This window comes from Haliotis rufescens, unplaced genomic scaffold, assembly GCF_023055435.1.
Source record: "Haliotis rufescens isolate VD_foot unplaced genomic scaffold, xgHalRufe1.0.p SCAF_17, whole genome shotgun sequence".
In the NCBI taxonomy this organism is placed as follows: Eukaryota; Metazoa; Mollusca; class Gastropoda; order Lepetellida; family Haliotidae; genus Haliotis; species Haliotis rufescens.
The window spans coordinates 31,631,741-31,741,783 of record NW_025963857.1 but is presented as its reverse complement, the minus strand read 5'-3'; the positions used below and the strand labels follow the sequence as shown (position 1 = coordinate 31,741,783).

General features: G+C 37.8%; 4 protein-coding genes across 6 annotated transcripts; 3 read left to right on the top strand and 1 right to left on the bottom strand.

Annotated features, from left to right (window-relative positions):
* The first annotated feature begins 680 nt into the window (after window positions 1-680).
* LOC124142595 (lysophosphatidylcholine acyltransferase 2-like) lies at window positions 681-51,295 on the top strand. Of its 3 annotated transcripts, XM_048397882.1 has the most exons (14): window positions 681-904; window positions 9,661-9,803; window positions 26,828-27,048; window positions 29,475-29,648; window positions 33,122-33,180; window positions 33,526-33,560; window positions 34,015-34,069; window positions 35,069-35,151; window positions 35,723-35,848; window positions 36,235-36,379; window positions 37,231-37,329; window positions 37,848-37,989; window positions 43,068-43,224; window positions 46,159-51,295. In XM_048397882.1, the coding sequence occupies exons 1-13, from the start codon at window positions 800-802 to the stop codon at window positions 43,193-43,195; spliced, it is 1,515 nt and encodes a 504-aa protein (XP_048253839.1). In that variant the 5' UTR covers window positions 681-799; the 3' UTR covers window positions 43,196-43,224; window positions 46,159-51,295. The 3 variants fall into 3 exon arrangements, with proteins under 3 accessions (XP_048253839.1, XP_048253838.1, XP_048253840.1); XM_048397881.1 differs by having other exon boundaries at window positions 43,068-51,295; XM_048397883.1 differs by lacking the exon at window positions 26,828-27,048 and adding an exon at window positions 16,478-16,695 and having other exon boundaries at window positions 43,068-51,295.
* A 13,112-nt stretch (window positions 51,296-64,407) lies between these two features.
* LOC124142534 (transmembrane protein with metallophosphoesterase domain-like) lies at window positions 64,408-72,686 on the top strand. The gene is made up of 5 exons (XM_046511075.2): window positions 64,408-65,149; window positions 65,691-65,801; window positions 68,312-68,480; window positions 69,089-69,228; window positions 69,921-72,686. Exons 1-5 carry the CDS (start codon window positions 64,414-64,416, stop codon window positions 70,112-70,114), a joined length of 1,350 nt encoding a protein of 449 aa, XP_046367031.2. The 5' UTR covers window positions 64,408-64,413; the 3' UTR covers window positions 70,115-72,686.
* A 6,061-nt stretch (window positions 72,687-78,747) lies between these two features.
* LOC124142533 (transmembrane protein with metallophosphoesterase domain-like) lies at window positions 78,748-90,188 on the bottom strand. Its single transcript, XM_046511074.2, has 5 exons — window positions 89,452-90,188; window positions 88,782-88,892; window positions 86,210-86,378; window positions 85,134-85,273; window positions 78,748-83,935 (listed from the first exon to the last, which is right to left on the bottom strand). The coding sequence occupies exons 1-5, from the start codon at window positions 90,185-90,187 to the stop codon at window positions 83,742-83,744; spliced, it is 1,350 nt and encodes a 449-aa protein (XP_046367030.2). The 5' UTR covers window position 90,188; the 3' UTR covers window positions 78,748-83,741.
* Window positions 90,189-98,744: 8,556 nt separating this feature from the next.
* On the top strand, window positions 98,745-107,025 carry LOC124142532 (charged multivesicular body protein 4b-like). Its single transcript, XM_046511073.2, has 5 exons — window positions 98,745-99,024; window positions 100,801-100,978; window positions 101,281-101,395; window positions 102,469-102,607; window positions 103,022-107,025. Exons 1-5 carry the CDS (start codon window positions 98,847-98,849, stop codon window positions 103,090-103,092), a joined length of 681 nt encoding a protein of 226 aa, XP_046367029.1. The 5' UTR covers window positions 98,745-98,846; the 3' UTR covers window positions 103,093-107,025.
* Window positions 107,026-110,043: the final 3,018 nt, after the last annotated feature.

Below are 110,043 nucleotides of genomic sequence, written 5' to 3'. Positions count from 1 at the left end.
GCCAAGTTTCCTGAGTATTGTCAATACAAGGCACATTAATGTGTGAGTGAGTGAATACTATTTTAGTTACAGGTATATTCTCTTGGTGATTGTATAAACCAGCAGTCACAAGCTCATTTCATTTTCAAACTTTCATTGTTCTGACTTTTTTAATGACAAATATAAAGTGTTTAATGTCTGAGATGTGATATTTTTAAATAAATTCAAAAGGTCAGTTTCCTTTTTTATTTGAAGGAAATGTTTAAGAATTAGAAATGTTTTGTACAAATTTAGTTCATAAAAAGCTTAAATTTGTGTACCATGGATGATGTGTTATTGTGTATATTTCATCATATTCTCTTAATGTTTATAGGATCAGCATAAAACATTTTATTAACACTATTAATTCTGGTAAATTCCTCACTGAGCACATTTAGTCACAGATATTGGTGACTGTCATTCCAACTTTATGTTGCATCATGAAATTATTATTTTTTGTTTCCATTTAAATTATTTATTCTGAACGATAACACTATCAACAGTTATCAAACGTGTGTTTGGAGGAAGTTTAAAATATTTTTGATATAACGTAATAACTGATTTGACCCATGACAGTTAGTTGCTCGTCATACAACAGAGACACGCACTGTCAGATCGAAAGCGCGATGTGTTGAACGGTTAATAGTACATGCTAAAAATAAACTCGTACAACACCTCAAAGCCGTGATAAACGGCACAAAAGATAACGCAATGTCCGAGTTGTATATTCCAATGTGATACCGATGTGACAAGTGTCTGCTGATCAACCAAACTAGAGAAAATGAAGAGAAACGTGCCCATTGCGCGACAAGAATCACTTGTTGTACCGGACGTTCAGAACCCGTTTGTGCACCGGTTGCATTTCGGAATCTTGGACAAAATTCAGGTCTGATTTACTTCCCACCATAACATTACGGATCGATCAACATTGGGTATTTAGAAAATATATGTGTACAATGATTTATTTATTATTTAATAATTGTGAACATTTTATATGTGTACCTGTATATGCATGCATAGTCATTGCAATTGTGACAGTAGGTCTAGTTGCGGAACAGGCGTTGTCATAACTTACATTGACCACCCTTCTTCAAGATCTTTACTGTTTTATAGAAACATGTCACACATTGGAAGTTATAATATTTGTGTTACGAGTACTTAACTTAGATAGTCATTTCAACCACAGTGAGTGGGAACAAATGCTCTATTCGTTTCCAGTGTGTTTATAAATAGAAGATATGTATAACCTTTCAACAGTGTTCTGTGACATCCAACAAATCTTAAATATTCCTTCAATACTTTTACAATTTCGTCATCTCATATCTCATGTACCCAATACGAATTTATTTTTTTTATTTTTAATGTCATTTTGATATTTTCCCAAACATTTCCAAAGTTTAACCATGTCATTGCTTGCTATCACCAGGTCACAGAGGCCCTTTTTTAAAGTTATGTACCATTGCCCTTGACTCAAGTACATATGGAGGAAAATTCCAGTCCGTAAAACTTTAAAAAAGCAGGGTTTTTTTCAGTTTTAATGAATATATTTTTCAAACTCACAGTCATGCCAAAGTAATATGAACATGCTTCTGACTCAAGGTAACATTTATGTACATGAATATAGATCTACATGTACAGTAACTGAAACGTGTCTGACAGAACACTTTCCCAAAAAGGTTAATTAGACATTCTGTTTGTTTTTTATACACAGACTTAACCCTCATAGTGCCTGGCCGTCAACTGGCTTTGCATACTGCTTAGTGCCGCACTATGATGTCGCAGATTCAAAAATGTATACATTGTATCAAAAGTGTTATTTCTTCACACAGTATTACCAAATTGTATAACAGGTAACTTGAGTTGATTGTCTTTCCATCAGTATCTAAAGTCACCAAATCCAAAAGATCTATGCACTGCCTAGCCATTGATAAAAGTGCTGGTATTGTATGTTTCCTACTTTTCTACATTACTCGTAATATGGAAGCACCCGAATATGGCAAGTAAAGTCAAGTAAGCGCTCATGTTTGAAATCTAAATGTCCAATAATTCATATCATTGGCAAGTACATATCATAACAGTGATAGACATATGACATTGATGTTGCAGTACACATTCACTGAGAGTTTTCCGTGAGTTATATTTACTGATAAAAAATCCCGAAGAAATTGTCTGTGTTTTTGACGGCAAAACAAAATTGACAGAAGTGGTCGTGATTAGTTCATATGCAGACTGTTTCAACGATTATGTCACACTACCCTGTTACGTCCATGTATGTTTCATTGACCATGCCCTTTTATTAATGATAAAAACAACTTCGGGGTAATTGACATCATACATTTTCAAAGGACAAACTGTGAAAGATCGCTAAACAGCCCTAACAATACTCTAATTGACACCGCTCAATATCGGACTTCAGTATTATTTCTTAATAATGAACAAGTTCATACTAATGTAATACCACCCAAGAGTAAGTACATGTAGATTCAATCAAGATCATTGAAACATTTTCATGGGCAGCAAATCTATTAAAAAAAACTATTTTCGATCACTCGCAACTCGGAAGCCATATGTCATTGCTTCGCTGTGCAATCACACAGACCGCTTATTGATACTTCGGGTGTCATGATGTGCTGTAATTAATTATAAAAACTTGAAACAAGATGTAATTGGACAATTTTAATTTTAAAAGTAGGCTATATTTAATACAAGGAAATGATAACTTGCACAGTACAGGTGAAGGAAGGCAATATTATTGTTTTACGGTACAATTATAAATAATATCTAGATCAAGTGAAAGAGAAAATAATGAAAATATGAATTACTTCGATTAAAGTAGTGTTCAATGTATATACAGTTCATGTTTCACTATGCCCACTAGAAAACATACATCCTCGTCTCAGCTAGTATTTCGCACTTGACTGCCTTACTTAGACCTTTGCTCAAAATATACTTGTATGGATAGTCCATATAAATACAACTTTTTCTTTCATATTGTTTTATAAATACGACTTAAGAAGTGTCTTTACACCTAGGTATGTACATGTACATTTAAGGACATACCTGATAGTTTATTTCCAGTGGTTTCCCATTCCATCCCATTCTACTAAAGGAAAAGTTTGAAATAGATAATAATCGTAAGTCAATGAAAGTAATGGAATTATTTGTCATAAATGGATAAATATATTCTTGGTATTGAACTTCGAAAATTAACCAGCAAAATCTGAAAGATAAATGGTTTTCAGTTAGTAAATATGTCTTTCCTATTTTTCTTTTGGTCTAGCTAAACTACAGCTTTGAGGAAAGATATACAAATTAAAATGGTAAAAAAAGAACCACAAGAAGGCTTTGATTTTGAGAAATATTTATTTTGTTAAAATCTATTTCATACTAAGGATACAAAACATGGTAATTAGTACTATGTCACTGATCGAAGTATTTGATAATTAAGATAATGCAGAGTGAAAAAAAAAACATAAATAAAACTATGTAAAACATCAAAACGAAATCACATTTACACTGAAACCATTGTCTTTCAGAAATCTATTATCTATATATTGTCAGCAAATCTAATTACTTTTTACTGTTGATGTTATAAATTGAACCATTTGAGATTCTTATAGATGAAGCTAAAATATTAAAAGTCTAGGTTGTTTAATATTGGATCCATTTGGACAGCTTTCTCACTGTAAAACATTCCTTTCTGAGTTCAAATCACGTGAACCTGTCCAGACGATAAATTCAAAGAGGCGGGAAATCACTGACTGTCTATTAGCCTATTTGAATAAAATTGCAGATTGTAACGGAAAAAAATAAAGTTTTCTCATTGCTGACATTTCAGATAACATATCAAATAAGAGTTGAAGACTTGGAATAGATTATCATACGTTAATTGAGAGTACAGTGTACATCAATAATTTGTAAATGTAATATTAATTAGATCTAATGTCTATGGCAGAATGTTTGAAATACAAGCTGTTGTGTTATGATAATATATTCTATTTTCTGAGGAGATTAATAATGTGAATTTGATTATATATATGCATACACAATTGGAGTAGTATAGGCAATGACAGTTCTTCCGCGCTTCCACTGGATTCACCACCCAATAATGTTACTACAGAGGTCATTTTTTATGCAATACCCATGATACGATTCAACGATGTCATGAATTGTTTTAAAAGAAAGATTAATCTTTATCAAAAATGGAAAAAATTTACTATAGCCCGGGAGGATATTGGAAATGAAAGCAGGTGAGCCTATTCTATATTATCTTAAAGATGGGCTGGGCAGGGGATTTGTACGAGAAGAGTTGCTCATTGTTCCCAACGATACATTATTACCGCCCTAAGTAACCATAAGCATAGGTAGTTACACCATCCTCATCAATCCACCTTTTTCTAAGAGGGATAATGATGTCTTGTTCATTCTTAACCCATATATCCTGTGATTATCACTTCTTAAAGTGTTCATCTCGTGTTTGAATGTTCTGCCATTGAAGGATGCTTCTTTATACTGGTCGTGTTTGAACACCCTTAGCTTTTCGTATCTCCCCATTATCAGCCTTCTTTATAGAATACATCTTAGACTTAGGTCTTTATCCGACATACTCCACTGTGCAATGGATTATCTATTGGGTAATCACTCGTGTCATACATATCTATTTTTTCTGCCATATCTTTATGCACATCCTCGGTTTGTATTTCCATCAACAAAGAATCAGTATCGGTATATAACACCTCGCATCTATCACTGTAATGCTTCTTATGTTCATTGTAATAAAAGACACACATTAAGTGTTTTGACAAGTCAAGTATGCTCATACCAACGTACACTGGTCTGTTGAAATTTATATTATTTTTTTGCATATGCAGCGCTGGTAAGTCGTTATCAGATATCTTGCTTCTATTAAAAGCCAGGCTGGCTATAAGTTTCCTAAGTCTTTCTTCCTCATTAGATCTGACTAATTTAACATCAACATGATCAACACGCTTCCCTAGATTTTCCATAGTATTTCCAAATACTGAGTTATTCTTGAGCTTATATAGGTACTTTTCGAAATTGCTTGTAGCCATCTTTCTTAAATCTGTGTTCAGCCTTGTAAGTTATATAGGGCTCCATCCAAGGTCTTTGATCAAACTTAAGCATGTTAAGAACTCTGTGCATTTTCTTTATTTTCATGCCTAGTGATAAATATAACTGGAGATTTCTGTAGTGAACTATATATTTTGTCTTATCCATCAAATTTGGTACGAGTTTTTCTACGTTAGCTAACCTAGTATTACCCATCAAGGAGTGTTGATATGCCGACATCCAATCTCTATTAACCATTAATCTTTTGAGAGCTAGCAGATAACTGTTATGGTCTTTGTGTAACTCGGCTGGATATTCTAAGTCAACTTCTAGTATGTACCCTTTATCGGAATCTGTGGGGATATCATTCACATCAACCCACTCAAACCCACCTGTGGGTAAAGGTTGACTCATAGCCCATCCGTACAAATTGTTGGAATCGAGATATAATATGTGCGTATCAGGTTTACTCGAATCATATCCTTCCACTAATTCATTATTAGCTTTAGAATACCTTTTCGCCATCATCGATATGCCACCTCTTAATCTTTGCTCAACAAACAAGTGCATTTCATAATCGGTGAGTAATTTTAGTTCTACACCGGTCTTCTTCAACAATGCATCCCACGATAGTCCGGGACTGGAATAGTACCATGCCGTATCCAAACCGTATTGTTTTAAACATGTTTTTCTAAATATCTCGAATATATCGGCGAGTAACAGTACATCGTTTTTAAAGTACAGATCGTGATAATCGCCTAAATTCTTACAACCTAATTTATCCCACACCATCAGATCATGTTCATAATCGGCATTTGTACACAATTTAGCAAACCAATCTAGCGCCATTATCACAGTTTCAATGAAAGGGAAAAAAAATCAAAATCAAACTTTACAGCACATCGTATCCATAAGCGGTTAACCCAAATGCAAAAAGGTATTGCTGTCATCATTGTAGAAGTTATGTTGATGTTTTCTATAATTTCAGTAGTTGGATGATGTTTGTATCACGTGTACCATCAACAGAAACGGGGGCCGAGCTACCACATGTGAAACCGACCTTGGTACAATTTGTTTACAATATGGCGTTGTCTCACGTTAGGTGATCATGGCCACACTTTTGAAATGTCCTTTTGCGACAAAATGTGAAACAGTTAGGGCAAGTCATTCACACGATCAGGTAGTTTCAGCAATTACCAATGACTCTTAGTCAATTCATATAAAAAAAGTAGCAGTTATTTGTCTAAACGAGCGAGCATGTAGGACAACCGGTAGACAAGAAATCGTGGCACAGATATGATGCCAACGTGCCCTGTCAATCACTTCGGGCTTGGCCATTCAATAAAAATACACTATACCACCTTAATATTAACGGTCATAGCTATTTTTCCATGTCTTTGATTTGGATATTTTCTGTAAATCAGCATCATAAACAGAAAGACAATCCGCACTGTCATTTCATCTCTAGCGCCGTGTTTAATCGCCATGACACACAGTCGATAAACTTATGCAATACTTGAACAAAAAACTTCCGTTATGGACTAAACGTTTGTACTCTTACGCCAATAACTGTACAGTGGGGACAAGTAAAGCTTTCTGACCACTCTGATCAGATTTCTTTTTCAAATTGGTTGTCTGATGTTATAATAGTTACAAGAATGTGAAATTGGTGCATAATAAAAATATTGCCGTCATTCGCATGAAGTTCAATGTGGCAGAAAAGGTCGAGAAGCTCAGTAACTACTTTATTAATCTCACCATATTTCACAATCCGTAGTACTGTTTAAACTATGACTTACATGATGTTGAAGCTGAGATGATTAGGGTGATGATTGTTATAATTTTAAGTTTGCGCACTCAGTGTTTGACATCTTAATTCACAGTTGAAAAGGGACATTTTCATGGGACCATATATGGTCCCCTGGCACTATATAGGTATGAAAAGTGGGGGACCATATATTATATGGTCCCATGGCACCAAGAGATCTTGCAAAGATAATAATTTGAGTTTGTTCACATAAGAAAATATAACTGGATTGTCTGGTCCAGACTCAATTATTTACAGACCGCCGTCATATAGCTGGAATATTGCTGAGTGCGGCGTTAAACAACAAACCAACCAACCAACCAATTGCAAGACATTGACTGTCTCTTACTTCAATGGGGTAAACATTGGAAATAGAAGACTTTTCATAGCCCGTGAGAAGTACTGCCATACAATCTCAGTTATTTATTAAACATTCCAGAATTTTCTCTTGTTCAGTTTTCAAATTTTGAATCAAGAACTTCATCAAAATATTGTTCAAAGTGTAGTCTGGAATTGAAATTGCTGTGTTTAGAATAGCGGCATAACACTTGAGAAAGCTGCTTTCTGATTGGCTAATATGGACTTCCTGTTAGTCATTTCATTGGTCGGTCAAAGTTCATCAGAGGTAGTTCTGACATAACCTGTAATGGGACATCCTCAGATCTTTTGTGTAGCATTAGTGAGCACTAAGATCTGACGTTAGTGAGATTGGACTTGTTTTCAGAATGCTTAACAACATAAACCAGTAGTCATAACTGAGATGTTGATACTTGGATTAATTAATAGTGTCTACCCATGACCAGGAAACTGTATTATTATGTTAATTGTATTGGACACTACCAATGTTATACAACAATGGACAATGCAGAAAGCTTTTTCTTTATTCACTGTTTCAATAGTGTTTTCAACCCAAAGTAGTCACAGATAAAAAAGGTAACTGATAGTCATGCTGTGTTAGAGTCTAGGACCAGTATATGAATACCATCCATGTCATGAAGAGCCCTCAATACGAGGTCTGAAATACATGTCAGTAGATATTACCATCAACCATGCTATTATAGTAATAACTAATGTTATTGCTAGCAGAGGTGACTTGCATTTTACTGACAAGACCAATAAACAAAAAGATGTTTTAGTTTTACGCTTTTGCATTGGAAAAAAAAGACATTTTAACACACTTAAAATATCCCTGAATTTACAAATACATCTATATACATGATACAGATATTCATAATAATCACAGTTATGAACCAAATTATGTTTTCCCCAATTTGTTTGCCAATGGCACTTATTTCGGAATCCTAGATTAAATGTTTTTACAGTAGGTACAGTGTGTTTTCAGTGGGACAAGTTACATAGAGTTGTCAGAAAGGAAACTGAATCTACCCAGGTATTTCAAATCAATATTAGCACTGATAACTAGGAGCTTAAACTGCCTTGCCCAGCATTACTGCATTATTGGTAGAGCTGTTTTCACTGCTTGAATTGATAAGCCATTAAGATCTTTTGGCAACTGGTGCCGAGCAGTTTAAAAATGATCATTGACTCATTATTTAATCATCATTCATGTCATAAACTTTTCCTTTTTTTTGTGGCTCAGTTGATCAAGATGTATCAAAAACAATGTTGAGATTTGTAAGCTATCAAAACCATGGCAACATGTATCGTATCCATGTAAAAAATCTGATTTGAATGAGATTGACCTCAGAGTCAGTTCTATAAGGTTGCCGATTTATAGTGCTAGCTCACTGAGATACCATGCCGCAGTTTAACATGAATACCCCACTCAGACACAGTATACTGACTCCGAGCCGACCAGTCCTTGTTTTAGCCCCTTAATGCCGAGCGCAAGACAGGGTAACAACAAATACCATCTTTTAACGTCTTTTGGTATAATGCGGCCAGGGATCAAACCCCGGACCTTCCACTCTCCGGGCGGACACTCTACCACTAGACCACAGTGGCAGTTTAGTTCTATGAATTAACCACAGGGTCACCAATGCAACTTTACATTATCAACATGTTTTCATAGCTGAATCTTTACCACACAGGTAATGCAGTGTTCAAAACTAAGGTGGCCAACAGGTTCAGCAAGGTCTTCTTCCTAAAGTATTTTGAAATAAAGTATCTTTTTAGCTGACCTGTTCTTCAACATTTGTCATTTGGCCCATTGCTCAACCATTTGTGTGTACTATTATGAAATGTGATATGTCTGCAACTTAAGCCACAGAGTCAAGTCAAATTTCTTTCTGTCTGGAAAACATAAGCAGATCATAAAAACTAAACTTCAATTATTCTTGTTGCTGACAAAAAGTAGCTACTTTAGTGACTTTCAAATGATAATTGTGTTGATACAGGCAGATGGAGGTATAGGTTTGTCATAAAGCACCAACTGACATTGAAGCAGTTTGTGCCAAAACTGTTTGCATCAACTTGCCCCAACTTGTCTCTCAGCATCATTTTCAGTAAATTTAGGGTTAGAATACTACTCCAAAGAAGTTAAGGAACATCTGATTCGTTTATATGACTATAGATAATCTGTCATGCCTAATAGATTAACTATGGTAATATGAAAGAATAAGCTGGCCCAGTCCTTAACATCTTTGGAGTAGTATATATTGATAGGTATTAGCCAAGCTGACAGGATCAACAAAATTTGACTAGCCTTGGGCATCAGACAAGTGGCTAAAGTCACAGACTGCTTGGGAATCTGAACAATCATGGTTGTGTTTTCCGTGACATTAATTCTTCTCATTTTGTTTCAGATTGTGATTATGTCAGTGACGGTTGCCCCACTCCGACTTCTGATGTCAGGAATGTGTTTGGTTCTAGCATGGCCATTAGCAGCACTGTCACTCGCATTTCGAACAGAAGAAGAAAAACGTAAACCTTTGACAGGATGGCGCAAGTATGTACTCCAATGAACATGATGTAAAACATTGAATTATGTTATCATCTATTATTTACAATACTTACCTTTGTAATAATGTTATTGTAGTGCTGTAAAAGTTTGAAATACAACATATTTAAGTGTTGAATATTGGGTACTCACATACTGTAAAAATGTTTTGTGAACTGAACTTTTTATTTCTTTTAATTGGCATCAATTTCTAGTGTCTGAGATGTCAAATGATTTAAAATGTTTTATTCAGTTTTTACCTAAGTATATCAATTCAGCAGGTGTGTGCTAATGTCAACCACTTGGGTATTCAAAGAATGGGTTTTTATTGAAATATTCTCAATTGAGTATTGCTTATTGATGTTTTTTCCCTAGAATCTTTTATAATCTTGCTAAAAAGTTATAATATTTCCATAGTTCTTGAATCTTTGACCAAATACTTGAAAAAGTTGATCAATGACGACAGATTACAAATTTATTTATTTGCGTTACTGATAATGTCCAATTATTAATAAGGAATGTATTTTGAAATTGAATATGAAGGTTATCATTTTGGTTATCTGAAACATGACTATCAGCTGAATACAGTATTTGTTAACAAGTTGCTCTCCATTTGGGAGCCGCCAGGAGCATTTATGCATACTGCAATTTCACCATAGTGCTGACTTCATTTCTTTATGTATAAGGAAATCTTGGAAGTATCTTTGTTATTTCAATTGCATATCTATTGATATTTTGAATACAAGTAAAATAATTGCAGTTGTTTATTAACCAGTCTTTGAGGTCAGAGTATTGAATGTTCAAGGAACTAAACTTTTGTCAGCTTGTTCTCTTTTTCAAGCTTGGTAACCTAAACACAACATGTTATGAGCTTTTAACCATGATTATATAGCAATATTCCATCAAATAACTGCACAGCATTACATAACCATGAGAGCAACACCCTTGATTATCCAGTGTATCATATCTAATCATCTCCATTGTCAGTGGTAGAAACTAACATTTTTATCTACTAGTCCTTATAATGATAATATATATCAAAATCCCCAAAATGGCAAATTTCTACTATTCCTTATGATACCTTAACTATTGGGCAGTTTAGCAAGGACTGCAGGACTAGTGCCAATTTCTAACGCAGATTGTGTTATGATAGATATCTGGACCCAATCGCCATCAAAGCTTCGTTTTGAGTAGGGTTGAAATGAACTTAACCATCCGATCAAATTATGTTTATAACAAGTCTAACCATTAGATAAAATATATCAAGGGCTTGCTCATATGAAGCTTCAACTTAGATCTGTATTGAACTTGTGTTTAGAAGAGGCATTTTAAATGAGTGTTGATTTCAAGCTTATGAGAGAGAGAAATTCTGTGCCAAGTTTGTAATAGGAGGGAGGGAGATGGGGACGTTGCTTCTGAAATGAAGCAATGATGGTGAATGGGTTCAGGGTATTTTTTTTATAATACAATGATGACGTGATTCATTGTTTAATGGAGGATGTGATAACTATAGCTGATTCAGTGTTTGCAATGACTTGCTCAGTGTTTAGTTGGAGACTTCAAACAAAACATAATTGCTGTTAGTTTTACTATGTTACTAAGGAGTCTTATTTGAGTGCCTGTTTTCAGAAATTTCTTTAGATCATTGGTGTACAGTGACACTGACTCAAAAACATGTTAATTCACCCCATCAGGATTCTGGGTTAAAATAGGTCCACAGCAAGCTATGCTTCTTGTAAGAAGGTCAGATTGGGAGGTCATGCTCAGTGACTTGGTTGATTGCATGTCATTGTACCATGACTATCATGGACTATGTGTATTGTTGTTCATGATATCTATCACTGGATTGTCTGGTCCAGACTCTAGATTATTTCCAGGCTGCCCTTATTTTGATGGAATATTGCATAGTGGTGTTAAACAACAGACAAACACACAGACATGTAAATTTGTAATATGTTTGATTAACTATTGTAACAGTAGTGGTTTTACAGATATATTATTTTTAATGTTAAAGGACTTTGCTACTAGGGGAGGATTGAAAGAACTTCTTAAGCATACATTGTTTTAAGTCTCCACATGCCCTACACATGATTTGTGATAATAGTATTTGTGAATTATAATTTAGATGCCTCCAAGTACCAAATGTTTACATGAAAATATGTACAGGGTATGTGAAGGCTTTTTGTTCGAGAAAAGATGTCATGTGAAATTATTTTTTGAAGACCTATGAAAACAACAATTGTAAAAGTGAACCATGTTTTTCCGTCTTTGATAATGATCAAACTTTTATCTTTTGACTTTGGTGTTTGGATTTCCATATCTTTTACATATTTATTCTTTGATTCTGACCTGTATTGAATTTATTTGCGAGCCATTTCAAATGTACTGGCAGTAGAGCTTACTTCCCTATATTCTTCATTGTTCCCTTATTCGATTCCATCAGTATATTACCAAAATGGGTATTACAGGCCTGGATTATTGATTTGCTTTTTTTGGCGTGAACTGCTGACTAATTGATTCTTTCAGCCATACTTGCAAAATACAAAATGTTGGATTTATTTCATCAATAACTGCGATTTATGGACAAATTTCAGTTTATGCCAAAAACTTTTGACTGCTTAAATGAACTTTGCTCTTTTCCTCATTTTCAGTAGATTTTCGAGTTATTATGTGAACAATTATTACCTGGGTTTTTTAGACCAATGTCATTGGACCAGTCTGCGACACTAGTCTGAAGCTACTACTCCAAGTGTAGGAAATGTATGTTTGGTCTCGTATGCTCAGCTTATAATAGTACATATTAACACTGCAATCTATAGAAAATTATGCCAAGAGACAATTGTTCAGGCTAGTGGACTCAGAAGTTGTTGGCACAGACTGCTGAACTCAGGGCTTCGGACCAGTAGCATAAGTTGTCCACTGTTTTTTTCATCGATCTATCACTTAAAAGGAGTATTTTATTTAACTTATTGATAGGGAAATGTAGTTTTCAGATACCTAAACTCAATGTCATTCACAAAATGTGATCACCAATGGTGCTTAGTCACCACAGTAGACAAATTCATTTATTTAATGCTGACTACAATCAAGTTAACGCAGTCAGTGTTTGGAATAATGGATTAACCATCTTTCAGCGTAGTCTTGAAGATATGTTCTCGTATACTGCTGATGTCATTTTACGTGTTATGTCAGATTTCCATTATTAACAGGGCTCAACAAATAATCTGGCCGGCCAGACAAGTGCTAGCCATATCTTTTATATTCTCCTGACCAAGATGGCTAGTGCAATAAATAGGGACCGACCATAGAAACTGTAGACCTAACTGATAAGTACCTTTACAAATTCATTGGTTTAATTCATAGCTGAAATAACTACACAGCCATTTGATCGTTAGTTATCAACAATAAACAAATAACATTGTCTAATTAATTTTCTTATGATTTGGAATATGTTCTGCAAAGAATATTTAAACAAGATAAATTCACTTTGAACAATGCCAATCAGGGGTAATGTTTTGCACAGTGGGCTAGAGGCATTGGTACTTTGCTAGTATTCTTGTCTTTTCTAGACACATGAGCTGGTGTCTATTTTCTATTTTTTATTTTTGAGTGTCAAACCCTGATAAATGTCAGCTTATTCATTAATACACATCTCTGAAAAGGCAGAATATGCATAGTATGATTAACAGTAATTCTGTCCTATACCGTATTCTCCATAATAAGCACCTTTTGAACTTGGATAATTGACAAAGTAAAACATACTCAAGTAAAATTTGTTGTCAGTGATCGAGCGGTAGTGAACAAACTATTTTCAAACATCGATGAAAGTAATAAAAATTCTATAATAGTTGCAAGGCTGTTATATATCTGTGCTGCTGTTTCTGTAAACAACCTATATTCACAGAAACTATGGACTGTCATGTAAATTTTCGGTCTCACATGGGGTGCTTGAGAAATTACTTACAAACCTGTGAGGATCCGGGTTATAATAGGTCTTCAGCAGCCCATGCTTGCCGTAAAAGGCGACTATGTTTGTCGTAAGAGGCAACTAAGAGGATCGGGTGGTCAGGCTCTCTGACTTGGTTGATGCATGTCATCGTATCCCAAGTGTGTAGATCGATGCTCATGATGTCAATCACTGGATTGTCTGGTCCAGAGTTGATTATTTACAGACCACCATCATATTGCTGGAATATTGCTGAGTGCAGCATAAACAACAAACAATCAAACTTACAGATTGTTCTAGTTGGTCAGGGGGCACTCACTTTAGCAGGGCCAAAATATGGTGAATACAGTGTTCACTTATAGTTCTTACCTTGGCTCCAAGGATGATTTTTTAATCCTAAACCCCCCAAATAATAATTGATGAAAGATACATACGAATATATGATAACCTGACATATATGTAAAAATAACTAGTCTTTCGAGCATTGACCTATGAGTATTATAGTAACTTAGAACTGAGAACTGATAAATTCTTGTGTTGTCCATGTACTGGATAGAGATGAAAATCAATATCTAGAGAAAAGATGAACAGATCTCTTTCATCAATTGCAAATAATTTGGACAATGTGGAAACCCAAATGCAGTAAATGTGTCAGTGCATGTTCATCATAGGTGTAAATGACAGTGAAGTGATCCTGTAAATTAAACGCTAATTTTAATATAACACAGCTTTGTCAAGAAACCAGACCAGTACATCATAAAGTTCAGTTATTGTGACATACTTATTAATCATGAAAAAAAATATTTTTATCTTGTGTTTGCTTTGGAAGTTCTGTATTATTTGAGTAAGGCCACCTGTGTGTCTTTTTATTCTCTCACAAGATCTAAACAATACCCACTCCAAAGGGTCAAAAAAGGATATTTTCATTTTCCCACCCGTTTTGCCCACATGGATATATATGATTACAGAAATCAGAAATACAAAAGTTATATGGATGGCCTAATCAATCTGAATATTTTATTTCAATATCTAATGTAAGATGATTCATCAACACACCTGTTGCATAATTAATGCTGTTACAGTGATTGCTAACATTTCCGCATTTTCTGTATATCTGAATGTAGTCTGCGCCCATGAACTGTAGACATAAGAACTTCAAATGTATGAAGATCATTACTGAGAATTTTATTTGGTTTTGCCTTACGTTGTGTAACGTATTGTTTTTCGGATTTCATTCCGTTCTGAACTTCCATGAAAGCAAAGTCTTTGAGCTTGTTTATTGTTCATGGTGTATCATATTACAGTGAGAATAATAAGCATTAAATCAGTTACTGATTTCAAAGTGTGATGTATGTTTCCACACTTATTTTTAACCCTTTGACTATTTAACATTTCAGAATAACTTATATTCTAATTCCAGATATCAAAAAATAATTGTGGGAAACAGACCTGTCTTTTTCTGAATTTTCACTAAATATACCCATGTGTGTGTATGAAGGGCAAATGTGTGATCAAGACCAGATTGAACAAAAGATGCTATGACTATGGGTAACTATGTCAGTCAACGGAACCGTGTTTGGCCTGAATTCCTTTCAGGAAATGTCACTTCACAATTCAAGAATTAGACGATGCAGGGGTTATAGCAGGGCGAGTACACAAGGTTTATGTAGACCATATAGACATGTAAGATTTATACAAGATTTATTCAGATTAATATAAACTGCCTTTCAAAATGAATGTCCCACCAAAGTGCCTGTCATACATGTTCATGAAGAGATTATTAACAGTAGATCTCTTGCAGACAACATGCCCAGATTTGTCAAGATGCATGAAAGTTGCGGTCATGGCACTGACCATTGTAACTCAAGATCATCTAACGAGGTTGACAATTTAGGTCACAAGCAGCTAGGCCAGGGTAATTTAGACTTGGCCAATAACTGATTCACATCAGATGTTTTGTCTACCAGTAATTAAAAAGTTGTGCCCCCACCCAAAAAAGTTTTAATTTTTTTTTTAAAAATTCGGATGTTGCTGCTAAAACCCTTTGAGCTTGAACTTTTTGGCGAGATTCTTCTGACAAATAGACAATCAGGGATTTATCTAGACCTGCTCAAAGGCCGATATTCGACCCTAAGTCAACATCAGATGTCAGTAAAAGAAATATTATAGTTATTACTAATATTATGGCTTTGTAGGGCTAACTTGTATGTCACTGACAATGGGTCCAATCAAGTGGAAGAGGCATTAATGCTTTGTTTAACATTATTGCACTGAGTGCAGTGTTAAAATACCTACAAATTTAGGAAAATACAAACTGAACAAACCAAGATTTCTTCCCAGTTTACCAACCAAGGGCACTTATTTTAGAATCCTAGATAAATGCCTGACTATGGAAACTCCAAACATCAACATGGACTTACAACAGTCATTGAGCTGCAATTACTTTGTACATTATTCGAAATTAAGGGGTCCTGGGATGTTTTGGGTTTGATATGATATTGAATCTGGGAATCCCTAAATCCTTACAATTTATAATTAGGGCTATGGCAAGGATCCCTTGACTTTCAGGGTTAACTCCAGCAATGCACGTGGAAGCTGTTGGACTAGTAACAAAACTGCAACAAAGATTATTCATTTTGATTGAACTGAAGACAGGCCTGTTTCTGTTGTACATCCTCTATAATATACACTGTCCTATATAATATACACTGTTCTATCCCCTACTATTTCTCTGTAGCGTGCTGCGCCCCCTGATTGTGGTGCTGTGTCGAGGAGTGTTCTTCATGGGGGGGTTCCACTGGATCCGTGTGCGGGGGCAACGTGCCACTGCCAAGGATGCCCCTATCATTGCCCTTGCACCACATTCCACTTTTTTCGACGCGTTAACAGACGTTTTCCTCGACCTCACTACTGTTGTTGCCAAAGCAGAATCAGAAAAAGTTCCAATATTTGGAAGTACGAATCTTTCCTAACTCTTTATTTGGGACATACTTTTTGGACATAAATTAAGACATACCCTCTATTTGCCCTGTAAGGCAAAACTCATACGTATATTGAGGTGAAAGTAGATATATTCAGTAACATCATTCCACTATTTTCTTTTGATGCTTCATACAAAACAACAAAAATCTTTTACAGTACTCATTGAAACTTGAGGTGTATACACCTTTGGTCATATCCAACTTGTCCACAGCTCATTTTAGACAAGTGGTTTATGTAAAAAATTAGATTTGGGGAAGAAAATGTTGGTCCCTCCAGATTTTCACTGGCCTTGAACTTAACAGACCAGTGGCTATGTCAACCCCAGAACTTGGCTTGATTTACACCAGAAAGTATGTCCTGTATCGTGTAACAGTTTGTTGTGGTCACTTAGCCTTCTTCAAAATCAGCTCATTTAAGTGTTGTGAAATCATTATGCAGACTGTTTTATCAGAGATGATCATTGATGCCTAGTCTTGTTCCTGTTCCATTTTTGTAAATTATCTAATTATCAGTGTCATAATAACACTGTTGTTTCATGGTCAGATTTGGCTATGCTTTTTGCTTTGTTATAAGCTGAAACATGAGTTTTCCATTTACTTATTCAGTTGACTTTGTCGCCATATTTCAATTATTCATGTTAATTACATATGGTGAATTAAGTTCTTAGCATCACATTCTAAGGAGGAGACACCAGGATTTCTTGTCTGTTATTGACCTATATGTTGTATAGTCAAAGCCAGGACATCAGGTTTTACCATAGCTTCATCATAATTGTAGCATTACTTTCCTGAAATGACACAAGAAACAATGTGCCCACGACTAATGTTTTCTGGTATAAGTGTATCACATCAGTTCATACAGGCTATAGTCAGCATTTTGTCCTTGAACAGCGAATAGAATTAATGCTTGACTTAACCCACTACTGAATGACATAGATTGACTTCACATATATCATACAACTGCAACAACTATACATTGTGAGGCTTGCAGGATGCAAAACAGTATTGCTGTTTGAATCATTTAAACTAATCAAAATTGTACTTTGTAGTTTTGCTGACTTTTTTGTTGTGGTAAGAAATACAAAACTTCAGAGTGGAAATTGTTGGGTTTCTACTGTGTACCCGGTAACATTGAAATCCCAATTTGAATATGCTTAAGACTTCTGAGCATGTGCAAAGATATGAGGTCAATACAATTCTTGGAAATCAACTTAAGGGTGCCACATGCATGTCCCCAACCTTGGACCCCCATGTTCATGCCATGCCTCATGCTCAAATGTCGATAGACCCAACCCCTGTAAATCCCTGATACTGACATAAGCATCAATAAAAAGGTTTCACATCATAGGCAATACACATTCTACATACTTCCAGTTCAACAACTGTTTCATCACAGCCACTTGCCAACAGCTGTTACTGTCCTAATGTGCCTTTTCTACTAAATCAAATGATATTGTCTCAGAGATAATCATTGTGTGAATATGTTATATGATGCAGTGGTGATCTTGTAGTTAATAACATAGGGTAATGTTGCAAAATGATACTCATCCCAGGCATTATTGTAATATAATCATCATAAGGGTTGCCTGAAGTAGGTTGACCACTGAGTTCATGCATTATTGGTTTGCTTCTGTGACATAGCATTTGAATAGAATGATTATAAAAAGCATTGTAAATCATGATATTTTTGTACACATTTTGTAAAGGACAGTTTTGCCTGAGAAATAAACATGAACAAGGTTCGAATACATCTTCGCCTTCGACCCTAGATGTTTTTCTAAGGACCCGAAAATAATTACAATGCAAAGCATTGCAAACATAAGTAGAAGAATTCACCTGGGGGCGTAATTCGCTGTGCATAGTTGCATCCCTAGGGTGTGCCAGAAACCTTTGCTTGAGGTTCGAATCCCCATTCGCCTCGATTAGGCTTCTAGGTTTGTCAGCACCATATCGGTACTCGTTGGTTTCACCAAAGTGATAAATTTCTGAGACCTGCATCAATTAAGGCTTTCCTCCCACATGTAGCTGACATGCAGTGATATAACTGAATACTGTTCAAAGTGGTGTTACAATTCCCTGAGAGGAAACCCGACAAAGATATTTTTAGCAAAATCCTCATCCACCTCTAAAATACTGATTTTATCTCGTTTGATTTAACGTTCTACATGAGCCATCAGCCATTCCTGTTAATACCAATGTGACTGCATGAATACCAGTTTTCTTGAACTGTCTCCGGTAAATATTGATGTATTTCTGCAACTCCTATTCTTATGAACATTGAGGATTTAGTTCAATGATAATAACTGTGAACAACAATAACTGTAATGTGAAAAACAAAGGCCTTGTGTAAGTAAACACATTCCCAGGAACAGAACTTAGCACTAGCCCGCTAGCCTGAGCCACTTTCACTGATGTTAAAGGTATGTTGTGAAATTCTTGACTAACTGAAGGTACAGCTAGTCAGTTGTTGTGGGTGCTACAGCTCATTCAGTAGTATGTCCTTATCACTTTCAGCTTGTTAGCTTTGCATGGTCTTGTTTGTACTGTACTTTCTTTTCTATTCACTGATGGTGGTGGGAACTTCCTTAAACATATTTGTTATCACATAATTATTCTTTTGGGTGGTTAAACATGTTAAAAATGATTACCGGGATGCATTTTTAGTTTTTTTACAGTTTTAGTTTTAAGATGTGTTTTCTCCTGCCTCACTGTAGGCTGAAGGAAATTTGTCACTGTATAAGCTGTATAATTTATAGTGTTTGTTTTCATGAGTTTGTTTTATTTCAGGATTATTTGAGATTTAGAATAACCTTGCAAATTTAGCAGTATTGATGTATGCTGTTTCGGTGCTTGACAATGTGAGTTTTTGATGCCATAGAAACATGGTTTCAAATGCATTGATACATTTTAACCTGAATTTTCTGAATAAGATATATTGATTAATTGTTTGAATGTTTTCATGAATGGGCATGAGTGTTGCTGCTACCCTCTAAACCTCCAAGTACCCCTTTCATCCTTTGTATTACTGTAGTGATGACACTCAAAGGCTCCCCCACCGTTACCTTGTCCCCACCCCTATCTTGTCCCCACCCCTACCTTGTCCCCACCCCTACCTTATCCCCACCACCTGCCTGTCTGCCCCTGGCCAGTGAACATTACTGAAATCTTGCAGCATGAATCACATCAGTGGTTTTGCTGGAAACAAATGGCATGAGGACATATTCATGCTTTTTATCGACTTTTGATGTGACAATCTTTTCTGACATTACAGAATTTGAAAAGATCAAACTGAAAAGATGTTTATGATGACAATGTCCTGGGAAGTGAATCTGAAACTGTTTTTGCTGTCGAAATAATTCCAGGCAATTTATGGGGCATTGTTTTTATTGATCAGTGTGTTCTCTATGATATGACATGGGACAGAGGTGGCCCAGTCATCTAAGGTGCCGCAATTTGCTGTGCAGAGTTGCGTCCTTTGGGCACTCCAGAAACCTATGATTGTGGGTTCAAATCCCGGTTCGCCCGATTATGTTTCTAGGTTTATGAGGAACATATTGGTGCTCATGGGTTTCAACGAAGTGGTAAACGTCTAAGACCTGCGTCACTTCGGGCTTTCCTCCCACATTAAGCTGACATGTAGTGATATAACTGGAATACTGTTAAATGATATGACTTTATATAATTCCAAATGAATTAGTTTTCAGAAACAACTTTAAATAATTAAATCCATTAATCACATCCTTTTATATTATACTATTCATGTTAGCATAGGTTGCAAAATGATACCATAAATTTGTCATTTCTGCTTGTACAATTTTTCAACCATTAAAATAATACTGTAAACCATTGACTGATTCATCTCAATCTTGACAACCAAAAAAACAAAAAGCAACTTACAGAATAATTGGGTGTGGGAAACTGAGAGTATCTATATTATTCTTATGCAAGACTTAACCTTTCATGTAATGTTTCAATAAAGTGCAAAAAGATTTTTAGATTATAATCCTGTATTCGAAGTAGAAATAAATTGGCTGAAACGAGGACAGTAAGGTAGTGTTCCTAACAATGGCTCAACATGAAACCTCACCCTCGTAAGTGATGTGACACGACAAGGAAGCAAAATGAACTGAATCGGAAACAACAACTCAGCAATGTCATTTAATACGTCCCTGGTTTCAAATGATAGGGATCAAAATTTGGACAGACAAGCTGGTCAACAATAAACTTCCTTCTATTCACAGTGGATATTATGTACCCTTACACATTCCAGTTCTAAGGGTTAGAAACCCACAACACATGAGATGATGCCACTTATTATTTACTTCTTAAAGATGATTTAATTTTGACAGATTTGACAGAATTAGATAAACATGTAATTTGGTAATTGGTGGAATTTAGTGAGACATGGGTTAAATTTGACTGAATATACCATACAGTGGCTGATTGCTATCCAGTGAAACTGCAGTGACCAGTGTACACCCCAAGCATTTCCCATGTGATGAGATCGATGGAGATCTCTTCATCTCCCCACTGGCACTTGGTGTAATTTGTTAATTGATCTTCTCATGGGATTGTGGATATAGAATAGCTGGTGAGACCAAAATTACCGAGCGTGTTTGATTTTCTGGCTGGCCTATTAATAGGATTATCTGCCTCTCTTCTCATCCACATGTAATTTCTCCTTATCATGCTTATAGCTACATCCTATTCTTAGTATTGAATAAGAACATTCTTTGTATCTCCGGTTGGTATCACAGCACTTTTTATTGACAAGGATTCAACTATGTTCATTATGCAAGCTATATAGGTATTATTAAGAAGTATAAATGCCCAGTAACCAGTAATTGTATAACAATATGGCAAGACTATATGGTATCCGTAAGTACAGCTAGGAGGACATGGGTAACCAGTATCGCTGTGCAGAATTGCTTCCCTTAAGTTCTAGGGTCATGTGATCATTGGTTGAAAAACCCAGCTTCAATTATAGCAATGTGTTCAATAGCTTTATGATGCAACACTTTTGTGATCACACTCCTAGAATTCCATGTCAGTTTCATTGTGAAGATCTGAAGACACCTACAAAGAAGTTCTTAATGTGACCTTTGTGTCATCACACTTCCGGTATCACATTATGTCCATAATGCAACATTTGTGCCATCACACTCACAGTATGACATGTCCTTAATGTGACCATTGTGTCATCACAATCCCGGTATCACATTATGTGTAAAATGTGACCTTTGTGTCATCACAATCCCGGTATCACATTATGTGTAAAATGTGACCTTTGTGTCATCAAACTCCCAGTGTCACATTATGTGTAAAATGTGACCTTTGTGTCATCACACTCCCAGCATCACATTATGTGTAAAATGTGACCTTTGTGTCACCACTCTTCCAGTATTACATGTGCTTAATGTGACCTTTGTGTCATCACCCTCCTAGTATCACATTATGTATAAAATGTGACCTTTGTGTCATCACTCTTCCAGTATCACATTATGTGTAAAATGTGACCTTTGTGTCATCACTCTTCCAGTATTACATGTGCTTAATGTGACCTTTGAGTCATCACACTCCCAGTATCACATTATGTGTAAAATGTGACCTTTGAGTCATCACACTCCCAGTGTCACATTATGTGTAAAATGTGACCTTTGAGTCATCACACTCCCAGTGTCACATTATGTGTAAAATGTGACCTTTGAGTCATCACACTCCCAGTGTCACATTATGTGTTAAATGTGACCTTTGAGTCATCACACTCCCAGTGTCACATTATGTGTTAAATGTGACCTTTGAGTCATCACACTCCCAGTGTCACATTATGTGTAAAATGTGACCTTTTGTGTCATCCTTCTTCCAGTATGACATGTCCTTAATGTGACCTTTGTGCCATCACCCTCACAGTATGACATGCTTAATGTGACCTTTGTGTCACATTATGTGTTAAATGTGACCTTTGTGTCATCACACGCCCAGTGTCACATTATGTGTAAAATGTGACCTTTGTGTCATCACACTCACACTATTACATGTGCTTAATGTGACCTTTGTGTCATCACACGCCCAGTGTCACATTATGTGTAAAATGTGACCTCTGTGTCATCACACTCACAGGATTACATGTGCTTAATGTGACCTTTGAGTCATCACACGCCCAGTGTCACATTATGTGTAAAATGTAACTTTTGTGTCATCACTCTTCCAGTATGACATGTCCTTAATGTGACCTTTGTGCCATCACACTCACAGTATGACATGCTTAATGTGAACTTTGTGTCATCACACTCCCAGTGTCACATTATGTGTAAAATGTGACCTTTGTGCCATCACACTCACAGTATAACATGCTTAATGTGACCTTTGTGTCATCACACTCCCAGTGTCACATTATGTGTTAAATGTGACCTTTGTGTCATCACACGCCCAGTGTCACATTATGTGTAAAATGTGACTTTTGTGTCATCATTCTTCCAGTATGACATGTCCTTAATGTGACCTCTGTGCCATCACCCTCACAGTATGACATGCTTAACTCTTTCATCACTGGCTGCCCCAGAGTTATGTCCCTTGAGACCCTGCAGTCCCTGACACTGACAAGGCCTGTACACTGGCCTCCCTGGCAGTATTATTGGAAAATCACCCTATCAATTTTGATGCACTTTTTCTACCAGAAACTTGCTTTTAATATACATTTATCATACACCATTGTAAAGAGGATTAAGTATACTTTAATATTCTTTGTTGTTATTGTCTCTAACCTTTGTTATTTTCTAATTACAGGTGTTTACAAGTGAAATAAAACTTGAAAACACTGAAAAAATGAAAACAGACAATGAATTTTGGCTCAAATTGTATTACAAATCACAAAAATAAATCACAGATACAAGGTAAACATAACACAGTGGTCTCGTCATCTTGGACGGCACAGGTAATCCCAGGTGTTACAGGTAAATTCTCTTCATGCAAATCTGTAAACAAATAAACAAGTTTACAACTCTTGGTACTGACTTTGTTTTCTATACTGATGTCACATATTACTTATGATACACTTACAGCCTCTTAGGTAAACTCGTTAACACAGGTAAACTTGTTAACGCAGGTAAACTCGTTAACACAGGTAAAAACACAAATATTTGATTTATTTTGTTCTTTTTCAGGATTTGAAACAAAAATTAAGTATTTAAGTTTTTAAAAAGTTATTTATCACATTATCTGAACATTGAACCACAGCTACTATAAGAATGACATCACAGGGAAGATAACACAGATTGATCTGAAGAGGGAAAGATTGTAAAAGGACGGAAAGATCGTAAATTCAAGTTCTGCAAATATACAAGTTGTGATAACATATTTACAATACACTGCTATTTACAATTGCATAATAAATTAAATCAGTACTTTATTAAATCAATTAATAAATAAATAATCATTACAGTTACTCAAATTTAAATTAAGATGTAAAAAACAAGAAAACAAACATGAATATGGAAATTAATTTTATTCAAATTGAGCTAAATATAAGGACATACGACAAACCGGCAAACTACAATTCGGATTGCGATCAGAAAAATAAATTAAAAAAAAAAAGAAACAGATACGTCATGCCACTCACCTTTGTTGTTGTTGTGATCGCTCAATCACGTGTCGGTAGCTGGATTCTCATTCGTCGCACTGATAATCTGTTCAAACACATAATCATTGTAAAACAGTTGGAAAAAATCAATAGCACGACTCTTCACTCACCGTGTCAATATATATTCTTGAGTCCGGTCGCCTCTTCAAAATCCCTCATGTCTCCACTATTGTGGTCCCTCTGCCACTCCCATTCTCGAAAGTTGGCGGGGGGGACACCTCGTCGAAACCGTCAAAATCTTCACGAAAATATTCGCGAAATTCCCTCTCCCCTTCGCGTAAATTATTCAATTCAAACACATTATTATTCCCGATATAGTCGTTGTTAATCATCTGATCGCTATCCGAATCGTAGTTGGCCGCCATTACGCTTGATTTACGATTCAAGCGAGAAAAATACCTGTCGCGAAAACAGGTGACATACCCGCGATTTTCGCGCCAAAAAGACGGGGAAATTCCATAGAATGACGTGTCAATCACGTGTAAATCTCGTTTCCATATTTACAACGAGATTACACACGAGAAAGGAAGTAGAAAGAGCGATTTTGTAAACACGCTCGCGCCGCCCGATTTATCGGGCAGCCGGGTTCTGGGACACGGCTTATGCTGCCCGATTTTTCGGGCAGCCGGGTCCTGGGACACGGTTTATCCTGCCCGATAAATCGGGCAGTCGGGGCGAAAGGGTTAATGTGACCTTTGTGTCATCACACTCCAGGTGTCACATTATGTGTTAAATGTGACCTTTGTGTCAACACACGCCCAGTGTCACATTATGTGTAAAATGTGACCTTTGTGTCATCACACTCACACTATTACATGTGCTTAATGTGACCTTTGTGTCATCACATGCCCAGTGTCACATTATGTGTAAAATGTGACTTTTGTGTCATCATTCTTCCAGTATGACATGTCCTTAATGTGACCTCTGTGCCATCACCCTCACAGTATGACATGCTTAATGTGACCTTTGTGTCATCACACTCCAGGTGTCACATTATGTGTTAAATGTGACCTTTGTGTCAACACTCGCCCAGTGTCACATTATGTGTAAAATGTGACCTTTGTGTCATCACACTCACACTATTACATGTGCTTAATGTGACCTTTGTGTCATCACATGCCCAGTGTCACATTATGTGTAAAATGTGACCTTTGTGTCATCACACGCCCAGTGTCACATTATGTGTAAAATGTGACCTTTGTGTCATCACACTCACACTATTACATGTGCTTAATGTGACCTTTGTGTCATCACACGCCCAGTGTCACATTATGTGTAAAATGTGACCTTTGTCTCATCACACTCCAAGTATCACATTATGCCTTTAATGCAATTTTGTATGCCATCAGAAATGATGTTTATGTTTTATCATGAACTGTCTGATGCTAAGATAGTCAAGCAGGACATGGTTAGCCATTGGTAGAGTGCCATCTTAATCACAACTACTCAAATGATAATTTTTTACCATCCGAAATTTAATGATTTCTAACTTTTCTATTAACACCTTTCTAATGGATATTGTGGTTATGTTTGTATAAGACTAGTACCAGGTTCTGAACCTGTTGATCTTTGGACTAATAACAATCTGAACCATTGCTTGGGGTTCAGCCAAGGAAGTTGTTACTGAGGCGTGACAGGCAATATTATACATGAACAAACGCACACAACCTCTTGTATACAAACCAAGCACATTAGAAAGGCTGTTTCTGTTATGGCAACATATCTACATACAACCACATGTACATGTCTTTGTGTACACTACATCTAGCAACACATACTGACATTGGTATAGCAGTGACCCATTGAATTTGTTTCTCAAAAGCAAAAGCCTGTCCCTTATCTGATTGTCTATAAAGTTCCCTGTTAGTTTTTGATTTTTATCATGTTTGTAGTTGTCAAATAAGTCAGAAAAATTTGTTTTCCATGAATAATAATAATTATTGTTTTGGAAAGCTAGACTTTACCTATTATATTTAACATGACATCTTGGTTTGTCAGGGTGCATGATGTAGTCGGTATCCTTAAATAATTTTGCATTACATATATTATTGCTTATCTTCATAATCAAACCAGAAAAGTTGAAATGACCTTGCATGTCCTTTTGATCCTTAGCCTGTGTGCCAGCTGATAAAAATATCAAACATAGGATTTCAAAGAACTAACAGTATCATCTACAAATCTGGGTGAGCTACAGTGCCAAGGCACTCATTTCTTTTATTTGAGTATGAAATGCTTAGTGAAAGCAATCTGATGGCACACACTTTCCCATAAGCTTCACAGGCAAATCTATCCCTGTTTCCCTCCACATCTCCCTCTTTCTCCTCTTCCTCCATTTCTTCCCCTCCACCCCACATACCCCATCCCCCATTCCCTCCTCTTCCACCTCCAGCCCCTCCTCCTCATAGCATGTTTGGAGCACCAGCAGTCATGCTGCAGCTAGTAACTGCATGTTTTGTTCCTTTGATAGGGCTTTCAGTGGACTTCTCCTGTGGCTTGGGAGGTGTGTAATCTTTATAGCAGGATTTCACAAAATCAAGTTCAGAGGGAAACCTGCTAGTGCCCAGGACGCACCTGTCCTTTGTGCTGCACCCCACTCAACATTTTTTGATACCATTGTATGTTTTCTGGGGCAAGAACTAAAAAGTCCTGTTGCAAAGATAGAAAGCAGCTCACTACCCTTTTTGGGAAGTAGGTATTAACAGGCACTGCATTTTCCCAGTCATATCTCCCATCATTAGCTTGTATCAATAATGAAAGGCCTTAAATAATTTTGATCTCAATATGGGAATTGATTTATTTGAATTTCAGTACTGATTTTGTGAATTTCATTGCTTCGTGTAGAAGACATGATTTGATATTGAGGAATATCATGCTAAACCAATGGGAAAGTTGATAGGGGAAAATGCAACAGCCTTTCCACTGTTGTTGATGTTTGATATGCTTGATTGTTGCTGTAGTTGCTTGTGTGTCGCTGTGTGATCACTGTGTTTGCCTTTTCCATGTGTGCTGTAGAACTCACTTGAATGGATTTACAAATTTCACCTTTGACTCATTGATTGCTGTCGGAAGATGTATGGTGAATGAAATCAATGACCTTTCAGTACAATACACTTAAAGAACATCTGTTACCATTCCCAAGCTTCAGTTCTTCTGGCATATACCAACAGCCGTACAAAGAGTTGGAAAAAATGGTATCAATAGTTTATGGCAGTGCCGATGCCAAGTAAATCATGGTGTCAATCCAGGGATGTCATTAACCATTTTTTTTCTTCTTGATTTACGGATCTGCCAACCCTTAAGGTTTCCACATGTGGAATAAAGTTAAAAGCGTAAGAACAGTCTTCTTTTTTTTTTATTCTGACAAATTTCAGTAATAAAAAAAGCTCTGTCTGGGAAAGCAAGTAGTTCCATTTCTGGTGATTCTGAAAACCACCCCAAGTATCATTCTTTTCATTCCATTTCCCCCTCCTTCTAACAATTCTTTTAAGGAGAGAAAACTTTAAACAGATATTTTTTTCAAAAAGAAGCATGTATACCAAGTATATTGTAAAAAGGCTTTAGTGCCACAATGGCTGAGAAGCACCTAGTTGTCATTGCCAATTTTTCAGTTCACTTAAGTGATATGAGTATGTGATATGATATAATATTAGTGACTATTGTGTGAATAAATGTGATAATCCTTTCAGGTAGTATTTACACGCTGTCATGTTGTGTCAAATTTTGCCCTTGTTTCCCAACTCACTTGATGATGCCAGTCTTCAGTGTTCAGGTTATTTCTTCAGGATCTACAATGATCCTCATTAAATTACATAAGGTCCAAACTTGTGACTGATCTAATCATGCCAAAAATGTCCATCCTTATCTGTATATCTATGCTTTAATATGGACTATTTATACTTTGTCTTCATTGATATTGGTTATGAAATTTGATTTTAACATTGAATGACATCAGAATACTGAAGAATGTCCATTCCCACTAACCTATCAGCTTCACTGACAAGAATCAGTCCAAATGGATCTCTTTCATATGACCTTAATGTTGGGTTATGCCTGCTAAGTTGCCTGAAAAGGCTCCTGAGGTAACTAACCTGTAACTTTTGAGTCATGTCACTTGACATTCTTTTCCGGTAGACCTAAGTGTTGATTTATGGATTTTGAAATGGCTTGCTTGACCAAAGGATGATTTACCAGACTCAGGCTTCGGACTAGTGGTTAAGGCCACAAACTGGTAAACTGGTAAAAGTGGTTGTCCTAGGGAAATGTTAGTTACACTTCCTGAATTTTACTTGTCTTGGACTATTGACTTATGTTAATGTCCAATCTTGCCATACCATGTGTCATATTGGATTGATTGAATTGAAAATGTTTGTAGTGAAGATGTTGTTAGATCAATAATAAAATTATCATTAGTTTTTCTAACCTGGGAAAGTATGTGCAAAATATGCAGGCATTGATATTAGTTCCTTGTCAACAGGAAATCAGCAACTTGAGTGACGGAAATAAAAAGCATCCATGCATCAGATAAATCAGTCAGAATTTATTAGGAAGGCGTCATTGTGGCAGTACACACTTCCATTAATATCTGAGACAGGAATTGTAAACTTGAAATTAAGGCAGAGATCTATGAAATAAACTCAGCCCATGGGCCTTTAAGTCAAGGTAGAACAATACGATGGACCAAGTGGACTCTATGATACATGGGAGATTTGCAGCCTCCTGACTCATATTAACTTTGTGAAGTGCTTCCTATTTTGAAGTTGAAGAATGTGTGAAATGATGAGTGGTCGTGGTTCTTAGTTTGCATTTCTGAGTTTTCATTCCAATTCTGTTTACACATAACAACAACATGTCCCAAGATAATGAATAAGCTTTCATGATGCAACATTAACTGATTAGCTATGGTGTCTGTAGTGTCATATCAACACAAATCATTGAGGTCTAGACAGAAATCCTGGTTGTTTATAATGCTTACCAACATTAGAGTCTATTTCTTTTATTGTCAAGATATATTGCTATGTTTATTAACCAGAAATGATATTTGAATTTGTGAATCAACTGTACTTGTCATGTGCATTATCTCAGGAATTAATCTTATTCTATGCTATTTTTGTCAGCATTAATTCAGTTCACACAGCCTGTATTTGTGCGACGAGAGGATCCCAACTCTCGCGCTGTTACCATCCAGCAGATACGGGAGAGGGGACAGTCCGGGGGAGCATGGCCTCAAGTCCTTATCTTTCCTGAGGGCACCTGCACCAACAGGTCTTGTCTCATCACATTTAAACCAGGTGAGAACAGGTGCCTTACAATGAGGTTGATTGAAGGCTATCAATGAAGTGAAAGTGACATTTGTTTTGTTGAAAAGTGAAACATGACCTGATGAGGTTATATCCTGATATCTTATGAAACAGACACCAGGGTCTTCCCAAACACTACTTATTGTTCACACCAGGGTCTTCCCAAACACTACTTATTGTTCACACCAGGGTCTTCCCAAACACTACTTATTGTTCACATCAGGGTCTTCCCAAACACTACTTATTGTTCACACCAGGGTCTTCCCAAACACTACTTATTGTTCACACCAGGGTCTTCCCAAACACTACTTATTGTTCACACCAGGGTCTTCTAAAACACTACTTATTGTTCACACCAGGGTCTTCCCAAACACTACTTATTGTTCACACCAGGGTCTTCCCAAACACTACTTATTGTTCACACCAGGGTCTTCCAAAACACTACTTATTGTTCGACCCATGAAGATCAGGGGTAGAATAGGTCTTCAGCAACCCATGCTTGCCGTAAAGGGTGACTATGCTTGTCGTAAAAGGCGACTAACGGGATAGAGTGGTCAGGCTAGCTGACTTGGTTGATGCATGTCATCGATCCCAATTGCGTGGATCGATGCTCATGATATTTATCACTGGATTGTCAAGTCCAGACTTGATTATTTACACACCGCTGTAATATTGCTGAGTGCGGCGTTAAACAACAAATCATCCAACAATCAACTTATTGTTCAAATGTCATTTTTGGTCAGAATTGTGAAAGGCGAATATGTGGAGCAAGTGGTCAGGATAGTTGACTTGGGATGAGTGCATGTTTTCATACCACTGCAGCGTGGATCGTTGCTCATAATATCAATTGCTGGACAGTGGATTGTCTGGTCTGGTATTATTTTCAGGCGACTGACATATAGCTAGAATAGTGATGACTGTGGCATAAAGAACAAACATGACAAAAGACAAAATGTTCTGTGGTAGAACGAACTGGTCTTCAAAAATTACTCAGCTAGCATATGACATACCATGTGATGATAAGTGCAGTTTGTGCCAAATACTTGTGTTGTTATATGGTCAGTTATCATACCTCCATGTCAAAATTATGAAATCTGATTAGTTCATGTGATGTTGATAAAATACTATGTATCCTGCCTGGTAGGGAAATTAATTTCTGAGGGTGAGAATAAGTCCCTTTTACCCCGCCATGAAGTAAACGGCTGAACATGGATTTCTGAGCACTAGAATATATCCCTTATTCCCCCTTTCGAAGCAAAAGGCTGCACACTTTTTCCGAGTCAATGAAAGTCACATGACATACCACAAGTTAACCTCAGTTCAATCGGACAGCTGTTTTCTATCAACTTTTAATTTGTTTTAATTCTTTTACAATGGCAGATTAAGACATGTCGGTAACATAAATTCATTGCTGCAGTATCACGAGGGGTACATGTGGTTTTATGCGTACCCCGTTTTATTGTCCCAACCATTATACCAAATGTGGCACTAGCTGACATTCCTCCAAAATCTGCTTACCTCTGGCTCATGGTATAAAACCTGTATCCTTGTGATACCGCTACAACTTATATTATTAGTTAAGCTTACTAGACTGAATGTTACTAGACTTGGGCTTTGGACTGGTGCCCAAGTCGGAGTCTGAAAGTGGATAATAAAACATGATAAAGACAATCTTCACATTCCACAAATTGATCAACAGAAAATTCATGCATTAAAAATTATGTAGAACCTATACATGTTATGCACATGTTGCAAGTATCAACTACCAACTGGGCAGAATACTGGCAGGCTGTCATTCTTCTGGACATTTTAAAGGGACCAGGATTTGATTTGCCCTGGGGCCCTATGTATGTTTGAATGAGTGGCAAACTGGGAAGCTCAAGTTGTGTCTTTCTTTTGTCTTAATTATAGGGGTGTCATAATAAATCGAAATCTGATATATTGCTATTGGTAAGCACTTAAAGTCAATAAATTGATTGTTAAATCAGTTTCCGATCAATAGTATCGATTTCAGTTGGGAATATCTATAGTTTCGATTGTATTTACCATATCAACCGGTCTTTCTTAAAGTAAAATGCCGGACGGTGACAGTCACGTGGAGTTTGTGACAAACTTGGGTGGAAAATCGAGTGTTTGGAAGTCATATGGTTATCACAGTCAAAGGAAAATTCAGTTCCAAGGTTTAATTCAACTCTAAAATCAATCGAAAATGATACACTGAAAACTATCGATATTTATCGCAATAGTTGCTTGCAATATCAATAGTTATCACAATAGTTTCTTTCAATATGAATAGTTATCGCAATAGTGATTTCCAGACCAATAGTCACCCTACTTCATTATGTGGCCGTGTAACGTGACATTAGGCACATCCTCAAGCAGTATAATACCTTGTCCATATGTCAAGAAATATGAATATTTTTTCTGTACAATATGTTATATGCATGTTGTCCGACTGTATCTCACAGTCCCACACTTATCCTGACCATGTATGTGAAAACAGTTGTGCCTGAACACACCTGTGGAAATGTAGCACCCAACTGAAATGAATAAATAAATTGGGGGGTACTATGTACCATGTAATTAAAATAAATTTAAAATCTTGACTTTCTTTTGTCTCTATATATATGGCCATGTAATGTCACATAAGGCACATCCTCAAGCAGTGTAGTTGTGGGTTTTGTATGACAGGCTAAGCTTAGATTACGTTTTAAGAACTTGCAATGTAAGTAGATCATCTTAGAACTTGTATGTTTGCTCATAGGAATTTAGATATGTAGTAACAGGGCAATATTGTCACAATTTGGATGTTTACCCTGAATCTTAGGCTATATCCACCAACACCAGGTAAATGTCTGTGTGCCAATCCTGTCCTGTTTCACTGATGCTTGTGAAAATTCATAAGGCTTATGATTGTTAAATCTGGCCATATAAGCGGTTGATTATAATCTTAGTAAACCTCATTTACTGGCTTGTACAGGCAGGGTAGCTTGTGCAGATATCATGACATTGGATGTGACGTCAATTGCTTGTCACATTACAGTCATCCCTTGTGGATTCTGGGTTAGAATTTGTCCCCAGCAACCTATCCTTTTTGTAGGAGGTGACTAAATGGATACAGTGGTTCTTTGACTTGGTTGTTTTTATATAATATTTTTTGGGGGACCAACATTAAATATTATAGGCCTAACATTCATGAAGCAAATAATAAAAATAAAAGTCTTTATTAAAATCAGCTAATTTTATTCTCGTGCTTGACCATTCAACAATTTTTGATTGGTTCAGAGAAGAAAGCCCTTAAACATGTTAAACAGTCCTTGAACTAATCTGTACTTGTAAAATGCTTGACATTTCTAACCATATCTATCTCATGTAATAGGAATTAGTACAAAAAATATTATTTTCAACCTCTTTAGAATGAACTATTAATTTTTTGTTTCAAACATTTTTTTAATGTATTTTAGGTGCATTTTACCCTGGGGTCCCAGTTCAGCCTGTATGTTTACGCTACTTCAACAAACTGGTAAGTGTGTTGGTTTATGACCCTCTCATCAAATACTGCTATTTGTTTAGATTGTTTGTGTTAGGTGATGGGACAGAGCCCCAACGTCACCACAGCCAGTGACCCGATCTACCTCCTGGGGTAGTAAGCAGGTCACTCAACTGTGTGTTTAGTGACACCTGCTATTGAACAGATATTTTGTGTGAACTAACAGCTGTGAATTAGACTGCCAATGAGTTAATAATTGGTGTACAATTGTCAGGTCATGGTTATTTTTATATAATGTCAAATTGATGTAATGATCATTTTTTTCTTGAAACAAATCTTATTATACCTTGTTATTGAAATATTTCTCTTTTTCTCCAGGATACATTTACATGGACATGGGATGGTCCAAAAGCGTGAGTACTCAAATTTGTTGGAGTTCCGGAAATAATGTATTTTTTTTATTTTTAGTTACTGTGACATCAGTGTGAACTTGTCAGCTCCACCTAACTGTTTGTAAGCATGAAAAACTGAAACACCCTACCCCAAAAGGGAGTGTCAATGGCCAGGTCACATTTGAGTTGCTTCCCTTTGGTCTGCCAGAAATCTTTGAACATGCATTCAGACCAAATTTGTGCTGGTTTTGTTTCTTGTTTTGTCAGCACCATACTGGTGCTTGTGGGTTGCTCTGAAAAGGTAAAGAGCTCAAATTACTTTGGGCTTTCATCCCATATTTATCAGACATATCAGCGATATACTGTTCAAAGAAAAGTTAACCCAAATCACTCACTCACTATTGAACTGGTTGTAGTGATATTTGTTGAAATGTTGATGTTTGATATCATGTTCTCTTGCTCTTGATTGTTTCAGATTTGCTTGTCTATGGTATACCTTCTGTCAGTTTAACAACCAGGTAGAAATAGAGGTTAGTATGTAAGATGATGCATGATATTGGTAATAACATCATTGTTCATTCAAGATATGTTTATGCCTAAACTAAATTAGAATTTGTGAAAAATATGTCAAGTTGGCCAATTATATTAAGAGAACTGTCAGGCAAAATGATTTTCTAATTCATTTATTTAGATTTAATGAAATTCCAGGCATTTCTGGAACACACGCGCACCCATGCACACACTGTGTACACACTTTAGATTAAACAGGAGCTCAGTCATTAAGAATACTATGCCTATTGACATTGGCTAATACTTTGGCTTACCGGGATACTTTGCCTCCTGTACAAATTTGTATTTTCTTAATGCACATTGTCAACAAAGTGAAAGAATACACTAAACATCTCTGGCTCCATTTTCAGGAATTGTTAGATTTTGTCACTTTCATCTATTATATGATTATCAATAAAAGTCTTTCATCTAAACTTGTACTAAGCCAGTCCCTCCCATTTGGGGTCCAGAAAGTACTCCATGCTTGTTGAGTCATCTGAAAGTCTGTGCAATGTTTGATCTGCCTGAGCATGTATGTTGTACCATGATGTCAGACGTTGGTTGGTGCTCATGCTGTCAGTGATAATGCTGGAATGTTATTCCAATACACTCATTCACTCTCAACTACTAAAAAAATAACTAAAAATATGTTTTGTGAGCAATGGACTGAATGATGTGGTATAAATCGCCTCAGTGGTGTAGTGGATATAGCGTTTACCTGGAGAGCAGAGGGTTGGTTGTTCAATCCCTAGCTTAACCAAAAGATGTTAAAGGTGGTATTTGTTGTTACCCTGCCTGGCACTCGACATAAAAGGCATCAGTATCCATGTTAAGCTACAGTGTGGTATATCAGTTGGCTAGCACTATAAAACTGGCACAAATCCTGACAAGTATAACCAGCCACACATGCATGCACATCACTAAAAAGTGACAATGTTGAACTCGAGGTTAAGCCCCGAATATTGCTGCATTTGTTTCAGTTCCTCCCTGTATATAATCCCAGTGAAGAAGAAAAGAATGATGCCCGCCTCTTTGCCCACAATGTTCGAGCTGTCATGGCCAAGTAAGTATCTTCAGTTGAAATCTGAAAAATCTCCATTACGTTGTGTGTGTAAAGATATATTTTCAGCCGTATTTTCTTGCCATCTAAAACTTGTACGATTACTGAGCTATCCACGTGATATTAGTTCCAGTTTCTTTTGAGACGTGAGGTTCACTAGAAGCCTTGGGTTCCTTGTATTCTGTATTGTATATGTATTTTATGGTATATTTACTTTGGGGTAGCAGGTGTGAGAAGAAGAGGTCTGTTTTCGAGGAATAAGCCCATTTTTTCTCTGTATCCTTTTGTCAGTTGTTCTGCTCTGCTAATAGTAGCTACAAGATAAAATAAAGGCACAGACAATTGCATCCTCTGTTCCTGTGATAATATCTTCATGTGTTATTCATTATTTCAAGGGTTGACAGGGATAATATTAATAAACAATAGAGGAGGTTTTACATATGCATGTACATGTGTAGTCATATTCATCCCCCCAAAATAGGAATTCATTGTAATGAATGTGGGTTTTGTTATTTTAATTAAAAAAAATATATGTTTCATTTTTGTTTTAATTTTCAAATTTTTCTGTTTTCAGACATCTCAATTGTCCTGTAACAGACCACACATATGACGATTGTCGTTTGATGGTTAGAGCAGCTAGACTGAAATTGCCTATGGAGGCTGGATTAGTAGAATTTCAGAAACTTCATCAGAAACTAGGGTTTGTACCTTCCTCAAAATTTCTTTTCAGTAAACATATTCATTTCAGACTATATTGACTCATTTCCTTTTGAAGCAATGGGTATTATTTGTTAGCTTATCTGGCTGTTATTGTGTTGCTAATGTGGCATTTCAATTGCAATAATGGAGAGGTTTTTCATTAAAAAACAGGTTTATATGTAGGAAGTCAAAACATATTGACTGCTATAACATTTGTTTGAGAACACTGTTTGACCATGTTGTTGATTGTCATGCAGATTAGAGATTTTCTGTTTAAACGTATAAATGGGTTTTAGCTCTGTTTGAATTCTCATATGTTTATGCCCTTGCATTCAGAAAAGTTGTGATATCCTTTGTCTTCTCATGAATGGATGTTATCTTTTGCAGAGTTAATTCTAAGCAGATGCAGGGATATTTAGAGAAGTTTTGCAAAATAGCAAAATCCGGTCAGATCAACTTGGAGGAATTTGCCAGCTATTTACACCTGCCCAAGTCCCAAGCTTTAGAGGAAGTATTTGCTTTGTATGACCGGGTAAGAATATAAACTGAATATCGCCATCTATTATGTGAGTTTTTTTATGCCACGAGGAGGGGGTATGAAAGGGGGTTGGTCGTATTATGCACAGGTTATTTCTTGTGGCTAGTGTTTCAACAAGGGTTCTGCTATACAATGACACTGTAGGGGTTATGGGGAAGAATAGATCCCCAGTAGTACCTCATGGTTGCTGCAAGAGCTGATTAATATTGGGATGGGTGTCCAGGGATTTTCAACAAAAGCTCTGCTTTACAAAATCTTACTGCTTTGGTTACACTGTAGGTATTATGGTTAAGATTAGGTCCCCAACACCTCATGGGTGTTATAAGAGATGATTAATATTGGGATCAGTGGTTACCATGGGTATCCTTGTTTGGTTGTCATCGAACCTGACAGCATGGAATGTTGCTCATGCCATCAGCCACTGATTTTCCAGACAGTGATCAAGCTAACATAAGCACAAGAGAAACGACTTGTGAATGGAATGTTGGAGCGGTGGGGTAGCCCAGTGATTAAGACATTCACTCATCACGCCAAAGACCCAGGTTCAATGCCCCACATGGGTACAATGTATGTTGAGTCCTTTTCTCGTGTCCCCAGCCGTGATATTGCTGGAATATTGCCAAAAGCAGCGTAAAACCATATTCACTCACTCATGTTAGTTGTTAGCATTGTTAGTGCCACACTCAGCATTATTTCAGCAATATGCCTGCTTCTGGTGCAAATGAATAGCAACACAATTTGTTTTACTGTCCATGGTTCAACAGGTATTGTGTTGTATGTGCATAACTTGCATATATTGCCTGTGGTAAACTATATGATACTAAGTGGGTTTTTTCTTTCTACAGGATAATTCTGGCACAATAGATTTCAGGGAGTATGTGATAGGTTTATCATTGGTGTCTGGACCGGCAAACTCAAATGACACAGTACAGTTTGCATTCCAGGTAAATAATGGTTATCTGTTTGTTTTGTTTTGTTTTTCATGCAAGAATAAATCTTAATGCTAAACTTCAGTCTGTCAACTTAGTCACCATGCCAAAGCCCGAGACTCGTAAATAATTTCTGGCCTAATAAGATCAGCTTATTTTAGCATATATGTTAAAACTAAACTCTACTGAAAATTTATCTATTGATCTATTTATGCCCAAATAAAAGTTTTGGCTTGTAGACTCAAAAGTATTTGACAGAGACTGGTGTTTGAAGTGATCATAATGATGATCCCATCAATTGTGTCAAAAAATCAATCAAAAATAGTAATTGCCGCAGCACCCACATTTAATCCAAATCCAATGTTTTGTGTATTTACTTTTGTCCTTATTTTATCTTGCATTTGATTGTTCTTTTAGATTATGCAATTACATGAGGTATTACTTTAGTCCAGATAATAAGGAAATTAATAGTAAAAGGGAGGCAACTCTTGTGTACTTTCAGTTAAAGGGAGGCAATTCTTGTGTACTTTCAGTTATTTGACACAGAAAATCAGGGCCACATCAGCAGAGAGGGGTTCACGCAGATCCTGTGTAATGCCTTTAAGATGAACACACAGGATGTGCAGGTGCTGTTTGACAAAGTGGACTGTGACAATGATGACAAGATTTCATTTGGTAGGTAATAGTCTGTTCAGAGGATTATGTTTAGCCCATCTTACTTATAGATTCTGTGATTAATAATGCTGTGACCTGTCGTCTATAATTGTTTCACATTTGAGATTTTGTTTACAGAATGGCTTTAGGTTTTGTGCACAAAGATGATATTTTAAATAAATGTTTAACGAACGTTTTCTCAGAAATCACATGACCCTAGAAAACTGAATTTTTTTATAAATAGGTAGTTAAAGCTCTGTTCAAATATTAAAGGCATAACATTTTTTATTTCTTTGAAGGCTTGGGAAATGGAAATGGAAAATTCGTAATTAATAATGATATTTCTAAAGAACTTATTCTCTGAAACCAAAAAAGTAATTAACATAATGCTTGGCTTTGATTATTTCAAAATGGTTTGGTTTCCATGACAACTGTATTGAGATCTATTTTTAGTCATTGGTCCTCCTTATATGTAGATAGTATGATGACATTTGGTTTGTATCTAGTGTGCAGTAACATAGCTGTCTGTGTATATGTAATATTTTCTACACAAAGAAATGTTTTGTTTCATTGCAAATATCAGCTTTTGATCAGATAGTTTGATAATATTTGGCCCCTGTCCTTCATGCAGGTTTCTAAATAAAATATCTGTTTTAGTCTGTTTTCAGTCGTACAAATGGGTATCTCTCATACCCTCACGTCTAGTCGCACGTTTAAAGGAAGCCAGAAGCTGGAATGTAAACATTAAACTTGTTTCCATCCAGTTGCGCACGCACCTCCTTATGACATGTCACAAATCTCTCAGCGCGCCTCTGAGCTGGTAGCTCGAGAAAGTCTTTCGCGGTAGACTGCTAGTTTGTATTCTACTAGTACTTATCGCTTGTCTACAGTTGTTGTTCTAATAAAGTAATGATAATAATAAATATGTCTTACCTGTAGACTCCTGGAATGTAATCCTTGGTAATCCATTGTTTGTGTTCAGCACGACTGATCTTCGTCTATCGGTTAATCGAGAGCGTCACTCAGCCTCCCCAGTTACGACGGGACCGGGTGGTGACGAGGCCCATGAGGGGACTATGGTCCCCAGTCGGTCCGTATCTCGTTCTAGCAACGACGATAGGGACGTCGTGCGGGATGACAGTGAACTCAGACAGGACAACAGGTTGAGTGCCTTGTAGAGAGACAGTAAACGACACGAGGACGTTCATCGCCTTCGTGGTCGTCGGGAGTACGATTCGGAAGATAACTACGATGGGGATCGTAGTACTTCTACAGTTAGAGATTGTAGCCCTCGTCCCCACGAGGACATGCGACGTTCTCACAGGGAGTTTCTGGGAGATCAGCGTCGTAGAGATAATGACAGAACGACACCCTCGTCTCACTTTCATATCGACGTGGCCTTGATAGCCCAGATGATGGTGGCGGTACTCACCTCGACGGCGTCGACGAAGAAGGATTCGACTACGTCGGGGGTCCATGGACCGTCAACCAGAACAACATCTCCTTCATCTACGCTTACACAAACGACGTGGGCGATAGATTGTGACAACAGCCTCTCGGACATCCTTGCGTGACATCATCATTTCGGCTTCACACAACCTGTCCAGACAGCCAGCGGTTTCGAACGCCCCACGTTGACGTAGGGACATGCCTCGACGGCTCGTCCCTCAAGACTGATTCGGACAGGAAAGGTCGCCAGGTCTCCTTTTCCAAGTATCCAAGAGGGAGAAAGAGCCAGCGGGGGAAGAAGTGAAGACCCTTCCCCTGCCGTCACCGTCGTTGCAGTCTCCCCCTGTGACACTACCTTTAGACGAGCTATCGGTAGGGGGGAGACTTCATCACTATGCCCACAGGTGGGCTTTCCTCAACAACCCTTACGTTCAGAACATTTTGACAACAGGCTACGCCCAACGCCTGAGATCGACGCCACCACTGACGTCATCCCTGACATTCCACTCTCCACCAACGGATCGGCTGACGGAGGCCATTGATTCGTTGGTGGTAAAGGCGGCAGTACTTCGCCTAGGGACATCGGCATCATTGCCGGGGTACTACTCGCCCATTTTTCTAGTACCCAAGAAAAACTCCACAAAGATGCGGCTTATTTTCAATCTCAAAAAGTTCAACGCAACATACCTCCAACAACTTGACACATTCACCATGATATCCCTCAGCTCTCTGCGTCAGATGATATTACCGAATGACTTCCTCGTCTCAATAGACCTTCAGGACGCGTATCTCCATGTACCAATAGCTTCCGAGTTCCAAAAGTACCTCCGATTTGTATACCAAGGTATTCATAACCAGTGGGCGGCCCTCTCGTTTGGAATTTTTACGGCCCCGTGCATTTTCACACGGATCATGAAGACGGTCGTAGAATGTCTCCATCGGCAGGCAATCAGGGTGGCCTTCTACCTAGACGACAGGCTTCGTCCTTCAAGGAGTCTGCTACGGTACCTCGGGTGCATCGTCAACCTTCAAAAGTCGGACTTGGTACCAACTCGGGATCTACAGTACAGATACGCTTCCAGGCTGGGGTCAGTCTGGTCAAGGTTCCTTGGGACAAGATTGTCAGCAGCGTTCCGAGACTTCTACATGCCCCGGCGTCGGTGCAACATGTGGCAGGAAGACCTCGGTCTGTTGACATCGGCCCAAGATCTGACTCGCCGACATCGTCTTCAACTTCGTCCACTGAAATACGGAAATACATGCCATTGACGTCGGTCAGATTACGTTCGATCAGCGTAACCATGGCAACGTCCATCTTGGTCTCAGATGGGATTTTTTAGCGAAAAATCAACTTCCTGGCCAAGATTCGAGAATGTTCCACATTCCTTCCTTGTCTGCCATTATGGGCCCTCATGATCACGCTGATCTCACCCTGTGCCCAGTTCGTACGCTTCGTATTTACCTGCAGTGATCTGAACAGCGACGACAACATTTTCGACGGCTGTTCATACCGCTCTCAACCAATGCAAAGAAAGAAATTACACGTAATACTCTCTCCTTTTGGTTGAGAGCGGTCATTCTCAGAGCTTACGAGGCGCAAGGACTCGCACCTCCCACCTCCTCTCATCCGCACGAAATTCGAGCCATAGCTTCAACATTAGCACTCCACAGTAATTGTTCGCTGCAAGCTATTATGGAGGGCTGCTTGTGGAGATCTACTTCAGTGTTTGCTTCGCATTAACTCAGAGATATCTCAACAGAAGATGTTGAAGGACTCAAACAGTTTGGTCCACTCGTGGTGGCACAACAGATCTCACAGAAAAGACAGTGAATTTGTGCTTTTTTCACTTTGGACTTTTGCTCGACACTTCGTGCCAGATAACAGGTTACAATAAAAACTGTTGGTGAATGTACACATTCTTATGGTTTTTGTGGCGTGCAGTACTTCGGCTTTTTTATTATGGTTATTCGGTGTATGCATCGTCTTCCCATACTTTATAGTACTGCTCGTATTTTTTAGTTACCTTGTATACTGCGAGTTGCTCTGTAATTAAATTATGCGCCGACCACTCTTCGATCGCAGTTCAACTGACGTGTGCAGTGTCCTGTCGCATTGATAATTAGTTGTGTGTTGAAGAGCATTAACCATGCTGTTTTAGTTACCTTGTATACTGTGAGTTGCTCTGTAACTAAACTATACGTCGACCACACTTTGATCACAGTTCAACTGACGCGTGCAGTTGTCCAGTCGCATCGATAATTAGTTGTGTGTCGAAGAGCATTAACCATGCTGTGCGTTCGTGATAAACAACTTGTCACGTCCGTGCATCTGGTCGAATGTTCTATTGTCACTACAGGGGTGAGGAACTTGGTACATTCGACGTGAAAGAGGTCACTTCCTGATTACTTTCCCGACCCTCCTTCCAGTGGTCAGTTGAATTCTACCCAAACAGACTAAAACATGAGTTTTTCAGATTAAAAACGATGTTTTATTGGTCTGTTTTCAGTCGTACGTTCCCACCCAGCCATCCCCACTGGGAGTAATCCAGTCCAGTCCTGCTTGATGGCTTATTCTTCGAGATTTGTGACATGACATACGGAGGTGCGTGCGCAACCGGACGGAAACAAGTTTTATGTTTACATTCCAGCTTCTGGCTTCCTTTAAACGTGCGACTACACGTGAGGGTATGAGAGATACCCATTTGTACGACTGAAAACAGACCAATGAAACATCGTTTTTAATCTGAAAAACCCATTTTTCCCAACACCATTTTAAAATTCAGTCATGGTCATAGGAACTAAAGATCCAGTGACTCTTATTTTAACACATCTTTCTGTTAATAAAAATCCATATGTATTCACATCTTTTATGTCAAATTTCTTATGTAAATGCATGAAATGATAAACATTAGTTACTGTACTTTTCACCACGACAATGTACTGCACATGTCCCAGCAACTTATGTTTTCATGGGAGGTGACTTAATAGATTTGTAAATCAGCCACACACCTTATTGCATTTTGTTAGTCAAATATTCCCAGGTTACAGGTTTGTATACACAGTATCCATCAACCGTAAACACATGTTCGATTTGCAGTGCAATAGCTATGTTGTTTATTACGTATCAATGGTCATTATTTTAGTATCAGACAAGTGTAGGGCTCACACAATGATCATGCATGATGTAGACCAGTGAAGATCCGGGGTAGAATAGGTCTTCAGCAACCCATGCTTGCCGTAAAAGGCGACTATGCTTGTCGTAGGAGGCGACTAACGGGATCACTTGGTTGATGCATGTCATCGATCCCAATTGCGTGGATCAATACTCATTATATTAATCAGTGGATTGTCTGGTCCAGACTCGATTATTTACAGACCGCTGTCATATAGCTGGAATATTGCTGAGTGTGGGGTTAACAAACAAAAATGCATAGTGTAGGGTTGATTTGACATCTGTTACTTGTAAACAGACCCATTTCATTAGTTGACTAAAAGAGACAAACATCATTATTACACACAAAGCTGTCTTATATAGTCACGAGTGATTATAGTTTATACAAAACCTGTACGTTTCAGACAGTGACGAAAGACATGATCGGGCAGTGAGATGTAACTGTATTAATTTGCTATGATGGTTACATTACTTGCAGATGAATTCAAAGCCTATGCAGAAGAAAAACCTGAGTATGCAAAATTGTTCAAGACATATCATGAGCTGGTACAAGGCAACGGACATGTGGAGAACAATGGGACGCCACCTAAGGCAAAGTTTGATTGATGGGTATACCCTTCCCCCTCCATGTGTTCGTGAGTCTATCGACTGTTGGAGTGATTCTACTAACTCCATACTCCAGCGGAATCAACAAATCTGCTTATACATGTTTTTATCTAATCAGCAATACACCTTTTTAAGTTTGACCCAAGATCTGCATGCTTCACTTGATGATATTTTGTTTGCAATTTGTCCACACACCTCTCTCTGCCTATCACCTGTTGCCTTGAACAGGATATACATTGTGGACCAGATCATACACGGGAATCATGAGCAACAAAATGGTTTGAGCCCAGATGTTAAATCGCAGAAATGAATTAGTTTCATCAATCTTAAAAGCCATTTGGAAACTCATGATTTTCACAGCCATCGTCAAGAAGACGACATGTTTGTAGAGCTGAAACTTTAAAAATCATGAGTTACCAGTCATTCCGTAAGATCTGGACACAATGCAAGGGACATTAACAGCATGATAGCTGAGAAGGGTGGTAGCGATGGTCACAATTGTAGGTGGCTGTGGGTCTATTCCAGAGGAAAGTGAGTGACCCTGATGGGGGCCGTCCTGGCTATATGACGGTCTGGCCTTACACCAGACCTGATACAACATTCCTTCCTCTGGAATGGCTACAGGCAGAAGGGCAGAGATGGATGTGGTCTCTTTGTAACGTTTTGTTTATACACAGCGATAGCGTCACAATATCAAACACGAGACTCTAGCAGGGGTCTTATGCTAGTCAGGGCACTGATTGTCTCGGCTGCAATATCTTTTATCAGTGGTAGTGGTCAACATGAAATTGAAAGGAGACATTTTTTGTCATGGAATGGTGAATTTATATCACAAAGATTTATAATCAGGTATTTGGCAACTCATAATTGTAGTTATGGGTGCATAGAGATCAAAAGATCAGATGACTTTATTTATGAACTTCTTATGTAAACAGCATTATATTAAAGATTTAGGTCTGAGATACTGTACAATACTGCTCACAGATTACAGGAGTTTTGGTGTTGAATGTTTGTTGAATGTATTCAATGTTCATTTTATTTTTGTAAGTGGAGTATAATTATTGCTTTTAATAATTGTTCTGCCTTAAATTACAAATGTATGGTGGATTTATTCAACAATTTTGAAGGTAAATAATTCTGAAAAACAGTGCTTTTGTTTGTTTTGGGGATTTTTTTACATTTCGTTAATTGGTTATATTTGTGCCATATTTTACTTTTGTTTGAATATTCTTTGTGTTTTTCATTTTTTATTTTTTCATTTACATGGTTGGGTTGAATGTGTAATGTTTAAAATTATTTGGGTCAAAGATAAGAGGGGTGTATATCACAGCTGAAATTGTAAGATAATGATCAAAGTAATCAAATATACTGGAAATTTGGAATTCTGTGTAGACAAAACAAGCATTAGGGGTAATTTATAAATTTGCTGGTATGCTTTCTACAGTAGCTCTAGTTTATGATTGTGAAACCTAACCTAGTAAGCACAGGACACTACCTCTCCCATCTTACTCCTGATATTCATGTACCAAGTGCTTGGCTGGTTTCTACAAATTTCCAGCAGGAAGTGAAGTAAGTAATAATCAGTGTCCAGAATTAAGGAGGTCCTTAAGGTTGGCTTCTATAGTACCTGAATCTGAATCTCCCCTTCGATCGCCAACATTCAACCCTAGTGTTATGACAAGGACCCTTTGACTTTAATCCTCAATTTAGAACACTGATAATGATCTGAGACATTATTTCTTGGTAGGTATACATATCCTTGGAGGCAATTCTACAGGGAAGCATTGTTAATCTTATTAACCAACCTTTCACATTTTTTTTTTAATAAGGATACAGGATAATAGTCATTTAGCCATGCCAATACTTTGTCTAAGAAAAATATACAGGTATCAGATCCTTCTAAACTTATTATGACTAACGAAAGATTTGTAGTTTTCTGTCCCCATGTACAACTATGTACAAAATGTAGGTTTCAGTTCTAGCTGCACATGTTGAACCACTTGAAGCTAGTGTGTGATACTTTGTCCACTTGCATTTTTTTTCAATTGCTTTTTTGCTTCAGCTGCTTTGCTTTGTTTATTGTTTACATATATGTATGCAGTACTGATGGATCTAGTAGTTTTTATTTTCTTTCTTATTTAGAAACAAAACGGAATGTATGAACACCATTTTCAATCTCTTGGTGCCCAACAACCCCCGACTATTTTGGTTTTTTGATTTTGTTGTACCTAAATCATCATTCCAATTTCATGTGTATTTCATGGTATTTTTGGCCTAAAAGCTGTATCTCACACAGGGCAGGTTCTCGATTGAAGGTGGTATTTATTCCTTAGACTCTAGTCAGACCTTATACAAGGTCCAGTCACTCACCACGCACAACTGTATTTCACTGTTGAGTGGCACTAACATATTTTTTCATTAAAAGAATTGATGTTAATGATTATTTCAAAACATACTGGGTCCTGTTTCACAAAGTCATCACAGTGCTAAGACGATCGTAACTCCCATACTTTAACATAGACTTACGACCGTTGTAGCACAACATACACTTTGTGGAATGGGGTCCTGGTAAATATTACAAATGGCTTTATATTAGTTTACTACCAATTTCTACTCAGATGTTTGCGTTCGGATGGAACTCAACACAAAGTCATTACAAGCACCCCTCCACCACTGCTTTATCACCCAATGGTAAACAGTAGATTGACTCTCAGATCAGATCTTTCTGAAGCTCTCTTGTGTTGGGTTCTTACCCTGTAGTTTCATCAATGCAACAGCTAAATACTCTGCATGTCATGCGTTTATTATATTCCTTTGCTCAGTTCTTAGTTCTTTACTTATGCCATAACAAAATAGTCCCTGAATACTCAAATAGGTTTTCACACAGTCAAAATGCCATGTATGTAGAATTTGTAGTGGCTGGCAACTGAAAAACTTCAGGTATTCTCTCCCCTTTATTTCAGGAGATTGATTCAACAATATCCGATGCTACTCAAGACAGTTAACCTGAGCTCAAATACATTTTACCCAGTGGTGTGTACTACTGTTAAAAAAACTGTAAGCTTACAACATTATCAGTATAGGGTGTGTATATTAATACAGGTGTGTTAGTAAAAAATACTGCAAAGGAAAGATCTACATATTTATTAAGACTGTGTGGGTGTTAGTTTACAGAGAGATGCATTCGATTCTACCCCTGCCTTCTACAGGAAAATGTCTTGAGAACCTGAACGGTTTGCATAATATGTGCTCAATAATAATGCAAATGTTGCACATTTATCTTTCAAAGTAGCAAATGGTGTTTACAATTCATCAGGATATTACTTTCCCAGTTTAGTGCCATCAGGATAAAGTATTTTGAAACAGACTTCAAAAGGTACATATTTTTTGTTTTTTTCCAAAGATGTGTACATTGTTTGTTATTTTAAAATATCGCTCATGTTGTATAATTTTTTTCAGAGATAAATACTACTAAATCAGTAATGACCATTCTAAAAAGCTGGTCTGTTTTACTAGTTATGTTGCACAGGTGGCTGGCCCTAGAACTGTTGATTGTATCAGCAGGCAACGTTTGATAATATTTATTTTTATTTCTTTATTTTGTTCACTGCACTGAAATGTGTGTGTATGGATTTATCAGCTCACCTGGTACAAAGTCCAAGTGTGCTCGTTATGGAGAGTCGTTCGTCAAAAAAGTTTACACTTTCAACATTCCTTTGTACCATTGGTAATACGCTGCTCAACCTTACACTGGATATCCCACCAATGGTTTCATCAAGATGCGCTCAAAAATTTGATCTGATTTCAGTATCTTTGACAGTTGAATTCAAATCTGAAACCCTTTTCATCTTTTTAGGTGTACGTTTTTAATTTGACATATTTCTTGAGCATCACTAAAGAGTGCTTTCAATCTGTGTTCAACATAATCATCCATCAACAAAAAAGGAAATACTTGATGTTGGATTTTGTTTGTTTTTTTCCCTTTATTGCAAAAAAAGTTGAAATATGGTGACATATATGCAGAATGAATTGTTATAATTGCCGAGGAAAATTCCCCTAGTCCTTGTGATCCCACACCCCAATCTCCTTTATATATGTGGTATAGTTTATGTTAAGTTGTACCTTTTTTCTACCCTTGCTTGAAGTTTGTCAATGTAAATGGTGTTCATTTCATCTAACATTAACCGTTGAGCTACAGAGCCTTGTGGCTCTATTTTTTTATGATATACTTTTTTATGTGATATATGATTGTTGATACAGCTCTTTTCCATGATATATTTTCATGTGAGATTCAAAAAGGTTCTATAAATGTTAACATTTTTTATGAGAATGTAACCAGGCAGATAGTTGTTTAGTTGATGCTAAGCAAGTTAGCTAAGTCACATTTAGAAATCCTGTGTACAGGACAAAGAGCATTTAGTAGGTAGTGCACTAGGTCAGGACATTGTACATTATGCCAACTGATATTTTACTTCAAAATGTAATAGTTGATTTTTGAAAAACATGTGTTTAGTCTTTGGCTGACAATTTTTAAACAGTATGTTTTCTTCAATATCTAAAGGTTCTTTGAAAATATTTGCATAACAAATAGTCCAATGGTTGAATCATTGATATTTATTAGAATTTTTAATACCCTTTCACATGTTCTTTAAAGCATGTGTTTGTTCTGTGAGTATTCATACAAAAACAATACTTTTCATAAGATAGATGACAAATTATCTTTTAATACTTCTTTGGTAGTTTCTGTCACAGACATTTCTATTTAGATATTTTGACTATTTTCTGTACATTTGTATGTTATCATTCCTTAACAATGGAGATGCAAATGCCAATACTATTTTTCTATCTCAGAGTGTCAACTTTCATTTTAGTACACAGATATGGCTTTGTGAAAGGTCTTATGGATTGTCTCAAACATTCTCATTCAACTGCTTTATTAAGAAATAATAAGAAAGCTCCTGTCTTCTACTCAGTTTTAGTTTGAAAGTCCTACATAAACATTTCATGGCAAATTGTAAGAATTGCAGAGAATGGAACTACTTATTCTGATGATCAAATGACTGTTCACTGTTTTGTCACCTTGATACTGGTAGATGAAAACAACCATAGATTAGCGATACCAATGCAGCATAATAAGTGAACTCTATAGTTGGTGTACACACATTCAAACCAATCGTAAAGGTTCTGTGCAACACATTGGTACCGGAATTATGCATTATCAACAATATTTTTCAAGGAATTCAACTTGTAATATTGTCCTTTACGAGACAGAGTTTACTGGGAAAGAGACATGAAACTAGAAAACATACTTTTCAAAAACATGATCAAATAAATTTGCATGCAAAATGAGATTAATGAAACCTTTCAACTACCCATACACTAAATTAGAGAAACTATTTCTGGCTGTTGACTGTGATCTTTTGCGACAGTTCCTTTTGGTAGCCATGTGAACCATTTGTCCTGTAGGTGTGACACACTACATCAGCGGTCTAGATTGTCATTGTAGAGCTGTATACTCATCGTGTGATTTGTTGGTACTTGCTGACAGTTGGCAAGGGTCACATTTCGAAAGTGGCTATGTGCTCTTGGAACACTAGCTGTGGTACTGCACTCTGTCTCTGATTTGTTTAAACGAAATACCCGAGAGCAACCAGCTTTGGATATGTGCTTAAACTGCAGCAAACTCATGGTTCTTGAATTATTCATGAAGGTTCCTGACAGGTTCCAGAAGGCTGCGATTCCAAACTTAAATGAGTATGTGTGATGCTCTTGGAAAAAGCTGCTTTTATGAAGGAAAAATGGGAATTTAACTGACATCAACAGCTTTTTACATGAATATACTTCTCTTGACATAAACCTCAAGAATAGACATGTATAGCCAGTGTACTTTGTATTTTTGTCTCATCTAAGTCAAAAGGTGTCATGATTTCATTACTTAAAATGTAAATAAACAGGCGAAGCATTATTTTTATTAGCATTTGAAGATGTATTTACCAGTAAAATATTTTTCTCTCTAAGATACTTGTAGGCTCAAATGATAGTTGTTATTTATGTTGTTATCTACTACTTAAGGCTATATGGTATTATCCTGTTTTGATGCATTTAACTACTCTAACCAAGTATATGTTATATATCTTATTCATCATTGTCTTACTTACATTCTGTCAATGAATTTATAATATATATAAATTAAATTAAATATATATTACCAATCTTTTTCATTGCTTCTACAGTGGTTGCGACAGGTAACAATGTTAACAAACTCTGTTGTAGTGTATTGGGTACAAAATGATTATACAGAATGAAGATGACTGTTTCATCAAGACAGCTGTTCCTTGTGATAGATTGGGTAGATTGGATTGATAGAAAAGCTTGAAAAAGTGTGTCAATGGAAGAAACCTGAAATTAGTTACTTATTTGTTGCCAGGTTTTGTATGTGTGACTTGTCATGACTGTCATGCCATTTGAACTGCATGACTGAATGATGGGTACAGTTGTTTGTCTGTGTGAACTGATGGCATTCCATTATATAAGACACTGTATTATGTGGATATCTTTGGGGCTTCGCAATGCTTAGAGTGATAGAGATATCTGGTTTTTATTATCATATTAGATCTAAGAAATTTCATGCTAAATATCTTTCATAAAAGGTTTACACAACATTTTCTTTAAAAATATGAAGATTCAACATGTACTCTTTGAATCTCTTCTTTGAGGAAGAAAGCATTTTTTCATTATACACAATCCTTGTGTATATGAAGCCCGGGATTCCAGGGAATTTGCTGGTGATTGTGATTGTAACAATACTCTCTGATACAATATAGTTGGTTGGTTGCTTTGTTGTTTAACGCCGCACTCAGCAATATTCCAGCTATATGACGGCGGTCTGTAAACAATCGAGTCTGGACCAGACAATCCAGTTATTAATATCATGAGCATCGATCCACGCAATTGGGATCGATGACGTGCATCAACCAAGTCAGCGAGCCTGACCACCCGATCCTGTTAGTCGCCTTTTAAATACAATAAAGTGATATACTAGGATATCAAGATAACAAAGCAGGGTATGAAACACGAAAACACAAAACTTACTGACTTTATTTATTTATTTATTTAACTCCTCAAAAACATTTGTCCTCCCTTTGAGAAATTTTATATTTAGAGTTATTCTTTGTCCCATGTGTCTACAGATGAATCTTGTGAAGTAGTAAACAAACCAAAAAACAGATCAATAGATCTTTGTTTGACCCTGACTATGTCCTTTATTTATCATCATTTAAAAATGGGCAACTAGAAATGTGTTAGTTGAAAAAAAATGTAAGAAGAACATCCGTGAGTCTTTTTATGTAGGCAGTTTTATAAATTAACTACAGTAGAAAGGAAATAATACAATCGCCCTGTTCCTGGATGTGACAGCTAAATTGACTATTGTATTTCAGGGACTGCATATGTACCTCCCTGACAATGATTGGTATCAGCAATCTTTCCTCATCCAGACTAAAAGTGAAAACAACTCATTAATAGAATAGCATTTTGGAAAATGGTGTGAACTAGAAAAATAATTTCAAATATGATGGCCACCATTTGTTGTTTTACCAAATTTATTTATTTTTCTGATGAATAAATCATTGAAGTTGTTTTTAATCAGGTACAATTATTATGTATCTTTTCCTCATGTTGTAATTTAACTTTGTTGCTGTGTATAAGTCTGATATTTGACGTGTAGTATGTGATCAGAAAGTTGGAAACACCGATGTCGGGAGAAATAGATACGGTACCTTCAGCTCAGTCCCTTGATTTGCCACTTCGACTGTGTATCTTTTTATATGATACAATACCTCATACGAGTACCATGACGTAAAGTATGAACATCCATTCACTCCTTTCGTTGTTTCAGAAATTTATTTATCTACTATGTGTCCTATGCAGAAGTGGTGAAACTATACAGACATTGTATTGAGGGACAGGTGGACAGATAGCAGTCTCATTAAAATCAGATCGTTTACAATGATGAGATACCTTCATGGAGGGTCATCTTAGGTGAACACTAAGCTAACTTTGAATGTCCAATCTAAATGAAGAATGTATGGGTTCTTCAGCCAGTCAGCTTTAAAAAATAATTAGGTGTTCCAAAGAAACCCCAACAAATGTTCACTTGATAGTACACCCTTTTGGCCTTTTGGGTGTAAAAGACATGACATTTGGGAGTGACATGATGTATTATATATCCACAGCTTTATTTATGTTTGCATTTGGAGCTCCCCATTTAACTTCCTTCTTGATGAACAGAAATCAGATATGCTGGTCTAAATGCTTCGCTCAAATGTACCACAAATTCAGAAGCTGAAAGCTGATAGGCTGATTAGAAAGTTCACCTCCTGCAGAGATGTGCCCAGAGACTTATCTTATCAGAGTAAAAAATTTGATTTTTGACACATGTCCTACAGACCAATAATGATGGAGCCAAGCGTATGTTAGCTCTATCCTGTGATTCTCTCACTTCCAAAGATATGTTTTATTACTTTCTACTACCTTTATTTGTGTGGTATACATAATGCTTATACATGGAAACTGATAGCCAGCTTTTTCTTCACGTCTCAATCCATAACACTTCAATAAAAGTGTTCATGATATAGCCATGTTGTCTCCTTGCTTGCATGAGTGAGATGAGCCTGGACATGTCCTGGTAAACAGGCCAGACGATCAGCTTTAGTGGAAGCTTTAACTGGACATCTTGTTAACTAAAATAGGAATTTGTTCCACAGTTCTACCAGAGAGTGGCCTTATCAGCTAAATGTATAGCTTGCATCATTGGGCATTTTCCCCAAACCATTTTCATAACTACTGTGTTTGTTTTCTAATGTGTCACACGTCTCTAAACATCAATAAATACCTTCATGAAAAATAAACTGTGTTTTAACTGAAATTGTTGTCTGTTTTATCACTGTCTTTAATATTTAAGTGCGTATTCTACCAGCCTAGTAAAATGAATATTGTGACCGTCACTATTCCTCCTGAAGATTGGGATTTGTATTTGAAATCATCACATCTGGTTCACCTTGCAACAAATCACAGATACCCTTTATACTAACCTCAATATAAAGGCTACAAATTTTGGTCGGGCTAAAGGTTTTGAAATGTCCCAAGCACAACAATCTTCACGAGGCAAGGCAGTTAACTGACTCCCAGTTTCCAGTTTCCACTCTTGCTAAATTAAGCTGGAATTGCATGGTTTGATCGTTGTGCCACCAGTGGTTATTACAAGTTATGTCCCTTCTATGCCCCTCATATTGACCGGAGGAAATCAAATTCCACACCTCTATGACCTGCATTTGCTTTAAACAAAATGGCACCCAGTCAAGATGATCTGATCAAGAATCTAGATCTATTTTGTAATTAAACAGGGCTTACCTCACTTGTGTCAAATCACTTGAGCAAGTTGATAAAACATGAAAAGGCTTTGAAAATATCTGTCCATGCCCAGCTGATGGTACACATGCTTTGTAAGTCATGCAATAGACCTAAAGCTGCATAGCAGTTGCCATGTTCTTTACAAACCAGATGTTGATTCCGTTACGCAATTTTGATGGGACTACACATTTAACTCGTTAGGGGAGCCAAAATATGTGAGAAATTCCAGCCTAGTTCGGCAAAGGTGGAAACTGGTCTTTTATAGTCCGTTAACGCTCTTGCCTCAGGAAGATGAAGCCTGACTGGGACTGTTTACTGATTTTAATGGTGATGGTTTTATGCACACAATTATCTTAGTTGATAAAAAATATACAAACGTTCTCCCGTTTCTGTAGATCAATACGACAATCAAATATGTTTTACAATATTTTTAATATCCATAACAAATTGATGTTGCAAGATTAGAGTTATCATTTTTATCTTGATTGAGTGGTTTTATTGTTTTAACCAACTATGCTATTGAAATTTGAAACTGGCTTATAACTTTTAAGGCTAGATAACCCACCTGGCCAGCAATATTTTGAGACTATTTCACACACTATACATGACAGTTATGATATATAATAGCTGAAAAGGATACATGTATCATAACACAGCCTGCATGTAATCAGACAAAGTACAGGCCACTGTACAATGATTGATTGTTCTGAGGCTCACATAGAAGGAGTTGTGTAATAGTGAAACCTTTGTTGTTGACATTACATGATGTCATAGAGGTATATCCACAAAAACATGGGTTAATTGAGCAAATCCCTTTGCAGTGAAAAATGAATAAAATAACAGGATACTGTGACCTTTGGAAAATCGACATACTTGAGGAACATGCAGTGATCAACTATTTAAGAAAAAGAGCTTAACACCTAAAGCCATCCACGAAGATGTGTCTACAACATGGGATTTATGCCCCTTCCTATGCCGCTGTGAAAGGTGGGCAACGGAGTTTAAGGTGGTAGGGAGAGCCTTGAAGACAACAGTATTCTGGAAGGCCTGTGACGTCGGCAACACCAGAAATGATCAAGGGAATAAACAATATGGTGATGACCGACTCGCGAATAACTGAGTGTATTGTTGCTACTTCAGTAGCTATTTCTCAGGGGGGAATACATTCCATTATCACAGAAACTTTGGCAATGAAAAAAGTATAAGCTTGTTGGGTTTAAACGATTCTGAAATCTGATAAAAAAAACACCTCACCTGGCACAAGAAATCTCATGATAATCTAGCCCTGTTTGAAGCTGATCCAGAAAGGTTCTTACAACAATTTGTTACTATGAGTCAAAATAATAGTCAAAACTGGAAGTAATTCACTTCACCATGACCAAAGAAATCAAAGACTGTCCTATTAGTTGGAAAGGTTATGGCCTCCATGTTCTGGGAAGCTGAGGGTGTCATCATCTTCCAAAAGGCCAGACAATAAACAGCAAATTACTTTTGAGGTGAAAATATGACTAAGAGACATAGGAAGCTGAGAAAAAGTGTGCTCTTACCATCAGAATAGTGTGCCTGTGCTTTGAACTCCTTCAGCACAAACCTTTTTGTCCTTATCGGGCTCTGATAGACTTACATCTGTTAACTAACAATGAGCCCATTTCAACTTGAAGGATCACGTCATAGCACCAGTGAAGACTGCTTGAAGGAGACTGAACACAATAAAATGGTCTTATTATAAGATTAACAAGTATTTAGGTTGGTTGCCAAAGGTCATTGTCAATGTCGTAAAACAGCATTTACAGAATATTTTTGTTTCTGTCAGTGAAAAAGAAAATGCCTTTGCCAACCTGTCATTTATCCCAGTCATGTCAACTGTTAAGGTTATATACTTGTTGATTTGTTAACAGCTAATTAATAATGCATATTGATATTGATATCAAAGCCATAATGCATGGTTCTACATTTTTACCCTGGTCAACAGAAGAAGAAGAAGAAGACAAATTGTTGATTCAGATGTCATATGCTATTCAGTATGTAGATTCATGGCAGTGGGTGGGTATCACCCAGTGCCTGAGACAGCAGTTTTCATTAAAGTACAACACTGAAATAATTAATAAAATGTTAATTGAAATCTCAGGACAAGTATAAATCTATCATGATACTCAAAGAAATATGTCCCATTTATAAAATATGTCCCATGTCATAAAGTCTGACATACCCATATCTCAGACAAAGCTAGGCATACCATTACAGGGGTCACGGGTGGCTCAGTCATCTAAGGCGCCGCGATTTGCTGTGCAGAGTTGTGTCTCTCGGGCACGCCAGAAACCTATGATTGTGGGTTCGAATCCCAGTTAGCCACGATTGTGTTTCTAGGTTTGTCAGCACCATACCCGTGCTTGTGGGATTCACCAAAGTGGTAAATGTCTGGGACCAGCATCACTTCGGGCTTTCCTCCCACATTAAGCTGACACGCCATGATTGACTGGAATACTGTTTAAAGTGGTGTTAAACCCAACTCAATCAATCAATCAATCAATCAATCACCCATACCATACATACACATACCCACCATACATACAGGATTGGCACACTCAACCATACATGCATACAATACATAATCGAATCTTCCATACATGCAACCATACATGTTCTACACACACATACATACAAACATGTTCCAAACACACACTCACTTGTACAAACATACATGTACAAAAATATACATTGTATCCAAACCAGGCATACAATACAAACACTATACATAACACCCTTACTTTTCTATGTATATTTTCCCATATATAATTGACCATACCATACATACTTTACCATACTATCCACACTTTACACACAGACCTTACACACCACATATTTCATATGGTCATGCATACAGAACCTATTTTCCTCACATGTCATATATATATGCATACAGAACCTACATACTACATCACACATAATTATCATATGTACACTGCATACAGGACCTACATACTACATCACACATCATATGTACACTGCATACAGGACCTACATACTACATCACACATCATATGTACACTGCATACAGGACCTACATACTACATCACACATCATATGTACACTGCATACAGGACCTACATACTACATCACATCATATGTACACTGCATACAGGACCTACATACTACATCACACATCATATGTACACTGCATACAGGACCTACATCAAACATCATATGTACGCTGCATACAGGACCTACATACTACATCACACATCATATGTACACTGCATACAGAACCCACATACCATACAAATCATATTTGCATGCATACAGAACTTACACACCACACATATATGGTCATGCATACAGAACTTAAACACCACACATATTATATATATATGCATACAGAACCTACATACCACACATATCATATATATATATGCATACAAAACCTACATACTACATCACACATCATATGTACATGCATACAGAACTAACATGCCACACATATATGGCCATGCATACAGAACCTACATACCATACATATCATATATATATGCACATACAACATCACACATCATATGTACATGCATACAGAACCTACATACCACACATATCATATGTACACTGCATACAGAACCTACATACCATATATATCATACATGCATGCATACAGAACATATATATATATATATATATATATATATATAACATATATATCATACATATATATATAACATATATATCATACATATATTACATGCATACAGAATATATCATATGTACACTGCACTGCTTTGCACACTGCATACAGAACCTACATAGCATATGTACATGCATACAGAACCTACATACCATCCATATATATAGATATAGATATATAGATGTATATATATGTATATGTAAATATATATGTATATATATGTATGCATACAGAACCTACATACCACATCACACATATCATATGCATAAAGGACCGCCTCCGTGGTCTAGTGGTAGAGCGTCCGCCCGGAGAGCTGAAGGTCCGGGGTTCGATCCCCGGCCGCGTCATACCAAAAGACGTTAAATGATGGTACTTGTTGTTACCCTGTCTGGCGCTCGGCATTAAGGGGCTAAAACAAGGACTGGTCGGCTCGGAGTCAGTATACTGTATCTGAGTGGGGTATTCATGTTAAACTGCGGCATGATATCTCAGTGAGCTAGCACTATAAATCGGCATCAGTCCGAACTAGTACAAGCAGCCACACAAACACACACACGTACATGTACGTCGCTATATAAGTGCAATAATCTTGGACGCGATGTTAAACCCCATTTCACCTCACATATGCATACGGAACCTACATACCATACATACCATATGGTCATGCATACAGAACCATCCAAGCGTTCCTGGGATCAGAAGGACTCTTCATATAAACAACCACCTAAGAAGAAGTTTGTCCCCTCCGGGTAGGATTCATTCCAACTGAGTCGGGGGTACAACAAGCGTCAGTCATCTCAGGAGTCTTTTCGTCAGTCCGACTACAAGAAACGAGGATCCTATCGGCGTGGCAGATCCGGGGGCAGAGGTGAACGCAAGTTCTGACTTCATTGCCACCCATTCCGCCATTATAGACACTTGCGACCTTGTCACGTCTATGGACTGGGATTTACGCCTACCGTTTTTCAACATAATGCCGACGCCGGGGCCAGTGGGAGGGCTGTCTTCTGTCATATGCCGAAAATTGGAAGCAGATTACGCACAACCGCTGGGTCTTAGACGTCATGGCTCATGAATACAAATTGCATTTCAAGAAGCATCCCATCCTGAAATCTCAAGCCGATTTCGTCTAGTCGGAGTCAAGCTAGCAGCAGCGGATCTGCCCGTCAGGAAGCTACTAAAGAAGTGAGCCATTCAGAAACTATCTGAGACCAACAACACCAAAGGTTTTTATTCTCCAGTATTCTGAAAAAGAATTCGCCCAACATGAGGATGATCATCAACTTAAAGATCCTCAATAAGAATTTCCAGGTACCTCCTCTAAAGTTCTAGATGGAATCAGTAGGGAAGTTGTGGTCGACTTTTAGGACAGGAGATTGGCTCATCAGCCTTGACCTACAAGACGCCTATCTTCACGTCCTGATACACCCATCATCACGGAAATACCTGCGCTTCGCAATCAATGGCCAACGTTACGAGTTCCAGGTCTTACCATTCGGGATATCAATAGCCCCTTGGCTGTTTACCAGGATTACAGCGCCAGTCATCAGGTTTGCCCACCTCCATCTAGTACGAATCCATGGTTACCTGGACGATTTCCTTGCTGCAGACCAAGAAGAAGCTCAGCTACACCAGGACATACCATTTTTGGTCCAGCTTATGACCCACCGAGGCTTCCGAGTCAATCCCTCCAAGTCTGAGACCACTCCAGTTCAAGACATCATTTACAACGGAACGCGTTTCCAACTCCACAAGGGATATCTATGTCCACCAGAAGATCGATTCGTCAAGACTATAACGATGATTCAATCCCTATCAAGTCAACCTAGCAGATCCCTGAGGTGCTGTATGTCTCTTCTAGGCAAGGTTAATGTCACATCCTCTACAGACAAGCATTGAAGATACGTCTCTCCCAAACATCAATCCTCATAGCCACGGATAACACCACAATAGTGGCATACATTCAGATACAAGGAGGGACCAGATCCAGCTCTCTGAAGATGGAGACGACACGATTGTTTGCCTTGGCGGACTCCATTAGTTGCCAGATGGACGCGCGACATATTCCCGGGAAGTTGAACATCCTTGCCCACAGCCTTTCCCGCCAGGGGAGAATAGTGGCATCAGAATGGATCTTACATCCCCAGATCTTTGCTTGGATAACCACGTTATGGTACATGCTGCATCTAGATCTCTTTGCCACCTGCCAGAACCATCAACTTCCGGTTTGTCAGTCCAGTTCCCGATCCAATGGCTCATCAGATCGATGCGCTATCGATGGATTGGACAGGTCTATTTGCAAACACATTCCCACCATGTTGTCTCCTAGACAAGGTCATCCACAAGGTGGAGGAGATGGATTGCATAATAATCTTGATAGCACCAATCTGGCCCAACAGAGTGTGGTTCCCCATATTAATAAGTCTATTACCCCTCTGTCGAGATCCGTTACGACAACCCAAGTCAAACATTTTCCATGACAACCTGCCCAGCCTACATCTAACATCTGGAAGTTATCACGCAAAAGATGCAGACATCCAGGTACAGAAGCTGTGGCAAGATCATGGAGTCCTTCATCCTCCCTTATATATGACAACAGATGGGATAAGTTCGTCCAGTGGAGAAGACGACAAGGAATTATAACTAATACAATCTCCATCCCTATGGATTCAACATGATGGACTCTCAATTGGAAACCATTCCATTCTTAACAGACTAATGAGATCCTTTCTACCAGAAGATGTTTGCACACCTCGTATCTTCCCCAAGTAGAATCTATCTGTTGTGTGATCGGCACTTTTAACAGAACGTTAAGAGCCAATGGCTAAGGCCACCTAACTCAAAAATTCAGGAAAGCATCCTTCCTCCTAGCCATGGAGACAGCAGCTAGAGTTTCAGAACTCCGTGCTATGGACTATTCTAGTCTCACCCATGGTCGACATTGGACCTCAATCACTCTAAGGTCGCTCACAGATTTTGTAGCCAAGAATCAATCTTCCACCACAGGGCCGTTGGGCCATAGACACTATACAATTCCTGCCTTGGGACCAACAGTGGATCACCCAGACAGACTTTTATGTCCGATCAGAGCTCTCAAGTTCTATCTCTCGGCTACAGACCCAGATAAACGCCATCGAGGAGACTATTAATAACCTGCAAGCCTCATTCCAACAAGGACAAGAGTTAGAACCGGAAGTGACGTCATAACCGGACGTGACCTCAGCACCGGGAATAGCAGTACAAGGTCCATTTACCTTTTGGTAGGAGACGTCATTATCCAATAAAAGGGAAGTGACAAACCGGAAGTTACGTTACAACCGGAAGTGACGTCAGCAGCGGAAATAGTGTCACAAACCCAGTTTTAACAAATGACGTCATTTGGTACAAATAGACCAAAAATGACATCATTATTACTAACAAGATCAGCAAATATAACGGTAATTCTAGTGAAGGTATCACGTATTTGACTGATTCTTGAAGCATTCTGATTTTCAAGTCCTCAGGAGGAATTTCAGAGGAAATTATCTCGAGTCAGAATTAGAATCAGTGATTAATAGATTCCAGAAGAGGTTTACTGTCAATTACTCAGGGAGTTACTAGAGGCAGATCCCGCCGGGTCCCTCTGGTATATTCTGGCAAAGGATGTAATAGAGGTAGTGGATTCGCAAGAATTATCGAACAATAGTTATCATTGTTAATAATTCTAAGAATACTACCTCTATTACATCAGAAGTACCCCAACCCAACTCCCCACTTCATCTACCTCTTGTGACTAGATGTTGGAAAGAAGTGAGGTTCCCGCCATAACGTACGTCAGAGCTTGGGTTGCTATAGTTCTATACTAATTGTGTAACTGACAGTGAAGAGGACGTCTGTTGAAAATCTGAAAACTTTAGCTTGTGTGATTAAAGCCAAAATACAGGATTTATGGCAAAGGATGTAATAGAGGTAGTGTTCTTAGAATTATTAACAATGACAACTATTATTCGATATCTGCATACTATATATTACAAAGCAGTTCCTAGTCTTACTGGGTTATACCAACCATTGTTGTCTGTTCAATTCTTTATTTCAGTATAAAGGCCATAGGCCCACGTACAATTACTCATTGAAAAATACAGTATGAGGCAGATGACAGAGGGTATTAAGTAACAGTATTTCGGATTACAAGTGCTTCCAGTATTTACTTAACACAATTAGTTACAATACTAGTGCGGTTACAAGATAATAGTGTATTATATTTAAATAAAGAAGGATTGGAAGAGTAATATATAGGTAAATACGTATTTCTTAAATATCTGTAACATGGGCAGACAAGCATAAAATGGAACTCATCTTCAATTTCCTGTAAATTACAAAATCTGCACTGCCTATTACAGTACTCTATACCGCATCTTCTACCTAAATTTACCATCAATGGTAACTCGCCAACTCTTAACAAACAAAACATACGTCTATAATGACGGCTTGTGATTTCACAGAGATACTTTTCAGCTGTTAGCAATGACTTATATTCCTTATACATTGATAATTTTCATATTTCACAAACTTTACAATACCAGTCCTGTTGGTTACAGTCTTTTAACCTTTGAATAAATGCATTAATAAAGAGGGTCTCATTACCAACTTCCTGCGAAATCCACACGTGGCCAAATCCATAACTGAATAATAATCTTTTGACACAAGTTACCCATGTAGTGCGATTAACTTCATCTAAAGATTTCAGCATTAAATAACATTGCTTAGGGTATCTATAACTGGGTAAAGATAACAATTTCAACCAATATTAATACATCTCTTGTGATAATCAATAAATAATCCATATCTACCACATTCGCCAAGGGCAGCAACATTTGTAACATGACTTCCAATTCCAATAGTAAATTTACAGAATTTAATCTGATTTTTTTCAATTGCTGCAATTTTTGAATAGCCCCATATTTCTGAAGTGTATAATAATACAGGCTTAGTTTGAATGTCAAATATTTTAAAAAGTATATGTACGGGTATGTTCTTCAAACGATGCTGTAATTTCTTAACAACGAACATAGCCTTATTTGCCTCCTGAACAAGAGAGTTGATACCAGTCGTCCAACACAGCCGATTTGAAAATAACAAACCAAGATAATTATAATCGGTAGATACATTAACATTAACATCTCCAAACCTACATTTCTCAGTACTCCTAAGTTTTCCACCATTTCTGAAAACTAAAATTTCAGTCTTACTAAGGTTAACTTCTAAACCCCATTTAATACAGAAAGATTTCAGGATATTAAGTTTTCGTTGGAGACCAACTACAGTATCATCAATTATGTACAAATCATCGGCATATAATAACAACAAAATGTCTAGAGATTCTTGACTCACAAATATTCCCCTCTCGTCGGAGGACTGCAACATTGATTCTAATTCAACAATAAGCAAAGAGAACAATATAGGGCTAAGGGTGCAGCCTTGGCGTACACCACTTAGCGTTTCAAAGTAGCAAGTTGCTGTGCTATTTGATAACTTTACAGCCAATTTCACTTTTAAATACATATCTTTAATGACATAATACAACTTTCCATGTATACCCTTATTTAACATGACATACCACAACAATTTTCTATTTACACAATCAAAGGCTTTTCTAAAATCAACAAATAAACAGTAAAATCTGCCATTAGCTTCAGATAAGTATTTCTGTATTAGACTTTGCAACACAAATATGTTATCAATGGTGCTTTATCCAGCCCTAAAACCTGTTCTGAGACTCTGGTATCTTATCGTAAATGTCACAAAACATAGTAAGCCGTTTATTAAGAATAAAAGTAAATATTTTACCCAATACATCACTAAGTGTAATACCCCTATAATTGTTTACATCAAATTTGCTGCCTTTCTTATGAAGGGGAGTAAGTAAACCTCGAGCCCAATCCTCAGGAAAATTACCACTCTGCAAAATAGCGTTATATAATATAACTAGATAAGGAAGAAGATTACCCTTGCAACACTTTATCATTTCTGGTAGAACTCCATCGGGACCAGCCGCCTTACCATCTTTCAAATGATTAATAGCATGTAAAATTTCTGGTTCAGTGATTTCACAATTCAAAATATCATTTATTTCTTCATCATTGCAGACAAAACAGTTAGATTCCTCGTGTTCATAAACAAAACTCTCAGCGGAAGCAAGATTATCATGATCAACATCATAATCAGTTATAGTCAAAATATTTTTAAAGTAGGAGACCCATTCTGATGGAGCTATAAACTGAGTTGCATTACTGCGTTTTTTTTACAAGTCCCTTAACTTGGTTCCAGAAGATCTTAGGACTACAAGTATGAGACATTAAATCCTCAAGTAATCGCTCTTCAAAAATCAATTTCTTTTGTCTACACATATTTCGATACGCATTTCTTAACTGTCTAAACTGTTGTAAATAGTTCAGATCACCAGTTATTCTAAACATATTAAGAATACGATATTTCTCATGTTTCAGCTCTTTACATTCGCTATCATGCCATCTTGCTCCTGAAAATGTACAAATGTTTGAACTTGTAATTACCTTCATATCACTGACAGAAGCACAAGTAATGATCAATGATGTCAATTTTGTAACTGCACAATTAACACCGCTAGAAATATCACCCATGAAATCATCAAAACTATATGATGATAGCGAGTCCCGAAGTAACTCAGAAAACGCTTCAGCCTTACCAGCACACCATCGGTATCTACAAATAGGTTCTGCATTATCAGCATTCATGTTACTGATAACATTCTCTGTATCTGTAACAGCAAACTTAAACACAATGGGAAAATGATCCGACTCACATCTTGTGGCTACACTGAAATCATAATTAGTACTAAATAATTCAGATGAACATAAACAATAATCAACCATGTTGTCTGTTTTGTATTTACATTACCAGCTCATCCAATAGGCTACACTTATGTTGCTGCGTGAAGAATGGCATCTTTCATTGGGGGTCCTGGGTCAGAATTGGTCCCCAGCATCCTAAACTGGTCGTAAGAAGCAAGCAAATGGATTGCTTGGTTAGGCACGCAGACTTGGTTGACTGCGTGTCATCGTATCCCAATGGCACTCACACTATCAATCACGGTATTGTCTGGTCTGGTCTTTACTTTACTTTACTTTACTTACTGCAACCATATAACTGGAATGTTGCTGAGAGCAGTGTTTTACAACAAACAAACAAAACTTTCAGACAGAATCTCTTGCTTATGGGATCGCAGCTCCTCCTTGCTCTAGTCTGAATTAAACAAGTACATGGGACCACAGCATGGTGCGGATTTGTAATATGACTCCTACATTTTTATCATGCGGTAAACCTTTTGGCATTCCCATTTCCTTCTTTCATGTGCATCAATCTTGTGATTTACATGTAGTGTGAATGACTTTTTTGTTAAATATATTGAGTGCATCAATTTGAGTGAGTGAGTGAGTATGGTTTTACGCCGCCTTTAGCAATATTCCAGCAATATCACGGCGGGGGACACCAGAAATGGGCTTCGCACATTGTACCCATGTCGGGAATCGAACCCGGGTCTTAAGTGTGATTAGCGAACGCTTTAACCACTAGGCTACCCGAACGCCCCGCATCAATTTGAATGTAGATCTTGGCTAAACACACTTTCAGAAGAGCCAATGTTAATGGATGTTGATTTCAAAATCATGAGTGACGGACATGGAGATAGTGACATATAACTTCCAAATATAACTGGTGGCGAGTGTGTCCAAGGTATCTTATCATGATGATTTTTTGTTGTTGTTGTTGTTGTTGTCTAACTGGTAAGATAAATTATTTTGCACAGTTTTGGATCTGCAACAACAAAAAATAGCCGGCCTATATCAGGTAAGATTGGCCTCGAACTTAGTTTGTAGGATTAATACATTTCATAGCAATTTGCCACAACTTGGACTGTGTTATTTCCCTTGAATTGATATCCCTAACAACAACATTATCCTACACGTTTGGTAAATAAGACATTAGAGTTTGCTGTTTATATAGACCTAGCTAATTCTTTAGTTTTGCGTTTTAAAACATCTATTATTTGACATGAAAATACCATATAAGAAACATCATACCTATTTTGGTATTTCACAAGCGACACCGTATATACAACATGGCGGTCTCATTGGGAACAAAAGTGGCTGCCGGCGTGACGGTTTTGCTTGCCGTCATATTGAGCGAGTTGTATGTCTTTTCTCTCCATTGGGAAACAAAGGCGAGAATGTTGAAATTGCAGTTCATAATTTTTTTACAAGCATTCTTGATTCTTTTCTCCGGATTTGTGTGGAATAACTTCTCGACTATGTTCGATAAGCCGTCACAGAAGCAAGGGTTAAAACATGTCAAATATTCTGATAATGATCTTCATCAGACAGATGTGACTCAACCTGATCTTAAAAAGTGGACATTATGGAGAATTATTCTTGTGACTTACTTAGTTTTATGTCATGCGAGTTACTTTACGAATTTTTATTTCATTGGTCGAGAACCATATTTTATAGCATACAGTTGTTATGCAGCACTTGGGCTGTTGTTTCAAATAGTCACAGGTTTAGTGTTTGTCAAGGTTATTCTGTTCTGTTTAAGAAGCATTTCAAGTAGTAAGCCCGTCTTTTCAAAACAACGGGAATTACAGCTTGTACTTATTTATGCTATTCTTTTATGGACATATGGTCTCTATAATGCTGCGAGTCCACCAGTTGTAAAAGAAGTCCTTATCCCAGTCAGAGGATTGCCGGAATCTCTTGATGGATTCAGAATTGTGCAGATATCAGACATTCATCTAGGACCGACTGTTGGAAGATGGAGACTTACAAGGATAGTAAATATCATTAATGAGCAAAATGCAGGTAAATATGAAAATGCCATAGTGCGTCTCATTCATTAATCACAACACATGATCACAACCCACTTGGTATTATCTCTGCAATATGGTGAAATAGGAGAAATATGTATCAGAATTATTGTACTCCTGTGTACTGTACGCCTGTGGTCATCGGTAGCAACACAGCCCTTCTTCGGAAGTGTTATCAATGTTATTTTTTATGTGACTCAACAACTGAGTCTAAAGACCATAAATGCATCATTTTGCTGGATACTTATAAACCTTCTGATGCCACAGATGTTGACATGTTAATCAAGTTTATGTAGAGAGAAAAATGGTATTCAACATTTTTCTCCATACATATATAACACAAATACCACTTTTGGTCAGTTCAAAGTTGAGTGAATCAAACAACTTTGTCATGTGTATTCCTGGTACATGTATATTGCATGACTGTAAATGTCATAAATTATTTTCTAATATTTGCAAAATGGTTGACCCTGTATTCAACATGTTCAAGGAGACATTTGAGCTTTTAATGTTGGCATGCTTTCTTATGGTTTCAGATGTTGTTGTGATGACTGGAGATCTTGTCGATGGAAGCGTTGTAAGCCTCAGGGAAGCAGTAGAACCTGTTAAGGATATTCAGTCCAAATTTGGGAAATATTTTATAACAGGTGCAGTTTGTATGTTTGTGACTTTTCTTTATTACAATGTATTTTGTCTATATCAGTTTAGTGTTTTCTTCAAATTCAACTGTTCTCATGCATATGTATTTTACACATGTTTGCATGTGGGGTAGCCTGGAGGTTAAAGTGTTGACTCTTAATTATGTTAATCAAATTAACGACAAAGAAGGGGCATTGGTTGGCACTGTCATCAAAGGTTGCCTGAATTCCTTGTGCAGAGTTAACTTCCTCGGATAGGCAAACCTGGTTTCTAGGTCAACATCATACCCTTGCTTGTGGGTTTCACTAAAGTGGTGGACATCTAAGATCTGCATCACTTCATAATTTCCTTGCACATCAAGCTGCCATAGAACTGAAAATACTTTTCAAAGTGATTAACCAAACTCAGTCAGTCCCTGGTAATGAAGATCTTGGTTTAAATGGCTCTGTGTACAATATGTGAAACATGTAAATTGCTTGAAAAACCTCAGTTACATCAAGGGGTGTCATCCTATGTCATGATGAAAAGTTAAATGTCAATTCTGTATCAATACAAGTTTTTGAATATCCATACTAAATTATTGATTCCCTGCCTCAGACATGACCATATTTTGATACAGAATAACTACTTTTGTCATGTTTGTTGTTAATTGATATATTGATATACATGGAGGAAATCCCATTACAGGTCACGTCAAAAGTACCTTTCGCGAACTATGACAGACGAACGTTGGTACTACTTAATTTTGTTTATCCGACATACTTGTTAATCCGGCATAATCATATGCAAGCAGCCATGTCGGATTAACTGGACTTGACTGTATTATGTTAACATTAATATCGATATATCGATACTAAATTTTCCAACCAATGACACCGCTAATAGAACCACACTAAAATAATGATAACCTCATAATGCTCAGAATCCTGTGAAGATTCCGAGTTAGAATTGGTCCCCAGCTACCTCAGCATTCTCAGGATAGTGTTTGTGGTCTAGTGGAGAGCATCTGCCCAGGGAGAGGAATTAAATGTTGTTACCCTGTCTGGCACTCAGCATTTAATATAAATAAGGAGATAAAACAAGGACTGGCTGGCTTGGAGTCAGTGCTAAAGTACTCATGGAAATGAAAAAAAATCGTTTTGCTGGATTTAATAATCGACACAAAACATTACGTAGATGTAAATACGAAATAACAAAACAACTGGAAAAGTACTAGTCTGGACTTGCTACTTTTATCTCAGTGCCCAATACAAAATGTACTTTACAGGAGGTAATTTGTAGGCACTTTCAACATTCAAAAATAAAACTAAGTCCAAATTGACATGGCAGAAACAGGCTATAGGCATTATGCAAATTAGCCTGGATTTTTTTTTATCAAAACAACAATAAAAATAATAGCTATGTTTATGTACATAATAATAATGACATGTAAGTTGTTGTTTGAGAAGGGAATATGTTACTTTTACGTTCTGATATTTTGACGATGATTCACTATCCCACAATGCCACTCACAAATCACTAACCACTGACAAATCACATGCATGTGGGTTTCAAGCACCTGTTTTCACCTGTCATCAAGGTGTCATAGGTCATGGACATTCACCTTGATCTACTAACACCTGGTTATGCTCAGTTTCACAATAGTCTGTTTTGTTCATATTTTTACACACTTTTACGTGTAAAAAGACCTAAAAACCTTTGATACGCTGTATTTGTGCCAAGGCCCAATTAGTACTAATTGAGTTGTTTGAATATTTATATATTTTGTATATTAACAGTTGTTTTTTTCATTTCCGTGAGTACTACAGTAACAATCATGGAGTAGATTGAGTGTTGGAATCAAGTCAGAGTTTCTTGCATCCTATTTATTGTTCCGAATTTTATTAGGGAAATAAATGTGCTTTGAGAGTTCCCAGTTGAAAATACTACAGCATAAAACTTCAAGCACCACGTCTTAGCATGCTTGGTCTTAATTTCAGGCACTAATACAGTCTGTGCCAAATACTTGTGTGTCTGCTAGCCCAAACATGTACTTTGTATTATCAGTTTATTTTTGGCTTAGTACATGGACTAGGATAAACCAATTTTTCAAGACCAGGATGTTTTTGTTACTAGACTTGGGCTTTGGAGTAGTGACTGCTACATAAACACTGAGAATAATCAAAGTAATAATTTAAATTATCATGCATTAAACTTATCCCATTGTATCAGCATGGTCATTTCACCAGGAACCACGTCATCATCTGAAAATGTGACGAGTCTTTGAGTTTAACCAATTGTCCGAAAACCCGAATCTCATAAAATTCTGTTTGGTCTAGTGAGCCCAGCTAGTAATCATGGTAATAGTCTAGTAATAACATCAAAATCTACAGAAAATGATGCTTATAGCCAGGTTCAGCAAGTAGATTTAAAAATGGTTGGCACCAACTATAAAAAGTTATGAATGCAACAATACATATTTGGAAACTCTGTTTGTTTGCTTGTTTGTTTGTTTCACAATGTGTTTTGGGGGTTTCAGGCAATCATGAGTACTACACAGGCGATGTAGACAACTGGTTCTCTCACCTCCGTGGTCTCGGTTTTATTGTGTTACACAATAGCAATGTCAGACTTCCCAGTGAGAAACTACCCACCAAACAACAAATATGCCTTGCTGGAACAGATGATATTGAGGCTTTAAGGATTGGGTAAGAGACAAATGGGAATGTTCTCATGCTAGTCAAAAGACAGGGAACTATGAGTACCTGCTCAGAGGCTGATACCCAACACCACAGCTGCAGCAAATGTCGACTACAATTCGCAGGTTGGAATTAGAAAATTATTAGTTATACATTGTTGAATGCAATGTTGAAATACCTCTGAATTGAACAAACTAAGAAACAAATCCTATGTTTGAACAACATGAAAATGTGTTTTCCAATGTGCCAGCCAAGAGCACTTAGTTTGGAATTCTAGATAAGTCCATGTAAGAACAGGATAACATGTGGAGGTTATTTGACCAAGCCGATTGTGTGTCATTGTGCCTTATAGCATGGATGGTTGCTCATGCTATCGACCACTTGTTTGGCTAGCCATGACCAATTAGTTTAAGGCCACAGTGATATGGGTGGAATACTGTCGACCACACACAAACCAGTTTACTCATTTACCTATGTGAAACATGAAAAAGTTTCTGTGGATGTCAGGCACTATCAGTAAACATACAATGTAAGAACTACTGCCAATGTCAAAAGATAGGTGAAATAACACATGTGGGTATTGTGAAAGCTTGCAGATCTATTATGTTAATATTCAGGTACGGCAATCACGGGATGAGGCTGGATGATGCTCTGGGGTCATGTGATCAAAGTCAGCCAGTAATTCTTCTTGCCCATCAGCTGAAGGCGGCCAAGACCGCCCTGGACTCTGAATACAGAGTTGACGTCGTCCTCTCAGGTAGCCATTATTCAAAGCAGCAAGGAGCTGATCTTTCCATTTCCTGGGGTGGAGTGGGCTTTTGTTTTAAATGTCTAAAGTCTCCATGATGTTTTTAGTTAAGATGGGAAATATCAGAAAGTGTCAGTGTGGTACAGGTATTGTCTCTCAAATTGTTTTGAAAGTTTTGATTTGCCAGTCAGTTGCTGAATTTCCATCCACAACCACAGATAATTCCATTCTACTTAATGATTAAGTTACCTATATAATATGACTAAAGGGAACAAGGAAAGGTTCTACCTACCGGTATGTGTTTTATCTACTTCAACATTTCCACTCATAAATGAAGACAAACAAAGATGGACACTGTCAGTAGTCAGCAAAGCATCCTTTTCTCTCCAGATTTCTGCTTGATTGGATTCAACTCTATACAAATTAAGTATGATCGCCCTCTTTGTTATCATGAGCATCAAAGTAAGAACCCATCATACTTGTGATGGAATGATAAATGTGTGAACCAGTAACACTTGTGGATGGGGCTGTTTTAATCCCCGGCGACGCCATGTTGGATGCTGTTCCATGAGAGTGAGTACACTCCTTTCGTTCAAGAGAGACTCATATTGCCTCACTGTACGCTCGCACAATCGTGCACCTTCCTGAACACGCCTCACTAATGTATTCCTTCATACTTGGCACTTTCTTATCTATTACAGGTCACACTCATGGAGGACAGATCTTCCCGGTGATGATTGGGAGCTATTTTTTACACCCCTTCTTTTACGGACTGTATCGCTATGGGGAGTCCAGTCATGTGTATGTGTCGATGGGTACTCAGTATTTTGGTATCCCTGTCAGGATCGGAACAACAATGGAAGTCACAAGGATAATACTCACTCAGGCTCCATGACAAGTTATACATATATATGTATGGTTATATCTTTTCAGTTGATATAAGGGGCGGTCGGGTAGCCTAGTGATTAAAGCGTTCACTCGTCACACCGAAGACCCGGGTTCGATTCCCGACATGGGTACAATGTGTGAAGCCCATTTCTGGTGTCCCCCGCCGTGATATTGCTGGAATATTGCTAAAAGTGGTATAAAACCATACTCACTCACTCAGTTGATATAACATGAATAAAATATGGAGAATTGTGCACTTAGGAAAGTGGAATTACAAATATGTGTTTTTATGTTGTTACACTTAAAACATTGTTAAAGATGGCACCTGTAACCAATCTGTAGAGCCATGTCAGATTCTATATCATAAGTTGCAGCAATATCACTCGGGCTACATGGGGTTTTATAGGTTTTATACCACGAGCCAAGGTATATGTGGCGGGGTATACAAGATTTATTCCCCCGCTGCGAAATGTATTACCCTCCAAGTATTTTATCAAGATCATGAGGACCAATCAGATCTCATCATTCTGACATGGAGGTATGATAAATGTAATTATTAGGCCATCTATGTTATCATGTGTGTTTCTCAGTCAATGCTCAGGTTGAGAGGGTGCAGTTGTTTGGAAGAAAATGAATAAATAAACAGCCTTTGGTTGAGCCGGTAGAAAATACAACTGATAAGTTGTCTGCTTTTGAATATATGTAAATAATATGCTCCTCTATTATATGATATTATGATATTCAAAATACAACAGTTGCTGTATTGGCATTGAGAGGTTTTAAGGAGGAAGTGTTTAAGAGCTCTGAAAACAGGGAAAAGAAAAATAGTCACAGTTACTTCCCTTCTTTAAATGTCCTCACAATAAAACACAGCAGCCAATGAGCAGATATGAGAAGGGTAATTTAGGACTGGTGGATGTGAGAAACACAACTAAACTCAGATGGCCTTATTTTGTTCTGATATAACTACATACACATTATACCATAGGTAAATGATGTTTTGTTGAAGATTATTATGCACCACAGCTCATATTGTCCACATATTAACATTGAAATCAACTGAGCATAATGCCTTGATACAAGTACAGACAAGTAGATGCAGAAATGTGTGGTACAGACTCTTTTTGGACCACTGTAGTACTGTCGGTACATTTTACCAGTAGAGATTTGACATAATGTCATTTGTACAATTGTGTTACAAATGCCATTACTCCTAACAATATGGATGATATGACACCTCACATGACATTACACATGCCATTATATTCCACCATTGTTTATACATTGAAGATGACATTAAAATGATTAAATTGTTACAATACTTAAGGCATTATATTAGCCAGGTAATATCACATTGCTTTTCTTGTCATATTGCATTTTGTGACTTTGACATTAAATGTAACTTGCCATTGCACTACAAACTATGTCGCCCATGGGGATATATTTAATATGACAATTGACACATAACATTGGTTTCTGGGTTTGTCAGCACCATACCCGTGCTCATGGGTTTCACCAAAGTGGTAAACGTCTGAGACCTGCATCACTTCGGGCTTTCCTCCCACATTAAGCTGACACGCCATGATAAAACTGGAATAATGTTAAAAGCGGCGTTAAACCCAACTCACCCCACTCACCCATACTACATTGATTATATTGTCAGATTATACCAATCTCATTCAAACCTTTACCTCTGATATGATACCTCTCTGCATAAAGATCTCTGACAACAGCTCCATAGAGAACACATCAGGTAAACCCTGAGCCAAGTTTGACAGCCCAATCCCAAAGGTGTGTGAGCTCTTGAGCCATTCACATTTTTAGGCTACATCCCTTCATTTCATTAAAATGATCAGGGTACATCCCTTCGGAAAATATTTTTTTATGACAAAAGAAAATCCACACTGGACACAGATATTCCTTCAATGGTACTTCCTTGTGGCTGTAGATGTTGTGGCTTACAGAAACAATAAGGTTAATGTATCCACACTATAATACTATATAACACTATATACTTTTGGAACTGGTTGTTTCAGTTCATTTTAAAAATAAAGAAGTCAGATATGCTGCTCATTTGTACTGAGAATTGAGAACTCTCAGTACTGACGGACTAGAAAGTTCACCTGATGTAACCTCTTTTGGATGGGTTGTCAGATCTTCACACAAATAAGTATTGTATCAGAGTTACAGATGTGATTTGAATGAGATAATGTATCTGAGGCAGGTCTCGATTCTGTGGTGGGTTGTCTCAATCATTGAATATTCAGAGATCCATTGTAATAAGGCATCAGATATACAGCAATGTAATTTGGATTGGATGTCCTGCCCGCAGAGGCACCATCCAGCCAAATCTCACTATGAACAAAGATAGAATTTCCAGTGTTTGATCTCACACAACATATCATATCTGTGATCTATTTCGTTTGAATATTCATTCCATTTTAAAATTATTTTTATACTATATTATCATGAAGATTTGTTTATTTGCTGAGAATGTTTGTAATTCACATTCAGCTCCAAGTTTTTAGAAATTGTTGAAAACAGTTGCATTGTTGCACATAAAATATTGTATAATTGTTTAATGTGTTTCAGCAACCCTTATTAATATTCTTTGCGCCATGCTAGATGAACATGTTGAAGGAGATACCATCAGGGTTCAAGGTTAGAATTGGTCCAGGCAACATCAGCTGGTTGTAAGAAGAGACTCAATGGATCAGTGGTCAGACACGTTACTTGGATGATTGCAATTCATCGTACCCGACAGCATGGTATCGGGCACTGGATTGTCTGGTCCTGACTCGATTATGGACAGATTGCCGTCATTTTGCTGCAATATTGTTCCGTGCGGCGTTAAACAACAAACAAACCAGCAAGTTTCATCTGGAAATATTAAACAGTTTTAGAGTTCTGTTCCGGAAACGAGCACTTCCCTCATTTTCAGTGATTATAAAGTCCAACTTGTCATGAAAACATAAATGGGGGGATAATAAATACACCAGATAATGACCTTACTCAAAAATACATTTAGAAAAAGACACGTGCGGTTGTCACGTTAGTTTAAGTGTACAAAAATCCAAGGTAATGCACACCTAGTCCAGTCATTGCTAACAGTCTGTCTGTTCTCCCCGATTTTACAACCTAATTAACCTAATTTTTACAAACATCCCTGACCTAAATACTAGTATATCGGGGAAATGCATAGTCAGAATAGAGTAGTTATAAACGTTGGTATCAATACCAACACCATGGTATGGTACATCTGGCCGACACCCTGTTACAACAGGGGCATCCTCGACAACAGCAGCCACAATTCATGGACCAGGCCGCGCTGAATTTTATTACCAGAGGCAGGCCTCGGAGACGGCCTGTCAAAGGTGGTGTTTCCACGCAATATCTTCAACAGCGACGTCAGTGGTGTCAAGCACGCCAATAATGACCTTACCAACAATGGAGAGAGTGTGGTCAAGCCACTATAGAAGAGCCAGTAACTACCGGCGTAACCATGTCAATAGTTGTCGGTGGCAGCGTAATGATGTGCTCTGAAAACATCCCGCAGTGATATGGCAAACCTGGTGCAAGGAAACGTAACAGCCCTCCAGCCGTTATTTATCTATGGAATACTAGATTTGAATATTGCTAATAACAAACAAAAACTATCATGTGGTGAATTTGAGTAATTTGATTTGATTTCCCACGAGCAACCAGCCAAATGAGCAGCAGTTCAATAAACACCCAGAACAACCAGCGTAGGTGACATCAGTCTCAAATGACTGTTCACACAACCAGTGTTGAGTTAAGAGAATCATCACTTGAAGAGTGGCACGTTTCATGAAATGTACTGTTGGCATACAAGTGAAGTAATTGTATCTACTTGTGTAATAGTTTCGGGTTTCAAAGCCCTGATGTGACACTGGGCCGGAAAGGCCAACAGGTTTTTGAACCGATCCTCCAGGATAGTATACACTACTGAATGACAGGGTCAAAGGTAAGAGACCAGTGTCACAAGTTCACAACTGTCGCCACATAAAGAAATACCTTTATCGTTAAAGTAACTTTAGTGTCCAGATCAGAGGCCTGGGGATTTGGCCAGTTGTCTATAATGCGATGTTGCAGTCTTCTAGTCATTATAAGCTCTGAAGAAGGAACTCAGTAGTGAAAACAAATATTGTGTTTTCAGTATGGAAACATTTATTAAGGTGTTGAGAATCGAAAGTTGCCTGAAAAGGGATTGAAAACGGTGCAGTAATAGTCAGAATAGGATACTGCGAATACAGATTGCTGTCAATTATACCAAAAGGCAGCCAGAGTATTTACCAAAAATGAAAGATGAGCCGAGCTGCTGTCTAAAAATATGGTTAAAAGCTTAAATAGTGAATCTCTCTATAACACGCACACAATGGTGCACACATTCAGAAACAAAGACCTCAAATATAAGGCTCATTCTTGAATGCACATGATTACGCACAAACCTATCTCGACCGGCTCTAAGTTAAGTATACACTGGCACGCCCCACATTCATGCATTCAATCACTTACATACGCTCACTCACTTGGACATGAAAAAAGGATAGGGAGACTTGGAGGAGATATTCCTTAAGAACGTGGCGGCTCTCGTCAGCGCCTTTCTGGAGGAATTAATCTCCCTGTCCTCCACAAAGCTGGTCACTGTCATCGTCATCACTTGGGGCAGGGTAGTGGTTGACGTAGGTGATGGTGTCTGGGGCGATGGGCGTCACGCCGTAGACAGAGCAGGCCCAGGGGGAGTGAAGTCACTCGCGGGGTCAGGAGAACGGTTAGGGGACATCTTCGGGACGCTACACATCGATCGGGAACATGAGGTCAAGTGAGACAAGAAGTACAAAATTCAGTTAAATGTTCGACGACGGCTTCGTCGACAGACCCCGTTTACTGTTGTTCCCTTTCCCTGATACGTTAATCACCAACATATTTTTATATACAGGCCTTTTGGCACCAAAGTATACAGCGAAATCAACCGAACAATTAGATACAGTATATGAAACAGACAGGAAAAACCAACTGCTGAAGATCTGGCAGAGTTGGTCATTTCTGATCTATTTGTATGGCATGCATGGATGCACAACAACAGGATACAGTTAACGGAAAATGGCCTGAACAACTTCTCACATTATCCAACGTGTGTACTACATCGTCCGACACTTTATCACACGATTTGAAGAGCTCTTAAACCTGCAGTGGTCGTAAAGTGTACATGTAAACAACCTGTAACGTCTTTGTTAAATGAATCAATGAATCAATGAATCCCTGTGAGATTTGCGAAGCGAACTGTTATTTGCAAAGTGGTGTAAAAAGATTGTGTATTTTTTAGGCAAGAATGTTACAGTAGGACATTTAATCTCTTTGGTTGTCACCTTTGTTTTTGTCATTTGGTCCTGACAAATAATACTGGAATAATGTGCTGAATATATTCAAAATAAAATTAATTATAAAATATAGTAAAGTAAACAACACTGATGCTGAGGTGCTGTGTGTTGAAGCACCTTTCGAACACGAACGTAAAACCTCAATCTGAACGACGACATATGGAACCTTTTAAGTTCAGTGGCGTTTCAGAGGCATCCTAAATAGTAATGATTTTGTTTGTTTACTTGTGTAATATTCAAGCTGCATAACGGCGGTCTATAAATAATCGAGCCTGGGCCAGCCAATCCAGTGATTAACATCATGAACATGTTCTCCCGACTCCATGAGTCTTCACGCCGTTCTGGGCCTGCTCTGTCTACGGGTGAGGTGAAATTGGGGTTTAACGTCGCGTCCAAGATTATTGCACTTATATAGCGACGTGCATGCACGTGTGTGTGTGTGGCTGCTTGTACTAGTCCGGACTGATGCCGAATTATAGTGCTAGCTCACTGAGATACCATGCCGCAGTTTAACATGAATACCCCACTCAGACACAGTATGCTGACTCCGAGACGACCAGTCCTTGTTTTAGCCCCTTAATGCCGAGCGCCAGACAGGGTAACAACAAGTACCATCATTTAACGTCTTTTGGTATGGGGGCGGTCGGGTAGCCTAGTGGTTAAAGCGTTCGCTCGTCACGCCGAAGACCCGGGTTCGATTCCCGACATGGGTACAATGTGTGAAGCCCATTTATGGTGTTCCCCGTCGTGATATCGCTGGAATATTGCTAAAAACGGCGTAAAACCATACTCACTCACTCACTCACTTTTGGTATGACGCGGTCGGGGATCGAACCCCGGACCTTCCGCTCTACCACTAGACCACGGAGGCAGTCTCTCTGTCTACGGCGTGTTCCTCCCCGCCCCTGACACCATCACCTACGTCAACCACTACCCTGCCCAAAGTGACGACGATTACAGTGACTACTGGGTGTACGAGGACGACGATGACTACAGCCTCGGGTAGGACAGAGAAATTAATTCCTTTAGACAGGCGCTGACGAGAGCCGCCACGTTCTTAAGGAATATCTTCTCTTAGACTCCTTATCCTTTTTTAAGTCCGAGTGTGTGAGCGTGTGTAAGTGATTGGATGGTGAATGTTGGGGCGCGCGAGTGTATACTTGACTTTGAGCAGGTCGAGGTTTGTGCGTAAGCATGTGTATTCAAGAATGAGTCTTTTATTTGAGGTCTATGTTCCTGAATGTGTGAACCATTGTGTGCGTGTATCTGTTAGCTTGTTCTGGGTGTTTATTTAACTGCTGCTCATTTGCCTCTTGGTCGGCGGAAATCCATCTTCCCGAGGCAAGAGAGTTAACTGACTTTAACAGTCTAGTTTCCACCCTTGCCGAACTCGTCTGGAATTCCTGGGCTCGATCGTAGCGCCACCAGTGGCTATTACGAGTTATGCCCCTTCTATGCCTCTCCTATGGACCAATCAGATTCCACCTCTCATATCACTTGCATTTGCTTAAAACAAAATGGCTGCGTCCAGTCAAGACAATCTGATCGATAATCACGATCTATATTGTGATAAAACGAGTATTACATCGCGAAGTGCATAAAATAAAGTGAGCACCTTGATAAAAAAAACATGAAAATAATTAGAAAATATCTGTTGAAAACGAGTTGGCGGTTGCAAATCCTGCAATCGATCGAAATCTGCATGACAGTTTACGAACCGGATTTCGATTTCGTTGCGCGAATTTGATTTGATTATGTATAGACTCGTTTGTCCAGCCAAAATGTAACTCAATAACATCAGCCTAGTTCGGCAAGGGTGGAAACTGCACTTTTATAGTCAGTTAACTCACTTGCCTCGGGAAGATGGAGAAAATCAAATCAAATTACTCAAATTCACCACATGTGATAGTTTTTGTTGTTGTTAGCAATATTCAAATCTGGTATTCCATTGATGAATAACGATTGGAGGGCTGTTACGTTTCCTTGCACCAGATTTGCCATACCACTGTGGGATGTTTTCAAAGCATCATTACGCTGCCACCGACAAATATGGACATGGTAACGTCGGTACTTATTGGCACTTCTATAGTCGCTGAACCATACTAGCTCAATTGCTGGTTAAGTCATTATTGGCGTGCTTGACACCAGTGACATCACCGTTGAAGACATTGCATCGAAACACCACCTATGACAGGCCGTCTCCGAGGCCTGCCTCTGGAAAGAAATTCAACGCGGCCTGGTCCATGAATTGTGGCTGCTGTTGTCGAGGATGCCCCAGTTGTAACACGGAGTTTGGCCAGATTTACCCTACCATGGTGTTGGTATTGATACCAATGTCTATAACTAGCCTATTCTGACTATGCATTTCCCGATATATTCAGGTCAGGGAAGTTTGTAAAAATTAGGTTAATTAGGTTGTAAAATTGGGGAGAAAAGATACATATAGTTAAATATAACCGTCTAAAATTCTAACACCGACAATATTGTATATATAGCCTGTTGTTGAGGCAGTGTTTCATGGCAGGCGTGTTGTTGAGTGTAGGTAAATATCATAACTACAGTATCTTAACAACTGCTATTTATATGAAGGATATAGAGAAAGAATGCTCCAAATTCCATTGATCACAAAACAATCATAGGTCATTTTGTTAAAACAACGATCAATCTTGAAATTATAACCAGTTCTCAGCACTAAATATTTATAAATTTTGACCTGATTTATTTCTACGGCTAGGTTTCCATTGGATTAGATAACGGTTCATTTCTATTTATGGTCAAGGTCAATCAAAACTGGGATGTTTACTATCAAATACATAAATAGCAAGTGATTCCGTGGCATTTGAATGGCTATCCAAGCATCGTTTTGTTTGTTTGTTCCCTTCACAGCCTTGAAGGGAAGGTGAAAGGGGGTTGATCCGGGAAAAGTGATCTCATTCATGTTAACTGTCAAAAAGAATAAATCAAAATTCATCATTGAGGTGGTGTAAAATTGCATTGAAATCAATCATAATATGCCAGACAAAAATCTCTAACAATGAGCAAAACAAGATTACACAAGTGTTAACAAACCATTCATACGGATACATCATATACTAAAATATATTTCATATCAACATGATCAATGTATAAGGAGACTATGCAACAGTAACATTCACAACCATGAAGCTGTAGCTAACCTGCATTGTTCTTTTTTTAGCTTAAAACCAAAATAAAGTATTGATATACACCTGGAAAACAGTTAAGCTGCACACATTTATTTTCATTCACTAGGAACCTTATCTACATTTGAAATTGACATCATTTGATAAATGTTGGAAGATTACATAAATACAGGTGGACATTTGGTACAAGACCATTGCCTGTTCATTCTGAGGGCCACAAGTAATTAGTCATTCCATATCATGCAAAATGTGAGTGAGTACGGTTTGACCCCAATTTTAGATCATCTGTTCCTGAAAATGACAGAAAATTTAAATTTCCCTTATGTTTTACACAAAAATTAAATTATTTACTGCACATGCTGGAAGCTATGAACAACGACGTGGGGGGCCAAATATTGTCACCTCCCTTCAGAGAAAATAATGGTATGTTTTTAAGTGCTCACTGAATTCAAAATGGTGATTTTGAAATGTAAAAAACAACAGACAAGGGACAACTTGCCACAACATCCAGGGCCTCATTCATCACAGAATCAATGTGTACCTATACTGGTGCATGTGATCCCTCTTGACACATTGATTGAAAAGTCTCTATCAGCAGACATCAGCAGTGAAGGTCATGTCATTGATAAACCACAAAATAAAAAAACCAAACAAGATTAACACAAAGATTGCAAAGGCAGCATGGATAGGCAACAGTCCTAACAAGCCAATTACTTTTGCAATTTCAATAATTTCAAATAATTAAACAATTGGCACCAGAAACAAATGAACACCAGTACCCTAATTTTATTTGAACTTGTTTGGGAAGAACAAGAGATAAAAATGTATAAAACAGTGAAATATCAAGGTCACCAGTTAATACTTTCTCTGCGACTACTAATATCCCGAATAGGAAATTTTTCATGTTCGTAGGTAAATCTCAATCATTTCCTGAAGTTCTTAAATTAATCTTATTTGATTCCCAAACATTCGTTCAGTTCGCGGGAGTTCGTCGAATGGTCGAGAAGGTTTTCGTTTGTCAAAAACTTTCATGGAAGGGTCCCCGGATTGCAATTTTGTGGCTGTATCGTAATCCATTCGTAATTAATTTTTATGTTCCGTAACAGCTTCGTAACAGATTCTTTTGCAGTCTTGGCTATTCTTAACGATTCGTGGCTCCCAAAATGTCTTGTCCTCAACCCGTAAACATCGTAAACGAAAGAATTAAGTAAGAACAACTTTCAGCATATTCGTAACTTAGTCGTAGGTGATTCTTACAATTCGTGCATGATCCCTACATGAATCTTTTAAATCGTACATGTTTCTTAACCCATTCCTGGCATTCTTCATATTTTTCAACCCGAAAGTTTGCATTATTGGCCGAATCATCACAAATTTTGAAAGTTTCCGATTCGGAGTGATTCGGGATATTCGTGGTCGTAGTGAAAGGGGGGGCATGAGTACTTGCCTGTTTCATGAAGATATATGAAACGGTTTAAATATTTTCTTTAGAAATAAAACCCTATTATCATTTGAGCAAACACAAAAACAAATATAACAAAGGACATAATTCTGTACAATATTAATTCTTGATGGCGGTTTTCAAACTTAATAACATATTCATCACTTAGTGACGTAATCTGTAGTGGTTACCGAGGAACTGGCAGGACTGTGCACCATGTTCAAAAGATCGAACAAGAGCCCTAGGCCCAGCACTGTATAGCATGAATGTCTAAAAGATGGCTTTCACTCATTCAACATGTTCTATTCCTTTATGATGTGTACAAGTTATCATCCTTGTATCCATAGCACTTTCAGGAAAACATTGAAGTCAGGCTGACAGAGCCCAGGCCCATACTACTCACTCCACTTGGTGGTGGGGGATAATCAAGTGATTGTCAAGTGAGGTAAGTATTATACACATCGTAACGCGAGGATGGTGAGATACCTGTGTCATACAACATAAATAGACCTGTCAGTTTCAATGAAGAAAAGCAAAGGTATATCCACAAGGCTCTGTACTTTTTTTCTGGAATGTAACATAGATCAAAAAGGTCATACAACAGTAAAAAAGAATAAGCAACAGAAAGTTTCTACCCATCAGACATCCTCACAGCATGTTCATAATATTGCACAGTGGTACATGAACAACTGGCTGTGTAGGTGGCCAATACTACATGTTCATCATGACTGCCAATGCACAATTGGCAACCACAGCAGTTAACATGGAGATCCATGGCTGAATATCACAATACACAGACAATTACAACATGTGTTATTCAGCAAACCACATACGTACTGCATAGCAATGTAATAACGATACATGCAGAAATGGCAGAGCAATTGGGAAAATGGCTATTTAAATAAGTCAAGTTAATGAACACCCAATGTTCGTCATAAGACTGTGGTTAATCTGTCATGGCTGGTGGGTATTGCAATACACAGCCTTCCAGTTAACTTGTTTTGAGTAGTATACATATATTATATTACCTGTTTATGCTCTAATATCAACTTTCAGGGTAAAACGTAATTGTACATTTTAGTCCAAGTAACTTGTAGAAGTAACCTTATTAAATTTTGCATGTCATTGACTATTGACAACTTTTCAAGATAAATCAAATACTATTTCATGTTTGTGTGACTTTACATTTTTAGTAAATCTGATATTACCCGTTTTGGGATCATTTTGCACTCAAATTTCATTCTCAGCCCGCTATGGAATATACAACCCATGCTGCCATATAAGGCACAAGAAGGTTAATGGTCACATTAACATTCTGCTCTACTGGCTTCCCATCCACTGCTGGGTACAGTGTGCAGCAGGACGGAACCCCTTAAAACTCTCAGGAGTCACGCTGCCGAACACGTTCACCATCCAACTACTCTCTGTGATCAACCCTGCTTTACTTCTCTGAATTGTGACCTGTGTGCAGTAAACAGGACCACATTCCACCATAGACATTAAACCTTTCTTCAACATATTCTGTTCCAGATAAGAAGTCAATGCTTGGACAGTAATTTATCAGTAACTTATTACATGTAAGATTTTTTTGTCTCATTCAAAACACTAAACGTTTTTTGTTTTTTTTAAGCCAATTGGCTTATATTATTAAAAAAAGGTTCAGAGTTATGAATGAGAAAAAAAAGATATTAATGCAAAGATATGAAAATATGACAATGAATGTCCCATAGAAAACCCTTAGTTACAAAACACAGGCTAACATCTAGGTATCTCCTTCAACATGTTCATCTAGCATTGTGCAAGGATATTGATAAGTGTTGCTAAAACACATTAAACAATTATACAATATTTTATGTGCAACAATGCAACGGTTTTCCACAATTTCTAAAAACTTGGAGCTGAATGTGAATTACAAATATTCTCAGCAAATAAACAAATCTTCATGATAATATAGTATAAAAATAGATTCAAAATGGAATGAATAATCAAACGAAATGGTTCACAGATATATGTTGTATGAGATCAAACACAGGAAATTCTATCATCAAACATGAAACTTCTTACATGAAAATACTTGTTTGGACATTTCCAAATTTATGCATCAGTCCAATGTTATTCCCTATATTGACTTTCCCGTTCTCGTGTCTTTTTAAAGTGAACAACTGACTTTGCCTTAACATGCCATTGGAGAGGCAGGATATGCTCGTCTTTTCATGAACACCTGGTATCATCACTAGTTGATAGGAATTCACAAACAATGCTCATGATACAGTCGCAATCGTATGCTCAACCCTGATTTTGGGCTTCAAACATTCTCAATCTTAGAGGTTAACTTTCTTGTCAGTCAGTCAGTCAGTCAGTCAGTCAGTGTTGAGAATTCTAAATTCTCAGTACAAATGAGCAGCATATCCGACTTCTTTATCTAAAAAATGAACTGAAACAACCAGTTCCAAAAGTAAATAATAAAGGCTGCACCATTATAGTGTGGATACATTAACCTTGTTTCTATAAGCCACAACATCTACAGCCACAAGGAAGTACCATTGAAGGAATATCTGTGTCCAGTGTGGATTTTCTTTTGTTATGAATAACATTTTCCTAAGGACCAGCCTAAAAATGTGAATGGCTCAAGAGCTCACACATCTTTGGGATTGGGCTGTCAAAATTGGCTCAGGGTTAACCTGATGTGTTCTCTATGGAGCTGTTGTCAGAGATCTTTATGCAGAGAGGTATCATATCAGAGGTAAAGGTTTGAATGAGATTGGTATAATCTGACAATGTAATCAATGTAGTGTGGGTGAGTTGGGGTTTAATGCCGCTTTTAACATTATTCCAGTTATATCATGGCGTGTCAGCTTAATGTGGGAGGAAAGCCTGAAGTGATGCAGGTCTCAGACGTTTACCACTTTGGTGAAACCAATGAGCACGGGTATGGTGCTGACAAACCCAGAAACCAATGTTATGTGTCAATTGTCATATTAAATATATCCTCATGGCCGACATAGTTTGTAGTGCAATGGCAAGTTACATTTAATGTCAAAGTCACAAAATGCAATATGATAAGAAAAGCAATGTGATATTACCTGGCTAATATAATGCCTTAAGTATTGTAACAATTTAATCATTTTAATGTCATCTTCAATATATAAACAATGGTGGAATATAATGGCATGTGTAATGTCATGTGAGGTGTCATATCATCCATATTGTTAGGAGTAATGGCATTTGTAACACAATTGTACAAATGACATTATGTCAAATCTCTACTGGTTGTAAAATGTACGACAGTACTACAGAGAGCCAAAAAGAGTCTGTGCCAAACATTTCTGCATCTACTTGTTCATAATTGTCTCAAAGCATTATACTCAGTTGATTTCAATGTAAATATATGGACTATTATTTTCATCCAAACCGACCACTCCCTCTGAACCTGAGCATTGACTGAGAAACACAAGATGGCCTAATAACTACATAAATAGAATCTGACATGGTTATCTTTAACGATGGTTAAGTGTGCAAACATGAAAACAAATACTTGCAATTCCACTTTCCTAAGTGCACAATTCTCCATAGTTTATTCATGTTATATCAACTGAAAAGATATAACCATTCATATATATGTATAACTTGTCATGGAGCCTGAGTGAGTATTATCCTTGTGACTTCCATTGTTGTTCCGATCCTGACAGGGATACCCCAATACTGAGTACCCATCGACACATACACATGACTGGACTCCCCATAGCGATACAGTCCGTAAAAGAAGGGGTTAAGAAAATAGGCTCCAATAATCACCGGGAAGAACTGTCCTCCATGAGTGTGACCTGTAATAGATAAGAAAGTGCGAAGTACTAACAAATGACTAAGGCGTATATTACTGAGGCGTGTTCAGGAGGGCGGGCGATCATGCGAGCTTACAGTGAGGCAACATGAATCTTTCCTGAACGGAAGGAGTGTTTTCGCTCTCAGCATCTCAGAGTTTATTTTTATATTGAAAATATTTGTTTGTTTGTTGTTTACACAGCACACAGCAATATTCCAGCTATATGATGGCAGTCTGTAAATAATCTGGTCTGGACCAGAACATCCAGCGATTGATATCATGAGCATCGATATATGCATTTGGGATATGATGACATGCATCAAACCAAGTCAGCGAGCCTTACCCCCCCGATCCCATTAGTGGCCTCTTATGACAAGCATAGTTGCCTCTTACGGCAAACATGAGTTGTTGAAGTCCTATTTTCTATCTGGATCTTCACGGGTCAATATATTAAAAAGGCAATGAAGCTTTTGAGTGGTAGATCTAGTCTAACATATTATTCTTTAAAAAATGGTTAAATTCCGGTCAAAGGCAGACATTTGTACAATGTGCGACGCCATCTTTGATTACTACGCAAACCTCCTGGGCTTGATCGCTAGTATACACGTACGATCGTACGGTCAGCCTTGTTCAACCGCACATGCTTGCTTTATATTGCGATCGTCCACCCTCCTTAACACGCCTCTAGTGTCATAAAGTTCAGGGTTCAGTGAAGCAATGTCAGGATAATATAGCAAGAATATGAGTGACAGAGTTACTGTACTCTCACTCATAGTAAATGTGTATAGAGTTGAATCCAATCAAGCAGAAATCAGATAACTGTAGAGAAAAGGATGCTTTGCTGAGTCCTGACAGTGTCCATCTTTGTTTGTCTTCATTTATGAGTGGAAATGTTGAAGTAGATAAAACACATACCGGTAGGTAGAACCTTTCCTTGTTCCCTTTAGTCAAATTATATAGGTAACTTAATCATTAGTAGAATGGAATTATCTGTGGTTGTGGATGGAAATTCAGCAACTGACTGGCAAATCAAAACTTTCAAAACAATTTGAGAGACAATACCTGTACCACACTGACACTTTCTGATATTTCCCATCTTAACTAATAACATCATGGAGACTTTAGACATTCAAAGGAAAAGCCCACTCCACCCCAGGAAATGGAAAGATCAGCTCCTTGCTGCTTTGAATAATGGCTACCTGAGAGGACGACGTCAACTCTGTATTCGGAGTCCAGGGCAGTCTTGGCCGCCTTCGGCTGATGGGCAAGAAGAATTACTGGCTGACTTTGATCACATGACCCCAGAGCATCATCCAGCCTCATCCCGTGATTGCCGTACCTGAATATTAACATAATAGATCTGCAAGCTTTCACAATACCCACATGTGTTATTTCACCTATCTTTTGACATTGGCGGTAGTTCTTACATTGTATTTTAGCAAGACTGGGCTGTTTATTTACTTGTTAGAGACCCATGACTTCCATTTTGTTGTTTTCATTCCTGCTGGCAACAAAACTGGATGAATTGATATCAGAAGTTTGCAACAATGGTTCTTGGAAATGGTGTCATGTCTTGTTTTTTCCAATGTTTACTGACAGTGACTGACATCCACGGTAACTTTTTCATGTTTCACATAGATAAATGAGTAAACTGGTTTGTGTGTGGTTGACAGTATTCCACCCATATCACTGTGGCCTTAAACTAATTGGTCATGGCTAGCCAAACAAGTGGTCGATAGCATGAGCAACCATTCATGCTATAAGGCACGATGACACACAATCAGCTTGGTCAAATAACCTCCACATGTTATCCTGTTCTTACATGGACTTATCTAGAATTCCAAACTAAGTGCTCTTGGCTGGCACATTGGAAAACACATTTTCATGTTGTTCAAACATAGGATTTGTTTCTTAGTTTGTTCAATTCAGAGGTATTTCAACATTGCATTCAACTATGTATAACTTATAAGTTTCAATTCCTATTTGGGAATTGTAGCTGACATTTGCTACAGAGTGAGTGAGTATTGTTTTTATGCCGCCTTTAGCAATATTCCAGCAATATCACGACAGGGGACACCAGAAATGGGCTTGACACATTGTACCCAAGTCGGGAATCGAACCTGGATCTTCGGCGTGACGAGCGAACACTTTAACCACCAGGCCACCCCACAAACCCCATTTGCTGCAGACGTGGTGTTGGGTATTGGTCTCTGAGCAGGTACTCATAGTTCCCTGTCTTTTGACTAGCATGAGAACATTCTTATTTGTCTCTTACCCAATCCTTAAAGCATCGATATCATCTGCTCCAGCAAGGCATATTTGTTGTTTGGTGGGTAGTTTCTCACTGGGAAGTCTGACATTGCTATTGTGTAACACAATAAAACCGAGACCACGGAGGTGAGAGAACCAGTTGTCTACATCGCCTGTATAGTACTCATGATTGCCTGAAACCCAAAAAACACATTATGAAACAAACAAGCAAACAAACAGAGTTTCCAAAAATATATTGTTGCATTCATAACTTTCTACAGTTGGTGCCACCCTCCATTAAGCCTACTAGCCAAACTTGGTTATAAGAATCATTTTCTGTAGATTTTGATATTATTTACAACACGTTGGTGCACGTGCATTGCAGACACACGTGACGTTGCTAATGAATAATTTGCATACTCGTATATATGCAGGGGGTCAGCGTATGGTCCTCGGCAGAAAGTGACAACATGGAGACGATGGCTTGCAGTATATACAAGTTTACTCCATTCAGGTAGATAATGTCAGCACATAGTTATAATGAACTAAAAATAGTGGTCCCTTTGAGTTCGTTATAACCATGGTTTACTGTATAGCCAATGTCACCAGACATGAATTAAGTCATAAATATAAACAACAGTAATTTAGCAGTGACATTGTTAGACATCTTGTTCAGGATGGCAGAGAGTCAATGTACAATACAATGGGGAATTTGGGATTAGCATCTTATAAATCATAAAATGTCAATTAAGTGTTTCAAAGCATATACATATCATGGCTACAGGGTAATTACCCTGTGGAAGTAAATATTCAAGCTGGCTAGAAGATCACTTTCATATCATTGCATAGATATATATGTTTCACCAGGCTTCCAACGATATCATGAACTGATGTTAAGTGATTATGTATTCATTTGCACTGTTGTTTCCTTCATGTCCTTTGGTGTAAAAGTTCGTAAGCTTTGGGTCCATGCTTCACAGAACGGAGGGGGGTTGTCATAGCAACTGATTTGGGACAACCATTGTCTTTAATTCAGACAATGGTTGTCCCAAATCGGTTGCTTTTACATGATTATTAGACTATTACTAGCTGAGCTCACAAGATCAAACAGAATTTTACTAGACTTGGGCTTTGGGACAATAGGCTAACGTCAAAGGCTTCATTTCAGATGATGATATAGTTCCTAGTGACCTGACCATGCTGACACAATGGGATACGTTTAATGCATGATAATTTAAATTATTACTTTGATTATTCTCAGTGTTAGATGTGTTTATGTAGCAGTCACTACTCCAAAGCCCAAGTCTAGTAACAAAAACATCCTGGTCTTGAAAAATTGGTTTATCCTAGTCCATGTACTAAGCCAAAAATACACTGAAAATACAAAGTACAAGTTTGGGCTAGCAGACACACAAGTATTTGGCACAGACTGTATTAGTGCCTGAAATTAAGACCAAGCATGCTAAGACGTGGTGCTTGAAGTTTTCTGCTGTAGTATTTTCAACTGTGAACTCTCAAAGCACATTTATTTCCCTAATAAAATTCAATAAATAGGATACAAGAAACTCTTGACTTGATTCCAACACTCAATCTACTCCATGATGGTTACTAGCATATCATATACTGACTCCGAGCCAGCCAGTCCTTGTTTTATCTCCTTAATGCTGAGTGCCAGACAGGGTAACAACATTTAATTCCTCTCTCTGGGCAGATGCTCTCCACTAGACCACAAACACTATCATGAGAATGCTGAGCATTATGTTTTTTGTTGGTTTGTTGTTTGACGCAGCACTCAGCAATATTCCAGCTGTGTGACAGCAGTCTGTAAGAAAACGAGTCTGGCCCAGACAATCCAATGAGCATTGACCTACAAATTGGTATACGATGACATGCATCGTTCAAGTCAGCGAGCCTGACCAATCAATCCTTTTGTTTTCCTATTACGACCAGCATAGATAGCAGGGGACCAATTCTAACTCAGGATTTTCATGGGATTTTGAGCATTATGAGGTTATAATGAGGTCTGGCATTGAATCATTAATTTAGTATGGATATTCAAAAACTTGTCTCAATACAGTATTGACATTGAACATTCATCGAAACATCATTATATAGGATGGCACCCCTTGATCAAGTTAATGTAACTGAGGTTTTTCAAGCAATTTACATGTTTTACATATTGTACACAGAGCCAATCAAACCAAGATCTTCATTACCAGTGAGTGACTGAGTTTGGTTAATCACTTTGAAAAGTATTTTCAGTTTTATAGCAGCATGGCAGCTTGATGTGCAAGGAAATTATGAAGTGATGCAGATCTTAGATGTCCACCACTTTAGTGAAACCCACAAGCAAGGGTTTGATGCTGACAAACCTAGAAACCAGGTTTGCCTATCCGAGGAAGTTAACTCTGCACAAGGAATTCAGGCAACCTTTGATGACAGTGCCAACCAATGCCCCTTCTTTGTCGTTAATTTGATTAACATAATTAAGAGTCAACACTTTAATCACCAGGCTACCCCAGAAAATGAAGAAAACACTAAGTGATATAGACAAAATACATTGTAATAAAGGAAAGACACAAACATACAAACTGCACCTGTTATAAAATATTTCCCAAATTTGGACTGAATATCCTTAACAGGTTCTACTGCTTCCCTGAGGCTTGCAACGCTTCCATCAACAAGATCTCCAGTCATCACAACAACATCTGAAACCATAAGAAATCATGCCAACATTAAAAGCTCAAATGTCTCCTTGAACATGTTGAATACAGGGTCAAACTTGTTTTCAAATATATGAAAATAATTTTTGACATTTACCGTCATGTAAAATACCAGGAATACACATGACAAAGTTGTTTGATTCACTCAACTTTGAACTGACCAAAAGTAGTATTTGTGTTATATATGCAAGGAGAAAAATGTTGAATACCCTTTTTCTCTCCACATAAACATGATTAACATGTCAACATCTGTGGCATCAGAAGGTTTTTAAGTATCCAGCAAAATGATACATTTACTGTCTTTAGACTCAGTAGCTGAGTTACAAAAAATAACATTGATAACACTTCCGAAGAAGGGCTGTGTTGCTACCGATGACCACAGGCAGAGTACAATAATTCTGTTACATATTTCTCCTATTTCACCATATTGCAAAGATAATACTGAGTGCATGGGTTGTGATCATGTGTTGTGATTAATGAATGAGACACACTATGGCATAAAATGTAATGATGCTTGAAATCATTGTTTCATTTTCATATTTACCTGCATTTTGCTCATTAATGATATTTACTATCCTAGTAAGTCTCCATCTTCCAACAGTTGGTCCTAGATGAATGTCTGATATCTGCACAATTCTGAATCCATCAAGAGATTCCGGCAATCCTCTGACTGGGATAAGGACTTCTTTTACAACTGGTGGACTCGCAGCATTATAGAGACCATAAGTCCATAAAAGAATAGCATAAATAAGTACAAGCTGTAATTCCCGTTGTTTTGAAAAGACGGGCTTACTTCTTGAAATGCTTCTTAAACAGAACAGAATAACCTTGACAAACACTAAACCTGTGACTATTTGAAACAACAGCCCAAGTGCTGCATAACAACTGTATGCTATAAAATATGGTTCTCGGCCAATGAAATAAAAATTCAAAAAGTAACTCGTATGACATAACACTATGTAAGTCAGAAGAACAACCCTCCATATTGTCCACTTTTCCAGATATGGTTGAGTCACATCTGTCTGATGAAGATCATTATCAGAATATTTGACATGTTTTAACCCTTGCTTCTGTGACGGCTTATCGAACATAGTCGAGAAGTTATTCCACACAAATCTGGATAGAAGAATCAAGAATGCTTGTATCAGAATTACAAACTGCAATCTTAACATTCTCGCCTTTGTTTCCCAATGGAGAGACAAGACATACAACTCGCTCAATATGACGGCAAGCAAAACCGTCACGCCGGCAGCCACCTTTGTCCCCCATGAGATAGCCATGTTGTATATACGGTGTCGCTTGTGAAATACCAAAATAGTGCTGTTTCTTATATGGTATTTTCATGTCAAACAATAGTTGTTTTAAACATGCAAAACTAAATTATTAGATAGGTCTATATAAACAACATACTCTAATGTCATATTGACCAAACGTGTAGGATAACGTTGTTGTAAGGGATATCAATTTAAGGGAAATAACACAGTCCAAGTTGTGGCGAATTGCTATAAAATGTATCAATAATCCTACAAACTATGTTCGAGGCCAATCTAACCTGATATAGGCCGGCCATCTGTTTGTTGTTGCAGATCCTAAATTGTGCAAAATAATTTATCTTACCAGTTAGATTAATTCAGGCTTAGATATATAACGATTTGAAATAAACTCGGTATATATGGTCTCTGCTTTTATGTTGTTACCTCTTCTTTAGTGAGTGAAGTTATTTTTATGCTTGATCACATCAACCCTGCACTGGAAATAAACCATTTAATTAATACAGCCAGTCATCCTCGGTTCCAGTGCATTATGATAAGATACCCTGGACAGATTTGCCATCAGTTACATTTGGAAGTGATATGTCACTATGTCCAAGTATTTTAATTGAGCACAGAATGTGTCACTCATGAGTTTGAAATCAACAACCAATAACATTGACTCTTCTGAAAGTGAGTTTAGCAATGATCTACTTTCAAATTAATGCGCTCAATATATTTAACAAAAAAGTCATTTACACTAATTCACAAGACTGATGCACATGAAAGAATTGCTTAGGGAAATGCAAAAAGGTGTACCCCATGATAAAAAGTTAGGACCAATATTACAAATCCGTACCATGCTGTGGTCCAATGTACTTGTTTAATTCAGACTAGAGTAAGGAGGAGGTGCGATCCCATTAGCAAGTTATAATGTCTGGAAATGTTTTTTGTTTGTTTGTTAGTTAGTTATAAGACACTCTACTCTGCAATATTCCAGCTACATGACCGAGGTCGGGAAGTAAATATATAGTATCTGGACCAGACAATCCAGTGATTGATATTGTGAGTGCCATTGGGATATGATCACACACAATCAACTAAGTCTACGAGCCTAACCAACCAATCCATTTGTTTGCTTCTTACGACCAGCATAGGTTGGTCTCCAACGAAAACTTAATATCCTTAAATCTTTCTGTACTAAATGGGGTGTAGAAGTTAACCTTAGTAAGACTGAAATTTTATTTTTCAGAAATGGTGAAAAACTTAGGAGTACTGAGAAATGGAGGTTTGGAGATGTTAATGTTAATGTATCTACCGATTATAATTATCTTGGTTTGTTATTTTCAAATCGGCTGTGTTGGACGACTGGTATCAACTCTCTTGTTCAGGAGGCAAATAAGGCTATGTTCGTTGTTAAGAAATTACAGCATCGTTTGAAGAACATACCCGTACATATACTTTTTAAAATATTTGACATTCAAACTAAGCCTGTATTATTATACACTTCAGAAATATGGGGCTATTCAAAAATTGCAGCAATTGAAAAAAATCAGATTAAATTCTGTAAATTTACTATTGGAATTGGAAGTCATGTTACAAATGTTGCTGCCCTTGGCGAATGTGGTAGATATGGATTATTTATTGATTATCACAAGAGATGTATTAATATTGGTTGAAATTGTTATCTTTACCCAGTTATAGATACCCTAAGCAATGTTATTTAATGCTGAAATCTTTAGATGAAGTTAATCGCACTACATGGGTAACTTGTGTCAAAAGATTATTATTCAGTTATGGATTTGGCCACGTGTGGATTTCGCAGGAAGTTGGTAATGAGACCCTCTTTATTAATGCATTTATTCAAAGGTTAAAAGACTGTAACCAACAGGACTTGTATTGTAAAGTTTGTGAAATATGAAAATTATCAATGTATAAGGAATATAAGTCATTGCTAACAGCTGAAAAGTATCTCTGTGAAATCACAAGCCGTCATAAAAGACGTATGTTTTGTTTGTTAAGAGTTGGCGAGTTACCATTGATGGTAAATTTAGGTAGAAGATGCGGTATAGAGTACTGTAATAGGCAGTGCAGATTTTGTAATTTACAGGAAATTGAAGATGAGTTCCATTTTATGCTTGTCTGCCCATGTTACAGATATTTAAGAAATACGTATTTACCTATTTATTACTCTTCCAATCCTACTTTATTTAAATATATTACACTATTATCTTGTAACCGCACTAGTATTAAAACTAATTGTGTTAAGTATATACTGGAAGCACTTGCAATCCGAAATACTGTCACTTAATACCCTCTGTCATCTGCCTCATACTGTATTTTTCAATGAGTATTTGTACGTGGGCCTATGGCCTTTATACTGAAATAAAGAATTGAATGTACATATGATATGTATATGTTACACCTATCGGGAATCATGGTGGATGGCAGCCCAAGACCTAATTCTGCCAACATACTCCGGTTATCTTCTCAATTCTTTTGCCTCAACTGCTCATAACTTGACATTATGGCGATTCTCTCGTGGCAACAACCACACGTATTGCCCTTTTGACAAGATAACGACTGCGGTAACGTACTGACAAAATTGTAATGCATTTTATGACCCCCCCCCCCCCCCCCCCCCCTTTAAATGCACCGTTAACAAGAACAAGTGATTAACTAATTGTTACACTCTACCATGGACAACAAATGTCAACTCAACATTTAGCATATCATGAGTAACCAAAGAAATATCACTTACATGATATTACAACAAGAATCCAACCATTGCTCCAGACCACCATACACACACAGTTCCCATTCATTTTACAAGATACAGAATTCAAAGTACCCAGGAGAACAACAATAATGCTATTTTAAAGTTTCCTTTAAGTGCAAAGTCTTCAATCATTCTATACTCAACAACAAAAGTTCCTGTGACACCAATATTTTAGTGTATTTTTCAAACAAGTAAAGTTTGGTTTTCAATATTGTAGTACATGTATGGAATCAAGCCACAAAAACGCAACTGCTACAGAAAAGCATGCATTCCATGCAAAAGTTGACTTTTATGCAAGCCCCATGCATTTCACTACCCAAGAATGGGTATAAAAACACGGCGTTAACGGGATTCCATATGTATTGTTTAGCATCGTGCTGACAACAACCACTCAGAAAAACAACAAAATTACGCAATTATTCACAATTACGAAATGCCACGCGGGTCTGAAAATGAGCGATTGCGAACTATTGGTATGCTTGAAAAATAATCGAGTCAACGTGATGTTGCAAGACAATTTAACGTCCACAGAAACACCATTTGTTGTTTATGGCAACGTTGGCAACAGACGAATGCAGTCAGAGACCATCCTCGGAGTGGCAGGCCACGCGTAACCCATAATCGACAAGACAACTGGATTCGAACAACACACCTACGAAATCGATTCCAGCTAGCAACAGTGACTGCAAGAAGCATCCCTGGCCTTCGACGAATATCTTCACTAACCGTGCGTCGCCGCCTCAGATGTGCAGGGATCGTCGCCAGAAGACCCGCCAGACGTCCCATTTTGAAAGGAAACCACCGTCTACAGTGGTGCAGACAGCGTCTACGCTGGACGGTCATGTAGTGGACAAGTTCTATTCACTGACGAGTCTTGTTTTCCCCCTGAGCCACAGCGATGGACGGATTCGAGTGTACCGACGTCGAGGTGAACGTTACGTCAACCATTGTGTCATGGAAGAAGATCGGTTCGGGGGCGGCAGCGTTATGGTATGGGGTGGGATTACAGCAAGACAGAGGACCCGTTTGATAGTGGTAGATGGAAATCTAATTGGACAGCGCTACCGCGACGAGATCATCGGCCCTGTTGTTCTACCGTTGTTGCGTCGTAATGGCCCAGGCATTACCTTTCAACATGACAACGCCCGGTCTCATATTGCTCGACTTGTTCAGGATTCTCTTCAACAAAACAACGTGAATGTCATCCCCTGGCCGGCTCGCTCCCCTGATCTCTCACCAATCGAACACATGTGGGATGAGATGGATCGGCGCCTTCGACGTCAACCACGTGTTCCACAGACACTCCGGGAACCTCGAAACATGCTCCAGCAGATATGGACAGTTATCCCACAGGACTTTGTGCGACGCCTGGTCCATTCCATGAGACGAAGATGTGTTGCTTGCATCGCAACCGGAGGTGGACACACACGCTATTGATTTGTAAAATGACATTTTGGCAAGTTCATGGTTTTTTTTATGAAATCACTCATTTTCTGAAGTCAGTATGGCAAATTAAACCATTTGACCACTTACAGGAGTCTTTTATCTGTTGCAAACCGAAATAGTTTCAGATTTGGTAAAAAAACATATAACGTTATATATATATAACGTATACACTGTATAGAAGTCAGATCTGTGTAGAAGAAACATGGATGGCCAATCCATAGTAAACACAATTTTGTCTGGTCTAACAACCAGAGTACATCATAACTTATATCGATGCTGCGTACACAGCTAGCTATATTTTAGTTGATTCTGTCATCACCCTTCACCATGACTCGATACACTGCATGAAGAGTACTCAAACAATACTTGAAACCGTACAATAATCTCAGTTATATTACAAGGCCAAATCAACTATGTAAAGTTTCTTTTGGCACACATAGAACTACTTTGGCACATTGGTAAATACTTGATGGAATATTTCTTGATGAATATTGTTCAATCATATTTTCTTTCTGTGTGCGTGTACACGTGTGAGTATATGTCACGGGAACAAGGAAACAGTAACGGGTGGTCAGGCTCGCTGACTTGGTTGTTGCATGTCACCGATCCCAATTGTGTGGATCGATACTCACGATATCAATCACTGGATTGTCTGGTCCAGACTCGATTATTTTCAGATCGACGTCATATAGCTTGAATATTGCTGAGAGCGACGTTAAACAATAAACAAACAAACAACTTGTCGTTGCTGTACAATCTGATAGCGTACCCTTGTCAACGTTCACAAAGAGACACAGTTCTGACTGGTGACGACACGCCACGACTGTCTAACGCCACCGAGTCATTAGAATACTTGCAGCAGGAAAAACGCAACCGGAAGTTGCAAGACGCTTCAACTATTACAGAAACAGCATAGCTGCACTCATACGACGACATCAACAACAGAATGACGTCAGAGATAAACCACGTTTGGGCGACCCAGAGAAACTACCCTTTCTCATGGCCGTTGGAGAGTGCTCACATATCTGCGGAATCGGATGTAAACGGCCGTGACGACAGCTCAGACAGTTCTTATTCACAGGAGGGTCCATCCCAAAACTAACAGAAATCGCTTACGTTCACTTGAACTGCGTTGACGTTGACCCGCCATACCTCAAATTCTGACCAACAGCACAAACAGGCTTTGCTACAATGCTTCAGAAGTCATGTGACAATGCCCCTCTGTATAGGTGGAGAGACGTCTTGTTTACAGACGAGTACAGATGTCATACAGAAGAATTTAAAGCCCAGGTCAGTGGGTTTTTTTTAAGGTGCCAACCCGCTCCTCCCCTGAATCCCGACTACCATCTATTTTTGCACCACGAGTCCCATTAGCTCACCTCTGAATCTCAAATACTACTTAACACAATTCTAAAAAGCATTGAGAAAAGGGTGCGATGTGATTTTTTATACTTTTGTTAATGTTGAATCTGCGTACCAAATACGATTTATTTGCGACTACCGAGTCCCGAATACCCTCTAAATAGACCCCCGAGTCCGGGTACCAAAAAAGGGATTGACATCCTCTTCTCAACTAAAACTTAAAGAGGAAGTCTGTTCATCGGAAATCAGAAATCTGCAGGACAAAATTATTTTGACGAAATATTTCACCATAATTTACAAACATGTATATAATATTACATATTAAACGTAATATGTAAAGTCTACATCTGATATAAAAACTTAAAACGCTTGTTTTAGGGCGACAATTTATTCATTACTCGCTTCAAACAGTTCAGGTAAAAACATGTCAATAATTCCAAAATTGACTTTTCTTAAAAACAAATGATAAATCAATATCTGTCTTCGTGCTTTTCATAATTAGAGATGATACCCACCTTATATACCCTAGAATTCGGCAATATGGAAACGACCCTTCTAAGGATACCATGTGCTACGAGGTCTATTTTGTCTTTTTGGTGCAAAACAAAATAAGTTAGAGTTTCAATTAGTTTTTTTCCCCCAGCAATCGTCATAAAGACAATTCTTATGTTTGATTCCCGTTAATCATGTCATGTTTGTTGTGCATTGCGCGCAAACACATCTCAAAATGTTTTTTTGTAAACGTTAATCAGCAAAATTGCAAAGGATGCACGGAAATTGCTTTCAGAAAAAGTTTTCAGCACAATGCACGTGCAAAGTGTTGGAAACAAGAGTAGAGACACTGACTATAAAAGACCACACAAGATTCATCAGTTCATTACGAATTTTCTGACGTGAACGGAGATCGAAAAATGCCAAGATTAATTGCAGCTGACCGAAATATCGCCATTGGACGTTTGGAAGCAGGGGAGTCCCAGTCTGCCTTTGCAAGACACTTCAACGTTCACCAAAGCACCATATCTCGACTATGGGATCGATGTACCCGCACTAATTCGACTCAAGATCTTCCCAGAAGTGGAAGACCAAGAGTGACCATCCCTGCTCTGGATCGGTACATTTGCTACAGCAACGGACACTGCAGGACAAGTGCCTGGTATGCGAAGAATTTCCAACCAAACCATCAGAAATCGTCTGAGGGAAGTGGGAATTCGGGCGAGACGACCAATAGTTGGACCTGTCTTGCGACGTCTACACCGACAACGACGTGTCCGATAGTGCAACAGAGTACAGGCATGGGATGGAAGACAACGTGTATACCGACGTCGACATGAACGTTTTGAGCCGAACTGCGTTCGACAGGTGGACCGATTTGGTGGAGGGAGTGTCATGGTGTGGCGAGCCATATCCTACACGGGTAGATCACAGTTAGTGGTTGTCCAGGGTAATCTTACAGCAAACCGATACATAGACCAAATTCTGCGTCCTCACCTCCCCCCAACTTTGGACCGCCAGAGGGAGCTGTTCCAACATGACAACGCTCGGCCCCACACAGCAAGTGCAACAGTTAATTTCCTTGTTAATGAGAACATCAATGTCCTTCCATGGCCGTCCAAATCGCCTGATCTCAACCCGACTGAACATTTGTGGGACGAACTTGATCGACGCGTCCGTCAACGTCACCAGCCTCCCCACACACTGGCACAACTCGCCAACGCCTTACAGGAGGAATGGCGAAGAATTCCCCACGAAAATATCCGACGACTTGTGCAATCTGTGCCAAGGAGGTGTCGAGCAGTGACGGCTGCAAGAGGTGATGTGACCAGGTACTGACCATGACGCCCCCTTGTGGCTACACATGTGCAATTACTGAACTGAATTAATACTGACAATGACGACAATGCTTTTGTCGATCACTGTGTCTAATTTCGCTTGATTGTGTTCACGCATATTCTGTGTAGATACTTTTACATCCGCTTAATAAATATCCTTATTTTTTAACTATGCGTTTCTTGTTTTGAAGAGTGTAATACTTAGGTCATTTTTGCACAATTTGTCATATTTTGAGACGCTGTTTCGGGCTAAAAATCATTTAAATCCGAGAAAGAGTTATATCTAGGTAATAGAGCTTAAAGAATACTTTCTACTTTTGTTATTATAAAAAAACAGCCTAAGTATATGACTTAATGTCGAGCAATATTCCAGCAGCTCCAGCCTTTGGTATTAACATTTCACAAATTTTAAGGTCCAATCGAGCATGCTCTTTCTACCAAGAGTTAAAAGGGCGTCATACGACTCTTTCTCAGAAGGTGGTTGATCAAGGTTACAACAATCAATACCTAAGTAAAGCTTTCAAAAGGTTTTATGGCAGATCGATCTAGACATGTGGAGGAAATATCCAAATTTGACTTATCAGTGACAAACATGATGTCCGATGCAATTCCCTATTTTGACTTGTACCATGGTTCCCTTTTTGCTTGTTTTGATTGCAGGTGAACAGTTGACTTGCCTTTGCATGTGTTTGAGACGGGTGCTACCGGTGGGACAGGACACGCCACGTTTTCTCGAACACCTGATATCATTCCTGTTTGATAGTGGTTCATAAACATATGTTCATAATATAGTCTGAATCGTACAATAAACTATCCTTTTAGCAGAGATTTGTTATGAAAATGGAAAGGGTTTTGACGCTTTTATTTACATAACACCAGAGTGCGCACCGCTCAAGACGAAATTCAAGTCAGAAAATGTTATCAACTTCCGGCTGACGTCACCATTCAAAGCAAACCAACGAAAAGGCCAGTCCATCCCGAACGCTTGAGCCTAGTGATCGTTTAAACAATCGCCATGCACAATATGCCACAACATTCATACTGTGAAGGGGCGAAACAACTTCAGAGGACCATTTTGGACCACTCATAAATTATTTTATTAATGGTCCACATTAACTCGATGAGACTCAATTATTTCCCTTGTCACAATTTTCAACCAATAAGAGCGAGTCTTACAATACAGTGCGCGATCAATATTTAGAGTTAAGAAATACCCTCTGTGAGTCAGAGTCGTGTTGTGTGTGTGTTTATTCGGTTACATTTTCACGTCAAGATGTCTCTTTTTGGGATTAAACTATTCGGCTCAAAGAAAACACCTCCTACCCCAGCGGAGGCAATCCAAAGGTTGAGAGATGTAGAAGAAATGTTGATGAAAAAGTCCGATTTTCTCGAAAAGAAGGTTGAGGCAGAACTTCAAACAGCCAAGAAAAATGGAACCAAAAACAAAAGGGGTGGGTACAATAAGTAACAGCATTATTTACTATATATTTACGATGATGACCCGAGATAATTACGCCTGTTTAGTATCACCTGTTTAGATTAATTATAACGGAGGATCTTGTTGCTTTATTGATAGGCCGAATCAGGAAGTGAGGGCAGGGCAAAAGTCAGGTAAATTGTTTTTATAATCAACTACTGATATGTAATACATGTAATTAACAAATAAAAATATTCCAAAAACTGTTATTGTAGTCTATATCCTTCCTAAGATGACATGAAGAAAACATTAACACAGTGAGGTTTATGTTTTGATAAACAGAAAGAACACTGACATTGTGAAACTCTTGGCAGTGTGAGTAACAAAGTTGTGTATGACACATTAGCTACCAACAGTTGTGTACTTCAGACCATGTCACAAGTATTGTGTTCTATGTCACATAGAAAACGATGTCAAATGTATTGTTTATACCATGTGTTGTGACAATTTATGACACCAAGATTAAAGTAATGTCAACAAGGTGGTCATGGTGGTAGCAGAGACCATATAATCTATTATATGGTCTCTGGTGGTAGGTAGAATAGTCTTTTGACCCTGAGCCGTGTCTTGTCACATGAATGTGGAGGTTTGATGCCTCACTTCAATATGTGAAACCCATTCATGTCCCTTGGATGGATACACTTCAGAATCTGTTCAGATGCCTTCAACTGTTTAAAACCATTCTTGTCATATCACATCATACCATTACCACAAATATCAGTCAGCAGACATGGTTTAGAGTTACAGTATATTCTAGTAATGATTTCCATTGTTGCATGCTCTAACCCTACTGGGAACACAGAGAGTGTCTGCTCAGAGAGCAGAAGCAGGGTTAGAACTAAACTTAAAAGCTTTAAAGATAGTATCCCTTTGTAATGTTAACACAATGGGGAAATTTGTACTAGCCCACAGGAACTTGTACTATCCCTGGGCTAGCAGGCTAGTGTGAAGTTCTAACCCTGAGAAGGAAGGTGGTTCAATCCCCAACTCCATAATACAGTTACTAAAACACATTTATATATCCTACTTACTTTTATTAAGTTTTAATCCTCCTGAAGCTCTGCATTAAGCAGCGGTAGAAATTGACACTAGTCCTGTAGTCCTTGCCAAACTGCCCAATAGTTATGGTATCATAAGGACTGGTAGAAATTTGCCATTTTTAAGGTTTTTGCTATATGTTATCATTATAAGGACTAGTGGACTAAAAATGTTAGTTTCTAACGCCGATAAGGGGATAAAACAAGGACTGGTTTTCTGAGATCTGTATACTGATAACTGTGTCTGAGTGTTGACGTGCGGAATGGTACCTTAGTAGGTTAGCACTGTGAAAACAGCAATAACCTAGAATGTAATGTTAATAAACCCATTTCACCTCACCTACCCCACTTGATTGCTGTCAAAAAACAGGTTGGACTGTGTTCAACATGACAGAGATCAATCTTCTAACTTGTCCTTGACATTTTTTTTTATCCATAATCATAAATCAAACTGATATCTCAACATCACCTCTAGTGTCTCATAAGCATGATTACCAGTTATAACTGTAGCAACTGATCATCTTCTATGTGTTAGATAGCCAGCCTATTTGCATGATTTGTACAGCTGCATATCCTTATTGTGGCATATTGTGTTTTTACCATAAATTAGAACTGTCACATTCAGACTGTTCAATGATTCTATTAAGCCCAAAATATTTTCCTTTGTACATGCTATCTGGATTGGATGCTTATTACAGTGTTTCCTTTTGTAGTTGCCTTGATGGCATTGAAGAGGAAGAAGAGATACGAGAAGCAACTAACTCAGATTGATGGTACTTTGTCAACAATAGAGTTCCAGAGAGAGGCATTAGAAAATGCAAGCACAAACAGTGAAGTGCTTAAGGTGATGGGCACTGCTGCTAAAGCCCTTAAAGGTGCACACGACAACATGTAAGTTTGGTTTGATACTCAGTTTTAGGTTGCCGTGATTATTATGGTTTTTGTTCCATTGTTGTAACATCACTACTAATAACAACCACTGGTTGTCAGGTCCAGTCTTGATTATTTACATGCTGTCACCTTTGTTGTTTTCTTATTGATATGGTATAGCTTTTGCTTATTACATTACTGGAACATTACTTCCAACTTCTTGGTCTGTGGTCATGACAAAGAGGTTTATAAATATATAAAATTTGTAACATTTTCAACTGTTGATGTCAGAGTTGACAGACATGGCTTAATTCTACTTTCAGGGATATTGATCAAGTACACAATCTAATGGACGATGTAGCTGAACAACAAGAAATTGCTAATGAAATTTCAGAAGCAATTTCAAATCCAACTGGATTGGGTGAAGATTTTGATGAGGTAGGACAGCATTTTGTACTTTCATGTTTTATGTTCAGTCACCAAATAATTGGTTGGAAATATGTAAACATGGTCACGACAAGAAAAGTGAACGTGTGTCAATGTACCCAGACATTGTGCTGGTAACTCAGACCATTAGTATTACTTATTAGTGTGCTTGGCCCCATTTTTAATATTTACATGCTCACTCACTGTGAAGGACCACCCTGGCCCCTGTGGTGATTCCCAGTTATGTATGTCCCTGGAAACCTAATGTTGTTGTATGAGGTGTCTAAATGGATTTGGTTGTGTCTCACTGTATCTGACAGCGTGGGGCGTTGCTCATAATATTAATCACTGTTTTTTTTCTGGACAATACTTGATAATTTACAGGCTGCCATCATATTGCTGACAGCGACATTAAAGAACAAACGAGACTAAAAGAGGATTGGGCAGTTACAACATACACAATTTCTGAAATGGGTCAATGGCTTATTTGCTTATCATGCTAATGACCAATGGTTTGAAGCGCATAACATCAACCTGATATTGCTGTCTGTTTGGGGGGCACGGGTGGCCCAGTCGTCTAAGGCGCCGCGATTCGCTGTGCAGAGTTGCGTCCCTTGGGCACGCCTGAAACCTATGATTGTGGGTTCGAATCCCGGTTTGCCCCGATTACGTTTCTAGGTTTGTCAGCACCATACCCGTGCTCGTGGGTTTCACCGAAGTGGTAAACGTCTGAGACCTGCATCACTTCCGGCTTTCCTCCCACATTAAGCTGACACGCCACGATATAACTGGAATACTGTTAAAAGGGGCGTTAAACCCAACTCACTCACTCACTCACTCACTCACTCACTGTCGGTTTAGTAAGACATCATTATCAAGAATAATCTTTGTATATAGTTCAGAACCTCTTATAGTTGTAGTCTATATTTTCAAGGACTTTAAGTAAGGTTACCTTGGTTACAGTAGACTTTCTTGATAAAGTAACATGGCTGGTGCTCAAGGTCTGATGTACGAAAATGGTGACGTAATTAGCATGATTAGAAAAGTTTTTATATATTTGTCAAAATCATATGTTTTTTTCGCAGGATGACCTTTTGTCTGAACTGAATGAGCTGGAAGAAGAAGAGTTGAACAGACAACTCCTCGATGTCAATGTTGATGTCCCTCAAGACCTGCCTTCCGTCCCAACATCAGAACCCGAGGCCGCAGCTGCATCTTCGTCACGTATGTTGATATACAGTCTGTTCTTTAACATTATAGCAAACATAGCAGTAAATGTGAGAGGTTTAGTTTGTGTTGGGAATGACTGATTTGTTGCAATATAAATATATTTATATATAAAGCACAATAAAGTTCTAACTCTCAGGCACAATATAGTAATAGTTAATAAGTGGAGTAAGATTGAACAGTTTTAAAACTTAAAGATTAAAACTGTGTTCAATCTTACTCCACTTATTTATTATTACTATATATATATATGGTAATTACATACTTGGCTTGATGATGTTAAATTGTTTTCAGGTATGCAGTATTTAATTCAACATACCATATGTAAATCATATTGAAAAATATTACACATTATAAATGATGACAGCAATATATACCCGGAATCATTTACATCCTTGTCCTATGTTTTAGGGCCTAGACCTGTTGCAGCCAGGGCTGACGATGATGATGATATGAGAGAACTTGAGATGTGGGCTTCCTAAACTGTCACTGTTGCTGCAACTAGCATGCAGCAACGTTGTCTTTTCATCTGCGAGAGCTATACTAAATACACACTATCACTGATGTCATCACACTACGAACCCTTCAGAGAATATTCATCCATTGAACAACTGTCGAAAACGTATTCTGCTTCAGTCTGTGCCCATTGTAGTCTAGGTATAATTAATAATCAGTGTGAAATTGATTTAGTGTCTGTCTATGGTCAATGTCATTGTTCACTGCAGCATTCAAATACATCATAAAATTTGAGTAAACAGGCAATGAATGACTTTAATCCACATGCTGGGACTGCCTGCTAGGTCGAATCAGGTCCTCCGTTACACTCAGTATTTCCTGGATCTTGATAGTGATATTTATTGATCCTGTGCAAGAGGTCATTGGGTACAAGCATAGATACAACAAAGATCACAGATATGGAGGACATCTGAGCCTAGCGGGGTTCTATGTTCTTTGCATCAGAGTGCCACATCTACAATCGTAATGGAGCCCATTTCTGGTGCTCTGCCGTGATATTGCTGGAATATTGCTAAAAAGCGGCGTAAAACCCAGCTCACTCACTCACAATCGTAATGGCATGGTGAAAATTGCAGATGCCTGAAGGCACGTTTTGAAATCATGTTTTTACCTTAGTATCTTGTGGTATTTTTTATACGTGACAGGTGATAAATTTACTTTTCAACATCTGAACTCATGACAAATGGTGAACGATTAGTGTGATTAACTTTAACCTGAGGATGCCGACAGTCAAAAGGGTCTCATCTCTATGAAATGGAAGGGTGAAAACGTACCAAATTACAACTGCTAGATATGTAGCTGGTAATAAAATGACATTCACAAAGTTCAGAGACAGATCAAGAGTATTGTTGTTGGTGCAATTAAATCCCAAAAGGCATATGAAAACATCTTAAAGTAGACACACTGTAAAACACTGGATATGAAATATGTTAATCCCTGCACGACGATCATCACCTTAGTGGTTATCTGTTTCTAGTCACTGACAATGTAGATGAAAGAAAATAAATTTGGCCTTTAATAACTGTGGTCTTAAGTGGTTTTTGTCATAGAGGCATCTGTAAAAACACAGGTGTATGTCTATGCGAGAAAATATATGTGATCTGTGAATGACTCCTGCTCATATTTCCTCCTGAGACCAGTGATGCCAGTGATAATGTGTGTTTGAGTGGCATTTGACATAACTACTAGTTGATGTGTACCATATCCTCAGTTGTGTACCAATGGAGTTATACAGTAGTAATCAATCTATATGAATATGAGGTATGCTTCGTTTCATCAACTCTTTCTCTTTTATGCGTTTGTATTTTCATAAGTTTCTACTAACTTCTGGAAAGTTTAATATCAAGAACAAATGACAGGCTCCCACTATTATTAAGTAAAAGCTAATTCCCATGCCGTTATATGCCTGTTACTGTATGATATTAATCTTGATGTCATATTTACATGAGTGTAGATCTTATGTTATGATTCTAATATACATGAAACGAAATATGAGTCTATATTTGTGTCCTGATTGCACTCCCTGATATGTGTATACACTGACATCATCTTGATACTTGTGTCAAATGCTTCCATGTGTGGCTTTGTATTGATTCCTTCATCTAACAAGGACAGTGTCATGTTATTACTTGATACTTGACAAGTCTAATCAGTCAGCCATTGCTTGGCAGTACTATGATATGGAATATAGAGGTAAAATCAAACTTAAAGGAATCAGGATTATTTCACCAATTTGTTCATGGCTGTTAACCATAATTTAACATGATATTTGTCAGAAAAGTGTAATTTATAATATTATTGAAGGCTGTTTGTTTTAAGGAAAACATAATGGAAGCTGGAGGATTGTTTGAGTAATTATTAACTGCCAGGGAACTTCAACCCATGAAGCTGGTGATCAGTTGCAGCCCCATCTCTTCCTCTGTGTTATGCTTGTTGGGTGATTCAACAACTCAAATCCTACAATTTTGCTGAACCAGTATGGCCTTCAAGTGAGCAGAACATTTGAATAGACTGGGCCTGGAATTAAGGGCATGTTACTGCTTAGATATTTCTTTCCATCAAACATCAATACAGGTGTGAAATACTATCAACCCTTGTACTAACAACATATTTTACATTTTGTTTTATAATTATTGATAAGGACATCAAAGTCTTATTACTTGATATTGCAGTTTTAATACGGTTGCTATGCATACTTTATGGTTATTGTTACATTTGTGAATTTTAGCCTCTTCCCACCCTGTTTTGAACTATTCAAGAATGATCACTTGAAGTTTCACATTCTGATCTCCTCTCCCAGGCACACTGGAGTATTGATTTTTGTCCACATACTGCAAGAAACAAACAGCTATGTTATTATTCTAAGTCCTAATATCAACTGGCCAATATGTTTTTTTCTTAAGTGGACATCTTTTTTCAAAACATCAGTATATATATATGAACATATTAGTGGTTTCTTTGAAGTGAGACAATATATCATACTCTATGTTAGAAAATTTGTGTCAAAATTGTGCTGTTGAATGTATTACAATGTAAACTGACAGTACAAATGTGTAGATGACGTGTTGCTTAGTGTCACGTGATCTATTTGTGGCGCTGAAACACTTGCATGCTGCTATGCTGTCTAAACTGAAATGTAAATATTGTGCCATAGTGGTAAGCTGGATGCTGTTTGGAGAGGTATTGTGCCTGTAGAAATATGTACAAATATGTGTAAAATTTGTGTACAGGGTTATTCTTGTCCTATATATATCATATCGCTGTTAGAACTCAGCTCTGTCAACACTTATCATATTTTGATAAATAATTCAATAAAATTGTTATCACCAAATATGCTTTTTATGTGGATTTTGTCCATATTGGATATACAAGAGTTCCTGTTGATTTTACAGTTGATTATTCTTTGTTTCAAGGTAATGGGAGATACTATCAATGTGTACTGTAATAACTACACGTGCATGATGATAAGTTGTTTTGAAGGAAGTAGTATACCATCCACCATGGCTCCTGAGATGGGCGTCTGTTCAGCAGATTGGTAAATCAAAAAAGATAACTTTAAAAAGTTTGTGTAAGGCTGATTTCAGACAAATTTCAAATATGGTACAACTACATTTCATTTTAAACATTGTCTGGATGCTTAAGTATTGTCCATTTGCTATTTAGAAATCTGGTACATATGTATCATATTGTTTATTGATGCATCCAGTGCAGTCATGACATAGTAAGCACAGACTTGTTAATGAGGTATTCATTTTAAAATACCTCATGCTCTAGGCTAAAATCTAGATTCTTGTTTCTGCATAATTTTGTGTATATGTTGATATTAACCTACACTGTTACTATAGGAAGCGAGACAATATATTAAAAATGTCTTATTTCTGATGAAAGTATTTCTGATTTATGTTCAGCTGATATGTATGTCAGATCTAGACAGGACTTGTAGCAAAGCTAGATGTGTACCAGATAACGTTAATTATGTACCTGGTTATAGTGTTTGACATAAAAAAACTGAATGATTTTGAGGTTTCTTTTCTAGTTTCATCCTCATTTCTCAGCTGGAGATCACCATTACTTATCACATACAGGGACAATGGCTTCATGTCAACACATAGGACATAGGCAATCTAAAGAGAAAGATGAATTTTCATCCTCCCAGAAGATACATTTAACAAGAAACATGGCTTCAGGGAGTGAGCACCCAATATTGACCCTAACATTATTAGATCCGTTGACAACAGTTTATCTTTTCCTTAATGTATCATCTTTCAATTGTGTGTCTGTTTATGATTTCATTGTACTTTACCCTTCTTAGAATCTTTTTGCTTGAGTTTTTTTTCAGTGGAAACCGTTCAAACATTGTTTGTAAATTTGAAATCTGAGTCAATAAATTATTGAAATAACTATGTGTTGTTGATGTTATAAAGAATTATTTTCATAGCTGATTCAGGGGGTCTTGAAGCGTTAAAGGTCTGGGTTAGAATAGGTCTTCATCATCCCATGTTTGCCATAAAAGGCGACTATATTTGTCATAAGAGGCGACTAATAGGATGGGGTGGTCAGGCCCGCAGAGTAATCGTATCCCAATTGCATGGATCGATGCTCATGATGACAATCACTGGATTGTCTGGTCCAGATTTGATTATTTACAGATCGCTGGAATATTGCTGAGTGTGGTGTTAAACAACAAACAACTAGAAGCCACATTATGGGTCTTCATTGTCTGTCCATCAACTAAAAACTAAAAACATATTAATATCACTTTTACAGAACACTTCCCCTGCAGCAGCAGCAGCACATTTAAGAACAACTTTTGCAATCAATTCACCTCAGAAAACATTGGCCATATCGCTTTCGATTGATAAAAGAATGTTCAGATACTCTATATAATGAGCGTCATACCAAAAGATGTTAAGAGATGCTACTTGTTGTTACCTTGCCTGGCGCTCAGCATTAAGGGGATAAAACAAAGACTGGTCAGCTTGGAGCCAGTACACTGTGTCTGAGTAGGGTATCCATGTTAAACTGTGGCATGGTATCTCAGTGGGCTAGCACTATAATACTGGCAATAATCTTGAATGTGATGTTAAACGCTGTATCACCTCACCTATTACGACCATAACTAACAAAAGAACTAACTCTGCACACATGACCCAGACGATGTCCACAATGGGTGGCCAGAATGAGAAACTAAATAATCATGAATGTTTGTGAACCATTTTTAAGCTGTAATACCAAAACATCTCTGTTTATTAGTTTATTAATGAAATCAACTCCAATAATGTTCTTAAATGACCAATGGCTGCAATTGGTTTTAGAATTGTATACTACTCAAAATGCCATCACAGATTAATTTAGTTGTATGAAAAAATCAGGTGTTCTTTTGAGTAGTTTATATAAAATAGTTGATAAAATGCAGGAATTACTTAAGCTATGTGTTTATATGTATTTTCTAAAGTGCAATTGCTTCATATTTGTCATGTGTTTGTTAATTCAAAATCCATTTATCTAGAATTATGAATTCCTCTTGTATTGATATGCCTATAGAAAATGTCAGTGGGCCATTTCTGCACTTCTGAAATAGTATGTGGTCTGTGTCAAACTTTCTTACATATTTTTACATGTTCTTGTTTACTCCCTTGAAAAGACCTGTATATTCTCATGCAAAAATCAGGTTATCAACACTGCCTTGTGGTTCTATTTTCTACACTGTGATTTTGCTTACTGAGAGGATTGACAGGATTAACAGTCAGTTCATTTTGAAAAGACACAGGTCTATCTCCAACATGTGAATTCTTTAAAACAAAATATACCATTACCAGGATTGACATTCAGCTGCAGCTAAGTTTTTATCTGCCAGACCTAGGAATATTGTTCACCCCTCCAACATGTTACAATCCACTCACAATTCACTCAAGTGCATAGAGATTGATGGAACTAAGGTGTTATATTTTTGTTTGTTACAGTTTAAGTAATTTGGCTTAAGTACACCTTAGAAGATGTACATGTATCTTTAAATTTGTTTTTGGTTAACTGTTTAGGTTCATAATTGTATTTATGAATTTTCATATTTTTTTGTGTCAAGACACAAAAAACACGTTGTGTACCAGGGCTGGGACGGACAACTCTGGTACCCGGGTCGGGTGGGTACTGAGTAGGAGTAGTTGGTTGGTAGGTTTGTTGTTTTACGCCGCACTCAGCAATATTCCAGCTATATGACGGCGGTCTGTAAATAATCGAGTCTTGACCAGACAATGGAGTGATTGACATCACGAACATCGATCCACGCAATTGGGATCGATGACATGCATCAAGCAAGTCAGCGAGCCTGACCATCCGATCCTGTTAGTCGCCTCTTATGACAAGCATAGTCGCCTTTTACGGCAAGCATGGGTCCGTGGTTAGTCACGTGATATATTGTTTAATGACAAATACTCTATACAGTACAGCTCAGTGGTTACACTACAGGTTGCTAATGATTTCTGACTATGCACCCATTCTTTCTGACTTTTCATATGGTTGAATAAAGATATAACTTAAGTCAACTTCAGTGTATGCATGATCAGATTGTTTACTACATGTATCTAAATACGTTTTGCTAGGGCTATGGTAAAATAAATTCCAACGAACATTTTGTACCTTTCTCAGTGGGAACCCGGGTATGGTTGGGTAGTATGGGGGTGGGTACCCGGGTAGTAAAAATGGACTTGTCCCAGCCCTATTGTGTATAGTATGATAACAAGAAACCCTGATAACTGTGGGTAGGTGTTGTAAACATTAACTGGAAACCAGTCTCGTGATGGTCAGTTACACTGACCGATTTGGTTTGTTAAAGAATTAATTCTGCAAGATGGTGGGGGATACTGATGGAGTTGTATTTTTATGATACATGTACAAAGGTTTTATTTTTGGGTTCTCATCATTGGGGTCCTTCTGTGACTTTCAAATGTTTTCAACCGTAGGATTGCCCGCTGGATCCCCCACTGATAGAGAATGTATCAGGTTCACAAATGGAACTAATTTGTTTATGATGCAGAACAGTGGATGAAGAAGACACAACATTTTACAAAATGTCTTTATTACTCAATGAAATGCCAGCATACATGACTAAACCAAAGGAAAGAATGTATTAATATTTGTTTCCCATTCTATATCACACACCACCGACACCCATGCACATCTCGCAAAGCCAGTTTTTGTCAACAATAGAGAACAAACATCCTCTTCTCTGAATCCTAAAATAATGCTGCAGGACACAGCTCTGCACTAGCATGTCTTCTCAATCAAAACATCGCTGAACTCCTGGACATTTCTGACCCATCGAACATACAATACTAACACCTAGACCATCTTTATTACTTATTTTCAGAAGGGACCTAAATGCTTTTCCCTCCTGCTTTTAGCTACTTTTTTTTTTATAA

What these genes read in the sequence shown, in the direction of transcription:
- LOC124142534 (XM_046511075.2), top strand. Translation starts at nt 64,414, where the DNA reads ATGGCGGTCTCATTGGGAACAAAAGTGGCTGCCGGCGTGACGGTTTTG. An exon ending in TGGGAAATATTTTATAACAG is followed by an intron (nt 65,802 to 68,311) that starts GTGCAGTTTGTA and finishes TGGGGGTTTCAG; the next exon opens with GCAATCATGAGTACTACACA. An exon ending in AGTTGACGTCGTCCTCTCAG is followed by an intron (nt 69,229 to 69,920) that starts GTAGCCATTATT and finishes TATCTATTACAG; the next exon opens with GTCACACTCATGGAGGACAG.
- LOC124142533 (XM_046511074.2), bottom strand. Translation starts at nt 90,187, where the DNA reads ATGGCTATCTCATGGGGGACAAAGGTGGCTGCCGGCGTGACGGTTTTG. An exon ending in TGGGAAATATTTTATAACAG is followed by an intron (nt 86,379 to 88,781) that starts GTGCAGTTTGTA and finishes TTTGGGTTTCAG; the next exon opens with GCAATCATGAGTACTATACA. An exon ending in ATCGATGCTTTAAGGATTGG is followed by an intron (nt 85,274 to 86,209) that starts GTAAGAGACAAA and finishes GTTAATATTCAG; the next exon opens with GTACGGCAATCACGGGATGA.
- LOC124142595 (XM_048397882.1), top strand. Translation starts at nt 800, where the DNA reads ATGAAGAGAAACGTGCCCATTGCGCGACAAGAATCACTTGTTGTACCG. An exon ending in CTCACTACCCTTTTTGGGAA is followed by an intron (nt 27,049 to 29,474) that starts GTAGGTATTAAC and finishes TATTTTTGTCAG; the next exon opens with CATTAATTCAGTTCACACAG. An exon ending in TACGCTACTTCAACAAACTG is followed by an intron (nt 33,181 to 33,525) that starts GTAAGTGTGTTG and finishes CTTTTTCTCCAG; the next exon opens with GATACATTTACATGGACATG.
- LOC124142532 (XM_046511073.2), top strand. Translation starts at nt 98,847, where the DNA reads ATGTCTCTTTTTGGGATTAAACTATTCGGCTCAAAGAAAACACCTCCT. An exon ending in TGGAACCAAAAACAAAAGGG is followed by an intron (nt 99,025 to 100,800) that starts GTGGGTACAATA and finishes TTCCTTTTGTAG; the next exon opens with TTGCCTTGATGGCATTGAAG. An exon ending in AAAGGTGCACACGACAACAT is followed by an intron (nt 100,979 to 101,280) that starts GTAAGTTTGGTT and finishes TTCTACTTTCAG; the next exon opens with GGATATTGATCAAGTACACA.